At 47.9% G+C, this 111,007-nt stretch overlaps 1 protein-coding gene across 1 annotated transcript; it reads left to right on the forward strand.

Annotated features, from left to right (window-relative positions):
* Window positions 1-36,252: 36,252 nt before the first annotated feature.
* On the forward strand, window positions 36,253-100,359 carry LOC105478626 (stum, mechanosensory transduction mediator homolog). Its single transcript, XM_024791963.2, has 3 exons — window positions 36,253-36,644; window positions 87,956-88,135; window positions 93,148-100,359. The coding sequence occupies exons 1-3, from the start codon at window positions 36,443-36,445 to the stop codon at window positions 93,180-93,182; spliced, it is 417 nt and encodes a 138-aa protein (XP_024647731.1). The 5' UTR covers window positions 36,253-36,442; the 3' UTR covers window positions 93,183-100,359.
* The last annotated feature ends 10,648 nt before the right edge of the window (window positions 100,360-111,007 follow it).

Consider the following 111,007-nt stretch of genomic DNA (forward strand, 5'->3'; position numbering starts at 1 on the left):
CCCTCCCTTCTGTCTTTCCTTTCTTTCTTCTTTCCTTCTAGTAGGGAAGGAGAGTAAGGGGATGTATTAGGGTTCTCACAAGAAAGAGAACCAATAGAATGTGTGTATGTATGTGTGTGTGTGTGTGTATTAAGAAACTGGCCTATATGATTATGGAAGCTGAGAAGCTCCAAGATGTGCAGATGGCAAGCTGGTGGCTAAGGAGAGATGGTGGTGTAGTTCCAGTCTGAGTCTGAGTCCAAGTCCAAAGGCAGGAAAAGACTGGTGTCCCAGCTCGAAGATAGTCAGACAGAGAGCAAACTCTCCCTTACTCACCTTTTTGGTTCTATTCAGGCCTTAACTGGACTGGATCAAGCCCATCCACGTTGGGAGGGCATCTGTGTTACTCAGTCCAACAATTCAAATGATAATCAGAAACATCCTCCCAGACACATTCAGAATAATGTTTAACCAAATATCTGGGCACCCTGTGGCCCAGTCAAGTTGACACATAAAATTAATCATCACAGGTAGAAAAAGAAGAGGCAGGAGAAAAAAAGCACTAACCCTTTCTCTTTAGGTCACCAGCCACCTTATCTTATGATCCCTCTGATTCAGGCCTCAGAAATTCCTTGGGTCTTGTAGAGAGTCACTGTGTTTAATTCAAAGCGTTGCCTGGTTTGGCTTTGCCAACAAAACTGACCTAATTATCTTTCCATGATGGAGCCAGGAGGGTCCCTATCTGGTGATTAGGCAGCCTGTCTGGCTCAGGCCTGTGCAGCCAGGACGCTGTGCTGGGAGGGCACTGGGTGGAGGTGTTTTTCAGCTTCTGAACTCCACAGCTGGACTTCTCTCTGCTCTGAAGGGTTCTGGAGCTCACTACTCACCAGGGGAGAGTTGGGCTGGGGTCATGAGCAGAGCATATTGATGGAGGCAAGGCTCTGCTGCAGTGGGAAAGCTAGCCACAAGGCACTCCTTCAGATAATGACAATGATGCCTGGTTCCTAACTGGTGCTTCCTGGTCTCCAAATGCTCTCACATTTGGTCGCCTGCCCAGAAGCAAAGCTAGAAAGTTCTGTTTAAATGGTAACAATAGCTGCTTCACCAAGGAGCTCATAACTAGGGAATGCCTTTGATGTACAATTATTTTCTTCTAAGAAGCTCAAAGTCCCACATGCTGTGCACAAATCCATGCATCAGACACTAGCCAGCTCTTGGGTTTCTTAGGAGCCACTTCCCAGGTTATCACGTGTTGTCAGAGATGTGCAGATGTGTTAGAAGCACCATCGTTGGTCAGCTCTGAGGAATTATGGTGAACAGGAAAGGTGCTGGAGGATTGGAGCTGGGCAAACTTACTTAGATCTTTATAAAGTGAACAAGACAGATTTTAACATCTACCTTCTGGTGAATATGTCAACCCATAAGAAATGCTACAAAAATTATTAATTTTAAAATACCAAGGTAAAAAGCAGTCCTTGCTAGGTGTCTGATTGTTTTTTAAAAACGAGCTCCCAGGGATTTCTCTGCAAATATAACATATTAAAATTGGATTACAGCATCTTCCATTCCCAAAATTGATACCATAACCAGACAAAGGATTTATGAGAAAAAAATTTTAGGCCTATTTTACTTATAAATATTGATGCAAAAACACTAAATAAAATATTAGCAATTAAAATACCAACATGGTTATCTTTTGTTTTTTGGAATCTTCTTCTGTCACCCACGCTGGAATGCATTGGCACGATCTTGGTTCGCTGCAACCTCTGCCTCCTGGGTTCAAGCAATTCTCCTGCCTCAGCCTCCTGAGTAGCTGGGACTATAGGCACCCACCACCATGCTGGGCTAATTTTTGTATTATTAGTAGAGACGGATTTTGCCATGTTGACCAGGCTGGTCTCAAACTCCTGAACTCAAGTGGTCTGCCTGCCTTGGCCTCCCAAAATGCTGGGATTACAGGCATGAAACCAGCTTGGCCAACATGGTGAAATGCCATCTCCACTAAAAATACAAAAATTAGCTGGGCGTGATGGCTCATGCCTGTAATTTCAGCTACTTGGGAGGCTGAGGCAGGAGAATCGCTTGAACCCAGGAGGCAGAGGTTGCAGCGAGCCAAGATCACGCCACTGCACTCCAGCATGGGCGACAAGAGCGAGACTCCATCTAAAAAACAAACAAACAAACAAAAAACCCCCCCAAAACACCAAACTATATCTATATCTATCTCTTTATATCTATCTATCTATCTATCTATCCAGATATGTTTAAGACTGAATAGCGAAAGGTTGCTTAAACAAGAGACAAAAAAAAAATGGCAATAATATAAGGGATAAATACATTTGACTACAATAAACTTAAGAACGTGTGTTCTTCAAAAGTTACCTTAGGGAAAGCAAAAGTAAAGAAACTAATTGCAAACTGAGAAGAGATAGTAGACAACAATAGATCAGTGTCAAGAATAGATAAAAAACTTCCACAAACAAATAAAAAAATACAACCCTATGGAGAAATGATCAAAAGACATAAATGGCCCAGGCATGGTGGCTCACACCTGTAATCCTAGCACTTTGGGAGGCCAAGGCGGGTGGGTCACTGGAGGTCAGGAGTTAAAGACCAGCCTGACCAAGATGTGTAACCCTGTGTCTACTACAAACACAAAATTAGCCAGATGTGGTGGTGCATACCTGTAATCCCAGCTACTTGGGAGGCTGAGGCAGAAGAATTGCTTGAAATTGGGAGGTGGAGGTTGCAGTGAGCTGAGATCGTGCCGTTGCACTTTAGCCTGGGCAATGGGAGCAAAACTCTGTCTCAAAAAAAAAAGAAAAAAAAGAAACATGTATGGCTGATAAACACAAGAGAAGATGTTCAACATCTTTAGTGATCAGAGAAACACACATTATAATCTCTAACATTTGTTTTTACCTCTGTTTAATTGGCAATTAAAAATCTGACAACATGAAGCTTTAACAAGATTGTAGAGCCACAAAACCTCTTGGCCGGGCGTGGTGGTTCACATCTGTAATCCCAGCACTTTGGAAGGCCAAGGTGGGCAGATCACAAGGTCAGGAGTTCGAGACCAGCCTGACCAACATGGTGAAACCCCGTCTCTACTAAAAATACAAAAATTGGCTGGGTGTGGTGGTGCACGCCTGTAATCCCAGCTACTCAGGAAGCTGAGGCAGGAGAATTGCTTGAACCTGGGAGGCAGAGGTTGCAGTGAGCCAAAATGGTGCCATTGCCTGAGTGACAGAGCAAGACTCTGTCTAAAAAAAAAACCAAAGAAAGAAAACAAAACAAAACAAAAAATTCTCTTATACTCATAAGGATGTATGTTTGTGAAACACATTGGAAAAGGGCTTGGCTTTCTCCTCTAAAATTGGACATCTACATACCCTATTACCCAGCAATTCTACCATTAGGTATATATTCAAAAGAAACTCTCATGCACATAAAACAGGAGATTTGAATAAAAACGCTCCTAGCGGCATTTTTCGCATTAGCAAAACCTGAAAATAACTCAATGTCCATTAATGGAAAAGTGAATGGATAATTGTGGTCTATTTACACGGCAAAATATTAACCAGCAATAAAAATAAATGAACTCAACCATAAACAACAGTATGAATAATTTTAGCAATATAATACTTGGTGGAAAAAAGTAAGTCTGAAACACTTACATACAATATTATATCCTAATTTTGGGGTGAGGGGTCTCACTCTGTTGCCCAGGCTGGGATGCAATGGCATGATCATGGCTCACTGCAGCCTCAACTTTCCTGGGCTCTTATCTCAGTCTCCCGAGTAGCTGGGACTACAGGCACTACACCACGCCTGGCAGTCTTTTTTTTTTTTTTTTTTTTTTTGTATTTTTTGTGGAGACAGGATTTTGCCGTGTTACCAAGGCTGGTCTCAAGCTCCTGGGCTCAAGCGCTCCGCGCACCTCAGCCTCCCAAAGTGCTGAGATTACAGGCATGAGCCACCATGCCTGGCCTCATTTTTAAAAAATAATTTCTAAAGTAACTAAAATTTTATGAAAACACATATTTTAGAAGCACACATAGATACAATAGAACTTAGTTTGAAAGGAAGGCACAGAGCTGATGGACAGAGGATTAAGAATGATTATCTTGGTCAGTGGAGTCAAGAGGATGTGATGGGGTGGGACCATATGTCAAGGTTATTGTCAGGATCCTAGCTTTTGTTTGGATCTGGTGCATTCACAGGTTCTTATATTATTTTAAATAACTAAGTAAAAACAAGCCATGTATAGACCAATAGTCAGGATGTGTAATAAACCAAGGACAATACTCAGTCCAGTTCTGTGTACTTGAGTTCCAACAAAAGAACAAAAAGTAGAAATGGAAGCCGGACAAAAGTTAGGTGAAATTGTATCATTTTTTTCAGTCGATGTCATTTCTGTTCATTTACCATGTCTGTTACATCCCAAAGCACTCTGCCAAGCAGTAACAATGGACTGAAATTCTCCTGGAGGGAGATGTCAATAGTCACTTGGTAGGCTGACTTCTCAAACTTACAGATACCCAAGCTGGAAGGGAGAATCTTGTGGCAGAAATAGTCTGGGTCAGGTTCTGCATGCTTGAATGAATTAACTCTGTTGCTTCTGCCCATGTGGTCACTTGCTCAGGATCTAAAGTCCCTAGAGAGAGAGCACCCATATGTTCAAGCAGGGTTCTCATTTACTTTGGTACTGCAGTGGCTAGAGGAAGAGCCTTGCTGGCAGAGTCTCCAGGAATCACTTTGGCATCTATAGTGAAAGAACAGATGGAGACATTTACTGTTATTACCACGATGTCACACCATGGGGAAGGAGAAGAGACGTTAGGTGGCCGAAATAGAGCACAGACTCACTGGATATATTTAAACATTACATTATTAGTGGTAATAACAATACCTACCCTTTATTAAGTGCCTACCATGCGTCAGTCTCTTCAAAGACATTACTCGCTACCTTGACTATAAGCAACAGGAGGACAAGGCTTCTGTCTTGTTCTAGGCTGTATTCCCGGCATCTGGATCAGAGCCTGGTACATTGCATGCATTTAGTTAATATTTCAGTGAAAGGCCGCCCCGCCTCCCGGCAGTGTCGTGAGGCAGGCATTATTCTTGAGAGAGAGGTTGAGTAAGTGTGTGCCCTTCCCATGACCATCACTCACCATGCTCCACTGATTCTGCTTCCTCAGTACCTCTCAGGTCTGGTCTCTGGCAGCTTCTCCCCATTGCCCCTCCCATTCAGGCCCTTCTCGTGGTTTGCCTGGAATGTTGCATGATCTCTCGCTCAGCTTCCTGGCCCCTAGCTTCCACATTTACAGTCTATTCCTTGCGTTGCCACCGGAGTTTCTTTTTAAAAACATATGACTCGCTGCTTCTATGGAGTAGGGTAAGTTTCCCAAAAGGGATAGGAAAACATGTGAGGTGGTCCAACACTATGGTTCACGACAGAAGGAAAGAGTTCTGTAGTGCTGTGTGCATGCCATGTGCATCCAATATATGTATTCAGGGAATCATTATTGGGATCACAATTTAAGAAGGAGGTTAATTAAAACCCTACCATTTATTGGTCGCATACTTTGAACCTAATGTCTTGCCTATACCATTTTATTGAATTCTCACAATAATTTTTTGAGGTAGGCAATTCTGGTTCCACTTTACAGATGAGTACACCAAGGCCCAGAGAGGTTAGGAAGGTACATGGTCACACAGCTAGTGAATGGTGGTGTTAGACTTCCCCACTCCCATCCCATCCCTGAGCTTTCTGGCTCCCAAGTCTCCTACTCACAAATAAGCGCATCTGGAAGAATGTGTTCATGGCACTGGAGGATGCATTGGAGGAAAAGGGCTGACTGGACCCAGAAAAGAAAGGAAGAGCTGCAAACAGTGAGTTCCTGGACCCTAGGAGAGCCCCCCACCTTCCCTGTGGAGTCAGAGAAGCCAAGGAGACTGCTCCTTCCTTGCATGAGAAGTTGGGGGAATGACTTATGATCCCCACCTACTTTATTTTTTGGACAAGGTCTCAGTCTATCACTCACATGGAAATGCAGTGGTGTGATCATAGCTCACTGCAGCCTTGAACTCCTGGGCCCAAGCAATCCTCCCACTTCATCCTCCTGCATAGCTGGGACTATAGGCATGTAGCACCACACCCGGTTAATTTTTAATTTTAGTTTTTTTGAGATGAGGGTCTTATTATGGAGCCCAAACTCGTCTCAAACTCCTAGGCTTAAGCGATCCTTCATCCTCAGCCTCCCACAGTGCTGAGATTCCAGGCATAAACCACCATGCTGAGCCTGACATATGGTTTCATAGCTCTTTCTTTTCTACCTCCTTCTTTGCCATTTGTTTCTGAGCCACTCAATTCCAGTTAGCACTTCCACTGAGGAAGGAGTGCGAGAAGGGAGAAGCAGTGACTAGAAAAAACAAATTAAATTAATTAAAGTTAGTTAATGAATTTATCTCTGAGTAGAGGGACAGAGTGACTGAAATGACTATTGCTGGGAGTGGAAGCCAGTGGTTCCAGTCCCAGCCCTGCTCTGGGCTATGTGGTCTTAGTGGTGGCACTCATCCACGCACATGTCACCTGTGGAATGTGGGGCTCAGGTTATATACTCAGTCCTTCCCTGAATTGTCAGTAAGTTAAGGAGAAACGAGCATAGATTGGTGTTACGGTTTCCCTACATGAATGTTCATGCAGCTTTACTTCTAAGAGCAAAACATTTGGGGGGAAATAAGGGTTTATGTGTTTTTTTTTTTTTTTTAGTAAAAATGATTAAAAATTGCCTAGGGCTGGGACTTGGAATTGGGAGCGACTGCAAATGGGCACAAGGGATCTTTTTGGGGTGATGGAAATGTTCTAAAACTGAATTGTGGTGACGATTGCACAACTCTGTAAATTTATTAAAAACCGTCGGATGCTATGTAAATTATATCTCAATAAAGCAGTTAAGATGACTATAAATGCTGGAGAAAAAGATCCCATATCACGGTGGTTGCCTTACAGATACCTCACTTGGTGGAAGGCATTCTGGAAGAGGCGATGATGAGCAAACTACACTCCTATGTTTCTACAGAGCTGTTAAATTAGCCCAGTGAGGAGAGGGGCATGAATACAAATTGTTCTATTGCATGAAAGCATGTGGTTAAATGGTACCAAAGAAAGAAAAATCAGAATCAGGAGGAGGAATTTAGGAGAGCTTGATGAGATCCAAACGAAGATGAAAATCGAGACAGAATCTGTGAGTGGCTAAAGACAGAAAAAGGAAGGCTGTGTAGTCCACGCGCAGTTCCACTGAATATTGGAAAAGGGCGGTGGGATGGGGTGGGGGGTACAGATACTGCACCCAGACACCTAGTGACCAGTTGGTCCAGGATGGGCCCAGAGTGGCTGTGGGGAGAGGAGGCTGCTGGCAACCACAGTTATTCAGCCATGTGGTTGTGGTGAGTGCCTGCAAGGCTGGGCTTTGGAACTGGGGAGGACATGGCTATCAGCTAGAAAGTGGCAGAACCAGAATTTGGGCTCCAGAAGCATAACTCTGGTGCTTGGCCCTCAACCACAAAGCCACATTGGCCCTCAACCACAATGCCACATTGCCTGCCTTACTGAAAAGGAAACAGGCTCAGAGGGACTGAGTGAACTGCCCAAGGTCACACAGCAGGAAGTAGTAGGGCTGAAATTTAAATTCAGGTCTCCTGGTGCCAAAGCTGAAACAGATCCAACCAGTCTTGCCTCTCCACTGCTAAGGAGGACACAAGCACACAGCTAGTCCTGCTTTCATCCTCCTGGGACTCTGCCTGCCTGGGGAGGGACCAAGGTATAGCGGGAGGGGCTGAGGTATAGAGGGAGGGCTGGGCTGGGGCTATTCTTTCAGCTGCAGTCATCTGGTTGGGGAGAGCCATATTGAGAAGGACTCAACATGGCTTTCTATAAAGAGGAGGCTTGGAGCTCCCCTAAGTTCTCCTTTTGGGGTGCTTGTCATTTGTCCTGGCAGGAAATGGCTTGACTAGACGCCTGCTCAGCATCTGAAAAGGCTGACAGCTGTGCACAAGGAGAGAGCACTTTGCCATGTTCACCCAAGGAGAAGGGAAGGGCAAAGTCTTTCAACTCACCCCTTCGCAGTGTGCCTTTCGGCCTTATGATTTGCTTTAAGAGCTCTCATTATTTTACTTAATGCAATAACACACACTGAATTCTTACTAGAACCAGCATTCAATCACGGCTCACTGTCCAAATTTATCCCTGAGCTGGCGAGACTCCTGAGCCAGGTGTACGTGCATTCCATGCAATGCTTGACTCTTTCTGGAGTGATCTTGAGAGGTAAGCCAGGGACAGTGTGGGAGGAAGGAAGGGGACACTGTGTCCTGGGTATTATCATCTCTGCTGCATTATGAGGAGACCTGGGCTGAGAGAAGGGAATGCATTCCTCAGAGGCTGGAATGTGGCTTACCTTCTCCTTTCCACTCCTGCCGACACCCCTTCAGTCCCAGGACAGCAGTTTCTGCGGGAACCACCTGTCCTGCCACAGGGGGAATCCCTGTGCCTCTGTAATTCCTGTGACTCCTGCCTTAGCTCCTGGTCTGCCGCACATTGCTAGGGCACATGATGAACCCTGTGTTTATTCCCAGAGCAGTTCCTCTTCTGAAATCTTCACTTCCAATGCTTCACCTTCTGACCACAGTCCCACAATTTGCCTTCATAGCTGAGCCCTACTGGAGAAAAATCAAGTGGCCTGTAGATTGGCCTGGGGCCCAGCCTCAGCGGGGCATTTGGTGTCACCCAGCAGCCACTTGACCTGGTCCCCTGGATGATTCCCCTTAATAACCATCCACACTTTCACCACTTTCTTCAAACTCTTCACCTCAATGTTGCCCCCTCTGTCACCTACTTTGGTGAGCAAATTGCTGTGGGTTGGGTGCCCCATGCACTTGCCATGTGGGTTTATAACGATTTATTTATGTGTTTGTTTCCCCAACTCGACTGCATCCTTCTTTGGGTCAGGATCTGTCTCCTACTCATCTTCCTGTCCCTGTTGCCTGACCCAGTACCTGCAACCTCCTGCGGCTTAATCACTGTTGCCAAGTGAATAATAATAGATCAAGGGGTCAAGGCAAAGGCTTGCAGCAGAGGCTGGCTCAGGGAGATGACCCACACACTTGTTCCTGTGAGCTAGGAGGAACTCAAAGGGCCTCCAGGGACCTCTATGCTGCTCAGCTGGCATTTAAATAAGAGAAGACCAGTAACTGCTCTCTGCATTCTAAAATCCTATGTTGGGAGATGAAACGCAAAATCTGAGGTCATTCAGTCCTTTACAGTACGGTTTCCATGGTGACTGTGACTGGCCAAGGCCTGGATAGGGACAGCTGTGCCTCTTGAGACCAGGCCCAAGTCCCACCTGTGTATAGAAGAAGGGCACCCTCATCCTTTCTGCATCGGGCAGGTGTACACGGGTTTCCAAGTCTTTTCTCTCCCGCTTCACACACCCCGAGCAGCAGTGGAGCCATGAACTTCCTGCAGAGTTGAAAGCTTGGGAGAGCAGGACAGGACAGCCTAACCCTGAAGGACTGAGCTGCACTCACACAGCCCCAGACTCCTCAGCCCACCCGCAAGTGCCACCATCCAACGTCACTTGACCTAGGTGGACTGGGAATGGTTCCACCTCTTTCTTCTGGGAGTGGGGGTTTGAGGGAGTTGTGTGAAGACAATTTTTGCATGTTTCTCACCACTATCCTGCCCCTCTGGGATATCACTGGGCTTTATGACAAAGAACTTGTTCTTCTGGGTCTCAGTTTCCTCATCTGCACAATGAAAGGGCCACACTCAACGTTGGCAGGTCCTGGCCGGGCGCGGTGGCTCACACCTGTAATCCTAGCACTTTATGAGGCTGAGGGGGGCAGATCTCCTAAAGTCAGGAGTTCGAGAGCAGCCTGGCCAACATGGTGAAACCCTGTCTCTACTAAAAATACAAAACTTAGCTGGATGTGGTGGCATGCACCTGTAGTCCCAGCTATTTGGGAGGTTGAGGCAGGAGAATCGCTTGAACCCGGGAGGCGGAGGTTGTAGTGAGCCGAGATCGCGCCACTGCACTGCAGCCTGGGCAACAGAGTGATACCCTGTCTCAAAAAAAATAAAATAAAATAAAAAGAAAAAGAAAAAAAAGAAAAGAAAAAAATTAGCAGGTCCTAAATACACTGCATTTCTGTGTCTGCCAGCTCCTACTACCTTCTCTCCACACCCTTTCTCCACTTCCCTCTCTCCTCCTCCCTCTCTCCACTCCCTTCCTCCTCAACCTCCTCCATATCTCCTCCCCATCCTCTTTACCTGTCTTCACCTGGTTCCTGGTGACCCAGATCTCCTCGCTCTGCCTGATGGCCTCTTGGTTTCTCTGGAGCAAGCTCCTGGGAGCCTCCTTGACTTTCTCCTGGGCCTTTGACCCCTGCCCTAGTCCATCCTTGAATAGAGATGGGAGGAGGGAAAGAAAGTGGCAGACCAGGCTGCTATGTGGCATGCTTGCCCCCACATTATGAAGCAGAGATCTCTGGGTCTGTTCTCCAGGTGCCCCCCGTGCCCAGCCCAGTTCAGCTATGCCTCTTTCTCTTGCCTTCCGGGACTCATCTACTAGGCCTTTTCCCTATTGTTTCCATCACAAACTTTTTGCCTCTGCTTTTTCCTCAAGCTAATTTTGCCTCTCCTACCTTTCTGTCCTGGCTCTGCCTCCCGGCAGTCTGGCTCCACCTTTCCCTCCTTAAGACTCTGTGATTTGGTGGACAACCCACAACTGCCCTGAACTGACTCCTTTGAAGGAGATTTGAAGTCTACAAACTGCCAGACTCAATCACTTGACTCAGTTCTCATCCTTCCCATGCGGGTGGCATCTTGTGGTCATCACGGAACATTGTGTCACATAGTTCATTGAATGCTGGGAAAGTGTCCAAATGCTTTCTGGGGCCGGGAGTGGTGACTCACATCTGTAATCCCAGCACTTCAGGAGGCCAGGGCAGATCAACTGAGGTCAGGGGTTTGAGACCAGCTTGGCCAACATGGTGAAACCCTATTTCTCCTAAAAATACAAAAATTAGCTGGGCGTGGTGGTTCATGTCTATAATCCCAGCTACTCAGGAGGCTGAGGCAGGAGAATCACTTGAACCTGGGTGGCGGAGGTTGCAGTGAGCTGAGATCGTGCCACTGCACTCCAGCCTGGGTGACAGAGCTAGGCTCGGTCTCAAAAAAAGAAAAAAAATGCTTTCTGGGATATTCTTGTTGCTATTCCATGCCAAGCTCATCCCATTCTTCTCTGCTTGTGGTTTTCACCAGGGCGTTTTCTCTGGAGAACCATGTTCTAGGAAACCCTGCTGGCTCAAGCCCACATAGACCCTCCCATGGACCACCAAGGCTCAGAGCAAGGACTTCTCATTCCCCTGTGCATCATTAAAAAGCACTGCTTTTCCTGCCACAGTCATTACATGCTAAACTCTTCTAATTTTTTTTTTTTTTTTTTTTTTTTTTTGAGACGGAGTCTCGCGCTGTGTCACCCAGGCTGGAGTGCAGTGGTGCGATCTCGGCTCACTGCAAGCTCCGCCTCCCAGGTTCACGCCATTCTCCTGCCTCAGCCTCCGAGTAGCTGGGACTACAGGCGCCCGCCACCACGCCCGGCTAGTTTTTTTTATTTTTTTTTTAGTAGAGACGGGGTTTCACCATGTTAGCCAGGATGGTCTTGATCTCCTGACCTCGTGATCCACCCGCCTCGGCCTCCCAAAGTGCTGGGATTACAGGCTTGAGCCACCGCGCCCGGCCCTAATTTGTTTTTTTTTAACATCTTGGGATATATTTACATGGGCCAGAGTATTTTCTTTTTGTCTTTATCTCTTGCTTGATATTTTACTTGTATATATGTTAGTTATCAAAACAATGAATTAATTCATTAGTATGAATTGATAGCCTCAATTGATAGCCAGTTAGGTTCCTTTAAAAAAGTATCATTATAGACTCATGGATTTATATATATATTTGACCTGTTTCAATCCACCACTGTTACTGTCCTTGTTGGTACTCACATTGTCACATCTCTGGCCAGTGGGAGCCTCTTCATCCTGGCTCCTGAGACCATTTTATGACTCTATCAAATCAAATTTGTCTTTGACTCTTTCCTCACTATCTTCTGTGACAAGCTGCTCCAGGCTGTATGATTTTCAGGGGCTCTGCTGCCAGTGATGGTTGCATGGTTGGATGACAAGTATTTTTTAAAGTTCCTTATATTATCCCTTTCCCCAAGGCAGGGAGAAACTGTGGAAGGATGGGAGGCAAATCTCTTCTGTGTTTCAGGCTTACCCAGGAGGATTGAACTGGATTACTTTTGACTGAGGAAAATGACAAGTCTCCCACCCAAAAGGGGGCAAAGAGGGGTTTCCCCAGCAAAGGTGAAGGGTTAGGTTTGGGGGTTTCCAAGGGTGGCAGAGAACAAGCCATGTTTCCTTGCGGAATCTGGGAGCTGCCAGACCTGTGCTGGGGTGGTCTGCGGATGCAGGAGGAGGCCACTCTCAGCAAGTTGTGGACCTGGGCTCCTCAAGGGGATCCCTATTCTCAGGGTTTTCTGGGCAGCAACAAAGCTGCCCGTGGACCACCCCAGCCTTGGCAACAGGCAACTTAGAAACAATTCCATGATGGAAGGCTGGAGGCCCTTCCTGGTTTTCTACAAGTTAGGCTCTCTAATCTTGCACAGCCCTTGGGAGAGGGAAGCTGACTTTGACACCGCGCTGGGAAGTGGGACCCAGAGAAGGTTTAATTTAGTTTAAGCGAAGTCATGAGGCAGTTCTCATATCCGATGACAGTTGTCTGTGGCCATGTCCCCAATTTTGAGACACACCCTTTAACTTAGGACATTTTGTTCCCTAGTCCTAGGTCTCTGGGGAACAGGAGGCTGTCCTTTCTCCAGATGTGGAGGATAGGGAGAGAAGAATCTGTTGTTTAAAGCCCTTTTTAAAGCTAGCAATTATGATTTCCCTCTGTACTCCACTGCCCAAGAACTCCAGGCTCACCTCTGCTTCCCTTTCTTGCCCCACTCACCACCCCCTCCTCTGTCACACACTTAATTGTGCTCCATCCACTCAGAACCATTTGCAGATTGAGGAATATGTCACATGCTCTCTTATCTCTGGGCCTTGGCACATGTAGGTATATCAGTTAGGATTAGGTTCAGCTGCATATTACAACAACAACAAAACAAATAAGTAGTTTAAATCTGACATTTATTTATTTGGCATGTGAAAGAAGCCAAGGGATGGCTCTCCAGGGCTGATATAGCAACTTCACAGTTGTCAGGACACAAGCTCTTCTTAACTTTCTGCTCTACCATACTTAGTAGTTGGTTTCCATCTCAAGTTTGCTTTATGACACAAAGTAGCTGCTGGTGCTCCAGCCATCAAGTCCACATTCCAGGCAGAAAGATGGAGGAAGTTGGTTGTATCTCCTAGTTGAGTCAGAACGCCTTCCAAGAAACCCTATAAACTTGTATTTATATCCCATTATTCATTGCTAGCTACAAGGGAATCTGAGAAATGTAGTCCTTTAGATAGAAATATTGCCTAGCAGGATAAAATGAAGTTCTAATCATCAGGAAAAAGAGGTAGATAGATATTGGGTAGGAGCTAGTAATCTCTGCAATCAATGAATGTCCCTTCTCTTTGTTCAACTTGCTCTATTGACCCTTTTGCTCTCAGCCTAGATAGAGCTTATTTTAGGAGACAGCCCTCTTGTAGCTACTTCCCTTGTCCCAGACTTCCTTGTTATCACACTATATTGCACCTGCTGCTCCACCTGTCAGTCTCCTCCCTTGAACATGAGTGCCTGGAAGGCTGGGACTGTAGGTGCTCAATAAAGACTGATGGAGTGAATGCTGGGAGAAGGCTGGGGCAGCCTCATCCAGGAGCATTTCACACTATTTATCCCTGTTCAGAATGCTATTATAAACTCCAATTGATCTTGCTATTTTTTCATTTCTATGTCATTACCACAAATATGTACCCAAACCTTGTTTTTGAAAGAAAAAACATTTCTTCCCCAAACTACTTGGGATGGTCCATGATTTGTGCCTTCACAGCTTTGGAGAATGGCACATAAAAAACAGCATAGCATCCAAACCTATCTGAACATGGTCTGTAGGACAATAAAATAAAAAGTAATTTATAAGTGGCAAGGAAGCATAATTTTATTTTGTGAGGAAAGCCAAACTGTTCCATATAATTTGTCATTCAGACAGGGCTCTCTGACTTGCTCAAGCCAAAGGCTCCTAACTCCTTCCCATCTCTGACTGACTCCTGATTTAATTCTAAGTGGCAGAGCTCCCAGTATCTCCAGTAAATATGTTTGCTGTCTCTTGGCTTAGGTAGGTTGTCTATACTCTTTGTAAATGGCTGATCGAAGATGAAAAATTTTGGCCGTATTATCCTAGAAATGTGCTCTTAGAAAAACTCTATCAGTAGTTTTCAATTCTCTATCACTGTTTACCAACCCATTCCAAAATCTAGTTGCTTAAAATAACAATTTATTATTTCTCAAGATCCTGTGGTTTGGCTGAGCTTAGCAGGGCAGCTCTTCTGTTCCTTGTGTATTGCTTAGGTCACTCCTGTGGTTGCCTTCAGCTGGGAGCTTGCTTGTGATTGTAACATCCAAAATGGCCTCCCCTCATACCTCATTTTCCCTGATGTGATTATTCCACATTGCATGCCTGTGTCAAAACATCTCATGTTCCCCATAGATATACACATCTACTTGTTTTTGGTACCCACAAACATCAAACATAACAAAAATTAGGAAAAAAAATGGACTACCCTTCTCCAGGGCCTCTCTCCACATGGCCTTGCACCATTCAGCAGCCTAACTTGAGCTTCCTTCAGCATGGCAGCTGGCTTCCAAGGAGGAACTTTCTGAGGGGGGAACCCAAATTTGCAAGTGCTTCCAATTCTTTATGCCTGCTAATATCCCATTGGCCAAAGCAAATCATGAGGATAATCCAAGAGCCAATGAGAGAGGGGAATACACAGTCCACAAACACTAAGCGACATGTTTCCTTGGCCACCAATATAATAATCTACACAAGTGCCCTCTAAGGAGAATGGAACAGAAGAGGAGAAGACCCTGGAGTGAGTTGCATTCCTTTTAGTGTAAGTTCCACGACTTCATGATTTTAAGCTCCAGAGGCAGAGCCAGTGGATGAGGGCTATAAGGTGGCAGGTTTGGGTTTTAATAGGAGCTGCCTAACAGTGAGACACCTGCTTTGTTAGATAGTGAACCACCCATTGTGGGGAGTATTCAGAGAGAATCTAGATTGCCTCTTGGTGGGGATGTGTAAGGAATTTTTGCCCGAGCTAACAGCTGGACTTAATAATGGATAAGCTTCCTTTTAACTCGGAGTCTATTTAAAGCTCTCCTTGGAAGGCCAAGAATATTTGTCTCACAGAAAACAAATTCGTCAAGCCACTTGCAAGGTGGGGCGGGGAACATAGACCTCCAGGTGGAGAAGATCCCAGCTGTGGAAGGTGACTCTGTCTGCGGACTGGGAACAATCTTTGTGCTCTCATTGATTGACAGCTGTCCTGGGGTTGAGAGGGCGGGACTTCCTGTCCCAACCAGCCCTGAGGGAAACAAGCAGGAAAACGTGACTGGGTCCTGGTCAGCACCTTCCAAACAAGCTTCCCAGAAGTACTTCCGCTCCACACAGCCCTTCAGGGGCTGCCAGGGAAAGAGAAGGCAGGGGCAGGGGAGGGTAAGGGAGACTGTCTGGGGAGAAGCCAGTGACCTCTTTGCACTCCATCAGAACAGCTCCACTTTGGTTCTTGCAGACTGAGTTTTCTTGTGAGATTTTTGTTTAAGGAAAAGGTTCCAGGGCTAAAATTAAAAGCTTTAAAACTACTCAGAGCAATTTTATCCATGAGAGACATTAAGTCAGCCTAAGTGCCCTGCTGCAGGTGGAGACCCGGCGCAGCGGTGGAAGACGGGAGTAGGGAGGCAGCCCTCCAGGACTTTGGTATTGAGGGAGGGCAGTGGAGGTGCTCAGTGTGGGGCAGGGGTGGGGCCGGGGCTAGAGTCAGCTCCTGCACCGAGGTGCGGTCTCGGGGTACAGTTTCGGGGGGCTTGGCCCTTCTTACCCGGGGGTGGCCCCAGGTCTATCTAAAGGTGCTAAGACGCCCACAGATGACAGAGCCAGAGCCAGGGATGCTGGGACGACCACTCCTGGGAGCACTGCGGGTATGTGAGGGCACCAGTGCAGCTCCAGGTCTGACTGGAAGATCTAGAGCTCCCCTAGATTTGGAGCTCGCCCTGTACTCCCGGCAGCACCGTCTCTGGACAAGCCTGGGAGCCCAGATCCTTTTGCTCCAGAGCGCCTGGCACGTCCTCAGGGTGAGGCATCCTAGTGGCGTGCTGAAGGAGGCCACCCTCCCATCTCAGCTTCAGGCAAGCGTTCTTAGGGCTTCAGGTCCAAAACACGACCCCTTTCCACCTCCAGACAAAAACAGAGTGGGGCCAGCAAGGTGGTCAGGATGGAATCTTTTGGACGAAGCCAGTGCCCCCTGGAGTGAGAAGCAGACCACTGTGCCACAGCTGGAGCCTGTCTTCAGCTCCTCCCACCTTCTGTTCCAGGACACCCTCCCCTCAACCCCTATATTAGTCTTCTATTGCTTTGTAACAGATTGTCACAAGTTTAGCAACTTGAAGACATCCATTATTCTATGGCAGTTTGTGGGTCAAAAGTCTGTGTACGGCTTCACTGCATCCCTTGCTCAGAGTCCCCTGGGCTGTATTTCCCTCTGGAGGCTCACCTGGGGAAGAAGCCACTCCCAGATTCACTCAGGCTGTTGGCAGCACTCACTTCCTTGCAACTGTACCAAGGGGTGGGGTTGGGGAGGGTCCCCCTTTTTGCTGGCTTTGAACTGGAGGCTTGCCCTCAGGTCCTAGGCTGCTAGCTTCCTGCCACAAAGGCCTGGCCACTGACTTCATCTGCCCTCAGGAGATGAGGCAGTATGGTATTTTTGTACATAAATATATAAAAGGTACAGTAAAAATATGGTATTGTAATACCACTGACAGTCTCTGCCCTCAGGAGGGACCCAGCCCCTCTCTTTAAGGGCCGCCTGCCTGATTAAGTCAGGCCCACCCAGGACAGTCTCCCTTTAGATGAACTCAAAATCAACCAATTTGGGACCTAAATTACCTCTGAAAGTGACTTCATTTTTCTCACAGTCCATTGGCTAGAAGCAAGTCACAGGTCCCACCCAAGCTCAAGGGGAGGGGGATATACAGGGTGTGAAGAGCCAGGGGATGGGAATCCTGGGGGGTGTCTCCCACACCCCTCTTTTGGAAACCTCAGGATCCGGTACCATAATCCCTTCCCTCACTTGTGAGGACACACACCCTGCACCCCCCGCCCCCTGCCCCCACCATGCACAACTCTTCCAGTCCAGACCTGTTCGGACCAGCTCAATTTTCTGTCTTATCCTAACACAAATTTCTCCCAGCTGTCAGACAAGATAGAAATAATTGGATCAAAGAAGTTCCCAAAGGGGACTCTACATGGTCTTTGGGGCTTCTGCCTTATTCCAAAGAAGTGACCAGGGAGGACATGTTAGGGGTCCATGACTAGTGAGTCATAAAAATGGTTTACAGTCAAGCGTTGCTTAATAACAGGGATTCTGTTCTGAGAGATGTGCCACCAGATGATTTTGTCCTTGTGCAGACATCATTGCGTTTGCCTGCTACATACCCAGGCTATATGGCATACAGCCTATTGCTTCTAGGCTACTAGCCTGTACAGCATGTGACTGTACTGAATACTGTAGGTAATTGTAACACAATGGTAAGTATTTTTGTATTTAAACATACCTAAACACAGAAAAGGTACAGTAAAAATACGGTATTATAATCTTAAGGGACCAGTGTACTACTTTGTGTGGTATGTTGTTGACTGAAACGCCATTATGCTGTGAGTCTTTACTATTTGGATGCTGGGAAGGTGGCTCTTAATCACTTTGCTTAGATCACCACTTACTTTGCCACCCAATAGGGCCATCTTTGGTAGGATTTTGGGGTTATGTCTGCTCCTTCCACCACCGCAGAAGATGACTGATCTGATAAACCACCTGCACTTTGTGTGTTTGCATTTTGCAGGGACCCAGTACCAAAGGAATTGTTCCAGTCTCCTCTATAAAGTGTTCATAATAAAGATCATGGTAATAGTCCCATTTATTGAGCACTTACCATGTGTTGGGCATTGGGTTAAGCACTGTACGTGGTCCTCATGTCAACTTTACGAAGAATGTCCTATTTTAGAACTGTGGAAGCTGAGTCTCTGAGAGTCTAAGCCTCTTGCCCAAGGTCACAAAGTTGATGAGTGGCAGAAGTAGGATGGTCCCCTCCCTGGAATGTCAGAGTTCAAGCCCGTGTGATACTGCCTCTCCTGATCCGAACACTTCCTGTCCTCAGTTGTTGGGTTTCCATGCCCTGCACACCTCCCTGGGCACAGCCATAGCTGGGGCTCTCTGAGTCAGCCCCTGACTGGCCTGGGAGAGTTTACAAGGAGGGGCTGAGCCTGGGGCGAAAAGAGTTGCCCCTGGGGTACAGGCTGAGGGCCTTCAGGGAGCGCTTTGTCACACGGCAGCCCAGAGCCTCCCCTGAAACCTCAGAGGTACTGCCATAAGTGAGAAACAAACCAACCTACGCCTAGGAACCAAAGGCCAACAGAGACCAGTCTGTGGTGCCTGCCAGAATAACAGAGCTTCATGTCCCCACGTGTCATCACAGGAAACATGAGACCAGGTAACTAATGGGTGCCAAAGCATCCTGGACCCAGTGTCCTGCCTCATGAAGCGGGGACAGAGGGACTGGGGAGCTGGAGCCAGGCTAGCTGGGTCAGGGGTCCCAGGGCTGGGCCTCCCGCTTTTAGAGCCAGAGGAAGTATCATTGAAGGACTTGGAAACAGAACACTAAGAAGACACTGGATCTTTGCTTTGGATCCATCTTAGCTGATTTGAGGATGTCCAGGACTGATAGCACCCGCTTTCTTGATTGGCTTTGTTGTTGCTTTGGTTTTTAGTTCATGACTTGTTTAGTTAAACTGCAGAGTAGGGAGTATAATGGCACATGACTCACCTCAGTGGCCTGGTAAAGATGACCTTCAAGGAAAAAGGCATGCTGTCTCTGCCTCTCTGTGTCGTGCTCTCTCTCCTTCTCTCCCCAAGTCCACTTCTCTCCTTTTTTCTCTCTCCTTTCCTGTTTCTCTCTGGATTCCTCTTGGCTTCTCCATCTTCTAGAGAGTCATCAGTTCTGGGACTCCCACTGCTTCCGAAAAGACATCAGTGAATTTGGGGATGTCTGGGACAGCTGAATAATAAAAATTGCACATGGATAGACAGGGATTGATTGGTGCCTGAATGAGTGGGCGAATTCAATTCACATTGATCGAACTCCCGGGATGTGCCAGCCTCTGTACTCAGCCCTGGATGTGGGCGTGTATTGCAGGGAAGCGGAGTTGGGGGCTGGGAGAGGAAGCTACAGAAGCCTAACCCTGGCAGTAAGGATTCTTAGGAGGGCAGGAGGAAGAGTCAGCCTCTCTGCCTCAACCAGGGGTGCTTGCCCTTACTCCACCGTGGTCTCTGGAGAGGGGGAAGCAGAGGAGATTGATTTTCAGTTTCCAGGGCACTGTCATCCTCTGTCCTTCTTACCAAATGCCTCCCGCACCATCTTTAGTCCACTCTGTCATGTTCACTGCTACCTGGGGTCCCCTTCTGTTTCTGTCAGAAATAGCCCGAATCGAAGGCAGTCTCCAGACAAGTGAGGGGACTGACACCTCTCAGAAAGTCCTGTCCTCTCCCACTTCTGTACCCAAGTGGAAGGAGAGAAACCTCTTGAAGCCGAAGGAGGGAGTCTCATTACCCAGGACCCAGAGGACACCAGGTTTTCATGAGTGGGACGATTAGAGCTCTGGAGGTTCCTTGCCCACCTTATAGATCCCATTCTCTAGCCCAAGATTAGAGGTCTGTTCTGGTCCTCACACGCTTTGTCTTAGGGCTGGGGAGGGGACTGCAGGCAACCAGACATCTGTGGTCATGGCCTGGCCACATGAACCATGGGAGAGAACAGATAGGGTGTTTTGAGGTAACCTCATGTTTTTTCTGCCAGTCAATTTGGTTTATTGTTCAGATCTGCTATAATTACAGGGAAACCCAAACCTAATCCTCAGCAGGTTTAATCAGGAGAGCTGATTTATAGATTGATTGTAACTTAATAGATTTATTAGGAGCTGAGTGGGGCTAGCGTGTAATGGGCTGAGTGAGGCTGGCCTGTTGCACTGGGAGACAGAAAAGAATGAAAGCCAAAAGCCAGGGAGAAAGGGAAGGGAGTTAGGAGGTGAGCAGAGAGAGAGGTAGGGGAGAGAATTCAAAGAGAAGAGATGGACCTGAGACAAGCAGAGGGGAAGAAGCAAGGGGAACTGAGTGAATGTGGGAAGAAAGCCTTTGGGACCAATCTTTCCAGCAATTCTTAGGAACTAGGCAGGGCTCATTATTTAACTTTTCTGAGCCTCAGTGTCTTTATCTGTAAAATGGGTGTGATTAATACCTACCTCATAGGGTGCTTGTGAAGATAAAATGAGATTGTGCATGTGAAAGAACTGGGCATGTTTCCTGATACCTGGGGTGTTCAGGGGTCAGTGGGATAAAAGGAAGAGGGAGGAAATAGGAGAGACAGAAAAAAGAAAGATGACAAAAAAGAGAACATTGGCAGAAACGGATTCACATATTATATATAACTACCATGGAAGAAACTGCTACATGCCCTCCCTATCCATTCTCCCCTTCCTCCATAGTAATGAGCTTTAAATACTCAATTTAGATTTTTTTTCTTTGAGAGAGGGTCTCACTCCGTCACCCAGGCTGGAGTGTAGTTGTGCGATCTCGGCTCACTGCAGCCTTAACCTCCCGGGCTCAAGTGATCCTCCTGCCTCAGCCTCCTGAGTAGCTGAGGCTACAGCTATGTGCCACCATGCCTGGCTAATGTTGTGATTTTTTTTTTTTTTTTTTTTTTTTTTTTTTTGTAGAAACAGGATCTTATTATCTTGCTCAGGCAGGTCTAGAATTCCTAGGCTCAAGCAATCCTCCTGCCTCAGGCTCCCAAAGTGTCATTTAGATTGTTTATTTAACTTTTAATTTAGAATAAAGTTTCCTAGCCTCTTTTGTAGTTAGATGAGGCCAGTAGATATAAGTGGAAGAGATCTATGGAGGGCAGGTCTAGGGGATGCCTTTGAAAGGAAAAGATGCACTCTCTCCTTCACTCTTCCCGCTGGCTGGTGCGCCATCTTGAGCCATGCAGACAACTCTTTCTGGCATCCTAGGAATGTCAGAGTGTTGAGATAAAAGGATCCTGGGTCTGTGACTCTGTAGCCACCACAGGGGCATAGGCAGTCCTAATGACTCTGGGGAATTAAGCCACTTTACTGACCTAAAATTTTAGGAAAAAAAAAAATCAACCATTATCTTATTTAAGCCACTTTGATGTTGCATCTTTTTAATATGCATCCCCACCTTGATTCTAACTCAGAGCTGTCCAATCAAACTTACTGAGATGATGAAAATATTCTCTATTTACATTGTCCAGTATGGCAGCCACTGGCCTCTACATGTGGACACTGAACATCTGAAAGGTGGCCGGTGTGAATGAGGAAATGAATTTTAAGTTTTAATCAATGTTGACTAACTTTAAATTTAAGTAGACACACGTTAATAACTACTAACTGAAAGACTACTTGTTCTTCTCTGGAGACAACCCTCTTGCCCTTTAAGCGGCTTCTCCTTGAAGGGAAGAGACTTCTCAGGGAGGGTCCCCTTGGCTTCCAGATGTGGTTCAGAATTCTGCCCACGTTTCAGCAGTGCACAGTCTGGGAGTCCTTGGTTCTTAAGAGGATGAAAGTCTGTCCAAGTTCAGCTGCTTTTAGACCAGAGAGGCCTCTGCTGGCTCTCGTGTTCTCTCTTAACAACCTTCCCCATTTTTCTCGGTACCCTGGTCATCAGCCAAAGCCATATCCACTTTGGAAAAATGTAAATAAAACTGTTGGCATAAGAAATGTGACTTGCCAAGGTAAAGTGCTAGCTCTGAGTGTCTACTGTGGGACTCCTTAGATCCCTAGACAGTAATCTCCTCCTCAGCCTTGCTAGAGCTCCTCTCAGCCTGTTTTTCTCAGATCATCAACACTCTAAATTCAGTGTGGCAAAGATTCTTCCTTGGGTCCTTAAAGGCTGTATAAGGTTGTCTGACAGTGACCCTTGTTCTTACTCTGGGTCCTCGGTCCCATCTTCTCCCACTCGGAGTGCTGTGCCCAAGCTCACCTTCCTGCAGGTCGGATAGTTTCTGCTGCCCTTCATCCCTCCCTTCTGACTTCCTGGAAGCACGAAGGTTTCCAAATACTTCTGTCAACAGCTAGCATCTAAATCCAGATGCCTGACCTGAGTATTCCTCTACTGACAAGGTTGCTTTCCCTTTCTTTTAAATAAAAAAAAAAAAAAAAGAAGACTTACAGAAGAGAGGTCCCTTCCATTAGAACAGAGACCCACCCTAAGTCTAACAGGGCACCCTGGCTCCAGCAAGCCTCTCAGTGGGAAGATGGGAGGAGGGGGGACTCATGCCTTCACTTCTCTTATCAATCTTGGCTTTAGAAGCATTCTTCTCCCTCATCATGTTCTTCTGCAAACATGATACTATTATGGCTTCAGGGAACCAGTGGGGAGGACAAATGTCACTTTAGGAAGGAGGAGGGGAAGCTGTATCCACAGAAGAAGCAGGAAATAAACCACCTGATCCAAAGAGCTGAAATAAAAGCACTATTCTAATTTATGATCTAATTCCACACTCCTGGTCCTTTGGAGTGGGAAGGGTGGGTGTGGAAATTCATATTAAACAAATGGAGAATAGAGACACAGAGAAATGACTTGCTCTGACCACAGTCATGCAGCTGGGTGGAAGTGAAGGTGTGAGTAGACACCAAGCTGAGGCTCTGTCTTTAAGATCACATTTTGCACAAGTATGTTGCATCCAGAAAAGGCAACCAGAAGATAGGTTCTGGAAGTCAGCATGTAGAGGGAAGCCCAAACACGAGGCTCATGTAGTTCAAGACCAGTGACTTAGAAGGTTCATTGCCAAGAGGTCCACACTAGCTTCTTCTAGTAGACCTTGGTCATTACAGTTTTGTCTGTCTAGCATGCATCCCTACCCCCCTTTTCTGGTTGCAGTACCACCTATTTCTTTGGGAGTGCTTCTATCCACTCCTTTAGGTTTGATGGGGGGTGTCAATCACAGAGTGCCACCCATGACAGACCATGTCAAACTCAGTACTCAATCATGGTACCCTGGCAACAGTGACTGATCCAAGAGGTGGACCCATTACCAAAGATGGAACAATGAGAACCACTTCTCTGTGAGAAAAAAGTCTCTTTCTGCTGGCTTTGTTTGGAAGGGTGTGATTTTGGGGTTTTCAAAGGCCATCTTCCTCACCACAAGGAGAGAGTCAGTCTCTGCAGACTGAAGCCACGCACAGAGGGGAGCAGAACTGAGAGCTGAAAGATGGGGGGGTGGGGAAATGGGGAAGGGTGGAGATGGAGATATATATCGAGAGATTAGAATATTTATAGACATAATTTGAGCCCTTCTATGGACTTCCCAGCCATGTAAGCCCATTGTATCAGCTAGGGTTCAACCAGAGAAGCAGAACCAGTAGAAAAATGTAGATAGGAGAGGGAGAGGGAGAGAGAGAGAGAGAGAGATGGACTTATAAGGAATTAGCTGCACAATTGTGGCTAAACAAGTCTGAAGTCTGTAGGGCAGGTGTTCTGTGCTGGAAATGCATGAGGGGAAAAGAAAAGATGCACACACGAGACTTTTTTTAAATTTTTTTTTAGGCGGAGTCTTACTCTGTCACTAGGCTGGAGCTCAGTGGTGCGATGTCAGCTCACTGCAACCTCGGCCTCCCAGGTTCAAGTGATTTTCCTGCCTCAGCCTCCCAAGTAGCTGGGACTACAGGCACATGCCACCATGTCCGGCTAATTTTTTGTATTTTAGTAGAGACGGGGGTTTCACCATGTTGGTCAGGCTGGTCTCGAACTCCTGACCCCAGGTGATCCACCCACTTTGGCCTCCCAACGTGCTGGGATTACAGGCGTAAGCCACCACGCCCAGCCCATACACAATACCTTTTAAGGGTAAACAACCTTTATCCACGTATATGGCAATACAGATATAATAAGCAAATGATATAAAAAGCAAATTGCAGTGAAAAGGGGTGAAGGGAAAAGATATGTACATATATATTTACGCACCACCAGATTATGGAGGAAGCATCACCAGAATGGGAAGCAACAGCCTGGGCTCCAGAGTCAGCCACTGGTCCGTGCACAGACGAGGAGAGGTCACACGGAGCTTCAGCGCCGCCTGGGACCCTAGCTCGTTTGTAACGAGTTGTTTGGCATGAGGCCCAGTCATGAGGGCCCTGCGAGACTGGGCTCAAGGAACACAAAAAGGTCAACTTGTTTTTGTGATTGTTGTTTTTCACTAACTAACGTACAGGGGCAGATTTCTCCGAAACATTGCTGGATGAATATACCTCAAGGGGCTCATGCAACCTGTTCCGGGACTCGGTGACCATTGTCTATGTCCATGTTCAATTGAGTTCAAATTTAATATTTAACTTTTCCTCCACATTCGGCCTCAATTCGATACTCAGTTGTAGGATAAAACGTGTAAAGATACATGGGGAAGGTGTAGTTGATATAGATTACAGATACAGGGTAAGCACAGGATAATTAAAAGCACAATTAATAAAAACCATACCCACCATGGCCAATGCCAATGCTAGTTGGACAGCCAATTCACAATGAGGTCCCCATGGTTAGATTCTAACTGCTTTGTTTTTGCATGTCTTGGGCAAGGAGAATAATATTGTGAGAATCATCAGGGATATACACACAACATTCGGCATGCAGTAAGGCACAAACCCTTCCTTGGGCTGCTGTAAGCATGTCTGATGCCATTTGATTTTGCAACACAACAGTACGCACCTGAGCCAATTCATCTGATAACAGCATAAGTCCAGTGCTACTATCATTAAGAGCTTTTTCTACATGCAAGCTTAATATTTTAATTTGTTGTCGAAGCGGTACCAGCAGTGATATGGTACCACCGCCAGGGAGTCTGGCGCATTTGTAACCAGCAATATTTGTAAGCCACTAGATTACTGGGGAGGGGAATATTATCCCAGATAGTGAATGGAATTAATGGCCACCCCCAAGTGCATCTCCCTGTTCAATTCGGGGGCAGGTATCACCACCCATAGGACTCACATACCCAGAGGGCCCCCCAGGGAAGGGGAAGAGTTCTACCGCAATGTGTAATTTAAGTAACAAAGGTGCTGTGTTTCTTTGGGGACACTGTTACTGATTTGAAGTATGTGCTGATAACTGTCTGGTGGGAGAAACCCCAGAGTGGCATTGGGGAAGCCATTTAAGGCCTCCCAGCAAAGGGGGGGCCATATGGAGTCCAGCTACCAGTATGACAGGTTCCCAGTATATTCCGTTCCAGGCATATCAGGTAGGATACAAAGGCTTTTGACTCATTGGAAGGGTGGATTTCGCCTTTTGTTGCACTTGGGCAAGAATAGACTGTTTGGTTTGGTTAAAAGAAGTTCAGGTTGTACTACAAGTGCTGTTCTCCCAACCCCATTGGTAGTGACATAGCCACTTGGAAATATTAGCAGAGATAATATTCTAAGGTAATCCATTCGCTGCAGCCTCCGGCAACTCGACACATAGCCAACACTGACTGCAGCTGGCCTCTTCTGCAGCAGTGGCTACCCAGGTGATAAATTCATTCTCGGCCTCAGACACAAAGACACAGGTGGTGACCATGAGTAGAAAGGTTCATTCCCTGTAATAACAAAAGTGGAGGGGAACATGATATTGTTTTTTCATATTTAGGAAATTGTACTGTGCCTTCATTTTCTGCTCCCATAGCTACAAGGTCACCAGTCTTAGGGGCAGGATCTGATGGACGCTGTACCCACATTTTGGCTCCAGGATTTAAGCCATGTGTACCAGTGGATCTGAATACCCTGGTTCTGTATGTAGCCTCTGTTGGGGCAGAGATTTCCTACAGGGTTAATCACTGACAAGGTACCACTAATAATTGAGCAACCGGTATCTGCAGCTCCATAGCAAAAGAATCTGGAGTGGTATTGTATAAAATGACCTAACTCTCCCTGGTAATCACTGTCAGTTATACCACTGTGTACGGTAATACCCCACATTGCAAGACCTGATTGGAATGTAATCCACCCATAATGTTTGCAAGGTATAATACCTATAATAACTCCTAAGCTGGTGGCTACTCTGTATGTACTTTGGGGGGAATTATCCCAGGCTTTAAACTATATAAGTCCAAACTGGCAGCTCCTCTTGTCCTCCTCCACGGGAGTATAGCCTCTGGGTGGATTTTCCAGCATTTTAGCCAGAGAGGTTGGAGTACATCCGCACACTTAGCAATTTGTAAATGTGGGGTAAGCATTCGATTCAATGGGGTTTCCAATGTTGTTAATAACTGATTATTTAATATTTGTAGTATGTCAAACAGGTGATCCTTCCATTTTTCTAACTTACCTTGCCCTAACACCTTTAGCTGTTTTTTTAATAACCCATTCATTCTTTCGATTAGGCCAGCTGCCTGTGGGTGGTACGGGATGTGGAAAATCCATTATACGCCATGTTGGTCTGCAAAGGTTTGTATAGCCTTACCTTTGAAATGGGAGCCACCGTCCATTTGAATTTGTATGGGCACACCATAATATAGAATTAGGATGTTTAAGGTTGTAATAGTGTTAGTTTGGTTAGTATTAGCATAAGCGCAGGCTACTAGGAACCCTGAGTAGGTGTCTACAGAAGTACACGTATATTGGCACCCTTTAGAAATGGCAAAGGACAAGTATAGTCCATTTGTCAAATTTGTCCTGGCATTTTTCCCCTATGAATGTGCCCCATAACCCTCTGAGGAACTGGCTTAGTTTTTAACTGTTGGCATGTAGTGCATTGGGATAGAGTTGTGCGAACAACATCCTGGGGTAATGATATCCCTCTTTGCTCTCTCCAAGCCATGGTTCCTTGGATGCCTAAATGTCCTCACTGGAGATGCACCCATTGCGTGAGCGCAGCCCAGTCCGGTTCTTCCGGGCCTGAGTCTGCAGTAATAGTGGAAATTTTAGCTTGTTGGTCTGATTAGTCTGTCAAGAGAAAGCAGAGGCACATGAGTATCAACATGGAAAATGGTGATAATGGTAGTGTGCACCAGGATTCAGATATCTTCCCAGTATTATTTTCCCCAAATCTCTTTATTCCCAATTAACCATTTGTTTTGTTGCCACTGGGGCATCCAAGCAGTGAGATCATTTGCTGCTGACCAAGAGTCGGTATACAAATGACAAATCCTGAATAGCTCCAGCCTCCTCCTGAATAGCTCAGAGGACGGCCACCAGTTCAGTCAGCTGGCTACTCCCACCCCTTCCTTCAACAGAAATGCGTATGTTTTTAACAGGATTATGAACCACAGCCTTCCAACATCAGGTCCCACCAATGTATTTGGTGGATCCTTCAGTAAGCCAAATGTGTTTCTGATTCTCTGGGTTTAGTTCTTTAAAGGATTTGCCCCATTGTGGTGGGGGGGTGGGATGCGCTCTTTCCCTATCTGCAGGACTTACTTGGTGGTGTCCTTTTGTACATCTTCATGTAAAAATGATACCCTCTTTGGCCCCGGCTTAGCCTTACCTTGTATGTACCATTTCCATTTGATGATGCAACCTTCTTGGGTGTGCCCTATTTGGTGAGTTTTGGGGAGCTCATGACCCAAGTCATAATAGGAATTTCGGGCCTCATAATGACATCATGGCTGAAGCAGGGGCACTCTGTTTCCAGCAAAGCTCAACAGCAAGCTAACAATTGCTTCTTGAAAGGGGTATAGGCCAGGCGCGGTGGCTCACGCCTGCAATCCCAGCATCCTGGCTAACACGGTGAAACCACGACTAACACGGTGAAACCCAGCATCCTGGCTAACACATGAAACCATCCTGGCTAACACGGTGAAACCCCGTCTCTACTAAAAATACAAAAACAAAATTAGCCGGGTGTGGTGGCGGGCGCCTGTAGTCCCATTTACTAAGGAGGCTGAGGCGGGACAATGGCATGAACCTGGGAGGTGGAGCTTGCAGTGAACTGAGATCTCATCACTGCATTCTAGCCTGAGTGACAGAGCGAGACTCCATCTCATGCCGGCCTCTGGCAGTTTCCAAGTCCAAAACCCCAAAGGTACCCTCTTTCTGCCAAAGAGTTCAAATAGCATGTTGATCTAGGACAGTTACTTGCAGTTCTACTGGCCCATCCTGTATGGGCCATAGATCCAGGGCCAGTTGTACCACTTGTTTAGCATGTTCAAAAGCCATGTTCTCTTCCTCTCCCCAGTGAAAGTCATAGCATTTTCTAGTGACCGCATGCAGAGGTTGTAAAATGTTACCCAAGTGGGGAATATGATATCTCCAGAATCCAAACAAGCCAGTAAATTTCTGGGCCTCTTTTTTAGTGGTAGGGGTTGCAAATCCTAGTATTTTAGCCTTAGCCTTTGGTAAAATGGACTATTTCTCTGCATTCCATAGGATGCCAAGGAACTTTACAGTTTGTTCAGGTCCTTGAATCTTACTAGAGTTAATTTCCCATCCTTGAGATAGGAGCTGGGTTTTTACCTGCTCCAAACACCGGCTGACTAGTTCTTCAGTTTCACCCTGAATTAAAATCCTCTCTTCCCCCGAGGGCATCCAATCGCCCAAGGCCTGTAGCTGACCTAGTTGTTCCAGTACCTCCCGTGTGGGAGTATCAGTATGGGAAAAATAATAAAGATGTTAACACCATTCTATAAGCAGGTAAAATCTTTAAAATCTTTAAAATCTTATTGCGGATTTTAGGACTTACGGGTGTTGTCTCTATGTTACCAGCCATTCCCAGCACCACAGCTGTTTTCATGGCCTTCTCCTTTAACTGCATATCAGTGAATGCCAAGGCTTTCCCTCATCTGGCCAGGCATCCTCTGTGGAATATTTCTGTCTGGTCGCATTGATGGCCAGTTCCTACAAAGATATTTCATCTAAAACATTTCCTTCATCATTAGTAGGGTGGGGTCCAGTAGCCCAGTTTCAAAGAGCCAGCTGAATTTTGGGTACCCACGAGACGGTAACAAACTTTAGAACATTCCCTGAGTCCACTCTAATGCCATTGGCACCCTGTTCATTGATTTGAACCAACCAAGTAATTACACTTTCCCCTCCCTTTTATCCAAAGGTTTGTAAAATGTCTGTTATTTCCTGCTGGGTAAAGTCTTCTACAGCATCTCTCCGGACCATCTGTCCCTCCTGCCCCTGCTGTACGGCCCATGGCCGCCTCCGGAGTCTGGCCTCAGCAGTTTCCCTTTATTCACCAAGGGAGTAAGTGCTCCCTTCTTCATCATCATCCCGTACATCTCCATCCCATGTGTCTGGGTCCCACTCAGGGCCTGCTCGAGCAAGAGCTACCTATACTTTCGGCCTATCCACTTTGCCTTGCCTGTTCTTATACTTGTACCGGGCCACCCAGATAGCTGTTTTGTCAGCAATAGCCTGGTAGCTTTGGGCTTGATCAGTCAGGACATAGGCCTGGCATTGGGCCAAAACCAGTCTAGAAATTAAGTCAGCATCTTCCTTTTCCAGCTTACTTTTTTCCCGTAGCAACCAATCCCTATCTTGACACATTAACTTATAAGCAGTAAGCAAGCATCATCCACGCCAGATCTCCTTGGCATCTCTTTTGCCGACTGGAATCCCCTGCAGCACTTCACGCACAGCCAAAGGTTCAAATTGCACTAATTTAGATTCCCAGTTCTCACAAAGGCCAGTTCCCCTGGACCATGCAATTGCCATGGGGGAAAACTGGGGGAGTTCCCATCCTGGGATATGGGAAGTCCCCAAGCTTCCATCTCTGTCCTTGCAGCCGAAAAGTGGCATACTTTTGTTTTCGAATCCTGTTCGTGATGCCAAAAAATGTTCTGCGCAGGAAACGCACTAGGGGAAAAGAAAAGACACACAATACCTTTTGAGGGTAAGCAACATTTATCCCACGTATATAGCAATACAGATATAACAAGCAAATGATATAAAATGCAAATTGCAGCGGAAAGGGGAGAAGGGAAAAGATATGTGTGTGTGTGTGTGTGTGTGTATATATATATATATTTACACTCACCAGACTATGGAGGAAGGATCACTAGACCGGGAAGCAACAGCCTGGGCTCCAGAGTGGGCCACCGGTCCATGCACAGACGAGGAGAGGTCTCACGGAGCTTCAGTGCCGCCTGGGACCCTAGCTCTTTTGTAACGAGTTGTTTGGCATGAGGCCCAATCGTGAGGGCCCTTTGTGACTGGGCTCAAGGAGCACAAAAAGGTCAACTTGTTTTTGCGATTGTCTGTTATTTTTCAATAACTAATGTATAGGAGCAGGTTTCTCCAAAACATTGCTAGATGAATGAATGCCTCAAGAGGCTCATGCAATCTGTTCTGGGGCTTAGTGACCATTGTTTGTGTCCACGTTCAATTGAGTTCAAATTTAATATTTAACTTTTCCACTACAGCAGGCAGCCACAAGGGAAGGTCACAAGTAGGCTGGAAGCCCGTGGCAAGAGCTGAAGCTTGATGATGTCCTTCAGCTGCAGTCAGGAAAAAAGTTCTAAGGAGAAAGGAGAGCAATTGTTGACCCAGCAGCTACTTGGAGGATCTCCCTCGGAGAAGGCCCATTTTTAAGGAGCTTAAGTCAGGCCCACCCATGATAATCTCCCATTAATTAACTTTTTTTTTTTTTTTTTTGAGACGGAGTCTTTTTTTTCTTTTTGAGACAGGATCATGCTCTGTTGCCCAGGCTGGAGTGCAGTGCCACAATCATGGCTCATTGCAGCCTCCATTTCCTGAACTCAAGTGATCCTCTTGCCTCAGCCTCCTGAGTAGCTAAGACTACAGGCATGTGCTACCGCACTCAGCTAATAAAAAAAAATTTTTTTTTTTTTTTTTGGGTAGAGATCAGGTCTTGCCATGTTGCCCAGGTTCCATTGATTAACTTAAAGTCAACTGATTGGGAACTTTGTTTTATTTATTCATTGTTTTGAGACAAGGTCTGGCTCTATCGCCCAGGCTGGAGAGAAGTGGCGTGATCTCAGCTCACTGCAACCTCTGCCTCCTGAGCTCAAACCACCCTCTCACTTCAACCTCCCAAGTAACTGGGACTACAAGCACATGCCACCACACCCAGCTAATTTTTTGTATTTTTTGAAGAGATGGGATTTTGCCATGTTGCCCAGGCTGGTCTCGAACTCATGAGCTCAAGCAATCCACCCCCTTCAGCCTCCCAAAGTACTAGGATTACAGATGTGAGCCACCTCACCCAACCTGACTGGGAGCTTTAAATCACATCTGCAGAATTCCTTCACTGAAACACCCAGATTTGCATTTGATTAGATGCCTCAGGGAAGGTGTGTGAGTATTATAAAATGGCTGCTGCCTCCTTTCTGTCTTCCAACTCTTGAGCAAGAATATTCCCATTGGTCCAACATAAATGGAAACTAACTAGAAAGAGAAATCTGTGGGCTAGAGTTGAGCCTAGCCAAGCTGATACATTAAAAAGCCATTACATCCATACTTTTTTCCCCATAAACTAAATTTGAGTTGTGTTCCATCACTTGGCATGAAAAAGCTTCTGATTCAGTTGCCATTTACTTATTGAGTGCCTTATACATATTATCTCACTTAATCTTCTTATACACAAATGAGCTAGGTATTATTTGTAATTTTGAAGACTGAAGCTCAGAGGTTAAAAAAACTTTTTCAAAAGCTCAGAGCTTCAAACAAAGTTTGTCTTTCCATAGCTGATGCTATGATACCAATCTTTGCGAAAAAGGAGGCATCTGGTTGGAATATGAATTCCTCATGCAGTTTGGAAGTTGAGTTCAGCAAATTTTTATTTTAGCTAAAAAAAGTCCAAAACTTGATGTACTTTATTCATCTGATGGCAGAACAAGGCTAAGAAATATATTTTTATCTTCATGACCCAATGCTTGGCCCAGATGTATTATTTGGCTCGTGTAATGAACTGTTTGGTCTGTTTTCCCTGTTGCGTTTGTGTCTGTGTTTTTGAGATGATCATTTAAGGTTTTAACTTTTATTTGGAAGCCTCTTCTTCCCTGAAATACCTTAGATCTTCAACTTTCCTACAAACATCAGCTGCAATCACAACGTCAAGTAGATGCTGTATAAACCTCTTGCAAGAGCAGTGAGGAAAAAAGGAATGTACAAATGAACAATATCAGAAATGAAAGAGGAGACATCATTACAGCTTTGACAGACATTAAAAAGATAAGAGGAAAGTAGGAAAAGTTTTATGCCAACAAATTCCATAACTTCCACGAAATGGACACATTCCTTGAAAATAGATACATAGCATGTGAGACATTTTAGCTGGGATCCCAGATAGTTAAATCTCCTAACTGCCACATCTTAAGGGCACTTTTGGGATTTTACTTTACCCTTCAGTGAATTTGACACTGCTGACTGCATCCTTCTTAAAATCTTCCTGTTTTGGCTTCCATGAAACACTGTTAATGTTTCTCCATGTAAACTTTGTTTCCCTCCTTCTTCCTTTCTGCTTAATTACAGAAATTCTATAACTTTTTATTTTGAGACAGAGTCGTACTCTGTCGCCTAGGCTGAAGTGCAGTGGTGTGACACGGCTCACTGCAGCCTCGACCTCCCCAGGTTCAGGTGATCCTCCCACCTCAGCCTCCTGAGTAGCTGAGACTAGAAGTGTGCACCACCATGCCAAGCTAATTTTTGTATTTTTCGTACAGATGGAGTTTTGCCATGTTGCCCAGGCTGGTCTTGAACTCCTATAACTACCATTCGTATGCTGATGGCTCCCAAATCTGCAGCCCCAATTGCTTTCTTGATTCTCAATTTGCCTCAATATCCAACTTTTATCAAGACAATTATCTATGCTGGCCATTTAATCAATGAGTGCCCGCTACCTCTCGGATGTGTTCAGACCCTTCAAACTCATTTCCTCCTTGTCTGCTATACTACCCAGTTTTCATTTGGGAACTGTCCCTCCCCCATTCTCAGTCCTTTTCAGTCAGGAAGAGTCCTCCTCCCCCTCAGCCTCTACATAAGCATGTGATCTGATTTTATCCCCTCCAGCCCATCTTCCACACTGTGAACAAATATATCTCATAATGGTGGTGGTTTAAAAGCCTAGGCCCAAGTATTTGACACCCCTCCATTGAGAGGCGGGGTGTCTACCATGAAATCTGAGCAGGCTTGTGACTGCATTGACCAGTAAAGCCCTGCAGAAGTGACACTGTGTGACTTCCAAAGTTAGGGCAGAAAAGTCCACGCAGCTTCCACCGGTCCTGCAATGTTTATTTTCTGAGGGCCTCCTCTCAGGAAGTTCCCTCTCAGAAGCCAGCTGTCATATTGTGAAAAGTCCAAGTCACATGGGGAGGCCATGCGTAGGTGCTTTGCTGACCCATCCTAGTTGACCCAGCTTTCAAGTTACCCCAGTCCAGGCAGGCTGATATTCCTGAGAATCTTCTCAGAAGTGGGTCCTCTAGCCCCAGCTGTTCCAACTGTCAGCCATTCCAGTCTCCCGAGCTGAGGCTCCAGATACAAGGAGCGAAGAAGAATTATCTCAATGTGCTCTGTCCAAGCTCCTGACCACAGAATTTGTGATCAGAAAAAAATGGTTGTGTTAAGCTGCTAAACTTGGGGGTAATTTGTGACACAGTGATAGTAACTGAAACACTTATGCCACAACCCTGCTTAAAATGTTCTAGTGATTCTGCATCACCACCACCGAGATGAAGTCCAAATTCCTTTGCCATTCAGTACTAGATGCCTGGCCACCCCACCAGATCCATCTCTGTCTCTGCCCACACAAGCCCTAGTGCCAGCCACACTGCAATTCCTGGAATCATCCCTACTTGCCTGGGCTCCCATGCCTTTGTACATTTTGTTGCTCTGCCTGGATGTCTTCCTGACATCCAAGATATTCAGCAAATCATCTGGAAAACTGGGGGATGCAAATCCACTGACTTCCCTGAAATCCTTTTTCTTCAGGAGGAATGATTGGCCCTAAGACAGTTCAAGTGCTCTGCAAAAGAATATTCACAGAATGTGGGTTATTTTCTAGGTCTCTGAATAAAATAATGGTTATATAGAATTGATTCTGGAGCCAGATTGCCTGCATTCAGCTGCCAGCTCTACCACGGATTAGTGGGTAGCAGCCTGTTTAACTTCTCTGTGCTTCAATTTCCCCATCTGTAAAATGGAGTAATAAATAATACTTTGTACAGTTATGGTAAGGATTAAAAGAGTTAAAATGTGTAAAGGGTTTAGAATGATGTCTGGCAGAGAGTGCTTGGATAAATAAGTGTTTGTTGAAAATAAAACAAATCTGCAAATAGTTAACTGTAGTCATTGCTCAAGTCCCTTTGAGTATCGCCTTCTTTGGGACACCTCCCTGAGGCCTCCCCCACGCTAGCTGGCTTCACAGATAGGTCCATGTTGTCGCAGCACCTCCGACACATCCCAGCTGCAACATTCCTCACTGTCTCTGTAAGTCTGTCTTTGTAGTTGTTAGTATCTCTCGGCTCATTTCTTAGATTCTTGAAGGCAGAGCCTGGATTTTACTCATTTCTCTCTCCCTGGAATCTGAGTCTTACTAGGCCTTCAATAAGTGTGTATTAAATGGAATCTTGCTTTGATTTTAATAAACACAGTAACTCCAGGCCGGAAAAGGCTAAGCGAGTTCTTCTAAGCCATACAGGTAATTAGTGGCTGAACAAAGACTAAAAATTTAACCCTGTTCTTCTGACTGCCAAACCTAAGCTAATGACTCTTGTGTGTGTGTGTATGTGTCTGTGTCTGTGTACACATGCATGTGTGTGTCCACCAGTATCATCACTAACCCCTGGTCATTTGCTTTTAAAATTATTTTATTCAGAGACTTATACAATAACCCTTGTTCTTTTAGGCTCTTCTGAGACCCTGGGTTGTTTATAATAATAGAGTCAATCACTATTATTCCTGAAGGGAGGATATTGCACCCTTCCAATTATTCAGACGATATGCTGGTTGTCTGGATAATTCTGAAGCCTTGAACCCCTCCCTAACGTTAGAGGCGGTAACTTTCATCCGTTTACTTTTCCCAGGTGCGGAGGCAAAGGCAGCCTTATTCAGAAAATCGAATTCAATACAGGACCTCAAGCTGCCGGCTGTTGCTTCTACCAGCTGCCCCATTAACGCCAGACGGCGCTGTGTCCTCACTGGCTCTTTAATCACCACGTCAGGTTCACAAAAGGCCCAGGTTTCCTCCAGCATAGTTCAGGGGATGGTGAACGCTTCCCAACATGCCTGCAACAGGCGCATTTCTTTCTGCTTTTGGTGCGTGTGTGTAGGGAAGTGTCCCATTTTTAACCAGTCTTGCGGAGACCTGGCCTGGTGTTTGAAAATCTGTTTCCTTTATTATCGATCCGATCCCAGGATTGCTTTTTCTCTGACACTTGAAACAAATTCACTCATTTTTTTTTTTAAGTGAAAAAATTTTTAAACCAAATAGAGCTGGGGGGGGGGGGTCTCGCTACGTTGCCCAGGCTGGTTTTGAACTCCTGGGCACAAACAATTCTCCCACCTTGGCTTCCCAAAGTGCTGGGAATACAGGTGGGAGCCACTGCGCTCACCCCAAACAAAATCATTTAAATCACAACGCACTGAAGGCCGACTAGGTGTTAGGCGCCTCGCGATCCCTTGTCCCCATGTCCCTGGCCAAAGGCATGCTCTAGATTAGGGGACTCCGCCTTGAGGCTTTCCCGACAGTGTCAGCCAAGCACACACTCCCAGTTCGCAGGGCTTCGTGGTCAAGGTTCCCCGTTCACCTGTCTGGAGGGCGAGGTGTGTCCACCCCTTCCAGCACCTGGGCAACCAGCTCCCCTTGCGGTTCTCTTCCACTGCCTTCCTTTCGCCCTGATTTTCCATTCCTTGTGAGTGGTGGTTTTGGTTGGGGGGAGGGGACGGGGAAGGGGCCTGGCGAGGAGGGGCGTCAGAGCGCTGTCACAGGGTGTCGCGCCGCCCTCCCCGCCCCTCCACCGGGCGTGTGGGGACGCCGGAGGGCGGGAGTCTCCGCGAGCCGCGCGGCGCACGGAGCACTGCGGCCGCCTGAGTTCGGCGCTGAGCCCGGAGCCCGCAGCCGGCCGTTTCCTGCTCCCGTGCGCTGGGCGCCAGCTCCGGCCGTGCTGCCCGGCTGCTTGAGAGCACACCAGACCATGGAGCCCTCGCACAAAGACGCCGAGACGGCGGCGGCGGCGGCAGCGGTGGCGGCGGCGGACCCCCGGGGGGCGTCCTCGTCCAGCGGAGTAGTGGTGCAGGTCCGCGAGAAGAAGGGCCCCCTGCGCGCCGCCATCCCCTACATGCCCTTCCCCGTAGCCGTCATCTGTCTCTTCCTCAACACTTTCGTGCCGGGACTGGGTAAGACACGGCGGTCGCGACCCTTGCGACCTCGACCCCGCAGCGGGAGGGCGTAGGGGGAGAGACGGGCGCTGCCGGAGACCTCCTGGAGATGCTGCGCGCTCCAGTGCTGCGACCACGCGCGCCCGCCGGCTCCCGGCGTCCCTTGGCAGATGGCAGAAGCTCGTGGAGTGGGCACCCTAGAGGGGAGAGGCTGCTCTGGGGTCTCCGACCCGCAGGCGGGGCCCCAAAGAGCGGAAACTTTGCGGCCAATGTTGGAGCCCGAGGCGGCGGCCGGAATGGGTCTGCCGGCTTCGGGGAAGGGCTCCAGTCCGGGCGTCCCGATTGCCGCTCCTCTCCGTCGCGCGCATCGGTCCGCGAGCCCATTTCTCCGAAAGGAATGGGGTTGAGGCAGAAGGAGATCTTGGGCTTCGGTGGCAAGGATCAAACTCCCGGGCGTCGAAGTCAGCTGAGCAGGGGAAAGGGGACAAACTGGGCTAGAGACACCCGCAGATCCCTCTGATTCGCGGGATGCGGACCGTGTGGGGACGAGAACTCTAGCCAGAGTCTCCTTCGCCTCAATCAGGGGTGCCTGCACTTCCGCGAGCACCCCGCACGGCTCCAGGGGGATGGGGGATGATTTTATTAGTTTGGATGCAGGTGGCCAGAGATGAACCCATAGCTCCCCCGGATCCCTTCCGTTCCTGAGAAGTAGAGAGTGCGCCGATGTAATTCTGTGCCGGACTCTGGCAGCCGGCAGGGGTTCTGGTGGCATCTATGTCCCATGTTTTAAAGCGGAGGCCCCTTACAGAGATGGTGCGGGAGGGTGAACGGAGGCAGGGAATGAGAAGTTTTCCTGACCCTCCCTCCCTTAACTCCACCCCCAAGTCTCTGCCTGCACGCCCCTCCCCTCCTCCAGCTTGGCACTGGCTGCTCCTACGTGCTGGGAGGTGCCCCCCTCTCTCCCATGCCCGCCCGAAGAGGCAGGCGCCCTAGTGCCCTCTCCGGGAGAAAGCGTGCCCCTGTCGCCGAGCCCGTTGCCAGCGTATGGCTCCAAGTTCCCAAGAGCAGAGGCCAGCTGGAAGGGTTTTTCAGTTTGACTTTGGCCTTTCTCACGGTCTGCTCGCTCTTAGCCTGCTCAGCAGGGGCCTCTGCTGCGGTGATAGCCAAGGCCACAGCCACCCACGCAGGACCCGTTCACTTTCCCCTCCGAGCTTACTTGTCTTTCTACCCCAAAGGGCTGCTCCGCCAGAGCAGCCTATCTGAGCAGTAAGTTAGGTGGTCTTTAGTTGGGCTTCTGTCTCCTGGGATGCTTCCAGCAGCCTGTCCCCCTGGCTGGTGTCATCAGATCAGCTCTCTTTGCACATTTAGATACTGCAAGGAGGCAAGCTGATGTTAATTTAGTTTTATCAGAAATTCCCACCTGCTGGAGTAAAAAGAGACTGCCTGCCCCTCCCTCTGGCGGATATGAAGATCCTCCTGAGCCAGCATGCATCTTGATTCACCTTTTTTTTTTTTTTTAAGTGGTGAGGTAAATGCCACCCTATGGTCTTTTGAGGAAACAAATGCATTGGTGCCAGGTGAGAGGGGCTGCACTAAGTCACTGCTGCACCAGGAAACCACCTTGTGGGAGACCAGCCCCAAGAGACAGCAGCTGCCCACCCATGCACCTAGGTGTGCCCTCCTGTGTCTCCCCTCACTAGGTGCCTTTCCTAGGCTTAGCCCTGCTGCATTGACAGCATCGGCTGCAGGGCATCGTCCATTCCGCTGACCCCTGACTCTTTGCCCTGGGGATCCAGCTTTTCCCTTTGTGAGATCAGAATCCTATGGGATTTTTGTGAAACAAACAAACAAACAAAACAAACCATTATAAGAAACCAGGAGAAAATAAAGGGAAGACATGCAAACCACAAAAGTAATAAAACAGGTGAGCTTTAGGTGCACAGATTTCTGAATTTTCAGTGACATAATCCTGGCTTTTTTTTTTTTTTTTCATTTTGCTTTGGTTGCTATTGTACAGTTTCCTGGGTGCACAGGCTCCAGCTCCTCTCCACACAGAATGATCCTTAATGGTGGTTCTCATCTGTAAGTCAGGCACACCTATCTCTTGGCATTACTGAGAGGATGAAACGTGATTACCTAAAGCCCAGTGTCTTGTGCATAGGAAGCTCTCCAGGGATGGTGGGTCCGTCTTGCTCTTCTGCAGAGCTGAGCACTGGTCCCATCTCTGGGTGGGGGTCGCTGCAGCAGGGGCAGCACTGCCCTCTGGACTACTCAGAAGCAAAGGCTCCTTGAGTGCTTTTGATCTCTCTGCTCCCCTCTCCACCTGCAGTGGAGTCCCAGGCAACAAAGCAGCTCAGACCAATCTTGCAGGTGGTTTTATTGCTCTCCTCTCCCAGGAATGGTTTAAATGGCCCCAGCTCTTGGAAATCCACCACTTGGCCCAGATCCACTTCTCCAAGGCCTCCTGGCTAGTCTGAAGCTCCTGGGACAACTGAATATTCATGGCTGATTCTGCCCTTTGATGAAATGCAGCTTCTTTCAATTCACTCATTCATTTGACCAACACAGGCACCTACCACATGCCAGGCATTGACTGGGGTTGTGATGATGAATAATTCAGTCAGGATGTCATAGACTGTTGAGGAAAATTGATGCCAACTTTGTCTGAATTTGATAAGTGCTAGGATGGCAGCAGGAACAGAGTGTTGTAGCAGAAATTAATTCTTCCTGGGTGTGAAGGAAGGGGGCTCAGAGAAAGCCTCCCTGAGGGAGTAGTGTTAGGTTAGACCTTGCTGAGAAGATCTATCACATGGCCTAAGCACTTGCCATCACACTAAACTCCCATTCTGGAAATTGCTGAGACCACTGGCCCAAAGATCTCTTCTTTTTTTCTGGAAACTTCCTTCCCTGCAAGTACTCTCTTTGATTGCAGATTGGATGAGAGGGCCATCTTTGCTGAATGAAGGCTTGTTTATTTTTTTTCCCTCTGATGTAGGTGTCTCATGTCCACTCAGTCTTCAGGACCTGCCACGGAGAAGCCCCATCCTTAAAATTCCCCAGTGCCTTCTCCACCCAAGCAACAGTGCTCTCGGATAACACTCATATCATGAGTGGGATGTACCCTCTCTTAGGGAGTGGCTGGAAAGGAGAAGTGATTTATAATCACTCCAACTCCTCACTGGAACAATGAAAAACAGTTTTTACAAATGGACATTAGTAAAGAGAGTCACCTTTAGTCCTACTCAGTGAAACTCTACTAATAAAGACCACCGTTGGTACTTTCATGTTCCAACAATTAGGGTGTTTATAAGTATATACACAATTATTCATACTTGTAATGAAAGTTCATTGTTACGCCCCCAAATGGCCAGAGAGTTTGTCCAGTGGTCAAGGGTATTGTTATACTTTTGTATTTAAAAATTATATCTATCTTGATTTGGTGAAACGAAAATGTTGATATCTCAGTGACAGGGAAAGTCAAAGGGAGAAGGACCTTCATTGACCTTTAACCACTTCACTGGACTCAGGACATCAGATAGGAACAATCTATTCCTAACACACTGCCTACCTTTGATGCTGCTAAAGTCTTGCTTGCTAAATAAGAGCACCGCAGGCTGGCTTTGCTTCTTCTCTCTCTCTTTCCTCTAGACCCAAGTCTCAAACTGATGATTAATCATGTCCCACCTCCCGACATCTTTTGTATCATAGATTTTTTTGTTGCTGTTTTGAGACTTTATTCTTTGTCTATCTAAGTAGATCTTAAATTCCTTGGGAGCAGCAACTGTTTTAAATGTCTTCTTGAAAGAGTATGTTATCCACAAATACATATAGACTAGAATTATACTCCTGGAATAGGCATTAGAGAACATCTGGTCCAAAGCCTTTATTCAATATAAAAGGGAAGTAGGCCTGAGGATGCAAGGACCAAGGAAGTTTACAGCCTACTAAACCTTTGGAAGGAAGTTCCTGAAGAGGTTTTTCAACAAAGTAAGGGAGTAAACCGAGAAAGGAGATATGAGATTCAGGAAACAGAGGATCCTATACAGAGTAGCCATGAAAAGCAACCCCAGGATGAAATTATTCAGCAGAACCAGAGAGTAGTTACTTTTCATTAGAGTGGAAGGAAAGAGGTCTCTGAAGGTGACATGAGAGAAGGACATTCTAGAAAGTAGAGAGTATTATTAGGACACTGCAAAAAATTAAGTTTGTAATGAAAAGCAGAAATCAAGCCAAAAAAACCACCCAAACAAAACAGAAGGCAATTAGTAATTGCAGTAAAGACAAAGAGCCATGCAAAAGCATTAAGATTCAAAAATGAGGCAGTTTGCCCAATCAGGTCAGAAGGACAGCAGGCTTCAAAAAGGAAAAAAAGAGTCCAAACAATAAATGGAGTGGGAAGAAATTTGGAGGATATTAGGGATATGATGTAGAAGGCAAATTTTCTTCTATCAACAAGAAAAAAGAAACATAATTGGAAACTTCTGGAAAAACAAAATATTTCTTATGAAAGGGATAGCCCAAATATGAAGCAGTCCAAAATGTGGCCTGATTTTGAGCATGTGGTGGAGTGTAAGAAAGGCACATAGGGTCTGTCATTGAAACAGTGGTGCATGATATGAACTCTTTGGCTCTGCAGTAAAGAATATTTGCTTAGTCATAATGTAAATGCTGCTTAGTGGCTTTCAAATTCTAAAATCAACAACAAAGCACTGAAAGACTACTTAAGAATAGCTATAAAGAAGTATGTAAAGAGTTTCTGGCTTGACAATATAAAATAAGTTGGAGAGTAGAAGAAGAGAGAAGAGGAATTGTGATAGATTAAATTGTTGTTCCCAATTATTCACTGTTCTCCCTGAAAGAGGATTTCACACCCCCACCTGATGCCATATGGCTTGCCTGCCCTTGTAGGAGAATATTTCCTCCCCTGTCCACTGATAATCCGGTTTGGCCACGTGACTCGCTTTGGCCAATTGAATGTGAGTGGAAATGACATATTCCATGCGGAACAGACACGTTAAGAGGCGGTGTGAGGTTCTGCCATTGTTCTTTTCCCTCTCTCATGAAAATAGCAGGTCTCAGATGGGGGATGCCCTTCAGCTAGTTCCCAGAATAAACAACACATCAGAAGCAGGCCATGGCATGGCATGTGAATCAGAAATAAGCCTGAGTTGCTGAGATTTTGTGGTTGTGGGTCTTGTTATTGTCCCAGCATGACATATGCAAAGCTGACTTACAGCAGATGGTAGGGTAGAGGCATGAATACCCTAATCATACAAAATGGGAGTCAAGAGATGCTGTCTGTAGTTAATAGATCAAGAAATAAAAGGCACCAAGTTGACCAATAGACGAACTGAAATAGGTGATGTGTTGGGACAGTGAGATGATAGTGATCTGCTGAAATAATGTGGGAACAAGAGTAAAAGTGCAATGAGGGGTGATATAAGCAAACTGGCTTGTACGTATTACAGCAGAAAGTGGATAGGTGATGTCTAAAGTTGATAAAACATGAAAAAGCAATATAAGTGTACTCTTTGGAGACTGGGGAAGCACCAGAATTCCCAGTCTTTCTGGCATCATCAATTTTTCTGTCTATTGGCTCATTCCCAGCAGCACACATCCATGCTGAATTTGTCTACCTTTTAAAAATAGCCTCTCCTGATCCAATATCCCCTCTGACCTGTGCCCATTTCTTTTCTCCCTTTCACAGCAAAATTCCCTGAAAGAACTGTCTGTATTTGTTGTCTCCAATCCCTTCTCTCTCATTTTCTTGTGAACTCACTTTAATCATGTTTTTGCCTCCATCACTCACTTACACTGCACTTGTCAGGGTTGCCAGTCTCCTCCAGGTTGCTAAATCCAGTGTCCAGTTCTCTGTCTTCCTCTTCCTGGACCTATCAGCCGTGCCGGCCAAAGGGGCTCACTACCTCCTCCTGAAATGCTTTCTTTACTTGGCTTCTACAGCACCACTCCCTCCTAGTTTTCTTTTTACCTCAAGGCTCTTTTTCTGTTTCCTTTGCCTCTCTTGACAACCTCTAAACTTTAGGGCTCCCCAGGGCGCTTGGTCTTCTTGACCTGGATCTTCTCTTTTCTGCCTGTATTCACTCTCACAGTGATCTTGCCCAGTCTCTGGGCTTTCAATTGCATTTTTATGATGATGACTCCCCAGTTTTGACCCCTAGCTCAGGCCTCTTCCCTGAACTCCCGAGTTATATATCCAACTGCCTTCTCATTGTCTCCACTTGGAAACTAAAAGGCATCCTAGGCATAACACATCCAAAACCAAACTCCTGGTCTTCTTTCCCAGACCTGCTTCTCCCTCCTCTTTCCCCATCTCAGCAAATGGAGGACTCCCAGTGGCTCTGGCCAAAAACTGAGATTCAACTCTTTTTTTTTTTTTTTTTAACCCCATGCCCAATCTGTTAGGAAGTCCTCTTGGTCTGCTTTCCAAGCCTGATCAGTATCTGACCACTTCTTACCACTCTCTGGTTCAAGCCTCCATGTTCTTCTGTATTATTGCAGTACTCATGTCTGTACTCATGTCCCTTACAGTCTGTCCGCAACATGGCAACCAGAGTGCTACTTTTTAAATATGAGTGAGTCAGACTGTGTCACTTTTGAGCTCAAAACTTTCTAATGGCTCCCATGTCACTCAGAGTAAAAGCTCGAGTCTTTATTATGACCTGTAAGGACCTAAGCCAGAACTTTCCAATAGAAATATAATATAAGTCACATAGGGAATTTAAAATTTTTCTAGTACATACCTATGTCATAAAAAGTAAAAAGGAATAGATGAAGTTAACTTTAACAATATGTTTCATTTAACCTAATATATTAAAAATATTACCAACATATAATCAATATAAACATTATTCATAAGATGTATTTTCTTTTTTGCATACTAAGTTTTCAAATCCGGTGTACATTTTACACTCATAGCACATCTCAATTTGGACCTGTCCCATTTCAAGGGTAATTTCAAGTGGATGTATTAACAGCATCTGAATTTCTTCTGAGAAATGGCAAGGGACCCAGCTGTCATGGGAGTGGTCAGTTAACAGATGATACGGTGGAAGTTTGTGTCTCAATGAAGGTTAGATAGCTTGCTAAGCAGAGGAGGGCTTGCTTCTGAGTGCCTTCAGCAGCATTTCACTCTTAACATGCTCCTACTGTGTGCCAGGTCTATGATCAGAGCTGAGGCACAAAGACAAAGAAGATGTGGTCCCTGCCAAGGAGCTGACAGTCTAACGGGAAGGCAGATGCTAATGAATACAGACAGTAGTGTGTGCTTTAATGGAGGAAAGGATGGGCCATTGGGGCCCATCTCATCCAGTCTGCAGTGGTGAGGCAATGCTTTCCTGGCAAACTTGGCCATCTGGGAGATGAGCAACAGACTGAACAGAATGACCTGGATGGTCTAAATCAAATGCCGTTTCGAGTTCAACATTAGGTTCATGATGCCACAAAGCATCATGAAAAGGGAGGTCAACTAGAAGCCAGGAGGCGTCAGACCTAATTCTGGCTCCTCGGTAGCATGGAACCTTGAGCAGGTCACTTAGCCTCTCTGAACCTCAGTTTTCTCACTTATAAAATGAAAATAATAATCTCTACTTGGGCATCTCACAAAGTCATTATGCCCCGTTAACTGTAAAGCACTCCACAGTCAGAAAAGGTTATTGTTACCAGTTAATATTAGCAAAATCCCCTTTGCGCTTTTAAATTTGTAAATTGACAATTTCTAATTGTATAAATTTGTGGGGTACAAAGTGATGCTATAATTTATGAATACAATGTGGAATAATTACATCAAGCTAGTTAATGTATCCATCATCTCAAATACTTAACAGATTTTGTGGTGAGAAATTTGAAGTTTACTCCCTTAGCAACTTTGAAATGTATGATACTCTATTATTAACTATATTTATCGCACTGTGCAGTAGAACTCAAAAAAGGGAAAAAAATCTTACTTCTCCTGTGATTTTGTACCTTTTGACCATCATCTCTCCATTTCCTTCGCCCACCTCAGTCCCTGGCAACTACCATTCGACTCTCTTCTTCTATGACTTTGATTCTTTTAGATTCCACATATATGTGAGAACATGCAGTATTTGTTTTTCTGTGCCTGACTTATTTCACTTAGCACAATGTTTTTCAATTCCATTCATGTTGTTGCAAGTGATAGACTTTCCTTTTTTAAGGCTGAAAATACTCTATTGTGCATATATAGCCCCTTTTCTTTATCCGTTCATCTGCTGATGGACACTTAGATTGATTCCATAACTTAACTGTTGTGAGTAGTGCTATACTAAACATGGGGTGCAGACATTTCTTGAATAAACACATTTCAAATTTTTTGGGTAAATACCCAGAAGTAGGATTGTGGGTCATATGGTCATTCTATTTTTAGCTTTTTGAGGCACCTCCATACTATTTTCCATAATTGTCCTATAATTCGCATTCTCACCAACAGTGTACAAGGGTTCCCCTTTTTGCCGTGTCCTCACCAACACTTATTATCTTTCATCTTTTTAATAAAAGTCATTCTGACATGTCCAAAAAGAGAAAATTATAGGCCCATATTCGTAATGAACATAGATGCAAAAATCTTCAACAAAATACTGGTGAACCAAATTCCACAATGCATTAAAAGGATCATCCACCATGATTAAGATTTATCCCTAGGATGCAAGAACCGTTCAACATATGCAAATCAGTAAATGTGATACATCACATTAACAGAATAAAGGACAAAAACCATATGATCATTACATTAGATTTAGAAAAAGCATTTGACAAAATTCAACATCCTTTTATGATTAAAAAAACTCACCAAATTAGGTATAGAAAGGTCATACCTCAACACAATAAAGGCCACATATGAGAAGCCCACAGCTAACATTATACTCAATGTGAAAAGTTGAAAGCCTTTCCTCTAAGATCTGGAACAAGACAAGGATGCCCACTTTTGCCACTTCTATTCAACATAATGGAAGTCCTTGCCAGAGCAATTGGGCAAGAGAAGGAAAGAAAAGGCATCCAAATAGGAAATGAATAAGTGAAATTGTCATTGCTGATGACATAATCCTGTATATAGAAAACCTTACAGACTCCACCAGAAAACTGTTAGAACATATTGGAATATAATACAATTAAGTCGTTCGATACAAAGTCAACACACAAAAATCATTAGCAAAATCCCCTTTGTTCCCAGGATCATTCCTGGGGTATTTCTCTGAGTGGGAACTGGGGGTGGACAGGGTGACTAACAAGCATTTCCACCTTTTTTCAGCATCTCAGTTCCATGCAGCACATGGAGCTGAAACCTAGGAATTCCCACTGGGCACCCAACCAAACCTCCCACACGTGACGTGCTGGCTTGAAGGGGAAGGGCACACATCCTCCAGGGCTTAGTTCAACACACCAACTGGAAGCTTTCTCCACTGTACTCCCCAAACCCTGGGCCTGTGTGAGGGATGTGTCTCTGAGGCTAACTTTACAATTTGGTAAAAAAGGCTGTGGGGAACATCAAAGTGGTGACTGAGCGTGTGTGTGTGTGTGTGTGTGTGTCTGTGTGTGTGGGTGGACGTGCACCTGTGTGTTTATGTGCACAAATGTTCCATAGACTTTACCTATAGTTATTTTACAATAAAAATTAGAGCATAGTTTAGTTTCTAGGTCTGGATTTGAAAATCTCTGTGACCATATACCCTTGAGGCACACACTTGGTGGTTTATAGCATACTTGAAGCCCCACAGTCTGGGGCAGTGTGGGGTGGCAGGTGTGTCTTCAGCATGGGAACTTCACAGTGACAACCCATGAGAATTGGGTCCCAGGCCGAGCACATACTAGAAATGACATTCCTAGGGAAAAGTGGAGGCAATGGGAAGGAGACCATATTTTCCTAATCAAAAGGCAGGACACGGGGATTCATCATGCATTTATTTTATGACAGACCATAAATTACATTGATGAAGTAAATTTTCTTGAAAAGAATAAAATGAGATGAGGCCAGGACAGCCCCTGAACCTGGAATTTGTAGGGGCCATGGTCAGAGGCCCCTGTTGATCAGAGCACTCAGTCCAGCTCTGGTCTCTGTTGTCTGAGAAGTTTGATGCTGAGGCCAAGAGCAATTTGCTGTTTGTGGAAAAGATCCTGTCCTGAAACCTCAACAATGAAAATGGTTCAACTTTCCAAGGGCCAAGGAACTTTAGGATGGCTGCAACCCCTTCAATTTACAGACAAGGGAAGAAAGGAGGCCACCTACTACATCCAAGGCTCTAACCCACAATCTCACCGTCAGTTACCCTGGCTTCGGGGCCTCCCTGCCTGTCACAGTGCCTGGCTTATCCTGGAGGGTTAATTCATATTTGTCCAGTTAACTGAACACACTGCTGTTGATGAAGACCTGGTGAGGACTGCAGAGAACAACTGCATAGCCACATGACCTGTTGGTGACCACATCAGTGCCTGCCATCAGGACCCTTCTCCTCACTGCTCCATCCTTGCCCCTCCAGAACAACGTTATTGAGATATATTTACATACTACACAAGTCACTCTTTCAAAGTGTATAATTCCGCCCAGACATGATAGCTCATGCCTGTAATCCCAGCACTTTGGGAGGCCAAGGCAGGTGGATCACAAGGTCAGGAGATGGAGACCGTCATAGCTAACACGGTGAAACCCCGTCTCTACTAAAAATACAAAAAAATTGGCCGGGGGCGGTGGTGGGTGCCTGTAGTCCCAGCTACTAGGGAGACTGAGGCAGGAGAATGATGTGAACCTAAGAGGCAGAGCTTGCAGTGAGCCGAGATCGTGCCCCTGCATTCCAGCCTGGGCAACAGAGCAAGACTCCGTCTAAAAAAAAAAAAAAAATTAGCCGGGCGTGATGGTGGGCACCCAGCTGCTTAGGAGGCTGAGGCAGGAGTATCGGTTGAACCTGGGAGGTGGAGGTTGCAGTGAGCTGAGATCATGCCACTGCGCTCCAGCCTGGGTGACAGAGTGAGACTCTGTCTTAAAACAAACAAAACAAAAAAACACGCAAAGTATATGATTCAATGGCTTTTAGGAGATCTATAGCCTTTTGCTCCTTCCTCAGCCCTGTCTTCCAACCTCACTACTTGATCACTTTTCTTCCAGAACCTTGGAAGTTTAATGAGACAAGAACACTGTAATCCAGGTGCTCTTGGGGAAGGGTAATCGTTTGGAAACCCTTTTGCTGTTGCTGTCTCCAAGTTCTGCCAGTGCAGGAATCCACATCTCAGAAGACAAAGCTCACATTAGTGTTGCTGTTTGGCAAGACGCGAGCAGCCTCCAGGCTATGGAACATTGTTTGGGAGATTGTCATCTTCTATTTTCTGTTTCACTTGAAAAAGAAGCTTGTCACCAAGCAGAAAACATTCTCAATGAAAATGGAATAGCACAGAGCCAGTGGCACAAGTTGGAATGTGGGGCATGTTTGTGATGGAGTGAGTCACTCTCTCGGATGGATAAGTTCTGGCCCTGGTTGGGGATGTTGCATAGGTTTCAGAAGTGTCACTCTTAGGCCAAGCTGCAGAAGGGAGCACTGACAGCAGATCAAATGGAAATGGGTTCCCTGGGTCACATCTCAGAATGGCTGTGGTATAATGCTCTCATTTTGATTTTCTCTGTTAGCAGATTAAGCACATTTCTATTCATGTCTCAGCTCTGATCATTGGATCCTCCTCCCCTGAAATTCTTCAGGAGCTCCCTATTGTCCATTGAGCCAAGTTCACATTCCACATTGGACCCACGAGGGTCCAGCGAGCTTCACCCCTTCTTTCCCTCGCTTTATGTAGGCCTTTATCTGGGAACATTGTTGCTCCTGCTATACCCTTTGCCTAGTACACCTTCCTCTATCGTCACTGTCTAACTCCTACCCAGCCTTCGAGACCCATTTTAAATGCCCTCTTCCAAAAGCCTTTCCTGACCATGCCAGTGAGGTGGGCTCTTCCTTCTTCAGAATGGTCAGGTCACTTAGGACATTCCTCTTGCTCTCCTTGAGAATCTGGCTCTTTGGTTATCTTAATCCTTTTATGTGAAATCATCTCCTTGAGGGTAGGGGCTGTGCTTTACTTATCTTCTGTTTCCAGTCGCAAGTAGCACCTTTCTAGTAGGTGTTTGCTGAAGTGAAGGTACATTTGATTTGCATATTAACTACTGGTAGGAGAGGTGGAACCAAGAGCAGGTCCTTGTTCTTTTTTTTTTTTTTTTTTTTTGAGACGGAGTCTGGCTCTGTGGCCCAGGCTGGAGTGCAGTGGCCGGATCTCAGCTCACTGCAAGCTCCGCCTCCCGGGTTCACGCCATTCTCCTGCCTCAGCCTCCTGAGTAGCTGGGACTACAGGCGCCCGCCACCTCGCCCGGCTAGTTTTTTGTTTTTGTTTTTTTTTTTTTTTAGTAGAGACGGGGTTTCACCGTGTTAGCCAGGATGGTCTCGATCTCCTGACCTCGTGATCCACCCGTCTCGGCCTCCCAAAGTGCTGGGATTACAGGCTTGAGCCACCGCGCCCGGCCAGGTCCTTGTTCTTTTAACCTAGTGGACCCTGAACACAGGCTTTTCTGTCACTTCTTGGCCTTCCTAGCTCAGAGTTCTCAGGGCTTCATGCAGAATAGGGCAGATGTGCTGTCCTGCAGCATGTGTGTCTCTGAGGAGTCCTTGGTCCCCAACCACTCGGGGAGGAACTGGAGCAGAGGAGAGATGTTGCTGGGACAGATGGCCTGGTCTGTGGGGAACTTCTTGGAGCAGTTATGATGTTACTGAGAAGAGCGAGGCCACTGTCTCTAATTACCCCGTGAACTTTCCAATTGTGTAGCCAACCACTGATGAGTGTGAGAAGAGTGGTGGAAGGAATCAACCTTAGTAAACCTCGTTAATAAAGATTGGTTTGGTCAATAACCATCAAATCTAAGTCTAGGGGGAAGTTGAATGAGGAGCAGGATATTTACTTGCATGACTGTAAAGTGTCTACCCTTGGAATGCTTCTAATTTACACGGGGGAACAAGACAGAGTGGAGAAACCAGAAAGCATCTTGACTGGGTGAACACAATTATCATCATCTGAACCCTGACAAAACTGTGCTAGGTGAAAGAACTCAGTCACAAAAGGCCACGCATTGTGTGATTCCACTGATACGAAATTTCCACAGTGGGCAACTCCATAGAGACAGACAGTATGTGGGGTGGGAGGTGAGTTTGGGGGGAAATGGGGAGTGACAGTTAATGGGTATGAGGTTTCTTTTGAGGGTGATGAAAATGTTCTAAATGTTCTAAAATTGATTGTGGTGATGGTTCCACAAAGCTGTGACTATACTAAAAGCCACTGAATTATTAAGTGGGTGAATTTTATGATATGAAAATTGTGTCTCCAGCCTGGTGCGGTGGCTCACTCCTATAATCCCAGCACTCTGGGAGACCTCACCTGAGGTCAGGAGTTTGAGACTGGCCTGGCTAATGTGATGAAACCCCGTCTCTACTAAAAATACAAAAATTAGCCAGGTGTAGTGGTGCACGCCTGTAGTCTCAGTTGCTCCGGAGGCTGATGCAGGAGAATCACTCGAACCCAGGAGGCGTAGGTTGCAGTGAGCTGAGATTGCGCCACTGCATGCCCTCTCGAGCCTGGGCGACAGAGTAAGACTCCATCTCAAAAAAAAAAAAAAAAAAAAGAAAGTTGTATCTCAATAAAGCTGTTAAAAAACTAACATCATCAACAAGACATCATGTACCTCCTGGTATGATATCCTGAGAGGAACACTATATCGCTTTTGTAGTCTTCTAGCCAGGGGTTCATAAACTGGATCTGCTCATGGGGAAACATCAGACAAACCCAAATTGAGGGGTGTTCTACAAGGTACCTGGCCTGTATTCTTCAAAAGCATCATTGTCATAAAATATTAAGGGAGTCTAAAACGCATGACAGCTATATACAAAACATAATCTTGGATTACATCCTGTACTGGAAGAAAAGAGAATCACAATAGGACATTATTGAGACAATTGACAAAAATTAGAATACAGATTGCAAATTAGATGAAATATTGTATCAATATTTAGCTTCCTAAGTTTAACTGTGCTATGAATATATAAGAGAATATCTTTGTTCTTTGGAAACACATTGAAATGTAAAGAAATAAAGAGCCATGATGTCGGCAGCTTATTCACAAATGGTTCAGAAAGAAACAAATAAGAATGTGGAGAGAGAGAGAATGGCAAGACAAATGGAGTGAAATGTTAAAAGTTGGGAATCTGGGTAAAGCATAGACCAGAGTTCTTTGCATTATATTTGCAACTTTTCTGCCAGTTTGAAGCTGTTTTAAAATAAAAAGTTGAATTTTTTGGCAAAAAAGCCAAACACACTCATGCAGTTCAGACATGGTGATTGCACCTAAATCCAAACTACTGTACTCTAAGCCAGTCACATCCTCTCTCTTATCGCTTCCATAAGGTCTACCAGCCATAAGGAAGTCAGGGGCTATCTGGGGACCACAGGAAAAAAGTCAGGGCACAAGGTGGCATTGATTTGCAAGGTACAGACCCCAGAAGGAGATTTTTCCAGAGATCCTTACTATTAAAACCCTAAGGGCACACAAAAGTTTATTGCAGCCATTTGGGAGTATGAGGTGTTTCTCTGCTCCATCAGCATAGGCTTGATGAACTAACTTAGTTAAAGTGAGTTTTTCAGGAGGCTGGGGTCATTGTGCACACCCGATTCCCTTCAGTGGCCCATGGATCTGAACAGGCTGCCTTTGCAGGCTTCCTTTGGAGCTGATCAGGAATCTGAATGCTTCAGTCAGAGCCAGAGCAGATCCCAATGCCGCAGAGCTATTTTGGAGAAGTCTTCGTTTTCTTCATTATTCCTCTTTTTGACTTAGTGTGGAGTCCAGAAGTTGTCCATGGACCTCAAAGAAACCACCTCAAATCAACAACCAGTGACTTTGCCATGCCAAGAGGGCATGGGAGAACTGCCCCTTTGCCTTGGCTGCTCTGAGAGGTCATGTGGGTTGAACACGCAAGTGGAATCCTTCCAGGAATTGCCCTGTGGCCTGACTCAGAAGGGAAAAAAGTAAACATTACCATCTTAGGCCCAAATCACTGGGGTTCTGAGGCTCAAGGCAGAAAGAGTGGCAGGCTCTGATGCACTCTCTCACGGGTCAGGCTTGGCCAAAAGGCTTGGGTGGTCTTGGGTCTGACTGCCCATGGCTGAACTCTGAGGCTGATACATCCTGAGAACAAGGGCCTCAGTGCTTGCGAATTGATTTGGGCTATAGAGAAAGAAAACTTAGGAAAGTCTTGAGTCTGGGGAGATACCCAATTACTTGGGCCCACTCTTGGGTGGGCCCATTGTGTGGTTTATTTTTCTTTCTAGTTTCCCTTCTGCTCCCAATACAACTCATGCCCCAGGATGTTCTAGATCTCTCTGTGTGAGTTTCCCTGAGGAATTAGGAGCTAGGTTACCCTGTTTCAAGATGTAGGTCCTCAAGAAATGCTTGGAGGTCAAGCAAAGCACTTCTTGAAGGAGGACTCAGGGAAGGGAGTGGGTTAGTGGCTATGTCTCCCAGGCTTATTTCCATCTCATTGTTTCTTATTCTTCATGGGGTTCCCTGCTCAGCATCATGGGACTGGCACTGCCACCAATCATGGGGGGGAAATAGTGTGATTCTTCACATGCATCTGAAGACAGTCAGCAATGGCTGGGGTTGGTGGTTGGGTGATGGGTAGAACGGGTAGAACATGCATTAGAACCAGGCATCTACTCTTGGATTATCTGGTCTACCTGCCACTCTAATTTTGAGTTTTCTAACTTAGCATGTGGGTTAGTTTTATCTCTCTGATTATACCTTTTTTGTGTGACTTCCTCCAGTGGAGGGCCCACTGCAGAGCACCCAGTAGAATCCCAGCCCTACTTGCTAAGTGATAATGTGCTGGGAAATGTGCCCCTTCCTCAAGGAGAGTGTAGCTTCTGCTGGCTGAGATCTGGAATCCCGGCTTCTCATTCCAGCTCATCCTGTTGATGGGAGCCTCAGCGCTTAGCCTGATGCATCTCATGCTTTTCAGTTCTGAATGAGTAAGAAGCCTTACCCTAGCAGAGGTGGGCAGGGGAGGAGGCTTGACAGGTAGGCTGGTGGCTCCCACTCCCCTGCCCTCCCCCATGCATTTTCTGCTCTTCCCTATCCTGCTCTGGACCCAAGGGGGCTGACCTCGACGGCCTGCATCACCAGCCCCCTTGCCCTCTGGCTTCCAGGTGTCTTAGCCAATGGGAGGTTCTTGTAGGGATGGAGGAAAAGAGGGACAGTTTGAGTATTTGTTTCCTGTTCCTTCCAACTTCCTGTCTATGACCACGACTTCCATTCTACAGCCGCCTTCCACTACCCCAGCCCTCTCCGCCCAACAACAGCCTTCCTTCTCCCTGCCCCTCAGGCCCAAAGGTGGGAATGGCCTCCTACTGTTGCTGGGCACCAGCATTTCAGCCTCCCATCCTGCCCAGACCTCTGTGTATAGTTCCTTCATGAAGACCCTGGGGGTGAGAGCCTTTGCTTCCTGCTGGGACCCGCTGGTCACACAGAGATGTTTGTTTTTAGCACCCCTGACTAGACTGTGGGGTCCTGAACCACCAGCCTTGGCACTACTACTGCTCCCCCACCCTCACTCCTCATCCCCACCCACCTCCACCTGGTTTTCCTAAAGATGTTGGTTTCTTTTTTTTTTTTTTTTTTTTTTTTTGAGACGGAGTCTGGCTCTGTGGCCCTGGCTGGAGTGCAGTGGCCGGATCTCAGCTCACTGCAAGCTCCGCCTCCCGGGTTCACGCCATTCTCCTGCCTCAGCCTCCCGAGTAGCTGGGACTACAGGCGTCCGCCACCTCGCCCGGCTAGTTTTTTGTATTTTTTTAGTAGAGACAGGGTTTCACCGTGTTAGCCAGGATGGTCTCGATCTCCTGACCTCGTGATCCGCCCGTCTCGGCCTCCCAAAGTGCTGGGATTACAGGCTTGAGCCACCGTGCCCGGCCAAGATGTTGGTTTCTAACCCAATCTTCCTCCTAGAAGCTCTGGAACAACCAGTACATGGAGCCAGAGCTTCCTGCTGTCTGAAAAGTGTGGGTGTCCAGCTTGCAAATGGCTCTGGTGCTCAGGAGATGCCTTAGTCGGGGGAGGGGTGGAGACTTGAGAAGGTGCTAGGCGTGACTCCCTGCCCAGCTCCTGCCTGGGTAGTTCTGCATACCCCCCATCCTCCCCTTTCCCGCCCACACTTGGCTCAGAGATCTCTGGGCTGCACCTCCTGCCCAGAGGATTCCCCAGCAGCAGAATCCTGGTTCTGTCTGCTCTTCTCCCAAGAAACCCAGATGGCTGGAAGCATCACTGCCTTCCCGGAATGTCATTTCCCTCTTTCACCTGGAGCCTTCATTTTGGAAGGTGCAACAGTTGCCCAGCCCATTGCTTGTGCCTGGGCTTACCAGTGATTCCTCCTTACTCTTTCTGTGATAAACAGAAAATATTGAAAGCAAATTGCTACTCAGTCCAGCATACTCCCCTCTCCCTAGGACCCATCGTTTTGCATTTTTGTCCCCCACTACCCTTTCTTCTGTTCCTCTTCCCTTGGAGAATGACATCTGCTTAGGAATGGAATCCTCAGTTGCGTGGTTTGATTTCTCTTCCTCCACTCACAGAAAGAACCTCCACTGTTTGAACTGTCAAAGCCCCCAATGATTTCTTGTTATGAGAAGTCATCAAAATACGCCTATTATGTTTTAAGTCTTTACAAAAGACACCAAAAATTAGTGCATCATCTACTTAAAAGAATCCATTTTGATAGCCATGCCAATTACATTTTTAAAAGGCATAAAGGTTCTAGTAGGGTACTTCTGATTTTTACCCCCTCTTGTGTGATTTGTGTGCAGACTTCTGAGAAGCAGGTTTTATAACAGAGATTCAGCCAGGCTAAATCACAGCGGCAGAAGCTTATGCAACTGCTAAAAACCTATGAGTTAAAAATGGAATAGTCTTGCAGAGTATGGAAGGTAATAATATGAGTGATGAGAAAATAGAAAGTAATAAATTAGTATTTCAGCAATTCAGGTCTCTTACCCACATTTTTTTTTTTTTTTGTACCAGAAGGTCTTGGTGTCATTTTTCCAGAATAAATTCAAAGTGCAACCTCTTAATAGAAAAAAATCAAACTTTGCTTTCACTAATTCAACTCTCTGTCCCAATTAATCCAGGATCAAGAGCCCTTTTAACTGACTTTTTGCCACCATGTCACAAAACGTATCTTGTATTTGCTGGACCTTGTATGATCACTAATTCCTGTGAAGGAACAGATTTTAGATTTTTATAAGTGGGTTTTGTTAATTTGCTATTTTTAAAATACTTGTGAGACCTTTACAGTTGCCATGGCAATATAATTTCCATAAACATGATTTTTGTGGGGATTTTTGCACATTGAAGGCTGAGGTTGATATGCAGTGTTGGGGGGAAGGTAGGTGGTGAATTTGGCAGCAGCCCCATTGCTGCTTCCTGCAAATGCTGCAAATAAGATTCCAAGAGTCCATGTTATGACAGAGGCCTGGATTTCTAAACAGCACACGACACAAGGGGCTTCTTGGAAGTAGATCTGGTCGGGGAGAAGGAGACCAGCCTGTTCCTAGGATGAAGCCAGTAGGGTGCTGAGGTCAGGGCACCTGCTCTGCTGATCAGTGGTCCTGTCCAGGCCAGACTGATCTGAAATATCTTCCCAAACCTTGCTCTCAAAAAGCCTTTGAAGACTGTCCGTCCTGGAGCTATCCAAGGGGTGGTGAGGGCCCCGAGGGCTCTTTTCTCAAACCACATTTGTTCAAAAATCCCATTTACCACACTACCCTGCTAAAATGCTGAACATTTGCAGTGGAGAAGAACAGAAAGTAGAAACACAATAATATTAGCTATTAAACAAAATAAGGAAACATTGAATAAGAAATAGTTTTATATTCATCCTGAATGCCAGTGGTTGAGGGAAAGCAGATTTAATGAGAAGAGGTAGATGGTCCCAATGGCCCTAAACAGCATCATTTGTATCAGTGATGCCAGACATTTGTTACGGCTCACAAACAGGGGTCTGCCAGTAAATTTTATTTCCCAGAGAATGAGCTATACAAAGAGATCGAGGGAGGAGATGAATAAGTAAGACAGAGAATTTTTTAATAGCCAAACACACGTTGGAGAAGAAATGACAGGTAAAAGCAGTGAAAAGTGGAAGCGTGCCAGCATGAGATGACTCTGCCAAGGGGTCTCTAGTGAGCAGGTCAGGCATTTGGCGCCGGGCACTGCCTAATTGAACACAGCCGAGGGGCTTGAATCATACAGAATTATGAATCATAAAGAATTATGAATAACCAGAAAGCCCTTGTGTTAACATTATTATTTATGTATTGTCAGAAATGCGAACAGGGCACCCCGAGGAGGAGGTACTGGACTACCTGTCTGGCTGAGCACTGATCTCCATTCCTTGGAAGCCGAACCTGAGATGCCTGGGAGAGGTCATGTACTTGCCCGGGAGCCTGCATACTGGCATCCCACACGTGCCTAAGACAAGTCCACATCCAGAAGTTTGCACAAATCAGAAAAACTCAGAGCACCAGCTCCGCTATGCATGGTCTCTCGCTTCACACTAGTGGGAAAGGCCAGGAGACTATCCAGTCTGCAGACTCTGCAAAGGCCGGCAGCTGCTGCTGATTTGCGATTTCTCAAGTGTGTTTATTGAAAAAGAAAGAGTTTGTGCTTCTAGAGTAGTGAGATTTGGGTGGGCCTCATTCTGAGGGTGCTGAGGGCTGTGAGTCCCACTGCGGGTTCGGGGCTGCCGTCAACCCTAGGCGGGGTGGGTTGTTCAGGGCCTATCAGCGCTGCTCCTAGGGCTTCCCAGGCATTTTTTTTCTTTGCCCTGAAATAGCCCAGAGGAATTTGGCAGGGACAGTTTCAGGAATGTGGTTCATCGCCCCATCCAGAGTGGGAATTGGAACCAGAACGCTGCCTGCAGCGCAGCTCCAGCATCTTCCCTCAACATACATTTAATTTTTTTTAAAAAAAGTTTAAAGCATAAGTAGCAAGCAGCTTGACTGAGGCTGATGGGTGGCCAGGAGGAGAGGGAAGGAGACTGCTGAGCAAAGAACGGCCAGGTCTGGTGCCTGGCTGCCTGCTGCCCCCTCTGGCAGCCACTGTCCCAGCTGTGGGGAGGAGCGGGCATGTCCCTTGTCCCTTGACTTTGGCTTTGAAAGGAGGCCCAAGGCATGAAATGCAATAAGGAGCTTTGCCCCTGGGACATTGCTCTCTGGAGGACACCTCATTGCTTCAGGGACAGACTTTGTTCCTGGTGCCAGGAATGAGGGTGGCCTCTCTCATTCTCTAGAAGCAAGGATAAGCAGAAGCAGAACCGCCAACTACACTGTTCAGAGGAGGTGGGGTGGGAGGCAGAGGTCCTTGTGGTGTCCCCAGCAAAAGGGTATTTGAGGGTGAGCAGTCAGGTCCCAGAATGCTGGTGTGCTGTATGTGTGCCCACACGTGCATGCTTCCCCAAGTTTTGATGTCCGTTTTCTGGGGATAACTTTTTTTTTTTCTTCTGAAGGAATACCTCCTGGATCCCACGCTATCACATGATGGCTGTATGACCTTAGGCAGGTGACTTAACCTCTCTATGCCTCAGTTTCTTCATCTGTAAAATGGGATAATAATTGTTCCCATCTCATAGGGCTCTCTTGAATATTAAAGGTTATTATATATAAAGTCCTAGAATAGCACTTTGCACATATATATAGCGAGGCTTACATATTGTCCTTATTATTATTATCCTTAGAATTTGTCCTGGGGTGAAGCCAGCCCTCCCATTCCAGCTATGAGGGCCCAATGCCCTGTGATCCAGCAGGGCCACTAGGCTGTGGGCCTGTTGAGCACAGGTCGAGTCTTCACTCAACTCCAGTCTTCTGTGGCTGGTACAATACCTGGCTTGTAGAAGGTGCTCAGTAATTTTGGGGCCAAATAGCCTGTCAGGGACATGGCTGATGTGCGGTCCCACACTACAGTTCTCAGACCTCAGAATCCCCTGGGAAGCTTGGTAAAAATGTAAAACCCCAGCTTCTGTCCTCAAAGATTCTGACTCAATGTTAGCAGAAATGGAGTGGGGCCAGATAACTTGCATTGTTTGAAAAGCATCCCATTTGAGAAACGCTCCTGGGGAAGCTCAATGTAACGTACCCCCAAAGCCTGGGACTGAGGGACAAGAGGGAGAGCCAGGAGTGGCTACTTCCAGCCATGGCCTGCCTGCGTGCCCCTCTTCTGCCTTCAGGACTGGGAGGGGATGGTGGGATCTGCACTGTCTGGTAAAAATACTGAAGAGGGTTAGAGCCTTGCAGGGAGAGAAGTTGGGGTTGGATTTGGTTTGAAGCATTTTTAATCTGGAGCTGCTCTGCAGTAAGATGAGGTCAGTGGTTCTTAGAAATACTAAAAGGGAGCCCCCAAGACAGGCCCACAGCTCACTGGTCCGTCGGGGTGACTGCCACACATCAGTGCTCCTCCTTTCCTTAGCTCTGCCACCAACCTGAGCCCTGCCCCTCCCTGGAGGCCCTCCTTCACAAGCCCCCTGCTGGATGTTTGCAAGGCGACTGGCTGGAGTGATGCCCTCCTTTCTGCTCAGGGCTGTCACCCGGAGCTCTGGTGGCTCCTCTGGGTAAGCAGAACAGTCAGTGAGATTTCCTTGAGGTTCAAAATGTGGCCTTTGGAAAACAGCTGTTAGTGTATCCCAGCAGCCCAAGAAAAGACATAATGGAGTTGAGTCAGGAGGCATGTGCTTTTATGGAGCTGTGTGTTTAAAGATACATTTGAGGTTTGTTTCTTAGCAACAGGGATCATCCAAAGCACATTGGCAGTGTCAGAGCAGCCAATGATGCCCAAAACCACCCTGTAAAATACAATAGAAATCTACAGAGTAGGAGGGAAGAAGCTAAGCACAGTTCCTCTAACAGGTGAAGAAACTCAGAAGGTCGAACAGATGTAGTTGCCATTGTTTTAGACTACACAGCATCAGGGTGAGAGAAGTTTCTACCCCATAGGGGCCAAGCCACCTCCCTCCGCCTGGCTTCCTTCTGGCCAGAGCAGCCTTTTCTTCAAGGAGCATCACACAGAGAGCTCTTCCCTCCTTGGGCTCCCTGCTTCCCCAGCACCTGGAGCCACAGCATCCAAACAAATGATCATTCATCCTTCATATGTGAAGGGATGAGGGCTGAACCTGGGAGGAGATATTAGAGACCTAAATCCAGAGGTTCTTAACCTTACCTTTGTGCCATTGGACCCTTTAGCGGTCTGATGAAGCTTTGGACCCCTTCTCAGAATAATGTTTTTTTAAAATGCATTTTTAATGCATTTAATACATAGACTTTAAAAGCCCCAATGATATTGAAAAAGACTTCCTGTAATCCCAGCACTTTGGGAGGCCGAGGCAGGCTGATCACGAGGTCAGGCGATCGAGACCACCCTGGCTAACACGGTGAAACCCCGTCTCTACTAAAAATAAAAATAAAAAAAAAAATCAGCCAGGCGTGGTGGCATACACCTGTAGTCCCAGCTACTGGGGAGGCTGAGGCAGGAGAATGGCGTGAACCCGGGAGGTGGAGCTTGCAGTGAGCGGAGATCACGCCACTGCATTACAGCCTGGGGGACAGAGCAAGACTCTGTCTCAAAAAAAAGAAAGACTTATTAAAATATTTTTAAAAACAAATTTGTAGGCCGGGCGCTGTGGCTCACACCTGTAATCCCAGCACTTGTGGAGGCTGAGGCAGGAGGATCACTTGAGGACAGGAGTTTGAGACCAGCCAGGTCAAAATGGTGAAACCCCGTCTCTACTAAAACTGCAAAGATGCCTGGTCAAAATGGTAAAACCCGTCTCTACTAAAACTGCAAAGATTAACCAGGCATGGTTGTGGGCACCTATAATCCCAGCTACTTGGAAGGCTGAGGCAGGAGAATTGCTTGAACCTGCGAGGCGGAGGTTGCAGTGAGCCAGACCGCATACTGCACTCCAGTCTGGGAGACAGAGTGAATGAGGCTCTGTCTCAAAAACAAAACAAAACAAAACAAAACAAAAACTACAGAAAAAAATTTGCATATAGAAACACTGTGCTTCTGTATTGATGTATTAAATAAGAAGATCCAGTAGAGGGTCTAAGAAGTACCATAACTTTGAAACAGTGATAAGTGCAAATGATATTTTGAGAAATTGACTTCTTGACCGTAGCAGGAATGTCTATGGTTTCCATTTGGTGATGAAGACTAGATTGTGTTAATATTACTGTGGTTATTGTCTGCATTCATAATGAGAAGGAATGCTAAAATTGAGTTCAAGGTTAGTGAAAATTAAGATGCAAATTTTTTTTTTCAGTTATAGTTCATGGATGCCCCAGGGGTTTTGTGGACCCCAGGGTTACCCCTTGGGACCTTCTCCCTTCTTTTTTTTGAGATGGAGTTTCACTCTTGTTGCCCAGGCTGGAGTGCAATGGTGTTATCTTGGCTCACTGCAACCTCTGCCTGGGGTTCGAGTGATTCACCTCAGCCTCCTGAGTAGCTGGGATTCCAGGCATGCACCACCACCCCCAGCTAACTTTTGTGTTTTTAGTAGAGATGGGCTTTTTCCATGTTGGTTAGTCTGGTCTCCAACTCCTGATCTCAGGTGGTCCACCCACCTCAGCCTCCCAAAGTGCTTGGATTACAGGCATGAACAACCACGCCTGGCCCCTTCTCCCTTCTTTATTCTCCTACTTTGCACTTCTGAGTGCCTGGAGGCCTCTTGAGCAAAATTGCTTAAAAACCTGTGTTGTCAGAGCTGCTACACTGGCATGGACAGGCGGTCAGAGCAGAGAGGCAGCGAGACACTGTTGAACAAGCACAGTCAATAAATAAGAATTAAAGGGCATGACGATGATACAGGCTGCTGTCAGAACCTGTTACCCTTGTTGTCAAAGAAACGGGCACCATCACCTTCCTCCACAGAGGGGCATTCACAGCACAGGTGTCCTGGGTCAAGGTCATTGAAATGTAATTTGACCTTGGAAAGATGAGAGCCATTGACTCTGAGATTCTCAGGGCTTTTTTCAGTCTGTTTTTCTGATGCCTACTGTGTTCATTTAACAACTTTCAACAAGTATGCGTTGTTGAAAGTAGGCACTTGACCAAATCCTGGGTCTACAGTGATACTGCCATGAAGCTGGGCTTCATTGGAAACCAGGAAACCTGAGGTGGGAGAGGCTAAGAGTCCTATGTGGCTAGATGCCTTTGGGAGATGGAAAGGGGAAAGTGGAGTTGGTCACAGTTTTACCATGAGCAGACCGAGCAGAGGGAAGCACCCTTCATCTAAGCACTCCTAGAGGGCAGGGCCTCCCCGTGGATTAAGCAGGCCAGGGAAGCCTCCTGAGTCCCCTAAGTCCCTGAGTCGGCCTTTGGGCAGCATTCCTGGGACTCAGGTACTCTGGCTGCTCTGCCTCAGGGAAAGTGCCCCAACCTCTGGGGAAATGCCTGGAAGCCCCTCAAGTGGTCCTGCCTTGGCATTGAACAGGAAAGTCCGGGTCCATGGTACTAGTTCTGCCAGAATGGTTTCACAGGACCAGGCTCATGAAAAGTTAGAGCTGGAAGGATCCTTGAGGAACACACAATCCAAGCCTCTCATTTTACAGACATGGGCACTGAGGCTCAGAGGCAAGAGGGACTCTCCCAGGTCACATGGAGGCAGAGCCAGGGCTAGAACCCAGGCCTCCTTACCCCGATCCCCAGACGGAGGTCACATGGGAATCAGTAGGACGAAGATCATGTCTGAGTCCTGGGCCTGCCGCAGGTTTGGGGTTTGGTTTGTTATTTTAATCCAACTTTCTGGAGTTAGTCCAGCACCTGCAGTAGTGTTATCTGGGCACCTGGATCCCTGCATATGTTAGTTACCACATACAGCAGATTTTCCAAAGTGGTGCATCAGTCCTGCCATTCCTGACCAGCTCTTTCTAACCTTGGCCAGGTCAATTAAGCATTTTGTGCTTCAGGTTTGATGAACCTGATGTTAGTAGTACCTACTTCACAGGCTTGTTGCCGTAAGTGAGTTAATGCACATAGAGCTTTTGTAACAGATGGTGGCAGGTTAGTCATGACTCTTTCAGTTAAAAGTGTTAGAAAACCAACTCAAGCTGGTTTAAACAGAAGATGGGATTCACTGGTTCACAGAACAGTAAAATCCAGGGCACAGTGGATTTCAGGCCTTGCTGGATCCAGGTGCTCAAATGTGTCCTCAAGGCTCTGTTTTGCTTTCTAGCTCTTGGCCCAACTTCCATTCCTCTATATTGTTTGATTTTTAAGTAGACTCTTTTTACACAGTGACTCATAGTGATCCATCATGGCAATGTCTTTTTAACTAGCAATTCCAGTAAAAAGAGGGGGTTTTATTTATTTTTAATTTTTAAAATAAAAATTGTGTATATTGAAGGCATACAGCATGATGTTTTGATGTACATAGTGAAATGAATACTACAGTCAAGCACATGAACACATCCATCTCCTCCCAGAGTAACGTTTGTGTGGATGTATGTGGTAAGAGCACCTAAAATCTACTCTCCTAGTGAATTTCCAGTGTACAGTATACTTTCTTTGTTTTTTTATTTTTTTGAGATGGAGGCTTGCTCTGTCACCAGGCTGGAGTGCAGCAGTGTGATCTCAGCTCACTGCAACCTCCACCTTCTGGATTCAAGCAATTCTCCTGCCTCAGCCTTCCAAGTAGCTGGGACTGCAGGCACACACCACCATGCACTGCTAATTTTTTGTATTTTTATTAGGGATGGGGTTTCACCATGTTGGTCAGGCTGGTCTCGAATTCCTGACCTCAAATGATCCTCCAGCCTCGGCCTCCCAAAGTGCTGGGATTACAGGCATGAGCCATGGCCCCTAGCCTGCAATGTACATTTATTTATTTATTTATTTATTTATTTATTTTGAGACAGAGTCTCACTCTGTCGCCCAGGCTGGAGTGCAGTGGTGCGGTCTCGGCTCACTGCAACCTCCATCTCCCAGGTTCACACCATTCTCCTGCCTCAGCCTCCTAAATAGCTGGGACTACAGGCGCCCACCACCACACCTGGCTAATTTTTTGTATTTTTAGTGGAGACAGGGTTTCACTGTGTTAGCCAGGATGGTCTCCATCTCCTGACCTCGTGATCCGCCCACCTCGGCCTCCCGAAGTGCTGGGATTACAGGCGTGAGCCACCGCGCCCGGCCTATACTTTTATTAACTGTAGTCCCTATGCCATATATTAGATCTCTAGGCTTGTTTATCTTATGTAACTGCAACTTTGTACCCTTTGACCTCTGTCTGCTGATTTCACCACCTCCCTGACCCAGGTAACCACCGTTCTACTCTCTGTTTCTGTGTATTTGACTTTTTTAGATTCCACGTATAAGTGAGATCGTGCAGTTTTTATTCTGTATCTGGCTTATTTCACTTAGCATCACATTTTCCAGGTTCACCCACGTTGTTGCAAATGACAGAATTTCCTTCAAAAAAGGGCTGTTTTTCCCTAATTGTCCTGTAAAGCTCCTGGAGTTGAAGCTCATTGGCCTGGCTTGAGTCATGTGCCCTTCCCTATGTAATCACTGTGATGGGGCAATGAGACGCTTGGATCGGCCAGACCTGTATCATGTGCCCACCTTGGGAACTTGGGGCCAAGGTCAGTCCCACCCAAACTTCATGGCCTGAGCATGGGGGAGAGGAGGATCCCAAAAGAAGCTATGGGCACTGTTTCCAGAAGAAGAGAAACTGATGTGAAATAGGCCAAAGTGATGGGTGACTAGGCCTGCGAGAGATGTCGTAACCTCACATAAACATGTGCACCTCAGGGAGCCCGAGGTGGGGACGTTACCGTTGCCAACTCTCAGAGTGGAGAGAGCTTTGCAAGAGAAGTGACAGGACTCCTGAAGCCCAGAGGACGTGTCTCGAGGTCAGCGGGGCCCCAGGGCTGTGGGTCTCACAGCCCCTTAGGGAAAGGCCCACCCCAACTCATGGGGAACTGCAGGTGTGGACCGCGGTCAGTTCCGAGAAGGGCTGGGGTCACATGCCTGGGCTCCCTGCTGGCCAGGCCGCTGGCTGCATCCCGGAACTCTGCATATGTGGACTCACAGGCTGCTCACAGCAGGCCTGTGAAGTAGGCGCTAGCGGGAGGAGAGCCTTGGGCGCAAAGAACTTGATGGACCTGCCCAAGTTAGGAAGGGGCAGAGCTGGTGGGCTCAGGCAGCCAGGTACGAGGAGCAGTCGCCTGACCACTGCCCTGCACATCACAGGGATTTGTGAGGACTAGATCAGGCTTATACAGAACGGGCCCGCACAGCAGAAGCCCTCAATAAGGTGAGACTCACGCTGCCCTATTGCAGATAGATAGTGTGGTGGGAATGCAGAAAAGTGACTTCTCAACCGAAAATTGAGAGTCAGCTCCAGCTGGAGGCTGAAGGTTCCCAGAAAGACAGATTGGCCTGGTCTGATGCTCCAGCAGGCTGCTCTCCAATCCCTGCCGGCGGGCACCCAGGGTGGGTGAGGCAGGAGGCAGGCGATGGTGGCTGGCCAGGTCTATGGACTGGGCCACAAGGCCTGGCTGGGCTCTGGGTTGTGGGGAACAGAGTGGGGGGTGGCTAAGTGGCAATGGGGACTTTCTGAACAGGGTTGGGGAGAAGACGGGGCAAAGACCCAGGCCAGGGCAAACATGAGTGTGCTTCTTGGTGTTCAACAGGACAAGATTTCCTAAAGTGCTGTTTCTGGGAGGACAAAAATAATCAATACCATGTCATATCTGGTCACCCATTTTTCAGCTCCTTTTAGGCATGGGGAAGCCTGCAGTGGATAGTCTGAACCACCAAAATATCAAAGGCAACTGCACTCCAATAGATATTCAGGCTTTCACATCCACAGAGCCTTCTTTCCCTAATAGGAAATGTCTGCTGGTGACTTTCTCCCCAGAGCCTGCATTGACATCAGGCCAAGGGCTGAGTCCTGCCCTCCCCATCTCAGGGGCTGCCACCTATTTTCCTGCTTGTTTAGACTGCTGGAAAGAGAACTGCCCTAGGTTGCAAAGCCTCAGTTAAGTATCCCTGTACCTAACGAGTTCTGCTTTGAAAATCCATCAGCCTCCGACACAGCTCTGTCTGACCCTGTGATTCTCTCCTTGGCTCAGTAATCAGACGGGGATCACCAGAATGGAGCATGACTCCCCTTGCGGCCGCTCCCTGGCAGGTAAACTTATGCTCTGTCCTTACTGCAGGTTGCAGGAGCGGTTCGTTAGAGGAAGTGACACACAGTCTCTCGGAGCTCCTGACTGGGGCAGCTGCTGGGCAAGGGGCTAGGGAGACAGAGCTGGTATTATGGGCCTGGGATGGCCAGGTATTCTGGGGTTCCCAGCCAAAAGTCTCCTGCAAGGCCAGTAGCCCTCATTCACAGCAGAAAAGAAAAAGAAATTCTCCCCATTCTCAAAAAGCCGTGGTGAAATGAAATTCATTTGTGGAGAGATTACATGATCGAGCCTCCCGAGTGGCTGCTGTGTGGAGTGTATGTGTCCCAGGTAAAGACCCATCTCTTGCCAAGGTTGCCAATGACTAGTGAGCTAGTGGACATCCGGAAGAGATTTCTTTTTTATTGTGGTAAAATGTGCATAACATTTTATACATAAATGTAATATTTACCATTTCAGCCATTTTTAAGTGAAGAGTCCTGTGGCAGTAAGTACATTCACAACGTTGTGCAACCATCACCACCATCCATCTGCAGGACATTTTCATCTTCCCAAACGGAAACTCTGTGCCCATTAAACATGAGCTGCCCACTCCCCCCTCCCCCAGCCCCTGGCAACCACAAGAGTACAGGGCAGCAGAAACCCACAAACACAGCTTGTCTAGTTCCGTGGACACACGGCTCTTTGGGCCTTGTCTGATGCCTCTCTGGAGATCTATTCATTTAATAAACCCTTATGAAAGGCTTGCCATGTGCTAGGCATTGCACTGGTGCCTAGACTATAAAGGGGAGTAAATGCAGCCCTATTTTCTACAGCAAAAATAGCTACACACACACTTTCCTAGTGACCACCGCTGCTCCCTCCAGTTCTAAGCACCTGTTACCCCCTCTACTGCTCACAGCCACACACAGAGATAGGCATTACTGCTCTCATTTTCAGGTGAGGAAACCAAGGCATAGAAAGGTTAGATGACTTGTCTAAAGTCACACAGGTAGGAAGTGGCAGAGCTGAGGCTCAGACCCAAGCAGGCTGGCTTCAGCATTGGTGTTGGGTCTTCTTAACCTCTCGGCTGTGCTGCCTTGAAGGACTCACAGCCCGTGCAGGGAAGAGAGTGTCCCTTCTTGAGACTGCTCTCCCTTCAGGAATTGTGTGTCTCCCGTCATCATTGTGTCTGTGTGACGTGATTCTAGTAAACAGGAAAGCAAAAAGCAAAGCAAACCCGGTTGAAAAAAAAAAGTGAAGCTGTACCCAGAAATCTAGTACAGCTCGAGACCATGGAGAAGATGGGGAATGAAGCCTCGGGAAGGAATGAGCCTGTGGGAGGCTCTCTGCTATCTCACTCACCCTGCCAGCTCTTCACACAAAACAGGATCTCACACACACACTCAGGCACACACTCACACACACTCACACACTCAGGCACACACTCACACACACTCACACACTCAGGCACACAGACTCATGCATGCACGCACGCCAGGGACTGATGATGATGGCTGAAAGTCCTCTACCCATGGTGCCCTTAGCTGCCAGAGGGAAAGCTGAGACTCCCTCGGACCCCAGGGCCATTGTCTTCATGGGAGTAAGGGCAACTGAAAGGGAGAGGCGGCCAGCAGCAGCCGCTCTTACTGTGACAGCATGCACCGCTTTCGGAGGCTTCAGTCAGATTCCGACTCAGGGGCTGCCCTGCGGTCTTCTCCCCAGATAGATGGGTTGTTCTGCGGGGGATGGTTGTTCTATGGGGTGAAGGAATCAGAGGCTGCACAGAGGAGACAGTAGGGCGGGAGAGAGTGAGTGCAAAAACTCAGTCACTGCCTTGCTTCCACCACTAGCCCGGGGAAGGTGGGAGGGCCTGGCCTACCCTTTTCTTTGGGGGAGGTCTGCCCCCGTGGCCTCTTCCCTGACATGCAGCCTTATTTTTTCATTGTAATGAGATGTGAGAGGTGGCCCCAGACTGCCCTCCCTGTGGGTCCAGGACGCCCGACCTTGTTGGACCTTGGTGGAGGATGATGCTGTCAAAAAGACACTGCTGTTTGCCACCTTCTCCACATCTCACCATCTTGCTTCTATGTGCTTTCTCAAAATGTCTTTACACATCATCATGGTCATGTAGTCTCTTTTCAATTTTTTCTTTATTTTTAATTTAAAAAATGTTTTTTAAAAAACTGAGATAGGTCTTACTATGTTACCCAGGCTGGTCTCAAACTCTTGCCCTCAAGTGATCATCCTGCATTTAGTCCCCCACACCTCTCCCCAACCCCCAGCTTTTTTTTGAGAAAGCATCTCGCTTTGTCACCCTGGCTGGAGTGCAGTGACGCAATCACAGGTCACTTGCAGCCTCGACTGTCTCGGCTCAAGTGATCCTCCCACCTCAGCCTCCAGAGTAGCTGGGACCACAGGCATGCACCACCATGCCTGGTTAATTTTTAAATTACTTGTAGAGACAAGGTCTCATGTTGCCCAGGCTGGTCTTGAACTCCTGGGCTCAAACACTCCTCCCACTTGGGCCTCCCAGAGTACTGGGATTACAGGCATGAGCCACTGCACTCAGCCCCAATCACTTTTTAAAAAAGGCAGCCATGACTGGGCTGAGTCTGACTCGGTGAAGGCCGTTTAAAGTCCACAGCCACCCCTGTAGTGGCTGCTTCCCTGGGCAGAGACAATGAGTGCAGCTGGGCCTTGGAAGGCCTCTCCCCTCCCATCCCTGAGTCTTGATCAGCTGCCCCTCATACCCCAAGGTTTTCTCTTGCTGATTTCTCTCTCAAGCAATGAAATTAAAAAAAAGTCACACTGATGTATTAGGGATTTAATTGAAGATAAATTTGCATTTTGAAGGAGAATCTTGGGGAGCTAAAAGTTCATAATGGCAAGAAGTGAGTGCTGCGGCTGGAATTTCCTATTCCAGTGGAGCCCATACCTCTGCATGAGGAATCTTCTGCGCATCCCTGACTTTGATCAGGTTCATGATGCGCTTGACCTATATGGATGGTGAGTTCTCGCCTGGCCCATCCCAATGCATTTTCTTAGGGTCTGCAGCTGTGAAGCCGGCTATGTGCACTAATTCTTTGAGAGAAGCGTGGTGTCCTAATCTCACACTGCCCCTTTGGCAAATGATAGAAGGAAACTATCTTATCTTGGCAGCATGGTGGAGAGAAGCCACTGTGAGGCATTAGCTGAGTGATGGGGGAAGGATGGGGTATGGGAATGCCAGGCCATCATGATAAGGGATGCCAACTCCCAACACGTGAGTGCAGCCTTCATTCAGTTCTGTGCCAGGTGCTGGGCTGCATGCTGGGAATACAGTGGTATCAGCAAAATTTACTTGGTCCCTGTCCATGTGGTGCTTCCTGTCTCTTAGAGGAGAGAGACATTACATCAGATAATCCACCCACAAGTGTGAGATGAGGAGGTCTGTGAAGGAGAGGCATTCAGAGCTAGGAAAGTGAGGGACCGTGGAGGCCTCCCGAGGAAGCCTCACTGGCCGAGAAAGAGTGCAGTGAAAAACAAGGCTGGGGTGGGAGAGATCAGGGAGACCAACTTGGGAAGGCCTTATATCTTTTTTTTTTTTTTTTTTTTTTTTTTGAGACAGGGTCTTTGTCGCCCAGGCTGATGTACTGTGGTGCAATCATAGTTCACTGCAGCCTTGAACTCCTGGGCTCAAGCCATCCTCCTACCCAACCTCCCTAGTAACTGGAACTACAGGCACATGCCACTGCCCCTAGCTAATTAAAAAAATTTTTTTTGTAGAGATGGAGCCTCCCTGTGTTGCTCGGGCCTCAAGCAAGCCTCCAGACTCAGCCTCCCAACATGCTGGGATTTGGGATTACAGACATGAGCCACCCTGCCCTGCCTTTGTTTTTATTCTATGAGCAATGGGAGCCGCCGAATGATATTTATATCTGCATCTTGAAAACATCCCTGCAGCTGTTGTAGACAGCACAGCTGTGGGAGACCTGTTAGGAGGCAGCAGTCCAGGCAAGAGTTGATGGGAACTTGAACTAGGAGGCAGCGTTAGCAGAGACAAAGTGGGTGGAAGTAAGAGACATTTAGAAGTAAAAATGACAGATTTGGTCTTAGATGGGCTGTGGGGAGGAGGAGCCATAGGGAATCCTGGGTTCTGGCTAGTGCAGGTGATGGGAGTGGGTGTGGATCTCTGAGATGAGAAAGGGCAAGGCTTAGTGCAGGGACAGGTCAGGAATTTGTTCTTGTACTTGTTTCTGAGAGGGTTTTGAAATATCTCAGAAGAGTTGTCAAGTAAGCCATTGTCAGTGGTCTGGAGCTCAGAGGTGAAGTCTGTGCTGGAGAATGAAGTCTTCAATCAGGTGCCCTGGGTGGAGGGGAGAGGATCTTAGGAGAAGCTGTGTGCTGGGGAGAGGAGAGGTCTAGGGCTGAGGCTGAGGACTTCAACATTGCATGGTTGATGAAGGGGAGGGCAGAGGAGGACAAGTCATACCTTGAGTATGCCCCACTCTCCCTGGCATATATCACTTCTTTTCTACTTGGAACATTCTTCCCCTTTCCTAGACTCCACACTCACCTGAGATCTCTCCTTCCTCTTGGAAGCCCTCCCGTGCTCTTATGCCTGGGTCAAGGGCTGCTGTTGCCCCACTGCTCCCCATGCTGCCCCCCTCACAGCCTTTATCACCTTGACCAGCAAATACCCAGCTGTGTGTCTGGATCCACCACTAATCTAAGGGTTATATGTCTGGGCCACCATTGTGCCCCCAGCACCAAGCATAGTGTCTGGTGGGTCTGTAGTTAGAGTAGAGGCTCAGCTGCTATAACAAAGAGACCAGAAACACAGTGACTTAAATGCATTAGAAGCCCTTTCTCTCACGTCAAGCTATCTATCAGGCTATGCCAGGCTGGCAGGGCAGCTCTCTTCTAAGAGGTCATTCACTGGAATCATCTTGGTGAATAGTCTTCTGCCAAGGCCCAGGGTGTGGCCCTAGTTCCCATGGTTGAAGTTGGGTTACCGCCGTGTCTTCTTTCCAGCCCATAAGAAAGGAAAAGAGCAAAGTCTAGGGAAAGCAGCTGGATTTAGTTTGGAGATGACCCAGAAGTTTCCTACATGTATCACTTTTGCTCATAGCTCATTGTCCCAAACTTAGTCTCATGGCCTCTCTTGGTTGCAGAGGAGGCTGGGACATGTAGATGCTAGATGAGTGGCTAAATGCGCAGGAGTCAAAAAGAAGGGATTTGGGGGACAGCTAGCAGTCTTCCTACTCAGTGGGCAATGAATACTGAATGGATGGACAGACAGTTGGTTTGTCGGAGTCTTAGTCCATTTTCTGTTGCTATAACAGAATCTCACAGACTGGGTAATTATAACAGAAAGAAGTTTATTTAGCTCACAGTTCTGGAGGCTGAAAAGTCCAAGAGTATAGTGCCAGCATCTGGTGAGGGCCTTCTTGCTGCATCATTACATGGCAGAGGGCATCACATGGTGAGAGGGCAAGAGTGTATGAGCTTAGCTCTCTCTTCCTCTTCTTTTTTTTTTTTTTTTTTTTTTTTTTGAGATGGAGTCTCACTCTGTTGCCCAGGCTGGAGTGCAGTGAGCAGGAGTACACACAGAGATGATGGTAGGGGAGGATGGGCAGCCAGGTAGTGGGTGGGGAGAAGAACTAGAAACCAGCAAAATGAGCTGAAAAGAGTCAGTGGATGGGAAGATGGGCATATCAGGGAGGAGCCGGTGGTGAAGGACCGGCCATCCTCTTAGTGGGTTTCATCCTGAGCCAGGCCTGGCCTAGCCGGCTTGTGTCACTGAAATGCTCTCATCCTTCAGGGGGACCCATTCCAGGGACTTCCTGCACCCGTCCACTGTGGAGTGTTGTAAGTCCTCTCTGCAGCTGCTGCGGTTTATCTGAGGTTTGACTAAAATCTTCCTTTCTTCTATTTCTAACTGAAGGCTTCTGCCCTGCCCCTCATTCACACGTCTGGCCCTCCCCTTCCAGTTCCCCCTCACTTAGTCACCCTGCAACCATGCTGCTACCAGAGCTGTCCCCAGCCTCCTCCTGGAAGCCCTGGTCCTGGGGATCCTGACCACAGCTCCACTGATACGGAGGTGGACGCTGCTGCTGTTGTGTCCACCCTCGCCCTGGGAAAGGTCAGTGCCATCCTTCACCATTGGAATGACTGGTTTTAATCCTTGGTTCTTTCCTGAAATTAGTTTTCTTTTAAAAAGTAGGTTTTTCAAATCCATATGGCTCTTTGCTCTTTTAAGACATCAATATGAGCCATGCGCAGTGGCTCATGCCTGTAATCCCAGCACTTTGGGAGACCAAGGCGGGTGGATCACCTGAGGTCAGGAGTTCGAGACCAGCCTGGCCAACATGATGAAAACCCATCTCTACTAAAAAGTACAAAAAATTAGCTGGGCGTGGTGGCAGGTGCCACCATTCAGCTACTGGGGAGGCTGAAGCAGGAGAATTGCTTGAACCTGGGAGGTGGAGGTTGTAGTGAGGCGAGATCATGCCACTGCACTCTAGCCTAAGCAACAAGACAACATGCCATCTCAAAAAAAAAAAAAAAAAAAAAGACATCAGTACGTGGATCCTGAAGGGTCACTCCAAAGTCAATCTCATCTGAAAGCCAGTGCACAGGAATTCAGGCCACTTTCGTTTGACTCTCAAAGTCCTGAAAAGATTTTCCACAGTCCCAGGGTAGGCTGTCTCCTAAAGCCCCAGTACCCTCTTCCCCTCTTGTTCTCTGATGAAGCTGAGGGGCCACAGACCTCAGGCCTCTCCCTCTCCTTTCCTGGTAGCCAACAAGTTTGTGAAAACAGGCCCGGGCGGTCTCAGTTAGCTTTTGCTGCATGACAAGCCTCCCTAAAACTTAGTGGCTTAAAACAATAGTGTTTATGGAGTTCACAATTCTGTGGGCTGGGCTCAGGGGGGCATTTCTTTGGTCACGCTGGGCTTGGTTATTCTTAGCTGGGATGGCTAGATGGCTGCAGCCATCTGCATGTGGTATCTCATCCTCTAACAGGCTGGCCAGAGCTTGTCCATGTGATGACAGTGCAGAGCTCTATGAGTGTGGCCTCAGCTCAGGAGTGGCACAGCACCACTTCCCCTGCATTATACTGGCCAAGGAAAGTCCCAGGTCCAGCCTGCATTCAAAGGATGGGGAAGCAGATTCTACTTCTTAATGGGAGGAGCAGCAAAGTCACATTGCAAAGGCTATGGATACAGGAAGTGGAGAACTGGGGCCATTTCTGAAATCCACTGCCGTTGGTTAATGTACCATTCATTCTAGGCCTGTTCTTGTCTGTTAAATGAGAATAAAGACTTGGGATTGTTGTAGAAATCAAGTGAGGAAATATGGTAAAATGCTAACTTCTAATGAGTGCTCAGTGCATTACAGATTGATTATAATGATAATGGTTTTACCTTTGCCAGTTGGAAGACCAGGAAGGTACCTTTTGCTAGACAAGCAAGCACACATGTCTATCCTACAGGACAGCATAAAGCAATTCTGTTTTTCCTCCCCAGTGCCTTATTAGTCCATTCCTGTCCACCTAGAAAGGTCCTCAGGGAGCTACTCCTCACTAGCCTCTTCCTTTTTCTCTTTCCTCACAGCTCTGTGTCCACTAGAATCCTCCTCTCTGTCACTGGCTATCTTTTGATAATCTTATGTACTTCCTGTAGCATGGCTGCAGTGCAGTGTTATCCTAACAGACTCTCTGACTCTTGTCAGTTGTCCTGACTTGGTAGGGCAGAGCTCTGGGAGGGGCGATGGGAGTAATCGCCCCCTCTGCCCAAGAACCAAGCAGTACAGGCCTTTAGGATTCTAGATGCTAAATGATTGCTGTAAAAACTAAACATCCTCGCCCACTTCTTCTAGTCTTCTTCCCCCTCCATTGACATGTTGCCCAGTGACGCTCTTGTTCCAACTGTCTATTGTTGTATAGAAAACAATCTCAAAATTTAGTGGTGTGAAAAAAAAGCCATTGTATTATGCACATCACTTCTGTGGGTAGGAATTTAGACAGGACACATTCAGGATATCTTGTCTCTGCTCCATGATGTGTGGGGCCTCAGCTAGCAAGACTCAAAACCAGGGTGACTTGATGGTTGGGGACTGGAATCATCTAGAGGCATCTTTACTCACATGTCTCGTAGCTGAAACTGGCCATCAGCTGGAACCTCACCTGAGCTGTTGACTGGACCATCTACATGAGGTTTCTCCCTGGAGTTGCCCACATTAGCTAGTTTGGACTTTTTTACAGCATGGTGGCTGGGTTCAAGAGTATGCAGCTGAAGATGCAGGAAGTGAGATCCAGCAGTTTGTTAAGGCCTGAGCCAGGAAACTGGCATAGTGCCACTTCTGTTATATGCTGTTGGTTCTTAGAGAGTTCAGTTTTAAGAGGAAAGTATATGGGCCCATCTCCTGATGAAAGAGTGTCGAAGAATTGGGTGCCAAGTGTTTTGTTTTGTTTTGTTTTGTTTTTGTTTTTGTTTTTTTTGAGATGTAGTCTTGCTCTGCCACCCAGGCTGGGGTGCAATGGGTGGTCTCAGCTCACTGCACCTCTGCCTCCCGGGTTCAAGCAATTCTCCTGCCTCAGCCTCTGCAGTAGCTGGGATTACAGGTGCCCACCATCATGCTGGGCTAATTTTTATATTTTTAGTAGAGAAGGGGTTTCACCATGTTGGCCAGGCTGGTCTGGAACTCCTGACCTCATGATCCACCCACCTTGGCCTCCCAAAGTGCTGAGATTGTAGGCATGAGCCACTGCACCCGGCCTGGGTGCCATGTTTTAAATCCACTACACCCCCCTTTGGCAAAAGATGGTTCAATTTATCATTTCTATGCTTGATTTAATAATGCAGTTATCCCATTAGTGAATATTACTGATCACTTACCCAGCATCATTTTACCCTCTTCCTACTTCCCAATAAAATCCAGATTTTCACTCAGGAGTTCATGTCTCCTTTATGCCACCTGGGTTTTGTAGGGGAAGCTGACTCTATTTCTTCTGCCAAATCATTGATTCAAGAGTGGGCAAGTGAACTAACTAGTCCTATCTCAGTAAATCTCAGGACTCCTACTTAGAATGCTGAGACAAAAATGTTCTGTCTCCTCTGGAGATGTGGTGTATGGATGTGAACCTAGAACTGCTGCAATTATTTTGTCACCATGAGAGAAGTTGGCCTTGTGATGAAGCTCACACCTTGGAAGACAGAGCAGAGAGATGGAAGACATTGGGTCTCTGATGAATCGTTGAGCCAAGGAATCAAACCAACCCTGAATTCCTGTTAACAATAAAAATAGCAAACAGATATTAGGTACTTAATATGTTCTAGGCATTTTAAACGCATAATCTCTATGAAGCCTCACACAAAATCCTGGATATGGATACTAGTATAACCCACATCTTACAGATGAGGAAATTGGGCCGAAAAGGTTTGATAGACCTCCAGAGGTAGAATAACTTGCCCAATTTCAGTCAACCAGTAAATGGTAAAGTCATGAATAACACTCAGCAGTCTGGCCCTAGATTCCATCTTCCTAACATGATCCCACAGTGCCCTTCTAGTTTTGTTTTGTTTTGTTTTTTCCAGTTTGTGAACCAATTTCCCTTTGTTTTTGTTTTCTTGAGACAGAGTCTTTCTCTGCCACCTAGGCCTGAGTACAGTGGCACGATCTCAGCTCACTGCAACCTCCACCTCTCAGGTTCAAGCAATTCTCCTGCCTCAGCCTCCCAAGTAGCTGGGATTACAGGCACGCACCACCATGCCTGGCTAATCTTTGTATTTTTAGTAGAGATGGGATTTTACCATGTTGGCCAGGCTGGTCTCCAACTCCTGACTTCAGATGATCTGACTGCCTCAGCCTCCCAAAGTGCTGGGATTACAGGCGTCAATAAATCCCTTTGTGATTTAAGCCTGTTTGAGTTGGTTGCTTCCAAATTAAAGACCACAAGGGACAACTCCTCCCTGCAAGTGTGGTATGTCCCCATGGCAGGAGCGGCAACGTCACCTCCCCATGGAGAAAGCCATCTTGAACTGATTCCATGTGCCCCAGGCAGGAAGTTGTCCCTAGCACTAGAGCATATACATGGGCCGCCCGGCAGGGCACAGTTCCAGGAAGGAGCACATGTGTCTGCCAGGCCTGTGGGGAATCACCAGCTGACAGGGTGCACCTGAGCACAAGCCCCACACAGGGCTTCTTCCACCTCCTCTCCTCCCTTCCTGGTCCTCTGAGAGACTGGGCGCCAGCTCAGTCAAACCACCTCCTTTTCCACTGTTGTTGTGTCGTGGCTGCCTGAGTCTACAGCAGCTCCTGAAGGCCTCTTGGGACTGCAGTCCTTTCCTGGCTTCCAACCCAGAAGCCTCAGAGTCTGGCCTCTCATCTCCAGCAGGTGAACCCAAGCCTGCCATTTGGCTGAGAGCCCCACTCTGCCTGGTTAACTGGGAACAACACCATAGGATTGGGAGCTGCATTCCAGGGGTGTTCCTGGAAATTCAGGGGCTTCTGTCACAGTCCTCCAGAGTCCCATGGCATCACTTAATTTTTTGTGTTAGATATCTGCGTGCATCTGTCCCCTAGTTTACTCAACCACTCCATTGCCTTCTCTGCAGCTAGTGAGGAGCTAACTGATAGACATCCTTGAAGAGTTAGATCTCAACAGGTTGCCTAAAACCTTGTTTTAACCAAAATGAGAATTTGTTTTTGAAAAAAAGAGAAAAGCCACCTATAATTCCGCCATGGCAAAACCGTTTTTACAATATTTTGCTTAATACACTCCAGTCTTTGTCCACATACACACATATGTTAAAATAGTCCCCCACACAATATACTTTCTATTTGTGTAATCTACTTGAAGCACTTGCCCATCTTGCTGTGTAGTCATCACAATGATAATTTTTCCTGGCTGTGTCACACTGCGGCATAGGGATGAGTGCCTAGCCTCAGGCTTCGTGAGGCTGACACGGTGAACTTAACAATGATAATAATTTTTTTTAAAAAGGTGGAGTGAAGAATAATGCCATTGGCCACAAGTCAGTGTGAGAGCAGGATTCATTGAAATCTTCAATTTTGTTTTCTTAGTCATAATTAATAACTCCTATCTGCCAAGATTCTCCTCCAGCATTCCCTCCTCAGAGGACAGTCCCCATCATCTTCCTTCCTACTCAGTGTGGGGCCCTCCTCATGCCTCAGCTAGGCCTTATTGGTTTCATGCTGTGTTCTAAGTACTTTATATGCGTTAATTTAATCCTCACGTTTACCCTTGTCTACTATCATTGCGCGTTTCATAGATGGGGAAATGGGAAATGCTATCATCTGGAAATGAGGTCCAGAGAAATGCCATCACTTGTCAAGGTTGCACAGCTTATCTGTGATGCAGCTGGGATTCAGACCCTGGCATTCTGATGCCAGAGCCCACCTTTGTATTCACAGTGTGATCCTGCGTGTCCCCCCTCAGTCCCTGCTCAGAGGACTGACCACACAGCATTGCGTTCTGTGGGTTATTTGCCTTTCTCACCACCCTGTGGGATACTTGAGGGCCTGGACACTGAAGCACTCAGCAGGTACTTCATAAATGCTAGCTGAATACATGGAAAAATGAATGGATGAAATGAATTGGGTATGATTTTAAGGAGGGGACATGTCTTCGTTCAGGCTGCTATAACAAGAATACCATAGACAGGGTAGCGTAAATAGCAGACATCTATTTCTTATAGTTTTGGAAACTGGAAAATCTGGGACCAGTATACCAGTGTGGTTGGGTTCTGGGAAGGGACCTCTTCCTGCTTTTCTCACAAGGTAGGGAGGGAGAGAGAGAAAGAGCTTGGATTTCTTCATCCCTTTATAAGGGCATCAGTTCCATTGTGGAGACTCCAACTCCATGATCTCATCAAACTTTTGCACAATGGAATGCAGTCTTCAGGTCTAGTGACTGGAGTCTGCTACTACCTGCTATGTCAGAGGCCCACTGAGGCTTTTGCTTCTGAGGGCTCAAAGACTTAAGGGTTCAGGGTGCACTGTTCTCTCATATGCCCAGTGTGTGTAGCCACAGCTCAGGGCACCTGGGGACAGCTCTTCCCACCATTCCCAGGGGTCACCCACGCCAGGCTATGAGCTCCCACTGGTGCCTGGCACACTTGAGCTCACACACACTGGGCTGCCGAATGCCTGGGGCAGTCTTGTTCCCAGGCTTGCGTTTGGTAAGGAGAGAGTGCCTCAGCTTTAACAAGCTCCATGCTGAGCACATGGTGGGCACTATATCCATGTTATTTGTTATTTGGGCAATCAGATGAGGTCCGGGCATGAGCCTGGAAGTCTTAGCCTCAGGCCTGTGGATTAGTGGCACCATTATGGCAAGGGGTCGGCTCAGGGATCCCTGTTCTCAGTTGCTGCAGCATCCCCACAAGAGATCCCTTTGGGTCTCATCATGTTGTAGGCTCTCACTGCCTTTGATCTCAGAGAGTCTCTCTGGCTGCTGCAGCCTTGGGCAGAACCCCTCTCTGTTTTTAATCTCCGTGTCTACCCATCCATGGAAATGTCATCTTGTGAGGTTGCAAATTCTAAGGAGATGGTAGCCGTGTTGTCTCCTATAACAAATGTCACCACTGCTGCCCTCACCCATCTTTCCACCAGACTGGCCACCCTTAACACCAACCTGCTGGAAGGTAGGAAGGACAAGGCTAAGCCCTCAAGGGCCACTGCATTGTCCTGGGCTCCCCTGCCCTGGCCATTACACAACCACCCTTCCCCATCCCATCCCTGTGTCCTCCGTTCACCCTCTATCACTGAAGCCTAGACTCTGTCATGGCAGGCTCGGAGTTAGGGAACTGAGAAATTCCATGTGGTTAAATTTCTCCTCCAGCTTAACATCCTGGGAAGACCCCTGAAGAGACCTATGGTGTCCAGTTCTGTAGCACAGCTCCCCAGCCCTGCCACAGAGTGCCCAGGCTGGGAGCACATCAGAGGTTTAGGAGGGGGCAGGCAGAGGGCAGAGGAGGTTTGTTAATAAGCACAAGGAAGCTGATGCACGCCTGGAGCCAGTAAAATTAATTATTAGCTCCAGTCGCCCTCACCCCCAGCAGGATGAGAACTGATGTCACAGTCAGGGGACTGAGGGGGATGGAGGAGGGAGCTGGTCTCATTTTCCTTCTGTCCTCAGAAGGAAGGACACTGGATGGGTGTGTGGCATCCAGGAAGGCTCCTGTCTTCTTTCCTTTATGCCACTTGGAAAATCAAAGGCACACAGTAACAGCTGCAGCCCACCTGATGCTGCAATACACCTGAAGACTGTGACTTACCAGGGTCTCACCTGCACACCCCTTGTCTGCCTGAAGACTCGTACCCCACTGTGTTCCCCTGACCCCGTCAACCTCACAATCCCAACTCATTTGCCCAAGACCCCTGAGCATTTACCCGAGACCCTGGGAGGAATGAAGAGGGTTCGTCCTAAGCTGGCACTTTCTGACTGGGGAGAGAATGGAGGGCCTCTGGATATGGGGGAGCAGCTGAGGCTAAGGGAGAAGTGGTTCAAGATGCCATACACCTTCTCTCTGCTGGAAGACAGAAGGTCACCGGTCCACTTTTCCCCATTCTCTTCCATGAAACCCATGCATAGAAAGATTTAAGTCATAATAAATTTACTCTCCCATCTCTAGTTGATCAAAGGTGGGTTATTGGCCACTGGAAACTGCTGATAGCAGGAAAGACCCCCCTAGTTACTGCACTGAAATGATGGGATCCCAACGAAATGCTGGCAAATTCAGCTTTCCAGTGGGTGGTGTGACCTCACTAGGGTGTCTGTGCTTTCTCTAATGTTGAAAGCCACTCACGGATCCTTTGCTGCTCCAGGATAGAGGTATCAAGGGCACTGGCAGATTCTTTCTGAAAAAGTATGTGGAGGGTCAGGATGATGAGGATGCTGGAACTGTTTGTGTTTTACCCTGCACTATTCTAGATCGGTTTTATGTTCTGAGTCCTCCTTGCAAATTCCTTGCTGGCCAGGACATGAGGCTGCAGACAGTGCTGGGTCTACAAAATACTTTCTGGGTGATTGACTTGGTGTAATTCCAGGGGAAGACATAGCCCCTCCACAGACCTGCTCAGCCTTGAACGCTGCACCGATATGGCCTTTGGTTGACACCTTCGTCTCCCACCTAGTGTGGCCTTCTTGTGCTCTGTTCTGGAGTGACCAAGCTGAAAGGATGACATTGCCTTCCCTCAGCACATATGAGCACATGATATCCCAAATCTTCTGCTCCATTTCTTGAGAAAACAGAACCCAAAAGAGTTGGCACGAAGACCATCTGAGTGGCCCAGGACTCTGGCCTTGCTTTCTGCAGCCTCCTCTGGTTTACTTAGGCCATGGCCATATAGGCCCCGTTCACGTTCAAGGCTACGCTGATTCTGTGTCCCTGGGACTTTTGTCCAGAAGTATTTGTGAACTTGTAGTGAGTTCTCTTTCCTTTTCTTTCTGGTTGAAATAATTGCACAATGAGGCAAAGATGATTAGACCCCCTAAATCAGAATCTTAGGGTGACGGGACCCAGGAAGGTGTGCTTTTAGCAATCTCTCATTTTGATCCTGAACATAATCTTCCATTTAGCTTATTCTAGCCTTGAACTAGGCAGCCGTTGGCAATGGGTCCTGTTTCTCAGGGTGTGAAGAACCTGTTTCTTTGCTTTCAAAATCAGCTGTACTTTTCCTTCCTGACCCCCAAAGCTCACATTCAGGGCAAGGCCTTGAAAAAGGCCTCGCTCAACCACCATCCCGGGAGTGAGGAAGCGTGTCCAGGTGTAAGTCACAGCCACTGAGGAGCAGCACATCACAATGACTACAGAGCCAGCTGGAGGTGACAACTGGGATCAAACGACTTGCTGGCCTAGGTCCCAGGGGCAGTTTTTACCCTGAAGTAGCTGCTTCAGAAGACAGCTCTGCCCTTTTTCCACCAAGTTCCAAGACGCCTCAAGATCCTCTCTCCAAACTCAGCACCTCCCAAAGCTCCCACGTGAGTCATGCGAAAAACTGAACCTAGTGAGAGCTCAAAGGATGCTTCCAGCTCCCAGGCTCTATCTTATGGGAGCAGAGCCGCCCCCCTCCTGATGGGAGACTGTACCAGCCCACTCCTGACTGCTTGCCTTCTCGTGCCTGACAGCCAAGCTTCAGGAACTCTCCCCTGAGGACAGGCCCAGAGAATCTCTTTGGGGCTTCCAGGATGGAAGTGGAGAGACCCTTTTCTCTCCCCACTGCCTTGTCTTGGGGCCTGAGCCCTGAGCTCCTTGGGGAAGCTGCAAGCACAGAGACCACAGTGATGGCAGCCAGGGGGCGCTGTGCTTGCAAAGCTTGGCTCTTCTTGTGTTTTTGCTGCACCTCTCCGTGGGAGGACTTCGACAAGCCTCTGCTGCCTGCCCTTTTTCCCAGGATCATGGTAGGACGTGCAAACCACATGTCTGTGCCTAAGTCCCAGGTATCTTACAACACATTGATTTTGGTGGTTGACAGTACAGTCCATTACCATCATTTTCCCTGGTGCCAGTTAGTGTTCACTGGGACCTCCAGGAACAGCATGCCGAGGGCCCGCCTCAGCCTCCCTGTCCTTGCTGCAGAGGACCGTCTTCCCGCTCCAGCCCTGAGTCATGTGGGTGAAGCCGTTGGACAGAGTGAAAAACCAGAATCGTGGACTCATTTCTGATGAAGTTGTATGATTTTCTCGTTCTATATCTGCCAGGCTAATTCCTCCACCCATCAGAGGAATTGGTATCAGCTGGAGGAATGTTTATTTTTTTTTTTAAACAAGCAATTCCTAGATCCATCCCTGTGCCTGTGGTGCTCTAGAGTTGGGGCCTTAGAATGTGCATATGAACCTCAGTTTGAGACATCTGATGTACATACTGCTTTGGAAAACCATCAGGAGATAGTTCCCCTTCTCATTTTACCAAGAACCTTGATGTCCACTTATCCCCTACCTGGTTATGTCTTCACTCTGTCCCCTGCTCCCTCCTGGCAGCTTCTTCTCAGCAGATAAACAACCTTAAGTTTCTCCCACTTAAGGAAAAGTGGTCCTCACCCACGCTCTGGAATCCACATCTCCATTCTCTCCAAGCCCCCTGACCTCCTGCTCTGAGCCCTGCCAGTCTCCTGACTCCCTGTGGAGCCACTCTTGGCCTAAGCAAGTCTGTGATTGCACGTGGCCCCTCTCACTGAACCTTGCTGAAGCAGGTGACCTGCCCCAGCACCTCTTCCTCCAGATAGTTCTCTCCTGTTTCTGGGATGCCCTCTCCTAGCCAGTCTGATTGGACCTCCCCTGTTCCCTTTGTGGTCTTCTTTTCCCTTGCTCACCCCTAAAATCTTGGTGTCTCCCAGGGTCTTTGAATTTCATGCCCTCCTGGGGTGACCTCATTCACTTTCAACCACTAGTTGAAATTGACACCTCTGGGGTCCTTGTTTCTGACTCAGCTCTCTTCAGTCGGTGGGCACGGCCCACTCTGGGTTTCCCACCCTGGTCAATGGCTCCATCCTAACCCTGTAGTGTGGAAAACCAGAACCCCAAACCCATCCTGTGCCCCTGTTCCTTCCTACCCCAACATCCAGCAGGTCACTAAATCAAGGATGCTGCCTCCCTGTCCTCTGCAGGTCCTGTCTCTCCTACTGCCCTCTCCTCCCTTCTCACTGAGGATTTTGCAAGGCCTCCTCTCCCTGCCTTCCACCTCGCCGCTTCCGACCCATCCTTCCTTAGGGGTCAAGTGTTTGTTCTCAAATTCAAACTAGGCCCGATAGTCCCCTGTTTAACCCCTTCCCAGGGCTGCCTGTTGCCTGGAAGAGGAAGGTGGATTCCAGAGCCAGGCCCTCAGGGCCCTCACCAGTCTGACCCCTGCCCACTCCAGCCTCATTTGTTTAATTTCTGAAATTTTTACAGAAGTCTGAGCCAGCCTCATTTTTCATCACTCCTCTACACATGCCCTGAGTCCAGCCTGTGCACCACTGGGCTCTGAACGGCCAGGTCAGCCTGTCTCCAGATGCTCTTCCCTCCTCTGAGTCCAGTCTATGCACCGCTGAGCTCCAGACTATGCACTGCTTAGCTCCGGACAGCCAGGCTGGCCTTTCTGCAGATGTTCTTCCCCTCCTCCTTTCCTCCATGAGTCCCCATCAGCTTCCCAGCTCCCTGCTCCGTCACCTGCTCTCCTGTGAAGTCTTTCCTGCTATGGCCAAACAGAATTCGTCACTGTTCCTGGTGTGACCCAGTGTCCTTGCCAGAGTGTGAGCTCCCGGGCTGGGGTGGCAAGTTCCCATCACCTGTCTGGGCTCCCATTCCCAGGACTCGGCATTGGCATATGGCTGGCGCTCAATAGAATAAATTAGAACCAACACATGGCTGTTGGGTAGAGCATTTTATTTAACTGGTAAGACTCATTTAAAACAATTAGCACCTCTTCATAGGAAAATGTGCTAAAACCATTTTTAAAATTTACTGCTGAAGAGATTAAAACAGTTTTTATATCATAAATCCATTCACTTAATCTCTACCTTTTATGGCGTGTGGTACCTTATATGGCAAAAGGGACCTGTTGTCATAGTTTCCTAGTGATATCTGAGGTCACACAGCTGGACAATATGCGTGCGCATGGTAGAAGTCAGTATGTGTGTAAGGTTATATTTTTACATGGCTTAGAGTTATCATGAGTGTGTTAACATGAGTAAAAGAAGGTGCAGAGACCAAAAGTCCCTCCGACACCACACACATGCTAAGGTTGTCTCCTCCTTTAAATAAAGTGTGGGCCAGCCCAGCTTTTCCTAACATATAAGCCAAAGCCTTTGCTAGGGATCATTCAGCTTGCACAGCCCTGCTCTTCTGCAGAGCACTGGGCTCACCAGGCCTTCCCTGCTCCACAGGGAATAGGCAGGTACTCAGCCCACTGGCCTCTAATCACTTTAGCAATTCCAATGAGATTTCATCTTTTGACAAGAGATGGGCTTGATGACCTTCTGACTCTAAGAATCTCTGAGTTCAAGGACAAAGTTTCCTTATGCTCAAAACTTTCATATACACATTAGGCTTTTATTATTCAGCTGTTCTTGACCTGCAGAAATGCCAATTTCATATGGTTCAGTCTAATAAAAACATGAAAGAACACGGACCACTGTTCCCATTTCCTAGGCTGAAAGAGTGAGGTGAGGCCACAGCCACAAAGAGAGGGTCACTGGGTCTCAGCTCCCACTGAGTCAGGACACTGTAGCCCAGAGATCAGAACACCATCCAATTCAGGGTCTTCCATAAAGACATAGGGAGGGGAAGGAGTAGGTTCAAGGATATTTGAAAACCATTAAGGATGAAGGTTCTTGCTTATTATTAATAATTTTTTTTTTTTTGAGATGGAGTCTCACTCTGTCACCCAGGCTGGAGTGCAGTGGAGCATTCTTGGCTCACTGCAACCTCTGCCTCCCGGCTTCAAGCGATTCTTCTGTCTCAGCCTCCTGAGTAGCTGGGACTGCAGGCGTGCACCATAAAGCCCAGCTAATTTTTGTATTTTTGGTAGAGACAGTGTTTCATCATGCTGACCAGGCTGGTCTCGAACTCCTGACCTCAGTTGATGTGCCTGCCTTGGCCTCCTAGAGTGCTGTGATTACAGGCGTGAGCCATCACGCCCGGCTTCTTTCCGCATTTTTTAATGTAAGGATGCAACACCCTAGACTGAAAAGAACTCAGCCTTCTTAACTAGACGGATTGACTTTAAGTCTGGGTTCTGCTGTGAGGGCAAGTCGTTTAGCCTATCTGAGCCTCAGTTTCTGTATCTGTAAAATGGGGATAATAATGACTACCTCCAGTGGTTTTAAGAATAAGAGGTAATGTAGGTAGAGAGAGAGTTGCACAGTGCTTAGCAAACTATAAGTTTGCAGCAAATGGCACCTATGTTATTTTCACCTCACATTTTCCACACATATTCTTGTTCATCTTCAACCATCTTTCCACTTCTGCAGCATTCTCTTTTGTAATAGGTGCACTTGTGTGCATCTCCTGTCTCACATGCACGATGCACTGGCAGAAGCACAGGATGGTGGCACACACTTCCTAATAGTCCCTGAGTCCTCCACATCTTCCTGTGTCCACTACCAAGTGCTGAGCCCACATCTCCTCCATTCCTCAGCTGCTGACTTCTCATCCCAGTTCATCTTTCCCATCTCAGACACTTTAAATCCACCCTGCCACCTGGGCGCGGTGGCTCATGCCTATAATCCCTGCACTTTGGGAGGCAGAGGCGAGCGGATCACTTGAGGTCAGGAGTTTGAGACCAGCCTGGCCAACATGGGGAAACCCCATCTCAACTGAAAATACAAAAATTAGCCGGGCATGGTAGTGCATGCTTGTCATTCCAGCTACTCAGGAGACTGAAGCAGGAGAATCATTTGAACCTGGGAGGTGGAGGTTGCAGTGAGCTGAGATCGTGCCACTGCACCCCAGCCTGGGGGACAGAGTGAGACTCCATCTCAAAAAAAAAAAAAAAAAAAAATCCACCCTGCTGACAAATTAATTTTCTTAAGTCCCTGCTTCCATTGCATTTCTCTCCTGCTCAAAACTCTCTGTGAGAGCTCCATTTCCTGCAGGCTGGGGGCAAACTCTTACTCAGGCATTCAAAGCCTTCCACAAATGGCCAGAGTCAGTCCTCCCTCTTCATCCCCATCACCTTCCCGTTGTCACCACCCTGCCCCCTGCACCATCCTCTCCCTTCTCCTCCCAGCAGGAAGAGGCTGGAGCTGAAGTCCCAGCTTCATCACTTTTACCCTTACAGGAGCCCTCAGCCTCCTTCTCCTCTGTCAGGTGGGGTGATGAGTTTGCCCAGTACACTGTGAGTTCTTGAGGGCAGGGGTCCAGTTAGGTTCCTGAATGAGTCTCTACAGAGACTCCAGAGTTGCACCCCAACCTCATCCCCCCGAAAGGAGGCTCCTGGCAACACTCTGTGCCCCTAGCTGGCTGTCCATCCCTTGCGAGTAGAAGAACAGCTTTGCTTCTCTGGATCTCCCACAGGGCCTCTGGGGCTCTGTGCCACGGACATAGTAGGGTAGTTAGCGAGTTGCCTGATCTTGAATCCGTGGTTTTCACACTGTAGTGAGCCTTATCATTCCTTGGAGGGCAGGGGGGAAGCTTGTTGAGAAATGCAGATGCCGGATCATCCTTTAGACATTCCATAGATCTCAGGTGAGACCCCACATTTTTAACAATGCCACAGGTGATGAGACAGGTGGTCAGAGGAGACACTTGAGGTTTGGTGTACTTCTTTGAATGCCCACAGGCCACCTACTGTGTATAAGGCACTGTGCAAGGGGCTCAAGGGATGAAGGTGAATGAGATGCCACCTGGGACCTCACATCGGTGGCAGTGGTTATGGTGAGGAGAAGGAAAATGAGGCAGAGTTAGTTTCAGAAATCAGCACATGGACTCAGGCTTCAGCCTTGGATCTGAAGCACAAAGGTGTGGGCGAGAGCAAAGGCGAGACCTGGAAACTGTAGGAGCCAGCGAGTTGGGCAGGGAAGGGCCTGAAGCCAAAGAGATGCAGCCTGGGACGTCATGTTGGTGGCAGTGGTTAAGATGAGGAGGAGGAAAACGAGGCAGGGTCAGTTTCAGAATTCAGCACGTGGACTCAGTTCAGAGTGGGAGGCAAAATAAAAAGCAAGGCAGCCTCAAAGAGCAGGAACTGACAGAATGGAACGTGAGGAATGTGAAAATCGTCACCAGTCGTTTGGCCAATTTCCCAAATGCCCTGCTTTCTGGTCTGGGCCTGCTTTTAACAGGTCATCTACACCTGGGAGGCAGTGCAGTGGGGCGTGGCATTGGCATCTGACTCTGGTGGGTTCAATGCCTGCCTGTGATTGTGACCTTGGACAAGATGCTTAGTTCCTGAGAGGTATTAGTTAGGGCTCTCCAGAGAGACAGAACAAGTAGGATATATGGAAGGGTTTTTTTTTTTTTTTTTTTTTTGAGACGGAGTTTCACTCTTGTTGCCCAAGCTGGCCAAGCTGGAGTGCAATGGCACCATCTTGGCTCACTGCAACCTCTGCCTCCTGGGTTCAAGCAATTCTCCTGCCTCAGCCTCCTGAGAAGCTGGGATTACAGGTGCCCACCACCATGCCCAGCTTTTTTTGTATTTTTTAGTGGAGATGGGATTTCACCATGTTGGCCAGGCTGGTCTCAAATTCCTAACCTCAGGTGATCTGCCCACCTCAGCCTCCCAAAGTGCTGGGATTACAGGCATGAGCCACTGCACCCAGCCCTGGAAGGGTGTTTATGAGGGGAAGTTGGCTCACGTGGTCACAGAGGTGGAGAAGTCCCACAATAGGTTGACTGCGAGCTGCAAAGCCAGAGAAGCTAGTAGCTGGCTCAAGCGGGCAGCGTGGCTCAATCCAAGTCTGAAACCTCAGAACCAGGGAAGCCAACAGTGCAGCCCCCAGTCAGTCCTGAGAGGCCCCCAGGAGGCCTCTGGGGTAAGTTCCAAAGTTCAAAAGCTGAAGAACCTGCAGTGTGATATCTAAAGGCAGGAGAAGAAAAAGCGTCTCACTCTGGAAGGAGGAAAGGAAGCAGAGAGGACATTCCCCTTCCTCTACCTGTTTGTTTCTGCTGGGCCCCCGGCTGATTGGATGGCGCCCACCCACACTGAGAGCAAGTCTTCCTCTCTTGGTCCACTGGCTCACACATCAGTCCCCTCTGGAAACAGTCTGACAGACACACTCAGAAATAGTGCCCCACCAGCCGTCTAGGAACCCCTCAATCCTGTCAAGTTGACATCTAAAATTAACCATCACACCGAATCACTCTCTGTGTGTGTAAGAGTGTAGTAAGCCAAACGGTGGCCTCTAAAGGTGTCCACATCCATATCCCCAAACCTGTGAATATGCTACCTGATGTAGTAAAACGCATTTTGCAGATGTGATTAAATTAAATGGATGGGGAGAGTATCCTGGATTACCCAAGTGGGTTCTGAATGCTATCACAAGGGTCCTTACCACAGGGAGGCAGTGAGAAGATATAAAGACAGAAGCAGAGGTCAGGGAGAAGGTGCTACGCTGCTAGTGGTGATGATGGAGGAAGGGTCCACAAGCCAAGGAATGTAGGTGGCCTCTAGAAGCTGGAAAAGGCAAGGAAGTAGATTTTCCCCTGGAGCCTCCAGAAGGACTCATCCCTGAGGAGCCATTGCAGACTCTTCTAACCTCCAGAACTATAAAAAAATAAATTTGTGTGGCTTTTAACCATGAGGTTTAGGTAACTTGTTACTGACACCATAGGGAACTATGACAGACACAGAGAATGCTAATTCTCTTCACGGTTGTCATCAGGAGGGCTCAGAGCCCATGTAGGAAAGGGGCCTAACTCAGTAAAAGTAGTGATATTACCCATAGGGGCTGAGTCTTAGACAAGGTGAAGAATGTGACTGCACCCACCACGTTGCTTGACACCTTGTGGATGCTCAACAGAGCTTAGGCTCACTGTCCCTCCCCTTACAGGTCACGGTGTCTAGGGGAACCCCATCAGGGAGGGGCTCTGGGAAACCTGTCCTAGTCTGCACCCTCTACACTGTGCAGGCACCTAGGCTCTTGGCTCCTGTCCCTCAGTGATCAGCATGTGTGCCAGGTGGTCATTTCCTGGCCCTTCACCTCTCCTGAATTTACCTCTGAGGTTGCTTCTCTGTTAACTCAGACACACCAGCTCCCACCTCAGAACTCTTTGGCCCTTGGAATCTTTGCCACATAAAGTTGCCCTTTCCAACTGCCTGCTGTCCTTGCAAGTGGCTTCCCTGTTGCTCCTTCCCAGAAAGGACTGCTTGTCATGTGATTTCCTTGTCTCCCCGAAAGGTTCCAAGACTGTATGGGGCCCCTGGCAGCCCCGTGCCATACCTGCTCCAGATGGCCCATGGACCTCTCCAGTATGGAGATGAGAGGTGGACCAGGGTCTGGGCAGTGGTGTCACTCAGAGGATAGGGTGCCAGACATAGGTGGCTCTTCTCTGAGCTCTCGGAGGGTGGACAGCTGGGCCCCAGGCCAGCAATGAGCACACAGACTCCTTTGTCTCCCAGCACCCTCAGAAGGCTGTCCCCTCTGGCCTCTCACAGGGACATTCGTCTCGGCCTTCACTGTGCTGTGCGGGGCCCGCACCGACCTCCCGGACAGGCATGTGTGCTGCGTCTTCTGGCTGAACATTGCAGCAGCCCTCATCCAAATCCTCACGGCCATCGTCATGGTGGGCTGGATCATGAGCATCTTCTGGGGCATGGACATGGTCATCCTTGCCAGTGAGTAGCTGCTGGTGCTGCGCCTCCTGGGGGTGGGAGAGTGACCAGGGACAGGAAGGACTTGGGAGGCCTTCATGGCTGGCTGAGGTCCTGCTCACCCACTAAGGATGGGCTCTGGAGAGGGCTTGCCTGTGCCCTCTTCACAACTCCCCAGGCTGCTTGGCACAAGGGACCCTCCCCACCAGGCCTGGCCCAACACCTGCAGGGAATTATGAGTTCATGGCAGGCAGAGTTCCATCATTTAATACAAACTTGATTCAGACACAGAATGGTTTTGTGAAAGGGTTTAAAGTTACAAAATCAAGTTTACCAAAGACAACTCAGTTACCCTTTCTAAAATAACCTAGCAAAATCTTAAAACAGACTCCACCCATTTTAAGCAGCTGTACTTGTCTCCCATACCACCATCCACGTTCCTTGTATTTTCCCATGCCTATCTACCTGTGAGGACACAGTTCCTCAATAATTGACCTCACCTCTCAGGCACTTTGGCCTCACTCCATACCCCATGCCCCTCATTATGTCCTATACCCCCCAAAACCATTCATAGCTGGGATCTTCAGTGCCAGAGGTAAGCTGAGCCTGGTGAGGGTGGCAGAGGCAGGAGGGGAAACTCAGGGTTCAGGGGCCCTAGAATTATGTAGAATGATCTATAGTCAACTCAGCCTCAGTTCAGGATCCTGTGAATATCCAAGACCAAGAGCACACATAAATGGCAGGACAAGGGTCAGTGACCAGTTAGGCCACCAGACCAGAGAAGATGCAGGTAGACACAGAGCCTGAGGGAGATGCAGTGGAGTGTGGTCAGATGGGCTGCCCAGAAGTGGCTCCTCCAGCAGCAGAGATCGGGGAGGAAGTGGGTCAGCTGCACTGCCAGGATCTCCCAGAATCAGAGCAAACCAGCCAGATGCTGGCAACCAGGGGCAGCCAGAGCAGGGGAACTCCAGGCTGGACCAGCGGCTGAGCGGCAAGCTGCCCCAGGGAGGAATGAACTGGGAAGTGGCAGGGAGGCTGCTCCTTCTTCCTGGGAGGGGTGTGCTCAGGGCAGGGGTTGCCCTGTCAGAGAAATATTGTGAGGTAAGCCCAGCAGGCAGGCCCTTGCATCTCCTTCATGGGATCTCACCCTCCAGGCATGTCCAGGGGCCACTTTCATTTGTCTAGAGAGATGAAGAACATGACTGATAGGAAGGAAGTGCTGCCAGCCCTTGGGTGAGTCCTAAAACTGGGTCCCGACAATTCTACAGAGGAAATTTGCTGCTTCCCCAGGGGCCTGTGGTCTGCAGGCTCCTGACCCTGTTCCCAACTGGAAGCTGGGAGGTGCTTCTGCCTTTGGAAGGTTGAAGGCTGCCCAATTTGTGCAAGATAAGCCCCTCTTACTGGCTCATCTTCTCTCAAACTGAGCATCTGGCCAGGCACTGGGGACCTGAGTAAGGAACCTCTGCATTAAAGCAGAACATGACTGTGTCACAGGGTAGGTCTCAATAATGTCTGTTGATGCCTCATCTGATCTCTAGAGCTTTCTGGTACACTTGTCTTTGATCTCCTTAGTACCCAGGAACCAAGAGGTTGGAACCTTAGAGATAACTTAAAGAGCTCCCTTCATCATGCCCTAGAGGAGGCACTGAGGCCCTAGAAGTGCAGATGGGGATCCAGTCACTTCCTCACTTTCCATTGCCCCAGGCTGCTGACTTGGCCAGAAACTCCTCTGCTGTGGCTGGTGTGGGGTGCTAACTGGGCTGCAGGATAAGCAAGTGCAAGAAGCTGCAGCCCCCACCTTTGCCATGCAGCCTTCACTGGGGGTCAGTGTCAGCCCCTTTGTTGTCTGCACACTGTTTCCAGGGCTGCTGTCTTTGCATCAAACTTTTGAGAATGCTTTTAGGGGTGTATTAGTCCATTTTCACACTGCTGATAAAGACATACCCAAGACTGGGGAAAAAAAGAGGTTTAATGCACTTATAGTTCCACATGGCTGGGGAAGCCTCACAATCATGGCAGAAGGCAAGGAGGAGCAAGTCACATCTTATGTGGATGGCAGCAGGCAAAGAGAGTTTGTGCCAGGAGACTCCCATTTTTAAAACCATCAGATCTTGTGAGACTCATTCACTATCACAAGAACAGCACAGGAAAGACCCATCCCCATAATTCAATCATCTCCCACCCAGTTCCTCCAACAACACATGGGAATCGTGGAAGTTACAATTCAAGATGAGATTTGGGTGGGGACACAGCCAAACCATATCAGGGGTATAGACTTGAGGGCTGCATACAAAAACCAGTCACACCTCATTCTTGCCCACTGCCTGACTCCCAGACTCATTCACCCATCTCAGCAAGGGAAGCCTTTGCATTTTTTTTCCCACAACTAATCCCACCCCCCAAAGGGTGAATAGTTGCCACTCATAAGATGGTGCTGCAGGTGGGATTACTCCCAGCAACCATGGAACTTGTGTGTCCGAGAATGAATCTTTTGAAGGGAATAAGTACAATGGACTTTCCTATCCTAGAAGACAGTTGGATAAGGGACTCTTCTTTCCGGTGTCACTCCAGCCCCTTGCTATAAAAATGGAGGAAACTTTTCAGTTGTAACAATACACCTTGGTTTTTCACATGGCATTGCCTGGGGTGTCATCAGCAAATACACCATCATGAAAAACTCCTAAAAGGGGAGTCAGAGAAATCTAGATGAAAGTGGGAGCTAAGATCAGGAACTTGCAAGCATGTTGCTTGATTTATATGAATAACAACAAATAACAATCAACAACACCCTGTCAGTAAATACTTGGTAGCTTTATGGTGGGCTCTTTCTACTGCCATGCCCATGGCAGACATTGCTAATCAATCATGACACTTTCTGCTGACCAATCTCACATGTTCTCAGCACAGGGCTTCAGGCAGTCACTACTAATTGATCCAAGAGGTCTGAAAGATAAAACCTGTTTGCCACCCTCTGGCCTGGGTCTTCCCCAAAATATTTTTATATATGTGGCTACTCTCCATAGAAACAGCTAAGCACATAGCTCAGACAGAGCCAGTGTGGGACCAGGATGGGACACATTGGCATCTTTAGATTGCTGTAGTCAAAGCTCTAGCTGTCCAGGAGCTGCCACTCATGTCCATCTGGAATTTATCTGGAGAAAGGCATGAGCTGAGGATGAAAAAAAAAAAGGGCTGGGTGCTGTGGCTCATGCCTATATCTCAGCATGTTGGGAGACTGAGGCAGGAGGATCACTTGAGACCAGGAGTTTGAGGCTGCAGTGAGACATGATCATGCCACTATACTCCATCTGGGCAACAGAGCAAGATTCTGTCTCAAAAGAAGACAAGAATAAAGAATGAAGGCAGCAGTGTGGGCATGGCCAGGATATGGAGGGCTGGGGAGGCAGTGGACAGAGCTCACTGGCAGTGTGAGAGCCCCTCACTGTGCCCCTAGCTATGCCCACACACCTGGTGGGCAGACTGCTGGTCACTGTGGCTGTCACCGTGAGCACTGAGCACTCCCTGCCTGGGGATTGGCATCTGAGAAACCGCTGGCATGGCCCCTGTCCCATCTCCCGGGCCTCACCATGGATCCGCTTTGTTTCCTGTGCGGAGCGTTCCCTATGGCTCTGTTTTCAGGCTGTGTTTTCTCTTCTTCTCTCTCTCTTCCTCCTGCTGCCTCCCACTCTGTGCTGCTGCAGTTTCCCAAGGTGAGTCTGCGGATGGACGTGCAGGCCTCGTGCTGCTACTTGGGGCCCTCCCCTCCCCTGAGACCCCAGTCCTACACACAAACACCCCACCCACTCTCCCAGTGGGTCAATGGGCTTTTATGTTTAGCTTTAACTTTTGATTTGGAAAATGATTAAACATAGAGAAAAGTAGAGCCCCTAGTAAAATGAGGCCCTAATGCCCACACCAGCCTCAACCACTAGCAATTCATGGCCAGCCTCTTTTCCTCTGTCATTCCCTACATCTTCCCTACCACAGCATGGGTTTACTAGCACCCAAAATTGAGAAATACTCTGCAAAATGAAGAGAAAAAGCAGCTCAATACACTGAAGCTCCTCTTCAGACTAAGTTCACTGGCTAACAGGAATAACCACTCAGCAAATTCTGCTCATGTAATAGCAGCTGGGAATATTTCAGTAGGTATCTTTTTTTTTTTTTTTTTTTTATCTTTTGAGACAGAGTCTTGCTGTGTCTCCCAGGCTGGAGTACAGTGGCGCGATCTCGGCTCACTGCAACCTCCACCTCCTGGGTTCAAGTGATTCTCCTGCCTCAGCCTCCCGAGTAGCTGGGACTACAGGCACGTGCCACCATGCCCGGCTAATTTGTTGTATTTTTAGTAAGGTGGGGTTTCACCACGTTAGCCAGGATGGTCTCGATCTCCTGACATAGTGATCTGCCCGCCTCGGCCTCCCAAAGGGTATCTTCTTAAAAAAACAAACACAATACCCTTTCACACCTAAATAAAGCAGTAACAATTCCTTACTATCCACAGAGCTCACTTTTTCCCTAAGGACTCATGATCAATATTTTAAAGGTTTAGCCTTCAGGCGCCTTTTCCTGCTGTAATGGTCCAGCAGGTTGGAAGAATACAGGGATAGCTGCTCCCCTCTGTATGCCATCTTTCTCCTTTCTTCCTCCTCTCCATCCACCCATAGCAGATTCTTAACCCTCAGGGAAGCCTGCCTGGCACCTGCTCCCAAGGCTCTGCATTGGGAAATCACACCAGACCAGTCTATGAGTGGCTTCCAGATGTGGGTTCAGGAGCACATCGTTAGCCTTTTAACTCCCACCCCAAATGCCAGCCCGACAAACATTCCCAGTAGACCCAGTACTCCACACTTCCTGATTATTTTGTTTCTCATTAGAAAGCCAAAGCCCTTGGGAAAAGCTGTGCTCTAATGGTAGCAGTCATTTATACCTTAGTATAAACAAGGCCTCCTGTGTGCATTCTGGGCTAGGGGCACCTCCTGGAGAAATCCTGAAGGAAGCAGGTGTCTAACCATCTCTCCTTTGCTTCTTCCTCACAGGCTACAAGGAGCAGGGCATCCCACAGCAGCTGTGAGCCCACGGGAGCCGCTGGGGAGATCCAGGGGGGCCCTGTGAGGGCTGCACCAGGCAGCTTTGGGCACAAGGACCTTTACATGTTCTCTTCTGCCATTTTCTGGACTGGGGGTGGAAAGGGGGTATTTTTAAAAATATTATTTATTTTGAAAACGCATCTGCTTTTCTCAGCAGGTTGTGAGGCCTGCCAGCCCCTCCCGCTCCGGAAAGCACTGTGGGCGCAGGCACCAGAGCATCAGAGAGCGGGGTGGAGATGAGAACGCCCACAGAGAGGCTGGGATGCTCCAGCAGGCTCCAACCGGCCTTGCTGTACCCACTGCCCACTGCAAGGGCACGCCACAGCAGCTGGGCCGGGCCACACCAGGCCCTGTCTGGGTGAGCAGGGGCTCACCAAGGGGACAGGACCGTGGTAGACCCGTCCTCTGGGACCCCACCCGCCTCAAAATCTGGTGCCCTCAAATCTGAGTGTTTACTGTGTGGTCTCCTGGGGGCAGCACCAGGGTGGGGGTAAGGATGGCCAGGCTCCACTCTAGTGTGGAAAGGCCCACTGTGCCCAGAGCCGGCCTGAGACCAGTCCCACAGGCGTCTCCTGGGCCTGCCTCCCTGACCGCACCCCTGCCTCCTCGCAGCTGAAATCTAAGGGCTGGGTGTGTCGTGACCTGTGTTTTCCTGGGAAGGAGAGGAGTGGCTCCTTCCCTGGGGTGAAACTGCCAGAACTGCCAGATGTTTATATACAAAATTATTAGACCGAAGCAGGAGTGGGCAGACTAGCAGTCTTTCGCCCAATACTTAAAAGCATTTCTGGCCCACATTCCTTTTTCTGAAGTCATTGGGGCCAGATGTGTCTCTCAATTGAGAAATGTTAGATTTGAGAAGGACAATGCGATCCATTTATTGTACGCTTTCTAACTTCCCGGCAGAGTGTGGAACATCCCGCCTACCATCAGGCACGTGAATATTTCTGCGGAGAAACATGTGACTAGTCCCATCAATTGGGATCTATACAAACTGTAAATAGCCTCACCTCAGTTCAGTCTAATTTTGCCACTAAGTAACTTAGGGAAAAACTTACCATTTGAGAGCTTTTGGGATTTCAGAATTGCAAGAACAATTGTATGGGGTTGTGGACCTGGATCTGCAAACAGATGTGTTAGGAGGGTGAAATTGTCGGCATTACACAGGGACTCCTTCGGTTGCCAAGGGACCACAGGCCTCTTTAAGGAGCCCCTCTGTAAGTGATTGGGACAGGGCTAGATCCCTAATGGGGCCGGGAGTGGGGAGAATCTAGCAGAAGTTGTCCAGACTACTGTGGATCAAGTATCAATCAAGAGAAATCATACTAAGAGGATGGACACTTACATATCTGTTCCCTTTCCTTTCCTTTTCATTCTAACATAGGAAATGCTAACAGGTGGAGCTGGCCCAAAGTCAAGCTTCTGACTCCACTTGACACAGTGCCATTGGGCGTGTCCCTCTTTGAAGGGCTTGTTTGTCTATCAGAGACTCTGTCAGAACTCCCTGAGGGCGGGAGAAGGGATTTTGCTAGATCAAAGTGCTTGGGAAGCAGTGGCCACCATTCTGGGGGTTTCAGCCCACCTAACCCATCCACTGGGCTTTCTAATCATAGTCCTGCCTGAGGAGCGGGCCCTGCCACCCACCCCTCAGCATGGATCCCTTAGCTACTATTCGTCTTCCATTGCCACCTGGGGCTGGGCTGCTGTTTTTGAACACCTGGCAGTGTCTGTCGTGTCCTGTCCTCTCTTCTTACAGACCCCAACCCAGGCCTTTGCCTTCTTCTCTCCTGTTTGGAAGCCTCTGTGTCTTCAAGGTGTGGGATCAGATTTGGTTTTCTCTAAAAAGCTAGAACCTTCTGCTGTGTGCAGCGGGCATCCTCCAGGCTGGTGCTCGCTGCTCTTGAGGAAGCTGTGTCAGAACGGAGCCGCCCCTCTACTCAGATAAAATAGCTTCAGCTGCAGGAAGCCGCCCCCTCCCATGTCCACCAGCCCACAGCCCTTCACCCCACACCGCCCCCAGAGTTTGCCCGACACCCCCTGAGTGATGACAGGTCTCAGGAGGGGCCGCCCCCACACATGGGAAGGAGCAGCTTATTTTCCCGGCTTGGGCTGGGGGCGGCTGCTGAGGGGGTGAAGAAGAGATAGCAATTTATGTCGCATGTTTAGTGACACAATCCAGACGCAGGTGGGACTTTCTTGAGTGGCAGGTGTCACCCTGGGTCCCGTGTGGGACGGCTTAATACAAGGGTTTGTTTGTGTGCGTGGAGGGCCATTGTGCCCCCAGATCCTCCTGTCCCCTGAGGGCTGTGTCTCTAAACCTGGGAACACATCAGCCTCAGGAGGAGGCCCCTTTCCGCGTAACTGATGTGTAGGAGAAGCCAAGAGGCCCCTGCCTGTCTCCTGAATGAAGCTGTGAGGGTTGCCACGTGGGCGGGACCAGTTCAGAATAGCGCCCCCGCCCCTCTAAATTAGACTGTGGTCTCCAGCATGATCATCTTCAGTAGGTAAGGGACAGTGGCTGATTTACTCCAAGTAGTTCCAGCTGGCCACTCAGACCAGGGCCAGAGTTAACTTCTCAAGCACCAGCCAGCTGAAAATTAGGGTTCTCATGCCAGCAAGTGCTTGGTTGACACACAGTCCTTTGGTGACAAAGTTGGGCTTTGCCTGGATAGTGCAGACAAGGCTGCTGGTTCAGAAGCTGCAGGGCACATTCCAGGTTGGGGCCTTTTGTCCGTTGGAATTCAATAGGACGCTCCCTGGCTGTGGGTGTTTAGGGCAGGAATCACAGGCTTGCAGAGAACATCAGAGGCAATGAGATGCTCCCAGTACCCAACTGTGACACGGGGATCAGGGTGGCCATTCCCTTGGGTCAGAGTGGGAACCTAAAGCCAGAGTGAGCTGTGGGTAGCCTGGGTGTGTCCTGCGGATGGTGGAGACTGTTGATTTGGATGTTAAGCTCTGAGTCAGTTTTAGAACCAAGGACCTCAGGCTGAGAAGGCCAGATCCCCATGGGAGTGGCAGGATTCTGATGGCTCCTGGCTGTGGTCCCGGCCCCCGGCCCACGCCTAATGCTGGGGCTGCAGAGCTCTGCTGCCAGCGCCCACTCCAGCCAGCCACGCTGCTGGCCCTGCTATGGTAAGGAAGGGGCAGGCAGCATGGTTCCCACCCTCAGTTGCCCCAGACCCACACATCCAGCCCCAAGAGCAGCCTCACCCAGGCACAGTGCAGGGCATTTTAGCTTCTGGGAGGGGAGATGCCTTTGTGAGTTTCACATGTCAGAGCAGAAGCTCCAGGAGAGAGTAAGCCGTGTGCCCCAAAACACTCGGCTCCTATGTGGCAGGACGGGCAAGTGGCCAGGTTGGGCCGCCCTCACAGCCTGTGCCATCCACACACTCGTTACAGCACTCCCAGAAGAAGGAGCAGAATTGCAGGCAGCCCAGAGCAGTCCTGTGGAGGGGTCCTTGCCCCTCAGGAGTAATAGGGTGATTATGTTACACGTTTAGTGACATAATCCCACCTGCATCTGGATTGTGTCACTAAACATGGGACGTAAATTACCATCTCTTCTCCATCCCCTCAGCAGCCGCCCCTACCCCAAGCCAGGAAAATAAGCTTCTCCCTCCCATCTGTGGGGGCGGCCCCCTCCTGAGACCTGTCATCACTCAGGGGGAGTTGGGCAAAACCTCCTGGGAAGGTCTCCACCCTGCCCCACAAGGCTCCATACTCCCACCTGCCTGGGCAGCCCTCACACCCATGCTCCCTCCTTTAGGCAGGCCCAGAAGGGTGCCCCTTCCTGCGGGTGTCGGGGAATGGTGGCAGAGAGAGAGCTGGTAGTAGGAGCTTCCCCATCCTAATGCGGAGGACCAAGTTGCCCACTCTCCCAGCCCGGGGCTCCAGCCATGCTGGCACAGGCATCTCAGAGGTGTGAGATAAACTCCGCCTCATGCAGGACGCCCAGGGCTCGGGAGCAGTAAGGAGGATGCTGCAAAAAGGAACTGCAGAAAGAAAAAAAAGCCGCATGGTTAACTTTTCCCCAGGAGGGCAAAGGGGCCCAGCTCTCAAAAAGAAAAGCCAGGCACAGACCCCAACACCAAGTGTAAGGCAGCGCAAAGCGGGGCTGAAACCTCAGGACCGGGGTCAAAGGCTTTCCGAAGGCCCGAGGTCCTTGAGGAGGAGGGGAAGCTAAGAGGGCCTTGGTCCTTCTGCACCAGTGTGGCTCTTTAAAATACAAAACACCCCTGAAGCCAAAAACCCTGAAACCTGTTCTTTAGCTAACCCCTTCCCTGCCCAAAGGCCTGCAATTCCGAGAATTCACTTCAGTTTTGCCAGGATCCAACCCCTGGGCCTGAGGGTGGACAGCCTGGCCTCCTCAGAGTCCCTTCTAGGCTCCTGCGCCCACTTTAGGTTTTAATTGCATTGGCTGTTTCTTATGGTGTTAGTGAATTTTGCAAAGAAAGCCCAGAGCATTGCACAAATGTTTGGGGTCAGTGTCATTTAAATGGAAGTTCCCCAATAGTGGCTGAAAGCAGAGTTTACTGTTATTCCTCCCTCTTGCTGGCTTTGTTGGAGGGTTTTTACTGGAGGGATTGGAAGTGGGAGAGCACTTTTAAAGTGCACCCCAGCCCCCGCACCCCAGCTGCACCTAAGCTCCCCAGAGACCATGACCTTGTATGTGGCTGGAGGCCTCCGGCTTAGGATGCAGCCTGAGGCCTTTGCTGCCAACCCTCCCAGGAAAGAAGCCGGGCCTCAGGCTGAAGAAATACAGGGTTTCCTCTCCAGAGGGTTCAGTGAGCACTCAGGTAGTGGCCTCGGGCAGTCCTCACCAGGGGAACATCTCTATGCTTTGCATTAATTCGTCAGCAAGCGCTCAGTGAGAGCTAAAGTGGGCCTGGTGGTCCTGTGCTTAGAAAGGATGCCCTCACCTCCACAATCCTGCCGTCCCATCCTCCACAGGTGAAGCTGCAAGGTGAGCAGAGGCAGGTGTGGGGACGTACTCCTCCAGGACAGGACTGCCCCTTCTGCCTCCAGAGACCTCTGTGCACTGGGTTTAGGGATGAGATGCCAGCCTAGTCAGGGGAGATGACTGTGGTCCTTCTGACTGGCTTGGATCTTTAAAATAATCACAAAAAAGCTCAGCCTGAGCAGATGGGTGTGAGGCTCAGGGGCTTGTGTTTTTCATCAGTTTTCTTCCCGCAAGATTCTTAGAGCTGGATGTTCACGGGATCATGGGGGCATGGTCACGCTCAGACAGTCATGCACCGGCCCTAAATCCCAGGCCATGCAGAGAAAGGAAGAATCCCAACCAGAGTGACCCCAAATGTCCCCTTGTGGCCCAGGAGTGAGTTCTGGCCTGAGTGCTATTATGACTGCTGGCGTCTCTCCAACTGCCTCTCACCTCAGTTTACCCATCTATAGGTTAGGAACAAAGAAGGGCTCAGGCAGCCATCGTTTCCCCATTTCTGTCAGAGCCAAGGGCTTGGAGGGCCAGCCCCATCCGGGCAAGGGCTGTCCTCTCCTGCCCAGGCCTCGCCTTCTCGCTGAGGCTGGCAAGATTCTAGCTGAACAGAAACACTGGCCCCCAATTCCACTCTCCCCTCCTGATGCTACCACAGAGGGCAGAAAGGTGCCCTGTAGCGTCCACCGTGTGTGTGTCCTGAGTCTCCAGTGTAAGTCATCTGGATTTGCATTTAGCGGGGAACCTCGGCCCCCAACCCTTCTCCCTCTCTGCCTGAATTTGCCAAAATGCCAACCATCCAGGCAGGTGTGGATGCCACAGTCCATCCCCATTGCATTGCACCCCCACATGGACAGAGGCATACATTCACACACATTCCCAGCGCCTTTGACTGCTGGGGGAAGCAGGCTGGGGTCTGCCTGGAGCCTCAGGATTGGGACTTATATCCAAAGGAGCCCACACCCCCTCTTCCGGGATGGGCGCTGGTTGGCAGCACTTTTTGCCTTCATCACACCCCTGACCCCTGCCCAGACCACACGCACACGCTGTTTCCTGTCTCCAGGACCCTGACCTGTGGATCTCTTCCTCCCATGCACTCCTAGGGTGAGTGGGCTCAGCACCAAACTTGGCTGTGCCCATTCCCCATGACCCCAGGTTGGCCTCCTGTGGGAAGGGGAAGGTGGACCTGAACAGAGGAGAGGGGCAGTGTTCCCACCCACCTGCCCCAGCACAGGAACCAGGGAGGAAAGAAGGGGGAGGGAGGTTCCATTCACTGTTTTCTGGGTTAGCACTTGATTGGATGTTTCAAGCAAGGGACAAAGTGATGGTGGTTGTATCAGGCTCCTCATGGGCACCGTCACCCCGGAAGGCCTGGGCACCCATGAGAACCTGTGGCCAGCCCTTTTCATCGGCTAAGTTCCCTGCTGTTGTGTGTGGTGTCGTTTTTTTAAAAACAACATATAAAAAAACAAAATAACTGGTTCTGTGTGTATCAACTTAATTTACATACAAATGAGTGTTGTGTTGTGATTTGCAGTGTTTTGACACCGTGATTGGCTTTGTTTGGGTCTCTCTTCTTTCTGTGAAATTAATTGCTGTGCGTTTTCACTGTTCTTAGAGAAGACTCTGAGCTCCTGGAGTTTTCTTGTCTCACTTCTACCCTGACCCGCTGGGAGCCTACCCCACCCCAGTCCAGCCATGAGGGTATTTCCAGCCTATTCCAATGACTGGAACCCTTCTTGGAAGAAAACGTCTAATGTCGGGGACCTAGGGACGCTTCCAGACTTGCCCTGTCTGGAACCCTGCAGCCTGGGGCCCAAGCCCGCCTGCAGCTCAACTTTCCCCTGCACCCTCAGGACCTAGCCCCACAGACCTTCCCTGGGAGCTGCTCAGGGGTCTCCACTGCGCCCTCTAGGGGCCAAGCAGGGTTCCAGATTCTCCAGCCTTCTGCCAGCTTTAAAACCCTTCACTCAAGCAGCATTGCTGTACATGCAATGAAAAACACCATATATGATAGTCAAAACCTGTGTACATATCTCCATGTACATATTTATACATACACACACCTTCCTATTATAAATATATAAAGCATGACATCTCTTTGGCATTCCAAGTTTGTGTTTTTTTAAATCCTTGGAAATACGACTTTGGAAACCTTTTTCTTCCTTTCCCTCTTTTCTATGTTGTAATAAACATTCCTGTGACCTTTCTGGTAGTTTATCAAATCCCTGTGTCCTCCCGTGTTCCGAATCGGACAGATCTCTGACTGGGACAACACGCCTTCATCCCACCTCTGCAGACTTTGCTATTGGTTTGCTTTGCATTATGAAGGCTGTCCTCCCCAAGGCAGGTCTTGTGTTCTTTCAGACCTTTTTCCCGAATTCCCCTTCTTCCGAAAGGCTTGTGCAAGTTACTCTTCAAACAGTCTCATCTTTGATAATCTGATCCCTTTGCAACCAGGAATTTGCGTGCTAAATCAAGCATCAGGCCCCAGATTGGGTTTACCAAGAATAAGTGTACAGATGCAGCTCATTTCCTGCTCTTAATTGTTAGACTGGTTGATGAGGGAAATGTGGGCAACATACATATTTGACAAAGACTTCTGAATAAATGAGAGTCTGGGTGAGAGTGGTTAGGAGAATGTATAACTACCTGTTCAGTTATAACGAAGGACAGGTGCACCTGGGAGAGAATTGCATCCACAACCCAGCCAATGCCTTCACTCATAATGGGATGAAGACCTACAGAACTTACCAATTTGTGGATAAGGAGAAATAAGTGTATTAGATGAATAAATCAGAATCCCAAAATCTCCTGACGGGCAGAGGCAATGTAACACAATGAAATCTAATAGCGTTCAATGAAAGAGTTGTGTTTGGCATGAAGAAAGCTCCGTGCTTTCCTTCATCCCTGGGGAGTTACTCAACAGGTGGCTCAGTGTTCATCATGGCCTGCTGGGGCTGACAACACAGGCCATCTGGTTTCAGATGCACCAGGAGCTGCAGGCCGGGGTCTGGAATGAAACCGCATCTGCGGCATTGCATTCAGTGCTGGGTGCCATGGGGGGGCGAGTGCTCTGACAACGAGTGTCCAGGTGTCATTCCTGTCACTCACACCCAAGGGAAGGGCCCCGCCCCACCTCCTGCCATTTTCTCAGGCCAGCCCAGCACCCTTAGGGTCCACTTACCTGGGGAGAGGCTGCAGTCTCAATGGCCTCGATGCTGCTGTTGTCCAAAAGAGTGAATCATCTTCAAAGCACAACCTTTGGTGAGACTTGAAGCTCTACTGCAATGGCCTCTCCAAGGCCCCAGAAATGGCATCTGTGCCTAAGGTTGACTTCAGTCGCTGCTAAGACCAGGATCTAAAGCCCAAGGCAGTACAATGACCCAAGGCACTCTCAGAGTTCCCCAGACACTCTAGGGAGCATTTTGTGATCATTTGCATTGTCCAAATACTCAATGTGCTCAGATTAAACCGGAATGCTCCTGGCTGGAGGATTCTTCCGCAGTCATTCAGCTTCAGAGGGGCTCACGAGAAGGCACAATGGGAGATAGAGTTAGCTCTCCTTCCAGCACTGCCAGGTGAAGGGAGGGAACCCTTTGCATGCACTAACATTCCCTCTCTTCTACCAGCACCAAGTCTCTTAACCTCAAGAAGGGTGACGTGTGTTGAGCCAGCCACTGCCTTTCTGCTGGGGGGTGAATAAGTGTTCCCTACCGACAGAGTTCTCCTCAACCCCAGAAGGAAAGGGCTGTGACAAACACGAAGGCATCTGCTCCCCACAACTCCCTACACCCTACACCCTAGGCCCTGGGAGAGGCTCATGCTTGCCAGTGGCAGTCACAGGAAGGGACACATGAGGATGTGCAGGGGACAAAGGGCTCGAGGAGGTGGGAAGGCAGTGCTTGGGTTTGAGGATGGGGTTGCCAATGCGTTCCTCAGAGGAGGAGTGGGGCCCAAACCTGGTGCAGTGAGAGTCCCAGGTGGGGGACCCCGGGAGGCAAATCAGTGCAGGCTGCATGTTGGGCCACCGAACCCAGAGGATGGGTCTTCATTCCCAAGAGGACCAAGATGAACATTTCTGGGCTCCTAATACCAAGTCAGACTCTGAGTAAAGCCTTAGGGAAGGGTCATGAGACCCAAGATTCAGTTTATATAGAACACGTCAGGAAAAACTTGGGGTGATAATGTTGCAGGACTTTTCCTTAGTTCAGCCATGAAAATTCAGGCTCACAGACAATTTGAATGGTGAGTGAGACAGGGTTTTATTGGGTGAAAAGGAAGAAAAGGGGGAAACGGAGTCTCGCTAGGCTGGAGTCCCTGCCAGAGCGCTTCCTGGGCACGGCTTGAGTACCAGGTTTCACACAGGAAAGAGGGGGCAAGGCTCCTCCCTGCTGCAAACATCATGAACTTCCTGAGGCTCCACCTCACTGTGCAGGCCGGCTGGAGTTTCTGCAGGGACCCCCTCCCACCTGGCTCTCTCATTTCCCCTCTAAAGACGTTCACCTAACTGCCCTTAGATGAAGGATAAGGATGAAGACCGATCTTAACAGCTTCCTGCTGACAGGGGGCATTGTTTTTGGGAAATGGCAGTCAGAGCTCCCTCAAATGCCTGACTAAGGCTTCCCAGCAGAAGAGGCCATCATCAGAGGCTCTGGTTGCATGACTGTTTGGAGTCGGAAGGCCTGAAGGCAAGAACAGACAAACAGGGTCATTGGAAAACATGTAGCAAAACAAAACAGGCCGGGCGCGGTGGCTCATGCCTGTAATCCCAGCACTTTGGGAGGCCGAGGTGGGTGGATCACCTGAGGTCAGGAGTTTGAGACCAGCCTGGCCAACGTGGTGAAAACCCCGTCTCTACTAAAAATGCAAAAATTAGCTGGGCGTGGTGGTGCACGCCTGTAATCCCAGCTACTCGGGAGGCTGAGGCAGCAGAATCACTTGAACCCGGGAGGCAGAGGTTGCAGTGAGCCGAGACCATGCCACTGCACTCCAGCCTGGGCAAAAAAAAAAAAAGGAAACAAAGGGAGGGGTAAGGACAGCTCAAAAATTCTGAGACCTTTTACCAGTTTGCACAGGGAGAGGGAGGCCAAAAGCCCGACTGGCAAAAACTGGACCCTTTTGCTAGCATGTTGGGCTTCTGAGTGCCCTTCCCCTGAGCCTAATCCTAAACCAAACAGTTTACGGTTTGGGAAATTAACTCCAGTTCGCAGGATGCACCTGAGGGAATCGTCCCATAGTACGGAGACACAATTACCTATCAGTGAAGAGAGGACAGAGGAAAAGAAAGGAAAAAAGAAGACACCTTTTAAAGGAGTCCCAGGGGTTCAGGGTACATTTGAAAGGGGTACAGACTGCAGATGAATGGCTACCCATCTGGAAAGAGGGGAGCAGGTGTCCCTGGTTCCCTTCTCTTCCTAGCAGATACTCGGAGTACATAAGAACGTCCTCTTTCCCTCTTCCATCATTGCATCCCCAAGTCCTGGTGACCTTGGCAGGTGCCACCATGAGTGCCAAAGGGGCTTGCACTCATGAAGCAGGGAAGGCCTAGAGAATAGGAATTATCTGCTCTCACCTATGCCTCTATCTCCTACTGTCAGTAGCCTTGGAGTTCCCTAGACCTCATTTATGACATAGATTTATCCATGAAACAGGAAGCTTGGGATTGGCTTAATTGGCAGGAATGAGCCACGCTCACCTGCACTGTGCCTTTTAACCTCTGTTGTCATTTGTCTCTGGATCCCTCAGATCCAGTTTTCCTTCCTAGGACTTTGACCCAAAGCTTGGAATTGAGTTTGGGACAAAAATGTGTCTCATGGGGTTGCATGGACTCCTTATCACAAGCCAAATGCTAAGGTGAAACTGTGGAATTGAGTCCTCCTCTAACAATGGAGAGAAAAAGATGTCTTGTGACACAACCAGATAACTGGTGGCTATAGTAATGCTTGTGAGGGTTTGGGTGCATGGTGCTTGGCTTTGGTTAGCTTTCTTGGTCTTACTTTCCCAAAAAGGAAACCTCCAAGTGATAGGCATCCTATTTATTCCAATCACCTGGCAGGACTTGCAGGATAATTGCTCAGAGTTAGAATATTGATCCAGATTTCTACATTATCCATGCCTTTTTTCTTTCTGAGCTGCAGCTGGAGATTGCTGGTTGGTTCACAGGAGCAAGCAGGGTTAGTCTAAAATGTAGGTGAAAACTTAAAAACAACCAATGAGTTTAGAATTTAATGACAAATGTATAATAAGTTTTGAAACATGATTTCTCTCTCTCCAGTCCTCATTTTTGTTAAAAAAAAATCATAGGACTGAATGGTTTGCAAAATAGACTTTAGTCTTACACTTGGCCTGATTAATTGCATAAAGTGCAGCAAGAATAATTATTTCTACATAGGCCTTTTGGATTGGCTTTGATGCGAGTTTGTTCCACAAGGAATCTCAGACAAGACCTTTTAAAGCTAAGCCCAACCATGGGTTTGTATCCTCAAACAACTGTGAATTCACCTTAAGGTCCCAAGATAAACTTGGAGCTCCGGGACCTGTTAGAAAGTGACATTCTTTCTTCCTGAAAAGAATCAAAACAAAACATCCAGGGTAGTTACAGTTAGAAACACAATTGACACAGTTTGGTTATCTTCGTGGTTTACAATAACTTAAAACACCAACCTTAATTATGATTGATAGCATATACTCAGACATTAGAATCTTAGAAATCCCATACAATTTTGGAACATATATCAGTATTCACAAAAGTATAACCTAAAGAAGACTGAAAATCATTTTGGCAATCCCAGGTACCTAAACATGCCAAATAATCCTGTTTACTTCTTTTTTGGGATGTTTCAGGGGACCTCTGAACCATCTGAAAAGCCAGGTATCAGAAAAGACAATTTTGAAACTTAAGTTTGATTTCGAGAAGCCTTTTAAATACATTTAAAGCACCTGATACTGTGAAATAGAGTTCCAGATTACCACAAACTATTTATTTTCTCAAAATGATGACTCAGAAATTTTAAAGAAGCAAAAGCTTTTTATAACCCTTTTACATTTAGTCAATATGTTCACACAGAGAACCTCTTCTGCAAGATTAATTTCCACAGCTTTTCCACCACTTGTTTGAACCTTCAGCTTTCCCCATCTAACTCAAAATAATCCTTTAACCCTAGGCAAATGTGTACATGTCCATGTCTTCTTATAACCTTTTACATAAAAATCACATTTTACTCTTCTTACACCCCTTGCATGTAAATCTATTTTTGGTAGTTTCAATTACATGTCATAATTGTAACTCCTAGCAATTTTTAACTTTAAGGTAAAACTTGGTAAGTTGAATTGTGTGCTAACTGCAGTCAAGGTTTGCCGTCTTAGTTAAGGGCCTGGTTAGTTCCATATGTCCCCAAGCCTTACCAGTTATGAAGCCGGCAAGTCAAATAGTTCTCAAAACCCAAAAAGCAGTTCATAACCTGAAAACACTTAGCAAACTTTAATTATCTTAATAATCTTCACAGCTGTTTTTATTTCTCAAAGATTAAAGTCACATGAACTGAAAGGTACCACAGATTTTATATTCCCTTTGAAAAATATTTGATCCAGGCTGGCGCGATGGCTCATGCCTGTAATCCCAGCACTTTGGGAGGCTGAGGTGGGCAGATCACCTGAGGTCAGGAGTTCGAGACCAGCCTGGCCAACATGGTGAAGCCCCATCTCTACTAAAAATACAAAAAAAAAAAAAATGAGCTGGGCGTGGTGGTATGCTCCTATAATCCCAGCTACTCAGGAGGCTGAGACAGGAGAATCGCTCGAACCCGGAGGTGGAGGTTGCAGTGAGCCAAGATCGCGCCACTGCTCTCCAGCCTGGGCAACAAGAGCAAAACTCCATCTCAAAAAATAAAAATAAAAAAAGTTTTGATCCAAGCGCTCTTTTTTAGGCCAAATTAATTAGAGCTCTTTTTACAGACATCACACACGGTACATACACAGACAGGCACAAGAAAACCCCGTTGCTGGGTGGGACCCTTTAAGGGACAGGACAAGGAGAACATGAAGATACCAACCAGAGACGGTCATCCCCTAAGGCAGGATTGTTAAAGCCTTGCCAAGAGGTTACTGGCCATGCCCCAGCATGCAAAACAAGATGGAGGCTTGCAGCACAAACCCTACAGACTTGCAAAGCACATCAGATTGGCCACAGCCCAACATTAGCCCCACAAATCCTTTTTCATAATTAAAGCTTTACAGAGAATATAAACAGGGATTCTTATCATTCCTAACCTAGCAAAATGTCTTCTAGAAAGAAGAAAAAAAAAAAAAAAAAAAAAACTTGCTTAAACTTAACTGCTGACGGGGTGGAGAAGAGGAAAGAAAAAAGGTTTAAAAATCCCGGGGGAAGAACCTCTTATTCTTATTCTTATACTTATACAAGTGGTTCCTCCATCAGGGAGAAAAGTTTACTGCCCAGTGAAGCTGAACCCCCTGGCTGGGGAAGGGGAAGGCTGCTGTGGTGGTGCATGGCTTGGAACAAGCCAGCCAGCCGTTTGGGACCCTTGGGCCATGCATCCCAGCTCCTACACAGAGGGGAGAGGGAGCAAGGAGCCCCCGCCGGCCTGTCCTTCCCCCAAAAGTAAGGAGAGGACCTTTCTCCCGACCCTCGGGAGCCCCCCGGGTTTGGGGGCATGTTTGGCCGACCCTCAAAAGTTGGAGGATTAAAACCCTTAGGAGCAACAGTGGGAGGTTTTGAGTCTCCATTTCACTCACCACTTCTCGAGCCCCCAAATGGGGCGCCAAAACTTTTGCAGGACTTTTCCTTAGTTCAGTTAAAGATGGGGTTCTTTGTCCCATGGCCAGGAAAATTCAGGCTTGCAGACGATTTGAATGGTGAGTGAGACAGGGTTTTATTGGATGCAAAGGAAGAAAAGGGGGAACCAGGGAGTCGCAATACACGGAATCCCTGCTAGAGCGCTTCTGCCACAGCTTGAATCTCAGGTTCCATCTAGGAAGACGAGGGGCCAGGCTCCTCTGTTGCAAACATCCTGAACTTCCTGAGCCCCCACTTCAGTGGGCAGGCTGGTTGGAGTTTCTGCAGGAGCTCCCTCCTATCTGGCCATCTCAATAATAATAATAACGGTTGCCATTTGTGTCATGACATATGTTTACAAAGCACTTTCCTCCATCAAGAAGAGATTCCAACTGAACCTGCATTTATTGAGTGTCTACCACATTCCAGGATATTCATCTGTGCTATTTTATCTTCCCAAATAGATAAGATGGTTGAGACTATTGTCTCATTAATATCTGAAGACACAGGCTAAAAGAAGTTAAGCAACTTGTCCAAAGACTCACAGCTGGGTAGTGGTGGAGCCACTGCTATCCAGTCTCATGTCCCATGGGGCTTCTCAGTCAGGGATTCTTCCTCCTCTCCCTTCTTGAAAGACACCTTCTTGAATCCCCGACCAAAGATGCTTCTAGAAATGGAGTTGAGGTTTCTTGGCCCCCTGTGAGGAGAGGATTAAGCGGCCCTTTCACATGGAGCATCACCTGCTGCCCTAAGTACCTGCTCTGGGCATGTGGATGGACCTGCCTGAGGTAATAGGGCGACGGCAAGAGTGGAAAGCAGGCACATTCACTGAGCCAGGGGGCCTGGATCTTCCTTCCTTCATGCCCATGATCAAGAACCAGAAGGAGGGACAAGAGGAGCTGGACTCCCTCCATGTATGCATAGCTGGGGAGCTAGGACAGAAGTGCCACCCCCAGCCCAGCCCAGCCCTCACGTTTCCTCACTGCCTGCTAGAGACACACAAAGCTGAAAGTGTCAATTCAGCCACCACAATGTCACTCAACCAAAGCAATGATGAGCCTTTGCCCAGGAAGCAGCAGGCTGGGCTGCTCCTTGAGCAGGGTGGGCGTGTTCCCTGAATGGAGCTCCCCTCCCCAGGCCCTACCCCTGCCCCCAGCCAGCAGGCAACCCCTGAGGTGCTGGGATGAAAAACTGCCCAGGGGTGGGTGGCTGTCAGCTGGGTCATGCAGACCTTCTCACACAGTGGCTGCTAGGGACTGAATTGTGCCCCCTCCTAGTTGTTGAAGTCCTAATTCCCAGGACCTCAGAATGTGACTGTATTTGGAGACAGGCTTTCTAAAGAGATAGTTCAGTTAAAATAATGTCATTAGGATGGCCCTAATCCTGCATGATTGGTCCTTATAGGAAGAGATGATACTTGGGAGGCTGAGGCAGGAAGATCACTTGAGTCCAGGAGTTTGAGTCCTGCCTGGGCAACATAGAGAGACCCTGTCTCTGAAAAAAAAGAAAGAGAGAAGAGATTAGGACACAGACATACACAGCACACAGATAAAAGACCAGGCCAGGTGCAGTGGCTCATGCCCATAATTCTAGCACTGTGGGAGGCTAAGGCAGGAAGATCACTTGAGGCCAGGAGTTTGAGACCAGCCTGGGCAGCATAGCAAGACCCCATCTCTAAAATATATATTTTTAAATTATCCAGGCATGATGGCACATACCTGTAAGTTCCCAACTACTTAAGGAGCTGAGGTGGGTGGATCTCTTGAGCCCAGGAGTTCGAGGCTGCAGTGAGCCATGATCACACCACTGCACTCCAGCCTGGGTGACATATAGCATAAGACTCTGCCCAAAAAAACAAAAAACAAACAAAAACAAACAAACGAACAAACAAAAACCATGAGGAGACATAGAGAGAAAACAGCCATCTACAAGCCAAGGAGAGAGGCTTCAGAAGGAACCGACTCTGCCTACAACTTGATCTCGGACTTCTGGCCTACAGAGCTGTGACAAAATAAACTTCTATTGTTTACGCCACCCAGCCTGTGATTCTGTGTTGTGGCAGCCCTAGCTAACTAACACAATGATGTGACATAGGGATTGCTGAGATGTTCACTTGGCAGGCAGCAGGAGGAGAGGGGGATCCCCAAAGCAAGATAAGACACAACATGGCAAGTCACCTGAATGTGGTGGTGCATTCACGGCTCAGGGCAACAGTTTCTCCTGTGCCCTGGGTTGCCTCAGATACTTCTAGAGCCCAACTGCTTTCTGGTTGTTGGGAGGCATGGCTGTGCACCTGCTCCTGGGACCCTCACCCCTGCCCGTATCCTTGGGATAACCTGGAGACCTGAGTGGCAGGGGAGGCATCGTCCTCATTGGGACATGACTGGCTTGTGACTAGCCCCTTGGGCTGGTGCCTCCTGTGTCTGCTGGACCTGGAGTTCAGGGCCCTCAAAAGGGACTTAGTCTGGGAGAGTTCTCAGAGGAAGACGAGGAGGCCTATCTTTGCTCAGAGCAGGAGCCTACAGCTGTCTCGCAGTCAGAGGGGTGGATATTTATATTTTCATCAAAAATAGCTATGCTAAAAACAAAAAACAAAAAAACTCTAGAAAGCAAAGAAACTTCTCAAACTAAGAATGCCATTAATAGAAGAAATAAGCACTTTCAAACTCCCAGAAGCTACCCCATCTTCTGAGGTTCCAAACCAGGAGGGGAGCCCCGGAAGCCAGGGGATAGAGGATCCACCTCTGCTGTTGGCCTCTGGGAAAACTCGAAACCCATCCAGAATCCTTTAAAAAAGCCGAGGTAGTGATGTATGGAATTTATTACAAAGAAATCCATGTTGTTGCTTTGAGCACCCAGTTCTCCAGCATGATGGTGTCCCCACAGTCTGCACCTGCTGTCCCCTGAGTGGGATACAACCCTTCACACTTCCCCACCCAAACCTTGCCTGGCTTCCAGGTCCAGCCCAAGAGCCATGTCCACCGGCGTGAGACAAAGCTGGTCTCTGCCCTCCACCCCGTAATCCAAGAGCCAGTTCCTCCCTCATGAGCCCCATAGGGTTCTTGGGGAGGCTGCCAGTCCCAGAGCCCACCCCTCCCTGAGCAAAGGTGGTCCTGTGGCCTCAGCCAGGCCAATAGCATGTCCTTCTCATTGAGCTAATATGGAATGAACAGGATCTTCAATGAGATCTTTCTAACTGGTATTATGGGAAAATGATTTTTCCTCCTGAAGCTACCCATAACCAAGGTTCCCACCTCATAAAGCAAGAGGCCAGCATGCACAGGAGAGCAGAGATGAGAGATGGAGGGAGAATGTCTCATGCTGTCATCCCCAAGGCCAGTGCTATCCCTGTTCCACCCAGAGTTTAATTGCAAGAGCTACCTGCTCCTCCCTCCACAATTTTGAAAACTGACATCTGAAGAAGATTGAGTCTCCTCATTCATGACCATAATTTATCACCCCATATATTTAGCCCCCCTTTGATTTCTTTCATCAACATTATAGTTTTCAGCATAGAGATTCTACACATATTTTGTTAGACGTATACCTAAGTATTTTATGGTTTGGGATGCTATTTATTATACATAATATTGTCCTGAAAATATCAATATCCATTTGTTCATTGCTGGTATATAGAAATATGATTGATTTTTGTGTATTTACCTTGTATCCTGCAACCTTGCAAAGCTTGCTTGTTTTAGTTGCTTTTTTTTTTTTTTTTGTACAATTCTTTTGGATTTTCTAAGTAGACCATAATGCCATCTAAAAATAGAGAAAATTTTACTTTTTCCTTTACAATATGTATTTTTCATAAAAAGTTCTTTTCCTTGTCTTATTTCAGTGGATAGAACCTCCAGTACAATGTTGAATAGGAGTGGTGAGGGGAAATATGTTTTCCTTGTTCCAATTAGGAGGAAAAGAGTTAATCTTTCACCATTAAGTATAATGGCAAATGCAAGTGTTCTTGCTTTTGTTTTTTGTAGAAACTCTTAGCGTATTAAGGAATGTCCTATCCCTAATTCATTGACATTATTACCATGAATGTTGCATTTTTAAAAATACAT

The sequence above is a fragment of the Macaca nemestrina genome, chromosome 1 (genome assembly GCF_043159975.1).
Source record: "Macaca nemestrina isolate mMacNem1 chromosome 1, mMacNem.hap1, whole genome shotgun sequence".
Classification (NCBI taxonomy): domain Eukaryota; kingdom Metazoa; phylum Chordata; class Mammalia; order Primates; family Cercopithecidae; genus Macaca; species Macaca nemestrina.

Bases quoted from the DNA above. Each gene is read 5' to 3' on its own strand.
- LOC105478626 (XM_024791963.2), top strand. From the start codon at position 36,443: ATGGAGCCCTCGCACAAAGACGCCGAGACGGCGGCGGCGGCGGCAGCG. The intron at 36,645-87,955 runs GTAAGACACGGC...GGCCTCTCACAG, and splicing joins CACTTTCGTGCCGGGACTGG to GGACATTCGTCTCGGCCTTC. The intron at 88,136-93,147 runs GTGAGTAGCTGC...TCTTCCTCACAG, and splicing joins GGACATGGTCATCCTTGCCA to GCTACAAGGAGCAGGGCATC.